General features: G+C 29.4%; 30 protein-coding genes and 1 long non-coding RNA gene across 39 annotated transcripts; 23 read left to right on the top strand and 8 right to left on the bottom strand.

The window, feature by feature from the left end:
* The first annotated feature begins 2750 nt into the window (after window positions 1-2750).
* LOC145752773 (general transcription factor 3C polypeptide 5-like) lies at window positions 2751-6379 on the top strand. 2 transcript variants are annotated; one of them, XM_082569106.1, is made up of 12 exons: window positions 2751-2969; window positions 3311-3417; window positions 3581-3676; window positions 3815-4036; window positions 4256-4445; window positions 4554-4761; window positions 5029-5162; window positions 5233-5292; window positions 5374-5516; window positions 5685-5860; window positions 5967-6071; window positions 6202-6379. In XM_082569106.1, exons 1-12 carry the CDS (start codon window positions 2838-2840, stop codon window positions 6276-6278), a joined length of 1650 nt encoding a protein of 549 aa, XP_082425232.1. In that variant the 5' UTR covers window positions 2751-2837; the 3' UTR covers window positions 6279-6379. The 2 variants fall into 2 exon arrangements, with proteins under 2 accessions (XP_082425232.1, XP_082425231.1); XM_082569105.1 differs by having other exon boundaries at window positions 5964-6071.
* A 945-nt stretch (window positions 6380-7324) lies between these two features.
* Window positions 7325-8835, top strand: LOC145753360 (very long chain fatty acid elongase 6-like). Its single transcript, XM_082569771.1, has 5 exons — window positions 7325-7503; window positions 7984-8132; window positions 8304-8425; window positions 8502-8678; window positions 8744-8835. Exons 1-5 carry the CDS (start codon window positions 7325-7327, stop codon window positions 8804-8806), a joined length of 690 nt encoding a protein of 229 aa, XP_082425897.1. The 3' UTR covers window positions 8807-8835.
* Window positions 8836-9642: 807 nt separating this feature from the next.
* Window positions 9643-11108, top strand: LOC145753359 (very long chain fatty acid elongase 6-like). Its single transcript, XM_082569770.1, has 6 exons — window positions 9643-9821; window positions 9973-10181; window positions 10316-10426; window positions 10496-10617; window positions 10744-10920; window positions 11016-11108. The coding sequence occupies exons 1-6, from the start codon at window positions 9643-9645 to the stop codon at window positions 11022-11024; spliced, it is 807 nt and encodes a 268-aa protein (XP_082425896.1). The 3' UTR covers window positions 11025-11108.
* A 1262-nt stretch (window positions 11109-12370) lies between these two features.
* LOC145753358 (very long chain fatty acid elongase 6-like) lies at window positions 12371-13388 on the top strand. Its single transcript, XM_082569769.1, has 5 exons — window positions 12371-12482; window positions 12584-12694; window positions 12770-12891; window positions 13052-13228; window positions 13290-13388. The coding sequence occupies exons 1-5, from the start codon at window positions 12371-12373 to the stop codon at window positions 13386-13388; spliced, it is 621 nt and encodes a 206-aa protein (XP_082425895.1).
* On the bottom strand, window positions 13176-14298 carry LOC145753658 (microtubule nucleation factor SSNA1-like). Its single transcript, XM_082570073.1, has 2 exons — window positions 13862-14298; window positions 13176-13794 (listed from the first exon to the last, which is right to left on the bottom strand). Exons 1-2 carry the CDS (start codon window positions 14023-14025, stop codon window positions 13554-13556), a joined length of 405 nt encoding a protein of 134 aa, XP_082426199.1. The 5' UTR covers window positions 14026-14298; the 3' UTR covers window positions 13176-13553.
* A 389-nt stretch (window positions 14299-14687) lies between these two features.
* LOC145753656 (vam6/Vps39-like protein) lies at window positions 14688-23489 on the bottom strand. The gene is made up of 22 exons (XM_082570071.1): window positions 23332-23489; window positions 23082-23209; window positions 22620-22829; window positions 22287-22397; window positions 21919-22048; window positions 21393-21536; window positions 21024-21144; window positions 20289-20406; window positions 19872-20004; window positions 19391-19533; window positions 19082-19213; window positions 18749-18890; window positions 18569-18652; window positions 18396-18478; window positions 17946-18044; window positions 17342-17459; window positions 16933-17058; window positions 16311-16459; window positions 15871-16026; window positions 15349-15483; window positions 15176-15267; window positions 14688-15090 (listed from the first exon to the last, which is right to left on the bottom strand). The coding sequence occupies exons 1-22, from the start codon at window positions 23402-23404 to the stop codon at window positions 15012-15014; spliced, it is 2706 nt and encodes a 901-aa protein (XP_082426197.1). The 5' UTR covers window positions 23405-23489; the 3' UTR covers window positions 14688-15011.
* Window positions 23448-24555, bottom strand: LOC145753657 (mediator of RNA polymerase II transcription subunit 28-like). The gene is made up of 2 exons (XM_082570072.1): window positions 24526-24555; window positions 23448-24337 (listed from the first exon to the last, which is right to left on the bottom strand). The coding sequence occupies exon 2, from the start codon at window positions 24333-24335 to the stop codon at window positions 23820-23822; it is 516 nt and encodes a 171-aa protein (XP_082426198.1). The 5' UTR covers window positions 24336-24337; window positions 24526-24555; the 3' UTR covers window positions 23448-23819.
* Window positions 24556-24926: 371 nt separating this feature from the next.
* LOC145753826 (proteasome subunit beta type-1-like) lies at window positions 24927-25940 on the top strand. The gene has a single exon (XM_082570279.1). The coding sequence runs from the start codon at window positions 25033-25035 to the stop codon at window positions 25720-25722; it is 690 nt and encodes a 229-aa protein (XP_082426405.1). The 5' UTR covers window positions 24927-25032; the 3' UTR covers window positions 25723-25940.
* Window positions 25014-68036, bottom strand: LOC145753821 (DNA repair protein Ku80-like). 3 transcript variants are annotated; one of them, XM_082570274.1, is made up of 17 exons: window positions 67945-68004; window positions 32067-32153; window positions 31378-31491; window positions 30996-31179; window positions 30747-30795; window positions 30465-30596; window positions 30018-30206; window positions 29524-29673; window positions 28914-29017; window positions 28557-28732; window positions 28216-28394; window positions 27994-28098; window positions 27632-27883; window positions 27091-27266; window positions 26748-26860; window positions 26464-26575; window positions 25014-26207 (listed from the first exon to the last, which is right to left on the bottom strand). In XM_082570274.1, exons 3-17 carry the CDS (start codon window positions 31453-31455, stop codon window positions 26083-26085), a joined length of 2124 nt encoding a protein of 707 aa, XP_082426400.1. In that variant the 5' UTR covers window positions 31456-31491; window positions 32067-32153; window positions 67945-68004; the 3' UTR covers window positions 25014-26082. The 3 variants fall into 3 exon arrangements, with proteins under 3 accessions (XP_082426400.1, XP_082426399.1, XP_082426398.1); XM_082570273.1 differs by lacking the exon at window positions 67945-68004 and adding an exon at window positions 33045-33299; XM_082570272.1 differs by lacking the exon at window positions 32067-32153 and having other exon boundaries at window positions 67945-68036.
* Window positions 32380-33413, top strand: LOC145753828 (uncharacterized). Its single transcript, XM_082570282.1, has 3 exons — window positions 32380-32399; window positions 32599-32846; window positions 33031-33413. Exons 2-3 carry the CDS (start codon window positions 32745-32747, stop codon window positions 33235-33237), a joined length of 309 nt encoding a protein of 102 aa, XP_082426408.1. The 5' UTR covers window positions 32380-32399; window positions 32599-32744; the 3' UTR covers window positions 33238-33413.
* Window positions 33930-35425, top strand: LOC145753827 (uncharacterized). 2 transcript variants are annotated; one of them, XM_082570281.1, is made up of 5 exons: window positions 33930-34136; window positions 34337-34378; window positions 34598-34633; window positions 34712-34845; window positions 35032-35425. In XM_082570281.1, the coding sequence occupies exons 1-5, from the start codon at window positions 33992-33994 to the stop codon at window positions 35236-35238; spliced, it is 564 nt and encodes a 187-aa protein (XP_082426407.1). In that variant the 5' UTR covers window positions 33930-33991; the 3' UTR covers window positions 35239-35425. The 2 variants fall into 2 exon arrangements, with proteins under 2 accessions (XP_082426407.1, XP_082426406.1); XM_082570280.1 differs by having other exon boundaries at window positions 34598-34845.
* Window positions 35843-36362, top strand: LOC145753621 (uncharacterized). Its single transcript, XR_014283851.1, has 2 exons — window positions 35843-36084; window positions 36244-36362. It is a non-coding gene; the product is annotated as an uncharacterized LOC145753621 (long non-coding RNA).
* On the top strand, window positions 40831-42259 carry LOC145753017 (uncharacterized). Its single transcript, XM_082569397.1, has 4 exons — window positions 40831-41094; window positions 41256-41297; window positions 41446-41693; window positions 41878-42259. Exons 1-4 carry the CDS (start codon window positions 40842-40844, stop codon window positions 42082-42084), a joined length of 750 nt encoding a protein of 249 aa, XP_082425523.1. The 5' UTR covers window positions 40831-40841; the 3' UTR covers window positions 42085-42259.
* LOC145753020 (uncharacterized) lies at window positions 42756-43888 on the top strand. The gene is made up of 2 exons (XM_082569401.1): window positions 42756-42994; window positions 43112-43888. Exons 1-2 carry the CDS (start codon window positions 42868-42870, stop codon window positions 43219-43221), a joined length of 237 nt encoding a protein of 78 aa, XP_082425527.1. The 5' UTR covers window positions 42756-42867; the 3' UTR covers window positions 43222-43888.
* LOC145753018 (uncharacterized) lies at window positions 45788-47216 on the top strand. Its single transcript, XM_082569399.1, has 4 exons — window positions 45788-46051; window positions 46213-46254; window positions 46403-46650; window positions 46835-47216. Exons 1-4 carry the CDS (start codon window positions 45799-45801, stop codon window positions 47039-47041), a joined length of 750 nt encoding a protein of 249 aa, XP_082425525.1. The 5' UTR covers window positions 45788-45798; the 3' UTR covers window positions 47042-47216.
* LOC145753036 (uncharacterized) lies at window positions 47685-49184 on the top strand. Its single transcript, XM_082569419.1, has 3 exons — window positions 47685-47951; window positions 48069-48110; window positions 48283-49184. Exons 1-3 carry the CDS (start codon window positions 47696-47698, stop codon window positions 48459-48461), a joined length of 477 nt encoding a protein of 158 aa, XP_082425545.1. The 5' UTR covers window positions 47685-47695; the 3' UTR covers window positions 48462-49184.
* On the top strand, window positions 50745-52173 carry LOC145752937 (uncharacterized). The gene is made up of 4 exons (XM_082569311.1): window positions 50745-51008; window positions 51170-51211; window positions 51360-51607; window positions 51792-52173. Exons 1-4 carry the CDS (start codon window positions 50756-50758, stop codon window positions 51996-51998), a joined length of 750 nt encoding a protein of 249 aa, XP_082425437.1. The 5' UTR covers window positions 50745-50755; the 3' UTR covers window positions 51999-52173.
* Window positions 52642-53726, top strand: LOC145753007 (uncharacterized). Its single transcript, XM_082569385.1, has 3 exons — window positions 52642-52908; window positions 53026-53067; window positions 53240-53726. Exons 1-3 carry the CDS (start codon window positions 52653-52655, stop codon window positions 53416-53418), a joined length of 477 nt encoding a protein of 158 aa, XP_082425511.1. The 5' UTR covers window positions 52642-52652; the 3' UTR covers window positions 53419-53726.
* Window positions 55702-57101, top strand: LOC145752930 (uncharacterized). Its single transcript, XM_082569303.1, has 4 exons — window positions 55702-55965; window positions 56127-56168; window positions 56317-56564; window positions 56749-57101. Exons 1-4 carry the CDS (start codon window positions 55713-55715, stop codon window positions 56953-56955), a joined length of 750 nt encoding a protein of 249 aa, XP_082425429.1. The 5' UTR covers window positions 55702-55712; the 3' UTR covers window positions 56956-57101.
* LOC145753824 (uncharacterized) lies at window positions 57599-59161 on the top strand. Its single transcript, XM_082570276.1, has 4 exons — window positions 57599-57865; window positions 57983-58024; window positions 58196-58443; window positions 58592-59161. The coding sequence occupies exons 1-4, from the start codon at window positions 57610-57612 to the stop codon at window positions 58796-58798; spliced, it is 753 nt and encodes a 250-aa protein (XP_082426402.1). The 5' UTR covers window positions 57599-57609; the 3' UTR covers window positions 58799-59161.
* Window positions 60776-62423, top strand: LOC145753052 (uncharacterized). 2 transcript variants are annotated; one of them, XM_082569436.1, is made up of 4 exons: window positions 60776-61037; window positions 61199-61240; window positions 61458-61687; window positions 61836-62423. In XM_082569436.1, the coding sequence occupies exons 1-4, from the start codon at window positions 60785-60787 to the stop codon at window positions 62040-62042; spliced, it is 732 nt and encodes a 243-aa protein (XP_082425562.1). In that variant the 5' UTR covers window positions 60776-60784; the 3' UTR covers window positions 62043-62423. The 2 variants fall into 2 exon arrangements, with proteins under 2 accessions (XP_082425562.1, XP_082425561.1); XM_082569435.1 differs by having other exon boundaries at window positions 61440-61687.
* Window positions 63903-65719, top strand: LOC145753823 (uncharacterized). Its single transcript, XM_082570275.1, has 4 exons — window positions 63903-64163; window positions 64325-64366; window positions 64515-64762; window positions 64947-65719. The coding sequence occupies exons 1-4, from the start codon at window positions 63911-63913 to the stop codon at window positions 65157-65159; spliced, it is 756 nt and encodes a 251-aa protein (XP_082426401.1). The 5' UTR covers window positions 63903-63910; the 3' UTR covers window positions 65160-65719.
* Window positions 65768-67607, top strand: LOC145753825 (uncharacterized). Its single transcript, XM_082570278.1, has 4 exons — window positions 65768-66029; window positions 66196-66237; window positions 66454-66701; window positions 66878-67607. Exons 1-4 carry the CDS (start codon window positions 65777-65779, stop codon window positions 67082-67084), a joined length of 750 nt encoding a protein of 249 aa, XP_082426404.1. The 5' UTR covers window positions 65768-65776; the 3' UTR covers window positions 67085-67607.
* An 800-nt stretch (window positions 68037-68836) lies between the features above and the next one.
* On the top strand, window positions 68837-70656 carry LOC145752613 (GATOR1 complex protein NPRL3-like). Its single transcript, XM_082568917.1, has one exon. It carries the CDS (start codon window positions 68881-68883, stop codon window positions 70537-70539), a length of 1659 nt encoding a protein of 552 aa, XP_082425043.1. The 5' UTR covers window positions 68837-68880; the 3' UTR covers window positions 70540-70656.
* A 984-nt stretch (window positions 70657-71640) lies between these two features.
* Window positions 71641-78124, bottom strand: LOC145751842 (kinesin-like protein KIF6). The gene is made up of 19 exons (XM_082567963.1): window positions 77987-78124; window positions 77590-77702; window positions 77156-77230; window positions 76946-76988; window positions 76574-76669; window positions 76020-76138; window positions 75765-75881; window positions 75531-75662; window positions 75286-75373; window positions 74749-74892; window positions 74535-74621; window positions 74233-74336; window positions 73836-74077; window positions 73477-73680; window positions 73078-73236; window positions 72849-72984; window positions 72546-72695; window positions 71997-72442; window positions 71641-71880 (listed from the first exon to the last, which is right to left on the bottom strand). Exons 1-19 carry the CDS (start codon window positions 78044-78046, stop codon window positions 71873-71875), a joined length of 2523 nt encoding a protein of 840 aa, XP_082424089.1. The 5' UTR covers window positions 78047-78124; the 3' UTR covers window positions 71641-71872.
* A 562-nt stretch (window positions 78125-78686) lies between these two features.
* On the top strand, window positions 78687-82870 carry LOC145751828 (legumain-like). The gene is made up of 12 exons (XM_082567944.1): window positions 78687-78920; window positions 79186-79283; window positions 79760-79841; window positions 80094-80255; window positions 80422-80484; window positions 80820-81008; window positions 81120-81209; window positions 81285-81362; window positions 81578-81694; window positions 81856-82023; window positions 82143-82210; window positions 82306-82870. The coding sequence occupies exons 1-12, from the start codon at window positions 78750-78752 to the stop codon at window positions 82337-82339; spliced, it is 1320 nt and encodes a 439-aa protein (XP_082424070.1). The 5' UTR covers window positions 78687-78749; the 3' UTR covers window positions 82340-82870.
* Window positions 82871-82940: 70 nt separating this feature from the next.
* Window positions 82941-84754, bottom strand: LOC145753180 (E3 ubiquitin-protein ligase CCNB1IP1-like). Its single transcript, XM_082569580.1, has 6 exons — window positions 84637-84754; window positions 84372-84565; window positions 84146-84301; window positions 83941-84085; window positions 83359-83502; window positions 82941-83039 (listed from the first exon to the last, which is right to left on the bottom strand). The coding sequence occupies exons 1-6, from the start codon at window positions 84752-84754 to the stop codon at window positions 82996-82998; spliced, it is 801 nt and encodes a 266-aa protein (XP_082425706.1). The 3' UTR covers window positions 82941-82995.
* A 629-nt stretch (window positions 84755-85383) lies between these two features.
* On the top strand, window positions 85384-87853 carry LOC145751808 (uncharacterized). Of its 2 annotated transcripts, none has more exons than XM_082567915.1 (6): window positions 85384-85787; window positions 85870-85966; window positions 86072-86315; window positions 86448-86560; window positions 86593-86770; window positions 86883-87853. In XM_082567915.1, exons 1-6 carry the CDS (start codon window positions 85564-85566, stop codon window positions 87611-87613), a joined length of 1587 nt encoding a protein of 528 aa, XP_082424041.1. In that variant the 5' UTR covers window positions 85384-85563; the 3' UTR covers window positions 87614-87853. The 2 variants fall into 2 exon arrangements, with proteins under 2 accessions (XP_082424041.1, XP_082424040.1); XM_082567914.1 differs by having other exon boundaries at window positions 85385-85787; window positions 86448-86559; window positions 86601-86770.
* An 82-nt stretch (window positions 87854-87935) lies between these two features.
* On the bottom strand, window positions 87936-95362 carry LOC145751807 (protein ECT2-like). 3 transcript variants are annotated; one of them, XM_082567910.1, is made up of 11 exons: window positions 95137-95362; window positions 94777-94902; window positions 94387-94618; window positions 91779-91881; window positions 91203-91409; window positions 90755-90944; window positions 90455-90600; window positions 89884-90069; window positions 89332-89452; window positions 88955-89109; window positions 87936-88727 (listed from the first exon to the last, which is right to left on the bottom strand). In XM_082567910.1, exons 1-11 carry the CDS (start codon window positions 95288-95290, stop codon window positions 88671-88673), a joined length of 1677 nt encoding a protein of 558 aa, XP_082424036.1. In that variant the 5' UTR covers window positions 95291-95362; the 3' UTR covers window positions 87936-88670. The 3 variants fall into 3 exon arrangements, with proteins under 3 accessions (XP_082424036.1, XP_082424038.1, XP_082424037.1); XM_082567912.1 differs by lacking the exons at window positions 94387-94618; window positions 94777-94902; window positions 95137-95362 and adding exons at window positions 92578-92933; window positions 93094-93709; XM_082567911.1 differs by lacking the exons at window positions 94387-94618; window positions 94777-94902; window positions 95137-95362 and adding an exon at window positions 92578-93038.
* An 847-nt stretch (window positions 95363-96209) lies between these two features.
* Window positions 96210-100286, bottom strand: LOC145752376 (uncharacterized). Its single transcript, XM_082568653.1, has 7 exons — window positions 99405-100286; window positions 98631-99297; window positions 98214-98352; window positions 97900-98016; window positions 97683-97820; window positions 97283-97517; window positions 96210-97169 (listed from the first exon to the last, which is right to left on the bottom strand). The coding sequence occupies exons 2-7, from the start codon at window positions 99258-99260 to the stop codon at window positions 96461-96463; spliced, it is 1968 nt and encodes a 655-aa protein (XP_082424779.1). The 5' UTR covers window positions 99261-99297; window positions 99405-100286; the 3' UTR covers window positions 96210-96460.
* A 7173-nt stretch (window positions 100287-107459) lies between these two features.
* Window positions 107460-108674, top strand: LOC145753357 (uncharacterized). Its single transcript, XM_082569768.1, has one exon. It carries the CDS (start codon window positions 107460-107462, stop codon window positions 108462-108464), a length of 1005 nt encoding a protein of 334 aa, XP_082425894.1. The 3' UTR covers window positions 108465-108674.
* Window positions 108675-117760: the final 9086 nt, after the last annotated feature.

The following is a 117760-nucleotide window of genomic DNA, read 5'->3' as shown; positions in this document are numbered from 1 at the left end:
CAATATGACAAGGAGCAAGCCTTTACAGCACTCATTTGTTCCATTAATGATTTTAGTCAAATAAACTATGCTGTAATCAGCGATGCTAATTTAATATCTACCGAATTTGTTATTAACTTGTGTTTGCTATATAATTCAATAGATATTGCAAAATTTATAAAAGGATTTTGTAAGGCAATAAAAATATGGGTAAAATGCAACAGGTATGAAGATGTACATTTGCTGAGCGCATCCCTTTTAAAAATAGTTGACTACAAACGATGTTTTGATATATTTGGCTGCCTATTTGAAAATCAAAGTGTAGTTGTTTTCTACACAGTTAATGTACTTTATGCAATTGTTCAATTAACACTTGAAATATGTCATCTGGTTTTGCCTTTAGGAGAACCCTTAAGAGACAACGCCAATTTTAAGCATGTTTTAAACAAAGCTGTGTCTTGCATATTTAAAGTGCCGAAACTATTTACTTCATGTACGATGGCTATTCTTATTAAACAACTACACCTAGTTCTTGCTTGTGGCCTGGGGAAAACTATAAGTTATTTGGAGAGATCTGATGTAACGGTAAAAATAATATAAGTTTCTTGTTGTTGTGTTGCATATTAAGCAATGCGATGCAACACTAAGAAAAGTTATTTTTAACAAAATAATATATTTGCTAAAAATAAATTTTAGTGTCTTGTTTTGGCCAAAACGTTTTAAAATTACTTAAATGTTAACAAATTTACAAAATATTGTTTAGAAATTTCTGGAAATCAATTTAGAAAATTGGCATGATCGTCATTTGTATATAATGTCATCAACTGATTTTGAGGTGTCTACCGTTTTCTGCCTCGTGGCAAAATTGTACGAAGAATTGGAACAATTTGACCACGCAATCGACTGTTGGGAACACATTCTGTCATTTCTGGATGAACATCAACCTGATTTTAATTCGTTTGATTGGTTGAGGTTAGTTTTTATTTTTTATATGCGTACGTGCAAAACAAAAACAATATTAACACAAGTTTTTTTACGATCTGTCTTTAGAAAAATGTTAAAAGTTATTCTAAATCTTTCAAAATGTTACTTAAAAAGTGAACAACCCCATGCAGCGTTGGAAGGAATCTTCTTATTTATTAATTTAAACAAAGGGGCCCACAAGTTAAAGGATCTGGCTAAAAAGCTATCTGTTAATGTTCTTGACAAAGCAGATATTCGTTGGAGTGAAATTTTCGGTGAAATGGATAAAATGTATGATCTTTATAATACAAATGAGAAAGAAGTTTCTGTTCAGTGGGATTTTGCTCCGCCTATTGTTAGTTCAAAGCCTCTTCTTACTGAATACGATCTACCCGTACTTATGAAGCTTTTGTACACAAACGAACTTAAAACTAACACAATACAAAAACCACAGCAACATCGATACTTGCCTAGATTCAATTCTCACAACACAACTGATCAAGATTCGTTAAATGTTTTAGAAAGTGGCTATATAAGTATCAATTATTCAGAAATTTACGAAGAATTGGAAGAAGAGCAAGAAGAAAAGGAAAAATGTAACGAAAATGTTGTAACACAGTCGCGACCTTTTTCTTTGTCGCCGCCGCCGTTGCCGCCCAAGCCAGTATCTGAACCAAATTATGTTAACTTTTGTGAAAAACCAAAATCTTCTCCAAAAATAAAAGAAGCTTATAAAAAAATCCACAGCGCTACGTTTTCCTAAAGTTTTAACTAAAAAATAAACACATTATGTACAACTTTAAATTTTCCATAAGAAGTAATATAGAAAAATGAGTTGTTTATCCTTACAAAAACGTAAAAAAATATATTTAACTTAGTTAACTTTTAAATCTTTACTGTTAATAAACATTTTAATATTTTTTTAATGTAAAAACTGTGAGAAACTAGTTTCATGTATTTGAATTTATATTTAGGTGTACTTTAAATAACCTAAAATTGTAAAGGGTGTTTTAATAGGAAAACTTTTAGCGAACTGTTATAAATAAATTTTAAAACATAATTCATTGAAAAACAATTTAACCCTATGAGTGTTTATGACTAATTAATTGTATGCTATAAACAAACTCGGCATATTTTCTATTGATAAAACATTGAAAGGAAAATAAAAAAGCCTTAATGACAATTAACAATTAACATCATATAATGCATTTTTAAAATATGCAGTTTTAATTCTTGTTTGGTTTACATTGTTGTACTTAATGTATTTTTGATTTATTTATTGCATAAAATTTTGCAACCAGCATGACTATAGTAAAGCTATGACTCTACGAAACTTGCATTAAAATCCTTTAATCACCCAGTAACATATTTTAAAATGGTGGTTATAAACAAAATTAAAAAAAATGTTTTAGTTTTAAAAGTTTTTGATATGTTACGTAGTCTATGCATAATGTTGTTCTTTGTAGTCATTTTACACGTTCAACAAAAAAAATCATCAAGGCGTTTAACCATAGATGTTACATGTAATGTAATATCTATGCTAAGTGCCGAGTAAAATTATTCGTAAAAAAAATATAATGCAATATAAAAATGTATTTTAAGAAGTATATGGGCATATCATTAATCATACAATGAATAATTGTTGTATAGTCGTTAAGTTTATAATTATTTATTTAAAAAAAAATAGGGGCAATTAATTATTTGGCAACGTCGTTTTATTTAGGTTGTTTCCCTAATTAACTTCTAGCGTGCGTATCTCTCTGTTATGCAATGTTTACTGTTTACAGAATTAATTTTATCTAGTTCATTAAAGCTTTTAACTGTAAAATTAAGTTGAAATTTTTTGTGGGTAAAAGTGTACCTGGACCTTCAGCAAAAGGTGTAATATAAGGATAATGGAGAACCCAATTAACTTAAAACTAGACCTGAATCAAGAGCAAAAATTTATGTGCATTGAATTTCCTGGGTTGATTAAAGACCAAAACAAAATGTTAAATACAATGGGTGGAAAAAAACATATACAAGAGGTACAAGAAATTGGGGCACTAAAATTATGGTAGATTTAGTTTGGTTTGTGCAATACATTTCATAGCTCTATTAACGTCATCCGCCCATTTAAAAGGGTAGTACTAAAATAAATGCGAAAAGGGCAGATTTCGCAAGGGAAATTAGGGTAAGGTATAAAAATTCTGTCCCTTTTCGCATTCATAAAGTTGGCGGCTGACACTAATGGAGCTACTATATTTTATTATAAACTAAAAAATATCCTGGTATTTAGTTTAAAATTTTTGGTATTTTTTAAAGACATTCAATATATTATAATAATTTGTAACTATGTAAATATAAAGAAACACCCATATTTTTACAGGTGTATAACAATTTAAGAAGTCGGTTGGATTTAAGGTTTCGACCAGATGATCCTAATTGTAAACCAGCATGTGGGGATCGCACAGCTACTACTTCTTTATTATTAAAGTAGGCTATTTTTTACAATTTTTTACAGTTTGGCCAAAAAAGATTTTTTTAACTTTATAAGTTTTAACTTTTCCAAATATTTATTAATTTAAAAGATAAAAAATATTTTTTTATTTTTTCAAATAATTTTTTTCTTTTTTTTACCCTAATTTTTTTTATATAGTGTCAAAAAATATCGCAAACGAAAATCCAAATCAAATGATGAAAGTAACATAAAATACAAGCAATCATTTCTTGGAGTAATTGACACAACATACAAGTAAAACAAAACATGTGTATAGCAAGTTAAACAACAATTATTTTATTTTGGCCTGGTCTTTCTATACAAATTAGTATTTCTGTGTATTTTGTATATTACAATGCTGTTATAGTTACTCTGATTGTTTGTTTATTTAAGATTTACAACATTATGTGACTTCCAATACCTCTCTGTGAAAAAAGACCAAAAAACTGGGGAATATATTAATATGGTGCCCAATATACAGCTCACAGAGTTGAATATGTCGTCCAAGGCTTTTAAAAAGGACGCCCCCTTATTTTTACCCCCTCAAACTTTTAGTAGGCTCGACACCCCTCAAGATTATGGCTACAAGAAAGAGACCAAAGTTGGAAAATATAGGTTTGGAAAAAAATTAACTGAATTATTTTTTTTACTGTTTTTGTTTCTGGAACTTGTAAATTTTTTTTTAAATATAAAAAATTCTGAGATTAAATTATTTTGTTGTCCATTTTCTTTTTGCTTTAATATTGTTCAGTTTAATTACATTTCAATAGCATTATCTATGGCTATTAACTTGTAATAACATCAAAATAATGTATACAAAATTTCTTGTTTAAGACGAAAATATAAGGAAAAACTACAAAGTGAAGTAGAGACACAATCGACAAGGAGTCGTCCAAGAAGACTTCATAACGCTATTTGTATATCTTATGAAGACCCGATACCGACCGAACCTACACCTCGAGCAGTATCTGTTTTTAAAAATATATATTTCCATTTGGAAGGCATGAAATCTAAAGTAGAAAAGGTAATATTCTGTTTTTTATGGCATCTTTTTTTTCTTTTACTAAACAATATAGTTATACTTACCCAAATTTTATTTTTATTCAAACTTAATATATATATTTCTTTATAGCTTTTTGAGGAGAGACCAATTTGGTCAAAAAATGCAATTCTTGGCAAACTCGAACTTGATTCTCAATCTTTTAAAGCAATTTTACCCCTGGTTGCTTTTTATTTTTCTTCGGGGCCATGGAGACTGTTGTGGGTTAAATATGGGTACGACCCCAGGACAGATAGAAAATCTCAGGGTTATCAGTTGATTGAATTTCGATTGAGAAAAGGTAAAAAGATTTTTTTTTATGAAAAGGCTGGACTTCTTAAACATAATATTAAATACTTCTTAATTTGCTTTTTGTTGAATCTTAATTTGCTTTTTGTTGTTTAAAATTCTTTTGATTTTAATTGTGCAATAATTAATTAACCTACTGTGGGGTGTTCCTCCATGGAAGCAGTGGGAATTAAACCCAGAGACCGTGTTGCTGATACGAACTTTTTTTGGGTTCCCCTTTATAGATCTATATTGCAAAATTTTTGTGTTTTTTGTTAAGGAATGAACCTGCAAAGTGTTCCAATCAAAGCCAAGCGAAGTACTTACAACTACAAGTTACCCAACCTCAAATACCAGGGTCCTCTTGAAAAGATAATGGATGTAGAAAACAGCGAAGCAGATAAAGTTAAAAAGGTACAAAGTTTTTTGTTTTATTTATTTTTATTTCATGCGAGTTTTGCCTTAACCAAAATATTTTTTTTAGGAGTCATCATATATTTACAAACCATGGGTATTACCACTTCACAGGCAAATATTTTACCAAGTACGTAAAAATAACTATCTACTGTCTTTAAACAAACTCTTAATAACCATATTATTACACAAATACTCTATAACGATTTAGGCATGTGACATTCTTTTGCCTGAAGCCCAGGAATTGTTGCAAAAAGAAATGCCAGTTGGTTACAAGTGCTCCAAAGAAAATGGTTGGCTTCCTTCTAACACTGCCAAAAATGTGAGAGATATTCTGTCCATGGACTTGTATAAGTAAGCCATGTTAAAGCTATTAAATATTTGTTATTTATTCCTAGACAACTTTAAACTAAATTTCAAAAATAAAAAAAATTTCCGGTAAATTTTTTTGTTGACAGTAAATACTAATAGCCGCCAAACATCTTAAATTTTACCTAAAATCAAAAAATAAAATTTATTCAGAACAATTGCTCAAATTCATGGTAAAGCTGGCACATCAACCGAAAATGTCGATATTTTTCGTGATAAAAGTAGACGAAGAACCATTTTGTTGAGTCAGGGTCGTAAAAATGTTTTTCCTGCGATGGCATCTTTGGAACAAAATAGTGGAGACGAAAGTTCAGATAATTCAGAAGGAGGTGAAATATAGCGGAATTAAATTTTTTTTAATTTTTAAAATATTTTTTAATTTAAGCAGTTGTTGATTTTTTTCAAAAATTAAAAAAAAACTTTGATATGTAGAAGACCCTGAGTCGTTCTCGGATTCCGAAGAAGAAGGAGAAGAGGTAAGTGACGAAGAAGGAGTATCAACATCAGGAGAGGAAGATGAGCCCGAAAGCATGGAGTTCGGTAAAATATCAAAACTAGATTTTTTTTGTTATTATTTACAGTAACACAGATAAAAAAATTCAAATTACTAAACTTTTTTTATCAAAAAAAAAAAAACTGTTTTCTTTTAAATTTTTGTCTTTTTGTTTAGAAAACACGAACAGTGAATCAGTAAGTACACAAGATGAATGTGGACCAACTTATTCTGATGATAAGCACACAGATTAAAACACAATATTTTGTGTCAAAGTTTTCTTTTTTGTCCTTCTCTGGTATTTCCTTCTAAAAATTTGGCCGTTCGTTGGCCCACTAAATGTTACCGTCTTGATACTTACGACTACGTTTTAATAAAGAATGTTATGACTAAATTTTGTTGTTTTTTTCCTCCGGCATACGAACCTTCCTGATTGACTAATACCCTCATTGGTCTAAATATATATTCGTAAATTTTTTTTGAATGGTGTGTAAGTAGATAGGACTTGGATATAGTTTGACACATCACATGCAAGCTTTTATCATAGCGTGGCTTGCGTCAAAATCTGTTATATAATGTTCGTTTTTGACTGTAAGGTTTATGCTTTAACATTCTCAGGACGATCATTTTTTTACTTAGTTTTAGCTACATACTTAAACAGTTTAGAAGTGTATTTAATAGCCTTGCATGTCATTTTATCTTCGATGTCATTTTTTAAAACCGGCAGTGTGGTGTATTGGTAAGAACTCTTGCTACACCACACATGAGGTCGTGGGTTCAATCACCACTGATCTCATGCTGTAGCGCCCTTGAGTAAGGCGCTATAAACGGTATGAACTCCTGCTGAGCCAGCACTTAATCAGCAGCATAATTACCGGGCAATTATAGTCTTTATAATATTTCAAACTGCCACAGGGAACTCGAGACTGGGTCGGAGTAACTTATGTTACTCTATGTTTAAGTCGCGCATTCGACTTTCCCACATCGAGGATAAAGATATACAAAAAAAAATATATATATTCGTAATTTTTTTTTGAATGGTGTGTAAGTAGATAGGACTTGGATATAGTTTGACACATCACATGCAAGCTTTTATCATAGCGTGGGTTGCGTCAAAATCTGTTATATAATGTTCGGTTTTTGACTGTAAGGTTTATGCTTTAACATTCTCAGGACGATCATTTTTTTACTTAGTTTTAGCTACATACTTAAACAGTTTAGAAGTGTATTTAATAGCCTTGCATGTCATTTTATCTTCGATGTCATTTTTAATATTCAGAAAATAACAATTTTAACAAATATGGAAATAGGATTAATTCAGAAATCATTCGATGTGGAATGGTGGTTTGAAAGTTACATTTTCCACAATGTCCCACAATTGGTTGAATTTCCAAAATCGTGGTATTTGCCAGTAATAGGAAGCACTGGATATTTATGTTTCATTTACTTTGGACAACGGTACATGAAAACAAGAAAACGGTAGGTTTTAAGGTAAAATCACATTTTTATCTAAGTCTATTTAAAATCTTTGCTTAATATAAATCGAATACAAAAGGTGTTGTAAAAAGACAACCACCATTTAAATATTATAAACTTGCTTTTGCAAGGTTCGAACTTAGAACCCCGATGTTCCTATGGTCCACGTGTTTAGCTATATTCAGTTTGGTGGGGGTTTGGCGAGGCAGTAGCAAAATTTTTGAAAACTTTTATTTTTACGGATTTCGTAGCACAGTGTGTATTCACCCCAAATATTCTGCGGTTCCGGTTATGAGATTCTGGGGACTGGTGATGACGTATAGTAAATACGCTGAATACGGTAAACACAATTTTGTTAAACCATGTCAATGTAAAAAAATCTTGTTTGTAAACTTAGCATAATTAACAAGTAGTACATACAACCATGGAATAATTTGAAATGTATTGGATATTTTTAGACAATTTTAATTTAATTTTTTTAAGATTCAAAGACAAACCACCAAATTCTTTTTATTTTGTAGTTGATACAGTTTTCATCGTGTTGCAAAGAAAAAATCTCCCGTTTTTGCATTGGTATCATCATTTAACAGTATCCTTATATGCCTGGTATGTTTACGATACCAATATTCCAGGCAAGAAAATGTTTAAAATATTTTAATTTAAAGCAAGTTATTTAAACTTTGCTGTAAAAAAATAACATATGCGTGCATTTTTGCAAATTCACAGAGTTTGGTAGCATAGGCCTAGGTTATCAAACAAATATAGTATGACGAAATTAGTATAAACTTGCGTTTCGATTACAGGTGGCTATGTATTCTGCGCAATGAATTTTGCTGTTCATGCAGTAATGTACATTTACTATGCTTTAAAAGCAGCACGGATCTACACACCAAAATATTTTGCTTTATTTATAACAATTATGCAAGTATGGTAAACTTGATTATTTACAAATACAGCGAAAAAAGAGTGCATTATACACGATATGATCTGATTTGTTACAGACAGCGCAAATGTTTGCTGGTTGTACTATTGTTGCTGGAATGATATATTGGAGGAATAATGGGAATTGCAATTCAACCTTAACCCAGCAAACAATAAGCTTAATCCTATATACCAGCTACTTGCTTTTGTTTATCAACTTTTTCTATTACGCGTACATTGGTAAAGGGAAAACAAACGTAAGTATAGTCCTTGTAAAGTCAAAGTTTGTGAAACATCTTTGGTATTTTTTTTTGATTTACAGAAACTGTTAAGTGACAAGTCCAAAATTATTGCTGAAGACAACAAAACCAAGAAAAAAATTTGAATTTTTGAACATTGAAATTTCAACTGCCAAAAAAAATTAGAAAAATCCTAAAAACATATTGATTAAAAGTTTAAAAAAAAAAAATTTTGCACAAAATTTTCTATGACTAAAATGTGCCAGTTTAATTTACTATTTTAGTCGTTAAATATTACGAAATAAGATACGTGTTGCGTAATTTCCGTTTTTTGGAATTTGTAATATAGAAAGTTACTTTGTAATTTTCCTGAATTAGTAGTTGCAATATTTCTTTTGCTTTTGAAGCGTTACAGTATATATATTCTTAAATTCATTTTTAAGCTTTATCTTTACTAATTTATATATTAAGAGGTTTAGTGTTCAATCTATAAATGAATGTGCTTTTTTTAAAGTATTGTCTTTTTTGCAAATAGTTTTTAAAAGTAGTGCATTTTTCAGAGATTCTATGCATTTTCATTTTCTAACTGTGCTTTTGTTAACAACAAAATAAATACTAATTGCACGAATTAAAACACGTGTAAGATAATTGCTTCAGTACATATACTATATTGGGGAAAATGTTGTTGTTACACTAAGGCATGGAATGGTAACACGTAATTAAATTTTACAGGAAATCAAGACAATATGTTGTTTGTAATATGTGCACAAACTTTACATAATACAACATGTAAAAGACTATACTGCTTAAGTAGGAATCAGTCTATAACAATAAGGTTATTTTTACTCTTTAAACCAAAAAACATTCAAATTGGTTTTTACTAGTGCAGTAATCTACTTCAGGAACTTGATTTTATTTTTACATGAAAGTTTAATATGGTTGTGTAGAATTTGCTAGATTTAAAATCAAAGTAATTACTAAAATGAAATTAGGTATCATCCAAAACTCGTTTGATGTGGAATGGTGGTTTGAAAGTTACATTTTCCACAGTGTTCCACAATTAGTTGAACTTCCAAAATCCTGGTATTTGCCAGTAATAGGAAGCACTGGATATTTATGTTTCATTTACTTTGGGCAGCAGTACATGAAAACTACAAATAGGTTAGGAATAAATTTTACTTTAATGATTTATATAACTTTGTGACTAAAATAACATTGGATGTAAACTTAAAAAAAAAGTAAAGATGATAAAGTTTTAGAAATGATAAAGTTTTATCTAAAAAATTTATATCTATTAAACGCTTTTGTTCAGATTCGAACTAAGGACCCCAATGTTAACGTGGTCTATAATACTAGCAATCTTCAGTTTGCTAGGACTGTGGCGAGTAAGCATTAACGTTGTAGAAAACCTTTTCATTTACGGATTTCGAAAAACTGTTTGTATTCAAAACAAATATGATTCTCTGCCTGTAATGCGTTTCTGGGGAATGGCAATGACGTATAGCAAATATGCTGAATATGGTAAGGCGAAAATACCATTTTATTATTTTTTAAACAGGTTAAATAAAAGTGGAATTGAATTAATGCATCTACGAAGAAACATCATTTACATATGTTCCTGTACTCGAGCTATAACAATTATTTGTTTTTTGCAGTTGACACAGTCTTTATTGTTCTTCGAAAACAAAATCTTCAATTCTTACACTGGTATCACCATTTTACGGTATCGATATATTGCTGGTATAATTACAATAGCAATCAGCCTGGTAAGTATGAATTAACATATGTTTTGCAATTAACTAACCATTTTACATTTGTGATCTTTTTTGCAACAGGTGGATATATATTTTGCGGAATGAATTACGCGGTTCATGCAGTTATGTATACTTACTATGCATTAAAAGCAGCAAAACTCAACCCTCCTAAATCGTTTGCTTTATTTATAACCATTATGCAGGTATCTAAATAATCTTAGGTTGTGTTAATAATGTTGCTATATGTAGCCCAAAGGTCTTGCAGAAAAAACAGTGGAATTAAATCTACTTTATTATTCCTTATCAAATTATTATCATTTTATTTTTAGACAACGCAAATGTTTGCTGGTTGTATAGTTATTGCTGGAATGATATATTGGAGCAACGATTCAGATTGTCAGTCTACTGTTATGCAGCGAGCATACGGGATATTAATGTACGCCAGTTACCTTATTTTGTTCATCAAATTTTTCTATGAGGCTTATATTAACAAGAAGAGTAAAAAGGTTAGTTTGGTTTTGGAAATAAATTCTCATGAATTAATATTTTAAGCTGAATTGTAAAATACTCCATAACAAACATCATACTTTTTAAATTACAGAATTTATAAAAATGTGGTTAATAAAAATGTGTAAAAGACTCTACATCATGCAAGGAAATATTGGGTTTCTCTTGAATAATATGATATGTCCTTTTTTACGCAAAATAACTTATAAACTTATACAAATATCTTATTGCATTTATGGCCTTTACATTATATTTTAAAGAAATATAATCTCTAAGCTAATTAATAACTTATGTAGCGTTTTTACCTTACATAACCTAGATTAATAACATTAAAAAAATTAACGACGAACATCAAAACATTTTTTAAAGGACATTGCGTTAGCTATGTTAAACTAGTTACTTTGCGGTCGGGTGTAGGCTACCAGTTAGATTTTTTTGTTTTATTTCTATTGTTTGGTCCTTTGTTAGATATAAAACACTGCATTTAACATAAAAACTTACTACGTAAAATAAGTTCAAAAAACAAAAGACCTAAAGTCTAGTTAATTTCCTACCAACAACACCAATGCAATTTATACAGGACATGTTGCCTATATACAAAATTGTTTAACATTAATTGTGTTTTTTTTATTAAAATATTGCTTTATAAATACTATTTAGAAATGTGCATCTTCTTGGAATTAAATATAATATTCTGTTTTTCCATGTTGCGGTAATTGGTTATATTATTAACTTCCGTTGTTTTAATTTTTCCGTTTTGGTGCTTGTTATTAGGAGCTGCTTATTGGGAAAGCACGATAAAACCAATAGAGTAGGACATAGGAAAACCATTTATTTTACAGTTTTAAAAGAAATTTTGGTAGAAATTTTAGAAAGGCTTATGGCTGTTTTATAACAAATGAAACTGAACTAATAAAGTATCAAACTTAAACCAAAAGAAACTGCTGATAGCAATATAAATTTAAACCATCTATCCTTCAATTTAAAAAAAATTTTCATCATAATTGTTTAGTTAAACGATAGAAACTGAACGAATAATTAAACAGCGTTAATACAAATTTTGCCAGTAAATTAAAATTGTGAAATGAAGGGTTATAACCAGACAGTTGATGATGAGTTATGGTATGAAAGCTACTTTTATCGTGGACCTTCGAGCGTTTTGCAATTTTCCAAACAAGGTTACCTGCCGGTTATAGGGTGTACAGCCTACCTCTGTTTTGTCTATTTTGGTCCCCGATACATGAAAACAAAAAATAGGTAAACAACATTAAAGTTTTTGGAATATCATTAGAGATAATTTGTAGCGAAAGATTGCTGTTGCAGTTTAACCATTTTGTTGCTGTTCATAGATTCAACCTTAGAACCGAAATGCTTGTATGGTCTACACTACTGACAATTTTTAGCGCGCTTGGATTTTGGAGAGGAACTCTTAAAACGCTTGAACACACAATGATGTTTGGATTTCGAGCAACAATATGCGTAAATGTTTTGAAAGATGAGGGCGTACCTGTTTTTCGGTTTTGGGCAATGGCAATGATGTTTAGCAAGTTTGCAGAATTTGGTAAGTTGCAAAATGGATTTTAATTATATTAACTCAAACGGTTCAAAAAATGCCTTAAATAAGGTCCTTAAATTTTGGTATAAAGTCCTTTTACTTATCAGGTGACACAGCGTTTATTATATTTCGAAAACAACGTTTACCTTTTTTACATTGGTACCACCATCTCACAGTTTCAATATTTACCTGGTACAACTACGTTTATCCTCAGCCAGGTGGGAAAAATTTGAATTAAAGTTAACCCTTTAATAATCTTTCACATTAGATATTTTTAAACCTTAATTTTACAGGATCTTGCTTTTTTTCTGCAATGAACATTGCCGTTCACGCAATAATGTATTTTTACTACGCGATGAAGGCAGCAAAATTCAGCCCGCCTAAAGGTTTTGCAATGTTAATAACTATACTACAGGTACAACATTATTTTTATCATTTATAGCCTGTAAAATACATAACTGAAAACACTAGAAAGGTGTTAGAAAGCATTAAAATAAGATGTCAAACAACAAACAAATGGCAATTTGTTTATAAATTTTTCTAGTAATTAAATGGTTATTACTGCTTGTTTTTAGACAACGCAAATGTTTGCTGGTTGTATAACTATGGCTTTAATGGTTGTTTGGCGCAATGATTCAGACTGTCATTCAACCATAACGCAGCGAGCATACGGGACAATCATGTACGGCACTTATCTTATTCTTTTTGTCAAATTTTTCTATCAAGCTTACATCAACAAGAAAAAGCTAGGGGTAAGACAATAAAAATTACAAAATAAGAATACTTTATTAAATAATAATGTTAAATTTACAGTATGCACTTGCCAACTCAAATGAATCTCACTTAAACAATGCCAAGAACAAAACAGAAAACAAATTCAAAGAAAACACAAGAAAAGAGAAATCAAGCTAAACGTTGAATATTTTTAACAAAGTACTGTTGAGTCATATATATGCCTAGATACATTACATAGGCAAACAATAATATATTTAGATTTTTTTTCTTTTGATATATGTAGTAAAATTACTTACCTTAAATAAACTATTAAATGCTACACAACAACAACATGAATTCTTTTTATTTTTTACCAACAACTTCTCTTTTACCGTCTGCTTTCGGTAATTTAAATTCATTAGATGCAGTATTTTCGCTACCTTCTCTTAATTTAAGTTTAACTGTTGCCCCGTGAACGCTTTGTAACAGAGATTGTGATGTTTCCATTACTCTAGAATACGCTGCTTGTGTTTCACAAATAGCTTTATCAAACTCATTCTGAGACGACATTTTTTGAGCAAGGCCTTGATTCACCTTGGCGAGTCTAAAAGTAGGCATCTTTATTTAGAATTCGATACTTAATAATTATAAGTGCAGATAAGAGACTATACCTATTTGTTAGAAGTCGTATGTCGTTATGAAGTTTAGCTTTTTCTTCGTTATCAACGTCAATCTGTCGCCGAAGCTCATCTCTTCTAGAGCAAAGATCTTCAATACATTTGATCATTTCATTATTGTAGGCCTGTAATACTGATGGACTCGGATTCAACACCATTTTATATGTATTATAGTGTCTAAATTAAGTTTTAGATAATTTGAAAAAAAAAGAATAACATTTTTTGCCGTTTTTGTATATTGTAAGAACATTTAATTGTCGAACTAACTGTTATAATGCAATATTTAACTGTTGAACTATGTTTAATTTAGCTCCCCATTCTAACGCTTTGCAACTCTAATTTATTTACCTTGCCACTCAATTGATACTTGATTCAACAAAGGCTATTGTCAGAAAGACGACTGTAACAATACGCCTAAACAATGTTTTTATTTTAACTGGTAACAAACGCTATCATGTATCAGAAATGTATCTATTTTAGCCTCCTTGTCGAGTAATAATAGAATAAAACAACAGTTTACGTACTGTTTTAAGTCGTCCTTATATTTATAAGGTTTTACTATAAAAAAGCTTAAGTTTATGTAAGATAACCTTCATATTATACTACAAAGTAGTTATAAATTTAAAAAATATGCTTATATATCTGAAACTAAGCCTCAACTAACTAAACTTTAAAATAAAACTGTCTACAAGTTTTTTATAAACTGGTTCTGTTGTGGTCTAACCATACTAACACTTACTGGCCAATACCCAAAAACTATCAATAACTAGTTCCCACTAAGGGATAAGGTGTATAGTATTTATTTAATATATGAATAAAACTCTACTATATTGCACATTGACAAAGTTGCGTGAAATTAGTAAATCAGTGTTGTGTGGCCGCATAATATATCGACAATTAATACCCTTTTTTACTATTAACCAATTAAATGTGGGTTAAATGATAAAATACCATATTCTAAAATCAACGAAACATAAAAAATTCCAGACCAAAGAAACTTAAACACTTATATATCAGCAAAAATTAGCTGAGAACACTTGATTTAATTTAACTCTAAAGATTAAGGTTTGGGCTGTTAAGTTCACGTGACAGCTCTCGAGACGACTGCGAGGACTCTCGAGCGACGTCATAAATTACTATTTGATCACGTGATTGGAGGCAAGGTGCGTCTGTCTTTGCAATAGTAATGGACAACGACGTCGTTCGGGTAGCGGGCAAACGCACTGAACAAAGAAGTCATAAAAATAAATTTTTGATTTTTATAAAACCTTTTTCCAACATAAAATTAAATTTGAGTTAAATTTTTACCTGACGCCGATTTTCTTTCTACAGACCTTACAGACCCGCTCGTCCGTTATAACACACTTGCTATTTTCATAAAACACCCTTTGCTCATGGACCTAAAAAATAAGTTAATAAATTAATTTATATTTACACATAGTTTTAGTGTGATCTGTAAAAAGGAAAAATTAAGGGTTAACCTGCTGGCTTTCGGAAAGCAAAAGACTTTTTAAAACTTGAAAATCGTGTTTTTGTTGGGTCTGTGTTTCTAAAATATTTTCCAAGAAATTTTTGATTTTGTCGACTCCCACAGTCTCAGGTAGTAAAGGTAGTGCCTACACATAGAATTTGTTTTATTATTATAACAATATCTTAACTTTTGTACATACATTTTTGTTACACCAAGTATTCACTTAAAAAAATAAAAATTATTCAATAATTTTTTTTTCTCGAATTGATAAAGCTAAAATATTTTTTTATTTCTTTAAAAAAAAAATTAAAAAAATTATCAGCCAAGTAAATAAATATTCACTAAACAGAATAGAACAAACAAAAAAAAATTAAGAAAAAGTATAGGCTAAGCTTAATAAAAATCCAATACAAAAAACAAGTTATTTCTATTATTGTAGTCAGACATACAGAAAATTTAATTTTTCCTATTTAATATTAAAATTCAATTAAAAAAAATATTGTTATAAAAAATTAACAATTTTAAGACTTACTTTAATAGGATCCATTTTATTTGAATGTTCGTACATTATTCTAAGTGCTGCATGTAAGTTGCTGCTTCTTGTAACTTTATTATCAAGCAATATGTTGTCCAAATCATTTTCCAGTGAGTTTGGTTGCAAATACATTTTTAACAAGCATAAGAATACCTAAAACAATAAAAATTTGTGTTAAAATAAAAACACAATAATTCTTTAACATTAAAAAATTCAATTTTTTTTGTACATTTACAATAAATTATTAATAATTAAAAGGTAAATTCTGCATTTTTCAAGATATGTTTTAACATCTGCAAAACTAGTACAACTTTTTAAAAATAGATAATCATAGCTAAACTGCACAACAATAAATCAAAAATGGAATAAAATAATTTATTTTATATTTAAAAAATTTTACCAAAAAAAATAAAAAAAGGAAATCAACATAATCTTACATCATTATTCTTAGTAGGGTCCATGTCATAAACTTTTCTCGAATATTCCTCTGCTCTAAGTGGATCTTTAAGTGCGTGAGCATATAAGGCTATTGCTTGCTGATAATTACCTTGGCGACCAAGCAAAATAGCTCGCTCTTCTATAAGCTCTGTAATTTAAGTTCGGATTTATTTTTATTTATGTGGCTAACGTATTAAATATAAAGTAATTCTTATCTATGTAAACTAAAAAATCTTAAACTATAAAATTGCAAAATCACTATCAACATATAAGAAAAGTTCTATATATATATGATACTGGCACAATGTTTTAAATCTTTTTTCTATTTTTTTTCCTCGATGTGGAAAGGTTGACTTCACTACCTAAACACAGAGTAACATCAGTTACCCTCACCCAGTCTAAAGTTGCTTTTGGCAGTACTGTAGATTATAATTGCATGATAATTAAGCTGTTGTTGGCTCAGAAGGAGTTATACTGTTTATAGCCCCTTATTTAAGGATGCTTTAGCATAAGAGCATGGGGATCAAACCCAGACCCTTGGGTAGTTAAGCCAAGTGTTCTGACAAATACATCATGCTGCTAATTAATTTATCTATACTTTTTATTAAACATACGACTTACTGTTTCTTGGAAAGTCTGGTAATATTCGATCTGGTTGGTAATCAGTAGAAATTTCCAGAAACGAAACTAATTTGTTTCTGGTTTCAACCAACTCCACTGGACCTTTGTCCATTGAACTTTTTTCATCTAAAAAGTTTAAACAAATTTGTTAAAAAAATTTTTTTTAAATCTATATATATATACATTAGTCTTTTTTATGTTACACTTCATTAATTTAAGAAAAAATAAAAAAGATGGGCAAAATCAATTTTTTAAAGCATTATAGGTAAATGAATTAAAAAAAAATACATTTTCAAAAAGGATTGATTGAATCAAATTTAAATATTTTTTTTCAATTATTTAAAAACAATTTATCAAACAGTAAAAAATTTTTAAGTATAAATTTTGTAATGAAATTTAAGTCCCTTACCTTCTGGTAATGAATCTTGGTATTCCTCCATCAGTATCAAAACCTTATCTCTATATGCTACAGCTAATTTGTTGTGAAATTCAGGAGTTTTATCATCCCAACTGTATATTACATGCTCCTATAAAAATATATTATAATAAAAAAACTTTTAAAATTGAAATAATTTTAAAAACTTTTAAAATTGAAATAATTTTAAAAGTTAAATAAAAAGTTTAAATTGTATTTTACACTTGGTAAAGCCTGTACAGTTTATATTATTTATTTTTTTTTGTATATATCTTTATCCTCGATGTGGGAAAGTCGAATGCGCAACTTAAACATAGAGTAACAACTGTTACTCCGACCCCGTCTTGAGTTGCCTTTAGCAGTTTGGGATATTATAGATTATAATTGCACGGTAAATATGCTGCTGATTAAGTGCTGGCTCAGCAGGAGTTCATACCGTTTATAGCGCCTTACTCAAGGGCGCTACAGCATGAGAGCAGTGGGGATTAAACCCACGACCTCATGGTGGTGTAGCAAGTGTTCTTACTACAACACCACGCTGCCGGTAAATTATATTAAACCTTGTATTCTTTTAAAAAAAAATCAAAATTATACTTACCAAATAAGCTACGACTAAATTTTCCGAGATTGTTTCTAAAAAATCCAAAACTTTATTTTTGGGCAAACTTTCTACTTCTGCCACATCACCAGTAAAAATCTAAAAAAGATCATATTAATTTTATCAAATTTTTCGAAATCTATTGGGTCATGTTTTCTGGCAGTGATTTTGTTTATTTTTTTGAGTGATTTAGTGGTTAGATTTCTTGGCTTCACTACATGAGATCTGGGGCTTGATCCCCACTGCTACAAGGTCATAAGCTCAGTGAGAGGCTAATGGAAAAGGGTCAAAGGGTCAAAGGGTCAAAAGGGGGTTAAAGGGCTAATAATATCAAAAAGGGACCTTGATACTTATCGAGTCAAAAAAATAAATGTTACCCCAAAATGAAACCACAAAGTCTCTAAATTTTTTTATATTTATTTACTAAAAAAAAGTGTTAAAAAAATTTACCCTCATAGCTTCCATGGGATCTCTTTTTCTTCCATTAAATAAATCTCGGGAAATATCAAATATAATATCTAGGTGTTCCTTGCCTAAAAAATTAAAAAATTTGTTGTTTAAAAACAAGAAAAAAAATTAAGACTAACTTTTACATTTTAAAGTTTCGAAAACTCCATATTTACCTAAATGTTGTAAATACTCAATTATATCCTCAAAAGCATTTGAGTTTTTCTCGGTTTTAGATTGCTTGATCAATAAGTCCAACGCTAAAAAATTGTAAGTAAAAATTATAAATTACAAAAAATATTCTAAAAACTTTTAAAATGGCTGGTTTAAAAAAAATTTTAAGAAAAAAGGTTTACCTTTTCGATGTAGTCCCCTTCTTTTATATAACACTATCAGCTCTTTTAACTTATTTGCTTCAGTTAATATTCGAACTGATTCTTCAACATGACATTGGTTATCTGGTAACCTCAACAGTGGAGCTATAAGAGCATCATTCGTCTAAATTTGTACAACTTGTTTTAAAGGTTTGAATGTAAAAGGTTTAAAATTTTAAATAAGCTGTTTTCTAGAAGGGCATTTATATGGCTATAAACTACATTTGGTGTAGTACGGGTAAAAAAATTTAAAAAATATTAAAAATAAAAAAATTTTTTTTTTAAATAAAAATGAAAAATGTAAACTATTCTAACCTTAATATAACATTTCAAAAGAGTGGTGTCTATAATTTGAAGCAATTGCTTTTGTGATGTCACAACTTTATTTCCAACTACAATGGGAAAGCTGTTTTCGATAACCAAACCTCTTATTGCTTCATTTCTTTTCTGCATAATAAAATATATATTTTTAAATAACCTATATGGTAAGTTTTAAATTAGGGTAAATATGTATATATAGAGAACATACTAAGTTAGTGTATAGGCCTATAAATATAAATATATTTCAAAAAATTGTAAACATAACAAGTTAACTTAAGAGCTGGCACTTTGACACTAACTTACCTGTATTAAAAACTCAATTAAAAACAAGAGTCCTTTCTCCAGTTCCTCTCCTTTAATAACCGGAAGTTTTGACGGATAATTTAAATTTCTTCGATATTCTTTAGGAAGTAAGTTGGGAAACAAGCCAACTACCTGGACAGGATCTAACAACAACATAATGTAGATATTTTATTAAAATTAATATTTTAAATATAAAAAAAAGTTATTAAAAAAAAAAAAAAAAATAGTGAAAATTTATATTGAAAAGCTTAAGGTATTGCTAGTTGAAATACCTTCTAAATAAAAAATTTTTATTTGTGGTGTGGAGACAAATTACTATTGCCAAATTTTGTTACAGCTATATTTCAAAGATTTCATAGAAACCAACCAAATAAAGGCCAGAGAGTGGTCAATAAACTGGTAACTATTAAAGTTTAACTACATACATTTAAAAACAACACAAAATATTTTTTCTAAAAATTAAAAAAAAATCTTTTTATACCTGTGCCTAAGTTTGCAAAATTTTTTAAGGATTCCTCAAATCGATGTTTACAAAATAACTCAAAAGCAAGTAAGGTATGAATATGACGAATTTGGTCATTTTTTTCTTCAGCATCTTCGCTTTCCGACATTTTCTTGAAAAATTAAATTAAATAATTTTACAAATATATGTTACAATTTTTGCCTAAAAAAAAGCATATTTTAAATATATATATCTAAAAAAATTATTTATCATTACAATGTTATTCTTGCATAAAGCCAAAAAAAGCATTCGATTTCTAGTTTTAACAGTTTTTAAAAATTTGTTTACATCATTTAACAATAAAAATTAAAACATTTTTAAAAAAAATTACCAAAACCATTAACCTTATTTTTCAAGTTTTAAATAATTTTTTTATATTTTTTTTAGGCCACTTACAGCTAGCTTTAAAGCAAGTTCAAATTCGCGATCTTTAATAAGTTTTTCAATTTGAGTGTTGGAAGGTTGTTGTGATATTAACCACACATGTGAAGGTGATGTAACAAAAATCCATTCTCTGTAAGTTATAGTAAAAAATTTATATTTTCTTTATTCGAAAATAGTTAAAAAATTTAATTATTTATTTATTTTTTTTGTATATCTTTATCCTGGATGTGGGAGGTTGAATGTACGACCTAAACATACAGGAACATCAATTATTTCAACCCAGTCTTGAGTTGCCTTTAGCAGTTCGAGATATTATATAGTTTATAATCGCCTAAAAGTTATGCTGCTAATTAAGTGCTGGCTCAGCAGAAGTTCATACTAATTATAGCGCCTTACTCAAGTTTGCTACAGCATGAGAGCATGGAGGATTGAACCTAAGACCTCATGTGGTGTAGCAAGTGTTCTTACCACTACACCATGCTGCCAGTATAAAGTCTCAATTTTGGTAAATTATATCAACTAGTATATTAGTCATGTTTAAAAATTTTAAAACTTATTATGTAAAAAAAAAGTGTAATATAAATTAGTAATAAACATTTTCGGTCTTACAAGAAAACGAAGATAAAAATAATATTTAATTACATAAATAACAAAGTCATTAAACTTAAATCAAACATTAAAAATATTTTAGATAATAAAAAATAAACTAAAGCAATTCTTATAATGGTATCATTTAACCTATTTTACCTCCATCTGCATAATGTTTTAGGTTTTTGTAATTCAATTGTTTGTATCAACAATTTAGGTTCAAAAGTCCGAACTTCTAAATATTTTGGTAACACTGCTAGAAGGTAAGGGTCCTGATGAGCTAAATACAAAAAAAAATGATTATTTTAAGTTGTAACATATTCAAGATTTGCCTAAGTGTTTAATTACCGAAGCTCTAATGTTAGAGCATGTGTTTTTAAAAAGTCAAAAAAAAAATTAAAAAAAAAGATTAAATATATATATTTTTTTCTTATTTTCTTAGCTTTATTTCTTATCTTCATTTCTTAACACATGAGGTTCTAGGTTCGATTCACAATGCCCTAAAGTTAAAATAAATATTTTACTTACTTAAGGCAATGGGATTGTCACTCCAAGTAAAAGATTGTTTGTAAGTTGGTTCTCCTTCCGAGTTTAAAAACACGCTCACTTCATCCTTCATTAGAATTAACTCGTCTGCATTTAACTTTCCTATCACAGGTTCCATCGATTTGCCTGAAATTAAAACTCTTTTAGAAACCATATTCTAGTTATAACAGATTGATTTTTAAATCTAAATATATAAATGTAAAATAAAAAATTAAAATCATCGCCAACACGATGTAATGGTCAGAAAACTTGGCTTTACTGCATAAGGTCCTGGGTTCCATCTAATCTGCTGTAGTGCCCTTTGCCAAGCACTATGAATGGTAAGAACTCCTGCTAATCCAATTCTTGATTTTTAGGCAAATTATTATCTATATTATCCAAAGCTGCCAAAATCCACTCGAGACTGGATCAGGGTAGGAAATGTTGCTCTATGTTTAGGTCGAGAAGTCGATCTTTTTACATCAAGAATAAATAAATAGGCTTTCTAAAAAAATTAAAAAATATTAACCTGTTGGAAAGAGATCTCTAGCTTCTGTCTCGCCCAGTTTAACCAAATTATATTCCCGTTTAAATCCAAGATATACTGAGTCTTTACACCAATGCATTACCTTTGGGGGTTCTTGAATAAGGATGTCAGCCTGTTAACGTTAAAACTTTATCACAAAACACAAAAATTCAGATTTTTGTAATAATAATAATTACAGAATAGAGCATTTTCTAAAACAAAACTATGTGAGGTCCAAAGTTAGATCCCAGGTGCATGCTAATGAAATAAATTTGTGCCAAATCTGAAACCAATTGCTAGGTATGTGCCTGACAAATTTCATACTTTTTTCTATATGTACATAATGTCATTATTACTAAAACACAACTTACAAAAAGTTCTGAAAATTCTCTGTTTTTCCAGAAGTAAAACTGCAGTTTTCTTTTTACAGCAACACACAGCTTTAATGCATACGCTATATCACCTCTTAATGAAACTTTTTCCTAAAAAAATACAAAAATTTATAACCAAGACACGAAAAATTACTTGTAATATTAGTAACAGTGATTCAAACATAGGGGTTATATGTTGACACTGTGCTGTGGCCCATTTTTTTATGTAAAAAAGCACTTAAAAAAATAACAAAAACATTAAAATTATTTTTTTTGAAAATAGTTATAACTTCAACATATAAAAATTAAAAGAAGGCTTTGTTTAAATTTCACCTCTAAATCAACAGCAAACAGGGTAGCACCCTTGGTTCTGTGTATAGATGATATTAGTTGAAAAGTCGTCAAATCGAAAACCGACACCAGACTGTCAGATAAACTAATTACAAGACTAAATATGTTTGAAACGTATAATTGTTGGATGGCTTTCCTGGAAAAAGCGCGATAGGATTGCTTTAAACTAATCTCCATTGGATCGTTACAAACCTTGAAATAATAATGAATAATTTTTTTGTTTTTAAGTATAACATATTTACAATAGAATAATATGAATCCATTTTAAAAATCGAGCCAACTTTTTAGAATAGTTATTAATTTTTGTTATTCCTGTCACTAAAAAATGTTTAAAACCTACAATAACTTTAAAAAAATCATGCAGTGCAATGAAAAAAAATACAACTACAAAAATAGCCAATCAAAACAATTGTTATAATATTATTCAAATAATATTTGACTTACTTTATAAATAAGAAGATGGCCCAGTTTGGTACCAACTAATAAGTTCACATAATTGTTCTTACTTCTAACATTACTGCTTGTTCCAAATGGATTTAGGTCATCTTTGTCTTGCTTATTACCTTTTTCACCTGCAGATTAAAGCATAACCAACGAATTATTTGGCATAGCATTACAAAATAATTAAAAATTCCTAATACACACTTGATTAGTAATTTATGAATAGTTTAAATTTGTTGGTTAGAAAACTTACCATAACAGGCAATACATTCAATGACAAGGGGTAATCTCTCTAGGACGGGAACAACTGCATATGCATCATGCATATTCTATTTTCTATTATACCAATCAATTTAAAAACTTAGCTCCCTATAAAACAAAAAACAAGTTTAATTGTGTTACACAATTTAATAACCCACATTGATAAATTATTTTTTTATGTAAAAAAGGCAAAAACATTAAACTTGAATTTATGGGCCAATGGCAAGGATCTGCGAGAAAAAAATTTGAAAAACAGCATGTTACACTTTTAAATGGATTTATTCAAACCCATTATAAACGTTAAAGAAATGTGCATTTATTGACCAATGGAAAATTGCCTTAATCTACTACCCTACTTGTCCTAACTCTTTATATATTGACCAATAGGAGCAGTACTAGTGCCACATTGATCACCATGGTTTTTAGTGTAGGGAATCCTCTTTTGTCATTGTTCAGAAAGAAGTCAAATTTATTGCTTTTTTAACCATCAATATTACTGCTACTTTGTTTCATACTCGTTAAAGTTGTTTGCCATTCTTTTACTTTAACTAAATGTTGTTTAATTGACTCATTTTTCCGATTTAAATCACTTTCCAGTTCTTCGATATCCTCTTGCAAGATCATTTCAGGATTTTTTGATGCCGTCTCTGCTCTTTGCTTCAAAAAATAAGATTCGGTCTTCCGTGCAAGATCTAAAAATTCAAGGATCGCGTTTTCGACACTCGGTCTTTGCTCTTCTTGATGTGTGATCCCTACCGAAGCATCCTCTGAAACAAAGGGAGCAATACATGCTCTAAACGCATTTTCCAACTGATCAATAACACAGTCTGAGTTAGAAGGGTCGTTTACAAGTGTCTGTTGCTGTTGCAAATGAAACTGCTGATTGGATGTTGTTAATAGTTGGGAGCCAGACTGGGATCGAACCATAGGCCTTCGCTGTTGACCCATAAGTTGAGGCATAGCAGGATTAAATTGTTTTTGCTGAGAGTGCTGCATTCCTAAATTGGGATTTTGAGACATAATAATTCGATTAATAAAACGCTATTAAAATTTTATATTGTGTTTGCCTTTCAGGAATAGTACTTGTATTGGTTTAGGTATAGCTACCAAGTAAACAAACGCATTTACAGTAATTTATAACGTTTTTAATAGTAAAAAACTATTAAAATGACGAACAACAATTTACCATAAAAAATACTTAAACGATTGTTTTTTCTTACTATTCTTGTTTAGTATACTACAAACTATAAAGCTTGACTAATTATCTAGTGTTGTCAAAAATAGTTTTGTTTATATTTGTTAAAATTATTAATTAACTTAAATAAACTTATTTTAATTACCTTTAGTTATATTAATGGGTTTATATTTTTAGTTTAGTAACTTAATAACTAAATTTGTTTATACTAAAGCTCGGGCAACTCTTGTCAATCCGATATGTGATAAACCATACGGGCAACCCTTGTTAACCCGGTATGTGATAAAGCAAAAATGAAATAATAAAATTTGAAAACGTAATTTTAAAAAGTTAGATTTAGTAGAAATAGGTAAGTAATGGCTTTTGATAGGTGTTATAAAAATGCAAAATAAAAACGAATTTATATTTCCGTTTTGCCAACGTCAAAACTTGTCACTAACAATTTTCATTTAGAACAATTTTTTTAATTTTGACACACAATTAACGTATTTTAACATCATGAGTGTGGATGTAATAAACCAAAACAGCTACAGCAGTGGTAATCAGAGAGGCTTTCAACCTTATGCATTTAATGGAGGAAATATCCTAGCTGTTGCGGGCGAAGATTTTGCAATTGTTGCTTCTGATACAAGATTAAGTCAAGGATTTTCAATTCACACTCGCGATCATCCCAAAGCGACTCAATTGACCTCAACCACTGTTCTGGCACAGGCGGGATTCGAAGGCGATATCCAGACCTTAAAAAAACATGTCAAAGTTCGAATTGAAATGTTTCAGCACAATCATGGCAAGACTGCTAGCACGCCAGCAATTGCGTCGATGATTTCGAAAATGCTTTACTACAAACGTTTTTTTCCTTATTATGTTTATAATATTGTTGCAGGACTCGACAATGATGGAAGGGGTTGTGTTTACAGTTACGATCCAGTCGGAAGTTATGAACGAGAAACATTCCGAGCCGCTGGTTCGGCCAGTGAACTTATTCAACCATTACTCGATAACCAAATTGGGCACAAAAACATGTCAGGAGAAAAGCCACCCCTTACAAAAGAACGAGCCTTCCAACTATGCGTCGATTGTTTTATTTCGGCCACAGAGCGTGACATCACAACAGGAGATTGTCTTCTTATTCATATTATCGACAAAGATGGAGTAAAGGAGCAAAAGTTCCCACTTAGAAAAGATTAAGCCGTTTAAAAACGTATTACAACAAAGTTCTGGTGAATTGATTAATACGGAAAGTTCATTTGCTGTTTAACATTACATTTTAGTTTATTAACATGAAAACTGCTGTTTGTAGTAATGTTACAAATGTCAAATTGCTAATTTTTGTTCGAAAATTGAAATAAACCATTTTGTATTCTATTGACGGAAAATTTTGTTTTAAAAAATCAAAATAAACAGTAGCGAATGATTATACTTAATTCTTAAAACATTGAATTAGAAAAAGTGTTGACAAAATTACTAAAAAATTAAAGAAATAATGTGAATAAAAAATACTTTGCTCTAAATTCCATTAGAGCATAGATAACTTTTGGGTTAAAAAATTCAGTCCATCATTTCTAACAAGTCATCAACTCCTTCATCATTATCTTCCTCCATTTTTTCGTCTTCCACTTTTTCCTTCTCTTCCTTGAGGGATTTGAAGACTCTTTTCTCTTCGTCAGTTCCACCTTAAAACAAAATTCTATTATGGGAAAGTTTCTAAGAAAGTTAAACATTTACTGGAACAAATAATTCTGGCCGTGAGGCATCTGGGTTCGTTCCCCATTGCTTGTTTACAAGAAACCCATTGAATAAGGCATACAGTACTGGGCCAAAAATCAATCTGCAAATTATTTTTTGGTCAATAAGATCAATACTATCTTAAATTGTCAAAGCCATAAATAAGTAAACAAAACAAAATTATTTTGTTATTAATAAACTTACCTATGAGATTAATGTTGTTTTTAACTAATGCATTCCACAGTTCTTTGTTACTTTCCACCAATTTTGTTTTTAATTCATTCAGGTAACTGTTGACTGTATAACTCATAGAATGCTAAAATTAAACAAATTTCTTTAAGTTAGGTTTTTATTTAATCGACCCCATTTAAAAGCAGCAAATATCATACACGACTTAAAAAAAAGATTTGAATGATATTTCTCTGTAATACTAATCATTAGGTGATTTTGCTAATGGATTAATATAATTAGTGTATATTGTTACCCACCTCTTTAGCATGATGCACAAGCGCTTTTAAACAATCAATTATTTTGTCCTGCAATGCAGAAGCAAAGGTATCAGCAGTAAAGGCAGTTATTCTTTCTTGCAACAATCTAAAAGCTTTAAAAAAAAGCAATAAGCAGCAAGTAATTTAAAAATATTTCCAATACTTGAACTAAACTATTGGTGGGGTTTGGTAAATATGTTATGATATGCTATTAAATGTGCAAGAACTTATTAAATATGACATGTATCAAACCTCAATATCAGATTTGTCCTTTTCCTAACTGTATCATTTAATAATTGCTATCATTACTGGAAACTTTATTTTTAAACCATCACATATTTACCTTCTGTGATATTGGACCCAGATCCTAAGCTTAGAAGTTGCTCAAAATCTTGAACAGGAGAAACTGTTCCAACACTGATTAAACCAGTTGATGTTATACTTGCTAAAGAAGTGTCATCATTGTCTGGTTTAGAGTGTTTAATATCACTACTATCAGTGTTAACTTCCTGGCTAGATCTAAGTATTTTGTATAAAAAATTAAATCAACATTTAAATAACAATTTTAAATAGAAATAAATAAGATATTGTAACAACTTTGTTGTTGTAATATTACACTACACACAAGGTCAGGGGTTCAATCCCCACTAACCTCATGCTGTAGCGCCCTTGAGTAAGGGGCTATAAACTGTACGAACTCCTGCTGAGCCAGCACTTAATCAGCAGCATAACTAACGGGCAATTATAATCTATAATATCCAAAACTACCACAGGCAACTCAAGACTGGGTCAGAGTAACTGATGTTACTTTACGTCACACATTCGACTTTCCCACATTAGGATAAAAATATATACAAAAAAAAATATTAAAAGATTTAAATTACTTGTGCTTCCATGCCTTTTTAATTTTTTTTTCAGAAATGATTTCCATTTTAAACAACTTTTTTATCTCCTTAACCACTGGTCCGGCATTTCGAACAAGATTTTGATTGGGGGATAAAATTTCTTGCACATTACTGCCAACCGGTGGCAATTTTGTGTCGTTGTCATGCTGAGAGCGATGATGCAAACACTGAAAGGTGCGCTGAAAGTAAGGATTCAACATGTGGCGAGGATCAAATAAATCTTCATCTTCACTAAAATGTAAATTTTTTTTTGTTATCATATAAAATTATTTTGTAAATATATCTATTTATATATTAAATTAAGTAAATTTTGATTGTGATAGTAAAAAATTTTATATTACTCTGGTTGTTCCAAGGACATTGTGTTGATGTAATTTTCAATACAATTTAGTTGATCTTGGTTTTCTTTATTGTCACCTGTTTCAAGAGAGGGAAAGGTATATGGCCTGTCAAAAGTATTTAAAATTAGAAAAATAATTTTAAGTAATTTGAAAAAATTAATCAATATTCCAATTATCAGAATAAATTAACATTTAGGCAAGACGAATATATTTGTTATTAACCTAATGTCTTCGGAAAAGGGCAAAGCTACCATGACAAAGCATTGATAGTCTGGTTTTACCCTCGGAATAAGTGCAACCATTTTAGGGCCAGAACCTTTACGATAAACATAACAGGCAATAGCACAAGATCCTTGGTTATTTAAAGCCATTACTATCGAGGAAAGAGCTGTTGATGCTGCCTGTAAATGCCCAAAATAAAACATATCGTATATGAACTAAATTCTATGATAATTTTTAAAAAAAATAAATATTATCATTTAGAACATAAATTATTTTTAACAAATAAAATTTTCTCTTTTGTATGAAACAAATTAGTTATAAGTTTTTAAGTGAAATATTACACTATCGTCCTTTTCTGGCAACAAAAAATGGGCCTGGTCATCCATAAATATTTCGACAGGAACATTTTTTTGATCAGTGAATCCTAGAATTGTCAGTTTTTTACCCTCTGTTTTGTATTTCATTGACTCGGAATCAACTTTGCTAAAAGGTATTACATCCTTGCCATATTTAAATCCTAAAATAAAATTTTGATTTTGATCATTTCCTTTTTATATTAAAGCTAAGTTAGTATAAATAATGTCTTTGAAAAAAATGAAAACTTAAATTTATTGTTTTAATAATATTTTTAATATTAAAAAATAGGTAGTCAGGTTTTTCAAAGTTCAAAATTTTTTGAATTAATATTCCTTTCTCACCTTTACCAATCTCTTCCTTTGTCACTTCTGTTTCGTCTTCATCATCAATAAAATGATAAACATCTCGATTTATGTCACTTTCTTTTAATGTTTTCGCATGGCATCTGTGATTAAGTTAATTTTATCGAAAATGGATTAAAACATATAAGGGGCCTAGAAAATTTTATAGATTTTTTTTTTTTGTATATACATTTATCCGTGGGAAAGTGGAATATGCAACTTAAACATAGAGTAACATTAGTTACTCCGACCCAGTCTTGAGTTGCCTGTGGCAGTTTGGGATATTATAGATTATAACTGCCCAGTAATTATGCTGCTGATTAAGTGCTGGTTCAGCAGGAGTTCATACTGTTTATAGCGCCTTACTCAAGGGCGCTACAGCATGAGATCAGTGGGGATTAAACCCACGACCTCATGGTGGTGTTGCGAGTGTTCTTACCACTACACCACGCCGCCGGTTAAATTTAAAACAAATACTTTTTTAACTGCAGTAATGTCTACAGATTGTTAGTGAAATTACATTTAAGCTAATTGTAAATATGTTTATTGTTAAAATTTTTAAACAACTTTTAGAAGCCTATTCTGCACATAAATATAAGTATAGACACACTTTTTCCAGTTCTTTTTAAGCTTTGCCTCCTTGCTTTTGGCATAAGCCACACAGCAAATTGAAAGTTCATTGCCAAGGGTTAGATTACATTTCCACGCTGCTGAGTTTACTGAGCTTTTTTCAAACCCAGTAACAGCTTTTATTCCTTCCCTAAAACAACAAACATTTTTTAGTTATAAAAAATAGAATTCAAACCTCTTAACCTAAACATAAAGTAAAATTGACCCAGTCTTCAGCTGCCTTTGTATGTCCCAGCCTTCAGCTGCCTTTGTATGTTTTGGGCAATACTAATATATGGATATTGTCTTTACTTTAATTTAAACTACTTATTATTTTTATGACAAAACTAAGAGGACCATTAAAGGCTCATAAAAGGGTGCATTAATATAAAAGGATTTTAAATCCAAAATGACCTTATGTAATAGAGCCAAGTATTAAAACCACTATAGATAACAAAAGTTAAAAAATATATCCTGATAGTAAAAATTGCTTACGCAAAAGAATAGCATGCTCCCTCTACTTCACTTTGAAATATTGATTTTAAAATTTCTTCAGATTTCTGTTGTTGTAAAGATTTTGGTTTTGAATTTTGGTCAAACCTATGCTGTGTTCCTCTCGAGGTACTGGGTAAGTTTTCGTCGTCTTTACTTTCATTATAGTTGTCAACAGAACAATCTGTGCCTCTAAAAGGTGCAAGAATGCATTTATAAAACTGAACACAAAAACAAAAACTTTCTCGTGGCATAAAAAAAGATCTCATAAATTTACAATGTTAATATTACTGTAATTTTAATACTATTTAAATACATAATTATTTTTAAATTTATGGATTGTTCGAGATTTAAGATTTTGCCCTTATTCAGTATGGCAACAACACAATTTTTTTTATCTTTTAGTACCCATAACAAAACAATTTGCATGTAAAAAACCTTAACTCTTACATAATATGCAGTTCAACATTCATATTTTCTGCTTTAAAACCATTTATTATTCCATTTATTTCATCATCGTTTACGTCATGGTCTAAGTTTGAAATCAAAATTATTCTTCTTGTTTGCACTTTTTTGTCGGTACTAAAAAATAATGAAATGTTAAAAATTATTTTTTTGATGGATGTCTTACAGTTTATTTTAATAAACATAATTATAAAAAGGCTACTACTTTTTTATACTCCTAGGTTAAAACATTGATATATACATTTTTATTTTAAATTACAATTCTACCTTGTTTCGCGATACATAATGTCTAAACATACTGTTAGTGCATCCAAAACTAAAATCATATTACTTATTAAGGAATAGATTACCCTTTTACTTATATGCCTAATTAATAGGCTAAGTGGTTATTTTAAAAAGTCATTTATTTGCCCAACTATTAAATTGATTAATAAATTTATTAGTCTGGTAGGTTAGTGTTTGAATAAATTAAAATTTGTGATATAATTAGCAAATTTTTTTTATGTAAAAGGATACAGTCAGTAGACACTGTCCCTCTTTCTATACTATGTGAAACATCATGTAACAGATTAAAATCAGGTGTGCTCATTTGAAAAGCTACTTTGATATTTGAATAACAACCATCCTCTGCTAGCTCATTAGCTGTGTTATCACTTCCGAACAAAACCAAGGCTAGCTTATCTTTTGATTCAGCAAAAATCTAAAATACAGGTTTAAATATAGTAATAGATATTCTAAATATGAAATGCAACAGTTATAAAAATGATAACTTTCTACAAATTTGTTTTAAAAGTTCAATAAAGTAATTTTTTAACAAAAAACAAATAAGTTACCTTTATTTTACCAACTCTTTAAATTTTAAGTAAAATATATTGAATTATAGTTTTAAGTACCGTACCTTACGCTGGATAAGCATGGACACAAAATCAATTCCATGTTGTAAAGGGGAAGTAACATTTGGTGGATGATTTTGCATTCCCAACCCAACATCCAAACATATCACTATGGCATCCTACATATAACAAAGTTGTTTTATTTTTTTTAAAATTGATTTTTTTATCTGTCCTAGTAATTTTAAGGTGTCGAAATCTGTTAAATTATTGTTTTTTGTCATGTAATATAAAAGTGTATTACATTAAAAAAAGAACTTAAATTGTTTTAAAAATCTGTTTTTAAAGTTTAAAATTTTAAACTAAAAGGTTTTAAGTAGTTCTAAAGATTTGTTTATCACTATATCTGTTCAGCTATTTTACACAAAACAATCAACCAATAATATTCATACAGCTCATATTTATTAACCTGCGGCTATTTTTCTTAAACTTAAGGCCCTCGGCGTACAACGGATTTGCAAAAACAACTTCTTTTTGCCATTTAAGTTATAACTGAAGAAATATTACTAAGTTCTAACTCAAGAAGTATTTTTATTAGATAAAATGCATATAGAATTAAAAAAAATAATTTCTAAAATAATACTAATCTTTTGCTTGTTAACTATCAAAATAGGAAATAAAATTTATTTTAACAAATTTTTTACATTTTTTTTATAAAACTAACAGAAAACAACTTATACATCAGTGGCAGCCCCACCTATAAGGGAAGTTTCCGATTATCAGGGTGTTCGACAGGGTAAACGTGGGCCTCCTGGGTTACCTGGGCCACCCGGTGTTTGTGACACTGAAAAAGTTACAGCATTGGAAACTGAGTTGCAAAAATTAAGAGGTAAATAAAAATTAATAGAAGTGAAAAATTTGATTGTAAAAAATTGTTGCCATCTTAAAGAAGGTATATTTTTATAACTACATTTTTGCAGTAAGTTTACTTTTTATTGTAATCTTTTTCAATTAATTTTAGTAAAAATTCATTATTTTTTATTTTTAGAACAGTAGAGGGAATTGGTTAACAAATTAAGCATTGTTAATGGTAAAGCAGTGGTTAAACAAATAATTTATTTAAATTTTTTTAAACATTTAAAAAACTAAAGTGTCTAATTAATATAAAAACCTAAATGTTAAGTTATTAAAAGCATATTTTTTAAAAATCAACAAAATGTTAAAACTTAACAACTTTTTAAGGGAGAGAAATTTATTTATTAAGGAAATCTTTTTTCCAAAAATTTTAGAAAAACTACAATGTTTCGGGGGAGTAATTTTTGAAGGTTTCTGTTACAAGTTACCTTATACATCTGGTTTGGCACTAACTTTTCCAAATGCATTTAACTTATGTGTTTACCAAGGTGGCAATTTAGCAACAGTTTGGAGTCTAACTATGTATAACACATTGTATGAATATGTACAAAGAGCATGGAATGTTAAAGTAGATAATCCTTCTAGGGATTACGTTCAAATTTGGTTGGATATGTTATATCAAGTTAGTCCTTTTTAACAGTTTTAGTTTTAAAAAATGTTTATTATATACTTGTTGTTTGACCAAGAAAAGTAAGGCATATAATAAATTTTTAAAATCATAAAATTAAAAAAACTTTACCTTTGATAAAGGAATATACAACATTTTAAACAAGAAATAAATGTAACATTCTATTAAATACAATTAGAATGGGGAACTGACATTTAAAGAAGATGGGAATAAGGCCAGCTTTGTTCAATGGCATCCAACCTATCCAAAAGCAACAGCAGGACATGTTAACATTGGTATGCAAGTAGCAATAAGAAGTAGTAGAGGAAAAAGTCAAACAGGAATGTTTAACATAGCTCCAACTCACTCAGCTGTTCCATTATGTCGTTATGCTTTAAATGCTTAAAACTGACAAAATAAGTATTAGGGTATTTTTTAGTTTTTCTACTGATTACTTTTAAATTTTGTTAAGTTAATTAATATTTGGCTAGTTATCGTATTTATAAGGTATACATTTTTGACCTAAAATAAAATAGGATATAACAAAAGTTTTTTATAAAAAATAACAATGTATATTCTCAAATAAAAACTTATAATGTACAATTTTAAACTACCTTTAAAAATGTTTTACATCAATAATATTAAAATGTTTAACTATCTTTAGGCTAAACAACATTTTCAACCAATAATATTAGTACAGCTCATATTTATTAACCTGCTTTCCAAAAATATTTAAGAACCTGCGGCTATTTTTCTTAAACTTAAAGCCCCCGGCGTATGACAACTTTGCACAAACAACTTATTTTTTACACAAACACAAAAAAACATACCAAATTAGGCCTGCAAGATACAGTTTGTTTACTAGGTCCTAACTAATAAAAAGTTTTATCTACGGAGAATAAAAACAATAGTAAAAAAATTTAAGTTTTATTTGTAAAAAATGTTACAGTTGTGCTTATAAATAAAAAAGATAAATAAAATTTATTATGATAAGTGTCTTTTATTTTTTTGTCTAGAAAAACAATTTATAAAATAGAAAAACAACTAATATAATGCAGCTTATTTTGAGTTTATTGATAATATGTGCTGGGTTGCACATTAGCAATGCACAGAGTTTCTTTATTTGTCAACAAACTTCTAACACAACAAATTACACATCAATGGCTGCCCCTTCTTTGAAAGAAGTACCCAATTATCAGGTTGCTCGCCAGGGCAAGCGTGGGCCCCCTGGGTTACCTGGGCCACCCGGTGTTTGGGACACTGAAAAAGTTACAGCATTGGAAACTGAGTTGCAGAAATTGAGAGGTAAATTAAAAATTTATGAAACTAAAAATTTAAATGTGAAAAAAAATTTCAAACTAAAAAAATAATGTTTTTTTATATAAAAAAAAAACTGAATGTAAAAAACTATCGCCCACATATTATTACAATTTTTATTTAATTCATTTTATATGTATTTTCAATTGTAAATTTTGGGAACAATTGATTGTTTTTTTTATTTTTAGAACATCAGGAGGAATTGGTAAACAGATTAAGCATAGTTAATGGTAATGCATTCATGTAACCAATAACATATTTAAATTTAATTTTTAATGCAGTTAAAAAAATTAAAAACTGAATAATATGACAACCTAGATCTGTGTTGTATAGTTAACTTTACCAAATTTTAATACAAAACACAATGTTAAAACTAAACAAAAATATTTTTTTTCAAATTTTATAAGATATATCAGCTATTGGATTAACCTTTTAGTAAATATTTGCAGAAAAACTACGATGTTTGGGGGGAGTAATTTTTGAAGGTTTCTGCTACAAGTTAGCTTATAGATCTGGTGTCTGGCTTACCTTTCAAAATGCATTTGACTTATGTGTATATAAAGGTGGCAATTTAGCAACAATTTGGAGTCTAACCATGTATAACACATTGTATGAATATGTACAACGAGCATGGAATGTTAGAGTAGATGCACCAACTATGGATGTAGTGAATATTTGGTTGGATATGTTATACCAAGTTAGTTTATTTACATAGTTTTGTATTTTATAAAAATTTTAGTAATAATATTTCTAAATATGGGGTCAAAGTCAAAAGAATAATTTAATTGAAAAAGCTGCAAAATTTATAACCTTGTCCTAAAATAAGACTGTATACACTATTTAAAAAAAGGCAAAATATTACACACATATTGAATACATTTAGAACGGGGAACTGACATTTAAAGAAGATGGAAATAAGGCAAGTTTTGTTCAATGGTATCCAAACCATCCTACAGCAACAGCAGGTCATGTGAACATACTTATGCAAGTGGCAATACGAAGTAGTAGAGGAAAAAGTGGAACAGGAATGGTAAATATAGTTCCCACGACACTTGCTGTTCCTTTGTGTCGTTATGCTTTAAACATCTAACACTGACAAAATATAAAAAAAATAAATAAATCTTTCAAATTTTCTGTATAATTGAACATATTTTTCAATGGGGTTTTTAATTATGTAAATAAAATGTTAAATTGCTTTGAAACTTTTATAAAGCATCACCCTATCAAAAAAAAAGTTTAACAGATAATAAAAATTATAGTATTGTTACAAAAACAAATTTTCAAGCCTAAAAATATGTGCTAAGAGAAATCTAACTTTTTTTTAGCCTAAACAACACCTTTAACCAATATTTTTAGTACAGCTCATATTTATTAACTTGCGGCTATTTCTATTTATGCTAAAGCCCTCTGTGTCTAACAGATTTGCACAAACAACTTATTTTTGCCATACTGATAAATGAAAAAAAAACAACAGCAAAGTATGTTATAAAGATAGACTTTTTTTTACAACTAATTTTAGTGTAACAGCTTAGAAGATTAAGTTTTAGAAAGAAAAACATGTTTTAAATTTTTGTGTAAAAAACTAAAATGTTGCTTATATAACTATAAAAAAAGGAAAAAGAAAATTTATTATAATAAATTTCTTATATTTTTTTCCATAAATAACAGAAAACAAATCAAAAAATGCAGCTCATTTTAAGTATATTGATATTGTGTGTTGGAATGCAAATTAGCAGTGCACAGAATTTTTTTATTTGTCAACAAACTTCAAACACAACAAATATCACCTCAGTTACTGCCCCTCCTTTAAGGGAAGTTCCCGGTTATCAGGCTGCTCGCCAGGGTAAACGTGGGCCACCTGGGTTACCTGGCCCACCCGGTGTTTGTGACACTGATAAAGTTACAGCATTGGAAACTGAGTTGCAAAAATTAAGAGGTAAATAAAAATTAATAGAAGTGAAAAATTTGATTGTAAAAAATTGTTGCCATCTTAAAGAAGGTATATTTTTATAACTACATTTTTGCAGTAAGTTTACTTTTTATTGTAATCTTTTTCAATTAATTTTAGTAAAAATTCATTATTTTTTATTTTTAGAACAGTAGAGGGAATTGGTTAACAAATTAAGCATTGTTAATGGTAAAGCAGTGGTTAAACAAATAATTTATTTAAATTTTTTTAAACATTTAAAAAACTAAAGTGTCTAATTAATATAAAAACCTAGATGTTTAGTTATCAAAGGCACATTTTTTAAAAATCAACAAAATGTTAAAACTTAACAACTTTTTAGGAAAGAGAAATTTATTTATTAAGGAAATCTTTTTTCTAAAAATTTCAGAAAAACTACAATGTTTCGAGGGAGTAATTTTTTAAGGTTTCTGTTACAAGTTACCTTATACATCTGGTTTGGCACTAACTTTTCCAAATGCATTTAACTTATGTGTTTACCAAGGTGGCAATTTAGCAACAGTTTGGAGTCTAACTATGTATAACACATTGTATGAATATGTACAAAAAAATGGAATGTTAGAGTAGATCAGCCGGCTACAGACTACGTTGAAATTTGGTTAGATATGTTATACCAAGTAAGTCGTTTTTAACAGTTTCAGTTTTAAAAAATGTTTATTGTATACTTGTTGTTTGAACAAGAAAAGTAAGGTTATAAGCGAATAATAAATTTTTAAAATCATAAAATTAAAAAAAATTTACCTTTGATAAAGGAATATACAACATTTAAAACAAGAAATAAATGTAACATTATATCAAACACAATTAGAATGGGGAACTGACATTTAAAGAAGATGGAAATAAGGCAAGCTTTGTTCAATGGTATCCAACCTATCCCAATGCAATAGCAGGATATACAAACATTGCCCTAGAAATAGCAATAAGAAATAGTAGGGAAAAAAGTCAAACTGGAATGTTTAATGCACCTCCAACTAACCTAGCCATTCCATTATGTCGTTATGCTTTAAATGCATAAAACAGATAAAATAATACTAAATGCATGTAATATTTTTTTTTGTGAATACTGCATATCTTTTTAGAAGTTTTTAAGCTAATTTAAATTTGGCTAATTGTTGTATAGAGTATATTGTATACATTCTTGCTTTAAAACTGGTAAAATGTATCAATAAAAACCATAATGAAATATATTAATGCATAAACTCCAAGAACACTTTTTTGGGAAAAGTAGTATTTTTACAGTTTAAATCATATTTTAAATTATTAAGCATTTTATGCTTCATACACATTAAATTTTTAACTTTTTGTTTAGGCTAAACAACACTTTACCCAATAGTATTAATACAGCTCATTTTTATTAACCTGCGGCTATTTTTATCAAACTTAAGGCCCTCGGCATTTAACAAATTTTGACAAACAACTTATTTTTGTCGAAGTTAATAACAAAAAAAGGAAAAAACAATAGCAGATTGTTCTTGCAAGAAACACTTTTTATAACAAGTTTCAACTAATATACAGTTTCAGCTAGAAATAATTGATATAATTTAAAAAAAAAAACATTTTTAAATTTATATGTAAAAAAGGTACTGTTTTACTCATTAACTTTAAAATAAAACTTACAATAACAACTGTTTTACATTTTATAAACTTAATAGAAAGCAACTCCTGAAATGCAGCTTATTTTAAGTATTTTATCGATATTAAGTGTAGGTCTGCACATTACCAGTGCTCAAAACTTTTTTATTTGTCAACAAACTTCTAACACAACAAATATCACATCAGTGGCAGCCCCACCTATAATGGAAGTTCCCGATTATCAGGGTGTTCGCCAGGGCAAGCGTGGGCCCCCTGGGTTACCTGGCCCACCTGGTGTTTGTGACACTGAAAGAGTAACAGCATTGGAAACTGAGTTGCAGAAATTAAGAGGTAAATAGAAATAAATGAAAATAATAATTTAAATGTGGAATTTGTTGCCAACTAAGGATCATTTTTTTATAAAATCATTAAACTTTAATAAAAATTCATTGGTATTTTATTTTTTAGAACAGCAGGAAGCATTGGAAAACAAATTCAACCATGTCAATGGTAATGCACTGGTTTATCAAAGAATTAATTTAAATTTGAAGACAAATAAAAAAAAAATGCCTAATTAATATATCACCTTAGGTATATACCGAACTGTTAACATCAACACATTTCAAAAAACTACAAAAGAGATAATATAAATAATGAGTAAACTTTTTTCAAACCTTTCCAGAAAAACTACAATGTTTAGGTGGAGTAATTTTTGAAGGTTTTTGTTACAAGTTAGCTTATGCATCTGGTGTCTGGCTTACCTTTGACAACGCATTTAACTTATGTGTTCACCAAGGTGGCAATTTGGCAACAGTTTGGAGTCTAACCATGTATAACACATTGTATGAATATGTACAATGAGCATGGAATGTTAAAGTTGATACACCAACTAATGATGTAGTGGATATTTGGTTGGATATGTTATACCAAGTTAGTTAATAATAACGGGTTAATGTCAAAAAATAAGATAAATTGTTAGAACCATAAAATTAAAAAAACTTGCCTTGAGATCAGACATAAGAATGTATACAACTACCTAAAAATAAAGTTTGTTGTGACACAAATTGAATACATTTAGAATGGGGAACTGACATTTAAAGAGGATGGACATAAGGCAAGTTTTGTTCAATGGTATCCAAACCATCCTACAGCAACAGCAGGTCATGTAAACATAGCTATGCAAGTTGCGATACGAGGTAGTAGAGAAAAAAGTCAAACTGGAATGTACAATATAGTTTCCACGTCAGTTGCTATACCTTTGTGTCGGTATGCTTTAAACATCTAACACTGACAAAATATATAAAACACAATAAATCTTTCAAATTTTCTGTATAATTGAACATATTTTTCAATGGGGTTTTTAATTATGTAAATAAAATGTTAAATTGCTTTGAAACTTTTATAAAGCATCACCCTATCAAAAAAAAGTTTAACAGATAATAAAAATTATAGTATTGTTACAAAAACAAATTTTCAAACCTAAAAATATGTGTTAAGAGTAATCTTGACAATTTAACAAATAAACATTACAATTTTTAACTTTTTTTAGCCTAAACAACACCTTTAACCAATACTATTAGTACAGCTCATATTTATTAACCTGCCGCTATTTTTTTTATGCTAAGGATTCGGTGTTTAACAGATTTGCACAAACAACTTAAATCTTCCTTATTTCTAGTATTTTAGCTAAAAAAAATAATAGTAGTACTTAAAAATAAAAACATTTTTAAATTATATTTGTAAAAAATGGTAATGTTTTGCTTATGGATCCATAAAAAATGGAAATAAAATTTATTATAACAATTAATTTAGTTTTTTATGTTAGTAACAGAAGTTATAAAATGAAGTTTATTTTAAATATATTGATATTAAGCATTGGACTGCACATTAGCACAGCTCAAAACTTTCTTATTTTTCAACAAACTTCAAACGAAAAAAAATATCACATCACTAACGGCCCATCCTTTAAAAGAAAAGAAGTACCCAAATATCAGGGTGCTCTCCCAGGCAAGCGTGGGCCCGTGGCAATAAGAAGTAGTAGAGAAAAAAGCCAAACAGAAATGTTTAACATAGGTCCCACCCATACAGGGATTTCATTATGTCGCTATGCCATAAATGCTTAAAACTAACAATATAAAAATTAGTTATTATTTTTAAATACTGCATATTTTTTAAAAGTTTTTAAGAAGCTTAAACGAGGCTAATTGAGGTATAGAATTTAATGTAAATATTTTTGCTTTAAAACTGGTACAAGATATAACAAAAACTTTAAAAAAAATATAAAAATAAAGATGGATATACTTAAACAAGAATTTTAAATTATAAAAATTTTAAACATTATTTACATTAAACAACACTTTTAACCCAATATATTTATACAACCTATTTTTTTACCTGTGACTATTGTTTTTTTACTTACTTGTGACTATTGTTTTTTTTTATATGGTTTGTAAAAATTAGTATCGCTTTGCCTATGAACAATAAAAAATTAAAATAAAATATGACAAGTACAACTAAAAAGCAATGAGTTTCATTACTTGATTTTTTTGCTATTCTGCAGAAGTTTTTAAATTTTTTTTGTAGAAGATAATGAACATATATTCCCTTTTAAAATTTTTCAAAAAGTAGTGCAAAGCCTTAGTATCAATAAATTTGATACTCTTTTTTAAATATACTTTCAATTTTATAATATAAAAATTTTTTATAATATAGAAAATTTAAAAAAATTATATGACAACACTTTATTAGGCTTTTTAAAAATTTTATGCAAGAACAATTAAGTATTAAACTATCTTTAAACAAAACAGCATTTTTAACCAATAATATTAGTACAGCTCATATTTATTCACCTGCGGCTATTGTTTTTTAATTTAAGGCCTTCGGCGTATAACAAATCTGCACAAACAACTTATTTTTGCCATACTGATAAAGGAACAAAAAAAAAACAGCAAAGTGTGTTAAAAGATAGTTTATTTTTACAACTAATTTTAGTGTAACAGCTTAGAAGATTAAGTTTTAAAAAGAAAAATATTTTTAAAATTTTTGTGTAAAAAACTAAAATGTTTCTTATATAACTATAAAAAAAGAAAAAAGAAAATTTATTATAACAAATTTCTTATACTTTTTTACATAATTAACAGAAAACAAATCAAAGAATGCAGCTCATTTTAAGTATATTGATATTGTGTGTTGGAATGCAAATTAGCAGTGCACAGAATTTTTTTATTTGTCAACAAACTTCAAACACAACAAATATCACATCAGTTACTCCCCCTTCTTTAAGGGAAGTTTCCGGTTATCAGGGTGCTCGCCAGGGTAAACGTGGGCCTCCTGGGTTACCTGGCCCACCCGGTGTTTGTGACACTGATAAAGTTACAGCATTGGAAACTGAGTTGCAAAAATTAAAAGGTAAATAAAAATTAACAGAAGTGAAAAATTTGATTGTAAAAAATTGTTGCCATCTTAAATAAGGTATATTTTTATAACTACATTTTTGCAGTAAGTTTACTTTTAATTGTTAATCTTTTTTTATGTAGCTTTAGTAAAAATTCATTACATTTTATTTTTAGAACAACAGAGGGAATTGGTTACCAAATTAAGCATTGTTAATGGTAAAGCAGTGGTTAAACAAATAATTTATTGAAATTTTTTTAAACATTTAAAAAACTAAAGTGTCTAATTAATATAAAAACCTAAATGTTAAGTTATCAAAAGCATATTTTTTATTTATTAAGTAAATCTTTTTCCTAAAAATTTTAGAAAAACTACAATGTTTCGGGGGAGTAATTTTTGAAGGTTTCTGTTACAAGTTAGCTTATAGATCTGGTTTGGCACTAACTTTTCCAAATGCATTTAACTTGTGTGTTTACCAAGGTGGCAATTTAGCAACAATTTGGAGTCTAACCATGTATAACACATTGTATGAATATGTACAAAGAGCATGGAATGTTAAAGTAGATCAGCCTTCTATTGATTATGTTCAAATTTGGTTGGATATGTTATACCAAGTTAGTCCTTTTTAACAGTTTTAGTTTTGAAAAATGTTTATTGTATACTTGTTGTTTGAACAAGAAAAGTAAGGCATATAATAAATTTTTAAAATCATAAAATTAAAAAAACTTTACCTTTGATAAAGGAATATACAACATTTAAAACAAGAAATAAATGTAACATTATATTAAACACAATTAGAACGGGGAACTGACATTTAAAGAAGATGGGAATAAGGCAAGCTTTGTTCAATGGTATCCGACCTATCCCAGAGCAATAGCAGGACATACAAACATAGCCCTAGAAATAGCAATAAGAAATAGTAGGGGAAAAAGTCAAACTGGAATGTTTAATGCACCTCCAACTGGCCTAGCCATTCCATTATGTCGTTATGCTTTAAATGCATAAAACAGATAAAATAATACTAAATGCATGTAATATTTATTTTTTTTGTGAATACTGCATATCTTTTTAGAAGTTTTTAAGCTAATTTAAATTTGGCTAATTGTTGTATAGAGTATATTGTATACATTCTTGCTTTAAAACTGGTAAAATGTATCAATAAAAACCATAATGAAATATATTAATGCATAAACTCCAAGAACACTTTTTTGGGAAAAGTAATATTTTTACAGTTTAAATCATATTTTAAATTATTAAGCATTTTATGCTTCATACACATTAAATTTTAAACTTTTTGTTTAGGCTAAACAACACGTTACCCAATAGTATTAATACAGCTCATTTTTATTAACCTGCGGCTATTTTTATTAAACTTAAGGCCCTCGGCATTTAACAAATTTTGACAAACAACTTATTTTTGTCGAAGTTAATAACAAAAAAAGGAAAAAACAATAGCAGATTGTTCTTGCAAGAAACACTTTTTATAACAAGTTTCAACTAATATACAGTTTCAGCTAGAAATAATTAATATAGTTTAAAAAAAAAACATTTTTAAATTTATATGTAAAAAAGGTACTGTTTTACTCATTAACTTTAAAATAAAACTTACAATAACAACTGTTTTACATTTTATAAACTTAATAGAAAGCAACTCCTGAAATGCAGCTTATTTTAAGTATTTTATCGATATTAAGTGTAGGTCTGCACATTACCAGTGCTCAAAACTTTTTTATTTGTCAACAAACTTCTAACACAACAAATATCACATCAGTGGCAGCCCCACCTATAATGGAAGTTCCCGATTATCAGGGTGTTCGCCAGGGCAAGCGTGGGCCCCCTGGGTTACCTGGCCCACCTGGTGTTTGTGACACTGAAAGAGTAACAGCATTGGAAACTGAGTTGCAGAAATTAAGAGGTAAATAGAAATAAATGAAAATAATAATTTAAATGTGGAATTTGTTGCCAACTAAGGATCATTTTTTTATAAAATCATTAAACTTTAATAAAAATTCATTGGTATTTTATTTTTTAGAACAGCAGGAAGCATTGGAAAACAAATTCAACCATGTCAATGGTAATGCACTGGTTTATCAAAGAATTAATTTAAATTTGAAGACAAATAAAAAAAAAATGCCTAATTAATATATCACCTTAGGTATATACCGAACTGTTAACATCAACACATTTCAAAAAACTACAAAAGAGATAATATAAATAATGAGTAAACTTTTTTCAAACCTTTCCAGAAAAACTACAATGTTTAGGTGGAGTAATTTTTGAAGGTTTTTGTTACAAGTTAGCTTATGCATCTGGTGTCTGGCTTACCTTTGACAACGCATTTAACTTATGTGTTCACCAAGGTGGCAATTTGGCAACAGTTTGGAGTCTAACCATGTATAACACATTGTATGAATATGTACAATGAGCATGGAATGTTAAAGTTGATACACCAACTAATGATGTAGTGGATATTTGGTTGGATATGTTATACCAAGTTAGTTAATAATAACGGGTTAATGTCAAAAAATAAGATAAATTGTTAGAACCATAAAATTAAAAAAACTTGCCTTGAGATCAGACATAAGAATGTATACAACTACCTAAAAATAAAGTTTGTTGTGACACAAATTGAATACATTTAGAATGGGGAACTGACATTTAAAGAGGATGGACATAAGGCAAGTTTTGTTCAATGGTATCCAAACCATCCTACAGCAACAGCAGGTCATGTAAACATAGCTATGCAAGTTGCGATACGAGGTAGTAGAGAAAAAAGTCAAACTGGAATGTACAATATAGTTTCCACGTCAGTTGCTATACCTTTGTGTCGGTATGCTTTAAACATCTAACACTGACAAAATATATAAAACACAATAAATCTTTCAAATTTTCTGTATAATTGAACATATTTTTCAATGGGGTTTTTAATTATGTAAATAAAATGTTAAATTGCTTTGAAACTTTTATAAAGCATCACCCTATCAAAAAAAAGTTTAACAGATAATAAAAATTATAGTATTGTTACAAAAACAAATTTTCAAACCTAAAAATATGTGTTAAGAGTAATCTTGACAATTTAACAAATAAACATTACAATTTTTAACTTTTTTTAGCCTAAACAACACCTTTAACCAATACTATTAGTACAGCTCATATTTATTAACCTGCCGCTATTTTTTTTATGCTAAGGATTCGGTGTTTAACAGATTTGCACAAACAACTTAAATCTTCCTTATTTCTAGTATTTTAGCTAAAAAAAATAATAGTAGTACTTAAAAATAAAAACATTTTTAAATTATATTTGTAAAAAATGGTAATGTTTTGCTTATGGATCCATAAAAAATGGAAATAAAATTTATTATAACAATTAATTTAGTTTTTTATGTTAGTAACAGAAGTTATAAAATGAAGTTTATTTTAAATATATTGATATTAAGCATTGGACTGCACATTAGCACAGCTCAAAACTTTCTTATTTTTCAACAAACTTCAAACGAAAAAAAATATCACATCACTAACGGCCCATCCTTTAAAAGAAAAGAAGTACCCAAATATCAGGGTGCTCTCCCAGGCAAGCGTGGGCCCGTGGCAATAAGAAGTAGTAGAGAAAAAAGCCAAACAGAAATGTTTAACATAGGTCCCACCCATACAGGGATTTCATTATGTCGCTATGCCATAAATGCTTAAAACTAACAATATAAAAATTAGTTATTATTTTTAAATACTGCATATTTTTTAAAAGTTTTTAAGAAGCTTAAACGAGGCTAATTGAGGTATAGAATTTAATGTAAATATTTTTGCTTTAAAACTGGTACAAGATATAACAAAAACTTTAAAAAAAATATAAAAATAAAGATGGATATACTTAAACAAGAATTTTAAATTATAAAAATTTTAAACATTATTTACATTAAACAACACTTTTAACCCAATATATTTATACAACCTATTTTTTTACCTGTGACTATTGTTTTTTTACTTACTTGTGACTATTGTTTTTTTTTATATGGTTTGTAAAAATTAGTATCGCTTTGCCTATGAACAATAAAAAATTAAAATAAAATATGACAAGTACAACTAAAAAGCAATGAGTTTCATTACTTGATTTTTTTGCTATTCTGCAGAAGTTTTTAAATTTTTTTTGTAGAAGATAATGAACATATATTCCCTTTTAAAATTTTTCAAAAAGTAGTGCAAAGCCTTAGTATCAATAAATTTGATACTCTTTTTTAAATATACTTTCAATTTTATAATATAAAAATTTTTTATAATATAGAAAATTTAAAAAAATTATATGACAACACTTTATTAGGCTTTTTAAAAATTTTATGCAAGAACAATTAAGTATTAAACTATCTTTAAACAAAACAGCATTTTTAACCAATAATATTAGTACAGCTCATATTTATTCACCTGCGGCTATTGTTTTTTAATTTAAGGCCTTCGGCGTATAACAAATCTGCACAAACAACTTAATTTTGCCATACTGATAAAGGAACAAAAAAAAAACAGCAAAGTGTGTTAAAAGATAGTTTATTTTTACAACTAATTTTAGTGTAACAGCTTAGAAGATTAAGTTTTAAAAAGAAAAATATTTTTAAAATTTTTGTGTAAAAAACTAAAATGTTTCTTATATAACTATAAAAAAAGAAAAAAGAAAATTTATTATAACAAATTTCTTATACTTTTTTACATAATTAACAGAAAACAAATCAAAGAATGCAGCTCATTTTAAGTATATTGATATTGTGTGTTGGAATGCAAATTAGCAGTGCACAGAATTTTTTTATTTGTCAACAAACTTCAAACACAACAAATATCACATCAGTTACTCCCCCTTCTTTAAGGGAAGTTTCCGGTTATCAGGGTGCTCGCCAGGGTAAACGTGGGCCTCCTGGGTTACCTGGCCCACCCGGTGTTTGTGACACTGATAAAGTTACAGCATTGGAAACTGAGTTGCAAAAATTAAAAGGTAAATAAAAATTAACAGAAGTGAAAAATTTGATTGTAAAAAATTGTTGCCATCTTAAATAAGGTATATTTTTATAACTACATTTTTGCAGTAAGTTTACTTTTAATTGTTAATCTTTTTTTATGTAGCTTTAGTAAAAATTCATTACATTTTATTTTTAGAACAACAGAGGGAATTGGTTACCAAATTAAGCATTGTTAATGGTAAAGCAGTGGTTAAACAAATAATTTATTGAAATTTTTTTAAACATTTAAAAAACTAAAGTGTCTAATTAATATAAAAACCTAAATGTTAAGTTATCAAAAGCATATTTTTTATTTATTAAGTAAATCTTTTTCCTAAAAATTTTAGAAAAACTACAATGTTTCGGGGGAGTAATTTTTGAAGGTTTCTGTTACAAGTTAGCTTATAGATCTGGTTTGGCACTAACTTTTCCAAATGCATTTAACTTGTGTGTTTACCAAGGTGGCAATTTAGCAACAATTTGGAGTCTAACCATGTATAACACATTGTATGAATATGTACAAAGAGCATGGAATGTTAAAGTAGATCAGCCTTCTATTGATTATGTTCAAATTTGGTTGGATATGTTATACCAAGTTAGTCCTTTTTAACAGTTTTAGTTTTGAAAAATGTTTATTGTATACTTGTTGTTTGAACAAGAAAAGTAAGGCATATAATAAATTTTTAAAATCATAAAATTAAAAAAACTTTACCTTTGATAAAGGAATATACAACATTTAAAACAAGAAATAAATGTAACATTATATTAAACACAATTAGAACGGGGAACTGACATTTAAAGAAGATGGGAATAAGGCAAGCTTTGTTCAATGGTATCCGACCTATCCCAGAGCAATAGCAGGACATACAAACATAGCCCTAGAAATAGCAATAAGAAATAGTAGGGGAAAAAGTCAAACTGGAATGTTTAATGCACCTCCAACTGGCCTAGCCATTCCATTATGTCGTTATGCTTTAAATGCATAAAACAGATAAAATAATACTAAATGCATGTAATATTTATTTTTTTTGTGAATACTGCATATCTTTTTAGAAGTTTTTAAGCTAATTTAAATTTGGCTAATTGTTGTATAGAGTATATTGTATACATTCTTGCTTTAAAACTGGTAAAATGTATCAATAAAAACCATAATGAAATATATTAATGCATAAACTCCAAGAACACTTTTTTGGGAAAAGTAATATTTTTACAGTTTAAATCATATTTTAAATTATTAAGCATTTTATGCTTCATACACATTAAATTTTAAACTTTTTGTTTAGGCTAAACAACACGTTACCCAATAGTATTAATACAGCTCATTTTTATTAACCTGCGGCTATTTTTATTAAACTTAAGGCCCTCGGCATTTAACAAATTTTGACAAACAACTTATTTTTGTCGAAGTTAATAACAAAAAAAGGAAAAAACAATAGCAGATTGTTCTTGCAAGAAACACTTTTTATAACAAGTTTCAACTAATATACAGTTTCAGCTAGAAATAATTAATATAGTTTAAAAAAAAAACATTTTTAAATTTATATGTAAAAAAGGTACTGTTTTACTCATTAACTTTAAAATAAAACTTACAATAACAACTGTTTTACATTTTATAAACTTAATAGAAAGCAACTCCTGAAATGCAGCTTATTTTAAGTATTTTATCGATATTAAGTGTAGGTCTGCACATTACCAGTGCTCAAAACTTTTTTATTTGTCAACAAACTTCTAACACAACAAATATCACATCAGTGGCAGCCCCACCTATAATGGAAGTTCCCGATTATCAGGGTGTTCGCCAGGGCAAGCGTGGGCCCCCTGGGTTACCTGGCCCACCTGGTGTTTGTAACACTGAAAGAGTAACAGCATTGGAAACTGAGTTGCAGAAATTAAGAGGTAAATAGAAATAAATGAAAATAATAATTTAAATGTGGAATTTGTTGCCAACTAAGGATCATTTTTTTATAAAATCATTAAACTTTAATAAAAATTCATTGGTATTTTATTTTTTAGAACAGCAGGAAGCATTGGAAAACAAATTCAACCATGTCAATGGTAATGCACTGGTTTATCAAAGAATTAATTTAAATTTGAAGACAAATAAAAAAAAAATGCCTAATTAATATATCACCTTAGGTATATACCGAACTGTTAACATCAACACATTTCAAAAAACTACAAAAGAGATAATATAAATAATGAGTAAACTTTTTTCAAACCTTTCCAGAAAAACTACAATGTTTAGGTGGAGTAATTTTTGAAGGTTTTTGTTACAAGTTAGCTTATGCATCTGGTGTCTGGCTTACCTTTGACAACGCATTTAACTTATGTGTTCACCAAGGTGGCAATTTGGCAACAGTTTGGAGTCTAACCATGTATAACACATTGTATGAATATGTACAATGAGCATGGAATGTTAAAGTTGATACACCAACTAATGATGTAGTGGATATTTGGTTGGATATGTTATACCAAGTTAGTTAATAATAACGGGTTAATGTCAAAAAATAAGATAAATTGTTAGAACCATAAAATTAAAAAAACTTGCCTTGAGATCAGACATAAGAATGTATACAACTACCTAAAAATAAAGTTTGTTGTGACACAAATTGAATACATTTAGAATGGGGAACTGACATTTAAAGAGGATGGACATAAGGCAAGTTTTGTTCAATGGTATCCAAACCATCCTACAGCAACAGCAGGTCATGTAAACATAGCTATGCAAGTTGCGATACGAGGTAGTAGAGAAAAAAGTCAAACTGGAATGTACAATATAGTTTCCACGTCAGTTGCTATACCTTTGTGTCGGTATGCTTTAAACATCTAACACTGACAAAATATATAAAACACAATAAATCTTTCAAATTTTCTGTATAATTGAACATATTTTTCAATGGGGTTTTTAATTATGTAAATAAAATGTTAAATTGCTTTGAAACTTTTATAAAGCATCACCCTATCAAAAAAAAGTTTAACAGATAATAAAAATTATAGTATTGTTACAAAAACAAATTTTCAAACCTAAAAATATGTGTTAAGAGTAATCTTGACAATTTAACAAATAAACATTACAATTTTTAACTTTTTTTAGCCTAAACAACACCTTTAACCAATACTATTAGTACAGCTCATATTTATTAACCTGCCGCTATTTTTTTTATGCTAAGGATTCGGTGTTTAACAGATTTGCACAAACAACTTAAATCTTCCTTATTTCTAGTATTTTAGCTAAAAAAAATAATAGTAGTACTTAAAAATAAAAACATTTTTAAATTATATTTGTAAAAAATGGTAATGTTTTGCTTATGGATCCATAAAAAATGGAAATAAAATTTATTATAACAATTAATTTAGTTTTTTATGTTAGTAACAGAAGTTATAAAATGAAGTTTATTTTAAATATATTGATATTAAGCATTGGACTGCACATTAGCACAGCTCAAAACTTTCTTATTTTTCAACAAACTTCAAACGAAAAAAAATATCACATCACTAACGGCCCATCCTTTAAAAGAAAAGAAGTACCCAAATATCAGGGTGCTCTCCCAGGCAAGCGTGGGCCCGTGGCAATAAGAAGTAGTAGAGAAAAAAGCCAAACAGAAATGTTTAACATAGGTCCCACCCATACAGGGATTTCATTATGTCGCTATGCCATAAATGCTTAAAACTAACAATATAAAAATTAGTTATTATTTTTAAATACTGCATATTTTTTAAAAGTTTTTAAGAAGCTTAAACGAGGCTAATTGAGGTATAGAATTTAATGTAAATATTTTTGCTTTAAAACTGGTACAAGATATAACAAAAACTTTAAAAAAAATATAAAAATAAAGATGGATATACTTAAACAAGAATTTTAAATTATAAAAATTTTAAACATTATTTACATTAAACAACACTTTTAACCCAATATATTTATACAACCTATTTTTTTACCTGTGACTATTGTTTTTTTACTTACTTGTGACTATTGTTTTTTTTTATATGGTTTGTAAAAATTAGTATCGCTTTGCCTATGAACAATAAAAAATTAAAATAAAATATGACAAGTACAACTAAAAAGCAATGAGTTTCATTACTTGATTTTTTTGCTATTCTGCAGAAGTTTTTAAATTTTTTTTGTAGAAGATAATGAACATATATTCCCTTTTAAAATTTTTCAAAAAGTAGTGCAAAGCCTTAGTATCAATAAATTTGATACTCTTTTTTAAATATACTTTCAATTTTATAATATAGAAATTTTTTATAATATAGAAAATTTAAAAAAATTATATGACAACACTTTATTAGGCTTTTTAAAAATTTTATGCAAGAACAATTAAGTATTAAACTATCTTTAAACAAAACAGCATTTTTAACCAATAATATTAGTACAGCTCATATTTATTCACCTGCGGCTATTGTTTTTTAATTTAAGGCCTTCGGCGTATAACAAATCTGCACAAACAACTTATTTTTGCCATACTGATAAAGGAACAAAAAAAAAACAGCAAAGTGTGTTAAAAGATAGTTTATTTTTACAACTAATTTTAGTGTAACAGCTTAGAAGATTAAGTTTTAAAAAGAAAAATATTTTTAAAATTTTTGTGTAAAAAACTAAAATGTTTCTTATATAACTATAAAAAAAGAAAAAAGAAAATTTATTATAACAAATTTCTTATACTTTTTTACATAATTAACAGAAAACAAATCAAAGAATGCAGCTCATTTTAAGTATATTGATATTGTGTGTTGGAATGCAAATTAGCAGTGCACAGAATTTTTTTATTTGTCAACAAACTTCAAACACAACAAATATCACATCAGTTACTCCCCCTTCTTTAAGGGAAGTTTCCGGTTATCAGGGTGCTCGCCAGGGTAAACGTGGGCCTCCTGGGTTACCTGGCCCACCCGGTGTTTGTGACACTGATAAAGTTACAGCATTGGAAACTGAGTTGCAAAAATTAAAAGGTAAATAAAAATTAACAGAAGTGAAAAATTTGATTGTAAAAAATTGTTGCCATCTTAAATAAGGTATATTTTTATAACTACATTTTTGCAGTAAGTTTACTTTTAATTGTTAATCTTTTTTTATGTAGCTTTAGTAAAAATTCATTACATTTTATTTTTAGAACAACAGAGGGAATTGGTTACCAAATTAAGCATTGTTAATGGTAAAGCAGTGGTTAAACAAATAATTTATTGAAATTTTTTTAAACATTTAAAAAACTAAAGTGTCTAATTAATATAAAAACCTAAATGTTAAGTTATCAAAAGCATATTTTTTATTTATTAAGTAAATCTTTTTCCTAAAAATTTTAGAAAAACTACAATGTTTCGGGGGAGTAATTTTTGAAGGTTTCTGTTACAAGTTAGCTTATAGATCTGGTTTGGCACTAACTTTTCCAAATGCATTTAACTTGTGTGTTTACCAAGGTGGCAATTTAGCAACAATTTGGAGTCTAACCATGTATAACACATTGTATGAATATGTACAAAGAGCATGGAATGTTAAAGTAGATCAGCCTTCTATTGATTATGTTCAAATTTGGTTGGATATGTTATACCAAGTTAGTCCTTTTTAACAGTTTTAGTTTTGAAAAATGTTTATTGTATACTTGTTGTTTGAACAAGAAAAGTAAGGCATATAATAAATTTTTAAAATCATAAAATTAAAAAAACTTTACCTTTGATAAAGGAATATACAACATTTAAAACAAGAAATAAATGTAACATTATATTAAACACAATTAGAACGGGGAACTGACATTTAAAGAAGATGGGAATAAGGCAAGCTTTGTTCAATGGTATCCGACCTATCCCAGAGCAATAGCAGGACATACAAACATAGCCCTAGAAATAGCAATAAGAAATAGTAGGGGAAAAAGTCAAACTGGAATGTTTAATGCACCTCCAACTGGCCTAGCCATTCCATTATGTCGTTATGCTTTAAATGCATAAAACAGATAAAATAATACTAAATGCATGTAATATTTATTTTTTTTGTGAATACTGCATATCTTTTTAGAAGTTTTTAAGCTAATTTAAATTTGGCTAATTGTTGTATAGAGTATATTGTATACATTCTTGCTTTAAAACTGGTAAAATGTATCAATAAAAACCATAATGAAATATATTAATGCATAAACTCCAAGAACACTTTTTTGGGAAAAGTAATATTTTTACAGTTTAAATCATATTTTAAATTATTAAGCATTTTATGCTTCATACACATTAAATTTTAAACTTTTTGTTTAGGCTAAACAACACGTTACCCAATAGTATTAATACAGCTCATTTTTATTAACCTGCGGCTATTTTTATTAAACTTAAGGCCCTCGGCATTTAACAAATTTTGACAAACAACTTATTTTTGTCGAAGTTAATAACAAAAAAAGGAAAAAACAATAGCAGATTGTTCTTGCAAGAAACACTTTTTATAACAAGTTTCAACTAATATACAGTTTCAGCTAGAAATAATTAATATAGTTTAAAAAAAAAACATTTTTAAATTTATATGTAAAAAAGGTACTGTTTTACTCATTAACTTTAAAATAAAACTTACAATAACAACTGTTTTACATTTTATAAACTTAATAGAAAGCAACTCCTGAAATGCAGCTTATTTTAAGTATTTTATCGATATTAAGTGTAGGTCTGCACATTACCAGTGCTCAAAACTTTTTTATTTGTCAACAAACTTCTAACACAACAAATATCACATCAGTGGCAGCCCCACCTATAATGGAAGTTCCCGATTATCAGGGTGTTCGCCAGGGCAAGCGTGGGCCCCCTGGGTTACCTGGCCCACCTGGTGTTTGTAACACTGAAAGAGTAACAGCATTGGAAACTGAGTTGCAGAAATTAAGAGGTAAATAGAAATAAATGAAAATAATAATTTAAATGTGGAATTTGTTGCCAACTAAGGATCATTTTTTTATAAAATCATTAAACTTTAATAAAAATTCATTGGTATTTTATTTTTTAGAACAGCAGGAAGCATTGGAAAACAAATTCAACCATGTCAATGGTAATGCACTGGTTTATCAAAGAATTAATTTAAATTTGAAGACAAATAAAAAAAAAATGCCTAATTAATATATCACCTTAGGTATATACCGAACTGTTAACATCAACACATTTCAAAAAACTACAAAAGAGATAATATAAATAATGAGTAAACTTTTTTCAAACCTTTCCAGAAAAACTACAATGTTTAGGTGGAGTAATTTTTGAAGGTTTTTGTTACAAGTTAGCTTATGCATCTGGTGTCTGGCTTACCTTTGACAACGCATTTAACTTATGTGTTCACCAAGGTGGCAATTTGGCAACAGTTTGGAGTCTAACCATGTATAACACATTGTATGAATATGTACAATGAGCATGGAATGTTAAAGTTGATACACCAACTAATGATGTAGTGGATATTTGGTTGGATATGTTATACCAAGTTAGTTAATAATAACGGGTTAATGTCAAAAAATAAGATAAATTGTTAGAACCATAAAATTAAAAAAACTTGCCTTGAGATCAGACATAAGAATGTATACAACTACCTAAAAATAAAGTTTGTTGTGACACAAATTGAATACATTTAGAATGGGGAACTGACATTTAAAGAGGATGGACATAAGGCAAGTTTTGTTCAATGGTATCCAAACCATCCTACAGCAACAGCAGGTCATGTAAACATAGCTATGCAAGTTGCGATACGAGGTAGTAGAGAAAAAAGTCAAACTGGAATGTACAATATAGTTTCCACGTCAGTTGCTATACCTTTGTGTCGGTATGCTTTAAACATCTAACACTGACAAAATATATAAAACACAATAAATCTTTCAAATTTTCTGTATAATTGAACATATTTTTCAATGGGGTTTTTAATTATGTAAATAAAATGTTAAATTGCTTTGAAACTTTTATAAAGCATCACCCTATCAAAAAAAAGTTTAACAGATAATAAAAATTATAGTATTGTTACAAAAACAAATTTTCAAACCTAAAAATATGTGTTAAGAGTAATCTTGACAATTTAACAAATAAACATTACAATTTTTAACTTTTTTTAGCCTAAACAACACCTTTAACCAATACTATTAGTACAGCTCATATTTATTAACCTGCCGCTATTTTTTTTATGCTAAGGATTCGGTGTTTAACAGATTTGCACAAACAACTTAAATCTTCCTTATTTCTAGTATTTTAGCTAAAAAAAATAATAGTAGTACTTAAAAATAAAAACATTTTTAAATTATATTTGTAAAAAATGGTAATGTTTTGCTTATGGATCCATAAAAAATGGAAATAAAATTTATTATAACAATTAATTTAGTTTTTTATGTTAGTAACAGAAGTTATAAAATGAAGTTTATTTTAAATATATTGATATTAAGCATTGGACTGCACATTAGCACAGCTCAAAACTTTCTTATTTTTCAACAAACTTCAAACGAAAAAAAATATCACATCACTAACGGCCCATCCTTTAAAAGAAAAGAAGTACCCAAATATCAGGGTGCTCTCCCAGGCAAGCGTGGGCCCGTGGCAATAAGAAGTAGTAGAGAAAAAAGCCAAACAGAAATGTTTAACATAGGTCCCACCCATACAGGGATTTCATTATGTCGCTATGCCATAAATGCTTAAAACTAACAATATAAAAATTAGTTATTATTTTTAAATACTGCATATTTTTTAAAAGTTTTTAAGAAGCTTAAACGAGGCTAATTGAGGTATAGAATTTAATGTAAATATTTTTGCTTTAAAACTGGTACAAGATATAACAAAAACTTTAAAAAAAATATAAAAATAAAGATGGATATACTTAAACAAGAATTTTAAATTATAAAAATTTTAAACATTATTTACATTAAACAACACTTTTAACCCAATATATTTATACAACCTATTTTTTTACCTGTGACTATTGTTTTTTTACTTACTTGTGACTATTGTTTTTTTTTATATGGTTTGTAAAAATTAGTATCGCTTTGCCTATGAACAATAAAAAATTAAAATAAAATATGACAAGTACAACTAAAAAGCAATGAGTTTCATTACTTGATTTTTTTGCTATTCTGCAGAAGTTTTTAAATTTTTTTTGTAGAAGATAATGAACATATATTCCCTTTTAAAATTTTTCAAAAAGTAGTGCAAAGCCTTAGTATCAATAAATTTGATACTCTTTTTTAAATATACTTTCAATTTTATAATATAGAAATTTTTTATAATATAGAAAATTTAAAAAAATTATATGACAACACTTTATTAGGCTTTTTAAAAATTTTATGCAAGAACAATTAAGTATTAAACTATCTTTAAACAAAACAGCATTTTTAACCAATAATATTAGTACAGCTCATATTTATTCACCTGCGGCTATTGTTTTTTAATTTAAGGCCTTCGGCGTATAACAAATCTGCACAAACAACTTATTTTTGCCATACTGATAAAGGAACAAAAAAAAAACAGCAAAGTGTGTTAAAAGATAGTTTATTTTTACAACTAATTTTAGTGTAACAGCTTAGAAGATTAAGTTTTAAAAAGAAAAATATTTTTAAAATTTTTGTGTAAAAAACTAAAATGTTTCTTATATAACTATAAAAAAAGAAAAAAGAAAATTTATTATAACAAATTTCTTATACTTTTTTACATAATTAACAGAAAACAAATCAAAGAATGCAGCTCATTTTAAGTATATTGATATTGTGTGTTGGAATGCAAATTAGCAGTGCACAGAATTTTTTTATTTGTCAACAAACTTCAAACACAACAAATATCACATCAGTTACTCCCCCTTCTTTAAGGGAAGTTTCCGGTTATCAGGGTGCTCGCCAGGGTAAACGTGGGCCTCCTGGGTTACCTGGCCCACCCGGTGTTTGTGACACTGATAAAGTTACAGCATTGGAAACTGAGTTGCAAAAATTAAAAGGTAAATAAAAATTAACAGAAGTGAAAAATTTGATTGTAAAAAATTGTTGCCATCTTAAATAAGGTATATTTTTATAACTACATTTTTGCAGTAAGTTTACTTTTAATTGTTAATCTTTTTTTATGTAGCTTTAGTAAAAATTCATTACATTTTATTTTTAGAACAACAGAGGGAATTGGTTACCAAATTAAGCATTGTTAATGGTAAAGCAGTGGTTAAACAAATAATTTATTGAAATTTTTTTAAACATTTAAAAAACTAAAGTGTCTAATTAATATAAAAACCTAAATGTTAAGTTATCAAAAGCATATTTTTTATTTATTAAGTAAATCTTTTTCCTAAAAATTTTAGAAAAACTACAATGTTTCGGGGGAGTAATTTTTGAAGGTTTCTGTTACAAGTTAGCTTATAGATCTGGTTTGGCACTAACTTTTCCAAATGCATTTAACTTGTGTGTTTACCAAGGTGGCAATTTAGCAACAATTTGGAGTCTAACCATGTATAACACATTGTATGAATATGTACAAAGAGCATGGAATGTTAAAGTAGATCAGCCTTCTATTGATTATGTTCAAATTTGGTTGGATATGTTATACCAAGTTAGTCCTTTTTAACAGTTTTAGTTTTGAAAAATGTTTATTGTATACTTGTTGTTTGAACAAGAAAAGTAAGGCATATAATAAATTTTTAAAATCATAAAATTAAAAAAACTTTACCTTTGATAAAGGAATATACAACATTTAAAACAAGAAATAAATGTAACATTATATTAAACACAATTAGAACGGGGAACTGACATTTAAAGAAGATGGGAATAAGGCAAGCTTTGTTCAATGGTATCCGACCTATCCCAGAGCAATAGCAGGACATACAAACATAGCCCTAGAAATAGCAATAAGAAATAGTAGGGGAAAAAGTCAAACTGGAATGTTTAATGCACCTCCAACTGGCCTAGCCATTCCATTAAGTCGTTATGCTTTAAATGCATAAAACAGATAAAATAATACTAAATGCATGTAATATTTATTTTTTTTGTGAATACTGCATATCTTTTTAGAAGTTTTTAAGCTAATTTAAATTTGGCTAATTGTTGTATAGAGTATATTGTATACATTCTTGCTTTAAAACTGGTAAAATGTATCAATAAAAACCATAATGAAATATATTAATGCATAAACTCCAAGAACACTTTTTTGGGAAAAGTAATATTTTTACAGTTTAAATCATATTTTAAATTATTAAGCATTTTATGCTTCATACACATTAAATTTTAAACTTTTTGTTTAGGCTAAACAACACGTTACCCAATAGTATTAATACAGCTCATTTTTATTAACCTGCGGCTATTTTTATTAAACTTAAGGCCCTCGGCATTTAACAAATTTTGACAAACAACTTATTTTTGTCGAAGTTAATAACAAAAAAAGGAAAAAACAATAGCAGATTGTTCTTGCAAGAAACACTTTTTATAACAAGTTTCAACTAATATACAGTTTCAGCTAGAAATAATTAATATAGTTTAAAAAAAAAACATTTTTAAATTTATATGTAAAAAAGGTACTGTTTTACTCATTAACTTTAAAATAAAACTTACAATAACAACTGTTTTACATTTTATAAACTTAATAGAAAGCAACTCCTGAAATGCAGCTTATTTTAAGTATTTTATCGATATTAAGTGTAGGTCTGCACATTACCAGTGCTCAAAACTTTTTTATTTGTCAACAAACTTCTAACACAACAAATATCACATCAGTGGCAGCCCCACCTATAATGGAAGTTCCCGATTATCAGGGTGTTCGCCAGGGCAAGCGTGGGCCCCCTGGGTTACCTGGCCCACCTGGTGTTTGTAACACTGAAAGAGTAACAGCATTGGAAACTGAGTTGCAGAAATTAAGAGGTAAATAGAAATAAATGAAAATAATAATTTAAATGTGGAATTTGTTGCCAACTAAGGATCATTTTTTTATAAAATCATTAAACTTTAATAAAAATTCATTGGTATTTTATTTTTTAGAACAGCAGGAAGCATTGGAAAACAAATTCAACCATGTCAATGGTAATGCACTGGTTTATCAAAGAATTAATTTAAATTTGAAGATAAATAAAAAAAAATCCCCAATTAATATATCGCTTTAAATATGCCAAACTGTTAACATTAACACGTTTCAAAAAACTACAAAAAAGAGATATTATAATTAATAAGCAAATTTTTTTAAAACTTTTCCAGAAAAACTACAATGTTTAGGTGGAGTAATTTTTGAAGGTTTCTGTTACAAGTTAGCTTATACATCTGGCGTCTGGCTTAACTTTGACAATGCATTTAACTTATGTGTTCACCAAGGTGGCGATTTGGCAACAGTTTGGAGTCTAACCATGTATAACACATTGTATGAATATGTACAAAGAGCATGGAATGTTAGAGTAGATGCACCAACGATTAATTATTCAGACATTTGGTTGGATATGTTATACCAAGTTAGTAAATAATAACGGGTAAATGTCAAAAATTAAGATAAATTGTTAGGACCATAAAATTAAAAAAACTTGTCTTGAGATCAGACATAAGAATGTATACAACTACCTAAAAATAAAGCCTGTTGTGACACATATTGAATACATTTAGAATGGGGAACTGACATTTAAAGAGGATGGACATAAGGCAAGTTTTGTTCAATGGTATCCAAACCATCCTACAGCAACAGCGGGTTATGTGAACATTGTAATGCGAGTTGCAACACGAAGTACTAGAGAGAAAAGTCAAACTGGAATGTTCACTGCAGGTTCCTCAAGAGTTGCTATACCTTTGTGTCATTATGCTTTAAACATCTAACACTGACAAAATATAAAAAAAAACAATAAATCTTTCAAATTTTCTGTATAATTGAACATATTTTTCAATGGGGTTTTTAATTATGTAAATAAAATGTTAAATTGCTTTGAAACTTTTATAAAGCATCAACCTATCAAAAAAAAAGTTTAACAGATAATAAAAATTATAGTATTGTTACAAAAACAAATTTTCAAACCTAAAAATATGTGTTAAGAGTAATCTTGACAATTTAACAAATAAACCTTAAAAATTTTAACTTTTTTTAGCCTAAACAACACCTTTAACCAATAGTATTAGTACAGCTCATATTTATTAACTTGCGGCTATTTCTCTTTATGCTAAAGCCCTCTGTGTCTAACAGATTTGCACAAACAACTTATTTCTGCCATAATTACGAACAAAAATACAAAAACAAAATAATAAATTGTGCTTGCAAAAAACTTTTTTTATCAAAATCTAACTAATATAGTATTTTAGCTAAAAAAATAATGGTAGTACTTAAAAATAAAAACATTTTTAAATTATATTTGTAAAAAATGGTCATGTTTTGCTTATGAATCCATAAAAAATGAAAATAAAATTTATTATACCAATTAATTTAGTTTTTTATGTTAGTAACAGAAGTTATAAAATGAAGTTTATTTTAAATATATTGATATTAAGCATTGGACTGCACATTAGCACAGCTCAAAACTTTCTTATTTTTCAACAAACTTTAAACGAAAAAAATATCACATCAGTTACTGCCCCCCCCCCCCTGAAAAGAAGTACCCAATTATTAGGGTGCTCGCCCAGGCAAGCGTGGGCCCGTGGCAATAAAAAGTAGTAGAGAAAAAAGCCAAACAGAAATGTTTAACATAGGTCCCACCCATACAGGGATTTCATTATGTCGCTATGCCATAAATGCTTAAAACTAACAATATAAAAATTAGTTATTATTTTTAAATATTGCATATTTTTTTAAGTTTTTAAGTAGCTTAAACGAGGCTAATTGAGGTATAGAATTTAATGCAAATATTTTTGCTTTAGAACTGGTACAAGATATAACAAAAACTTATAAAAAAAGTTTTTTTTTTATATAAAAACAAAAAAATTATAAAAATAAAGATGGATATACTTAAACAAGAATTTTAAATTATAAAAATTTTAAACATTATTTACATTACAATTTTTATCTTTCTTAAGGCTAAACAACACTTTTAACCCAATATATTTATACAACCTATTTTTTTTACCTGTGACTATTGTTTTTTTACTTACTTGTGACTATTGTTTTTTTTTATATGGTTTGTAAAAATTAGTATCGCTTTGCCTATGAACAATAAAAAATTAAAATAAAATATGACAAGTACAACTAAAAAGCAATGAGTTTCATTACTTGATTTTTTTGCTATTCTGCAGAAGTTTTTAAATTATTTTTTTATAAGAGATAATGAACATATATTAACGTTTTAAAATATTTAAAAAGTAGTGTAAAGCCTTAGTATCAAAAAAATTGATGCTCTTTTTTAAATATACTTTCAACTTTATAGTATAGGAATTTTAACTACAATAAAAAATTATATGACAACATTTTAAGATGCTTTTTAAAAATTTTATGCAAGAACAATTAAGTATTCAACTTTCTTTAAACAAAACAGCATTTTCAACCAATAATATTAGAACAGCTCATATTTATTCACCTGCGGCTATTTTTTTTTAATTTAGGGCCTTCGGCGTATAACAAATCTGCACAAACAACTTATTTTTGCCATACTGATAAATAAAAAAAACCAACAGCAGAGTATGTTTCAAAGATAGACTTTTTTACTACTAAGTTTAGTGTAACAGCTTAGAAAATTAAGTTTTAAATAGAAAAACATGTTTTAAATTTTTGTGTAAAAAACTAAAATGTTGCTTATATAACTATAAAAAAAGGAAAAAGAAAATTTATTATAATAAATTTCTTATATTTTTTTCCATAAATAACAGAAAACAAATCAAAAAATGCAGCTCATTTTAAGTATATTGATATTGTGTGTTGGAATGCAAATTAGCAGTGCACAGAATTTTTTTATTTGTCAACAAACTTTAAACACAACAAATATCACATCAGTTACTGCCCCTCCTTTAAGGGAAGTTCCCGGTTATCATGGTGCTCGCCAGGGTAAACGTGGGCCTCCTGGGTTACCTGGCCCACCCGGTGTTTGTGACACTGATAAAGTTACAGCATTGGAAACTGAGTTGCAAAAATTAAAAGGTAAATAAAAATTAATAGAAGTGAAAAATTTGATTGTAAAAAATTGTTGCCATCTTAAAGAAGGTATATTTTTATAACTACATTTTTGCAGTAAGTTTACTTTTTGTTGTTAATCTTTTTTTATGTAGTTTTAGTAAAAATTTATTACATTTTATTTTTAGAACAGCAGAGGGAATTGGTTAACAAATTAAGCATTGTTAATGGTAAAGCAGTGGTTAAACAAATAATTTATTTAAATTTTTTTAAACATTTAAAAAACTAAAGTGTCTAATTAATATAAAAACCTAAATGTTAAGTTATCAAAAGCATATTTTTTAAAAATCAACAAAATGTTAAAACTTAACAATTTTTTAAGAGAGAGAAATTTGTTTATTAAGTAAATCTTTTTCCTAAAAATTTTAGAAAAACTACAATGTTTAGGTGGAGTAATTTTTGAAGGTTTTTGTTACAAGTTAGCTTATGCATCTGGTGTCTGGCTTACCTTTGACAACGCATTTAACTTATGTGTTCACCAAGGTGGCAATTTGGCAACAGTTTGGAGTCTAACCATGTATAACACATTGTATGATTACATACAAAGAGCATGGAATGTTAGAGTAGATGCACCAACCATTAATCATGCGAACATTTGGTTGGATATGTTATACCAAGTTAGTTAATAATAACGGGTTAATGTCAAAAAATAAGATAAATTGTTAGAACCATAAAATTAAAAAAACTTGCCTTGAGATCAGACATAAGAATGTATACAACTACCTAAAAATAAAGCTTGTTGTGACACAAATTGAATACATTTAGAATGGGGAACTGACATTTAAAGAGGATGGACATAAGGCAAGTTTTGTTCAATGGTATCCAAACCATCCTACAGCAACAGCAGGTCATGTAAACATAGCTATGCAAGTTGCGATACGAGGTAGTAGAGAAAAAAGTCAAACTGGAATGTACAATACAGTTTCCACGTCAGTTGCTATACCTTTGTGTCGTTATGCTTTAAACATCTAATACTGACAAAATATAAAAAAAAAACAATAAATCTTTCAAATTTTCTGTATAATTGAACATATTTTTCAATGGGGTTTTTAATTATGTAAATAAAATGTTAAATTGCTTTGAAACTTTTATAAAGCATCACCCTATCAAAAAAAAAGTTTAACAGATAATAAAAATTATAGTATTGTTACAAAAACAAATTTTCAAACCTAAAAATATGTGTTAAGAGTAATCTTGACAATTTAACAAATAAACATTACAATTTTTAACTTTTTTTAGCCTAAACAACACCTTTAACCAATACTATTAGTACAGCTCATATTTATTAACCTGCCGCTATTTTTTTTATGCTAAAGCTCTCTGTGTCTAACAGATTTGCACAAACAACTTAAATCTTCCTTATTTCTAGTATTTTAGCTAAAAAAAATAATAGTAGTACTTAAAAATAAAAACATTTTTAAATTATATTTGTAAAAAATGGTAATGTTTTGCTTATGAATCCATAAAAAAGAAAAATAAAATTTATTATAACAATTAATTTAGTTTTTAATGTTAGTAACAGAAGTTATAAAATGAAGTTTATTTTAAATATATTGATATTAAGCATTGGACTGCACATTAGCACAGCTCAAAACCTTTTTATTTTTCAACAAACTTCAAACGAAAAAAAATATCACATCACTAACTGCCCATCCTTTAAAAGAAAAGAAGTACCCAATTATCAGGGTGCTCGCCCAGGCAAGCGTGGGCCCGTGGCAATAAGAAGTGGTAGAGAAAAAAGTCAAACAGAAATGTTTAACATAGGTCCCACCCATACAGGGATTTCATTGTGTCGCTATGCCATAAATGCTTAAAACTAACAATATAAAAATTAGTTACGGGTAATTTTTAAATACTGCATATTTTTTAAAAGTTTTTAAGTAGCTTAAACGAGGCTAATTGAGGTATAGAATTTAATGTAAATATTTTTGCTTTGGAACTGGTACAAGATATAACAAAAATTTTAAAAGAAATATAAAAATAAAGATGAATATACTTAAACAAGAATTTTAAATTATAAAAATTTTAAACATTATTTACATTACAATTTTTATCTTTCTTAAGGCTAAACAACACTTTTAACCCAATATATTTATACAACCTATTTTTTTTACCTGTGACTATTGTTTTTTTTTATATGGTTTGTAAAAATTAGTATCGCTTTGCCTATAAACAATAAAAAATTAAAATAAAATATGACAAGTACAACTAAAAAGTAATGAGTTTCATTACTTGATTTTTTTGCTATTCTGCAGAAGCTCTTAAATTTTTTTTTGTAGAAGATAATGAAGATATATAAACAATTTAAAATTTTTAAAAAAGTAGTGCAAAGCCTTAGTATCAAAAAAATTGATGCTCTTTTTTATATATACTTTTAACCTTATAATATAGGAATTTTAACTACATTAAAAAATTATATGACAACATTTTAAGATGCTTTATAAAAATTTTATGCAACAAAAATTAAGTATTCAACTTTCTTTAAACAAAACAGCATTTTCAACCAATAATATTAGTACAGCTCATATTTATTCACCTGCGGCTATTTTTTTTTAATTTAGGGCCTTCGGCGTATAACAAATCTGCACAAACAACTTATTTTTGCCATACTGATAAATAAAAAAAACCAACAGCAGAGTATGTTTTAAAGATAGACTTTGTTACTACTAAGTTTAGTGTAACAGCTTAGAAAATTAAGTTTTAAACAGAAAAACATGTTTTAAATTTTTGTGTAAAAAACTAAAATGTTGCTTATATAACTATAAAAAAAGGAAAAAGAAAATTTATTATAATAAATTTCTTATATTTTTTTCCATAAATAACAGAAAACAAATCAAAAAATGCAGCTCATTTTAAGTATATTGATATTGTGTGTTGGAATGCAAATTAGCAGTGCACAGAATTTTTTTATTTGTCAACAAACTTCAAACACAACAAATATCACATCAGTTACAGCCCCTCCTTTAAGGGAAGTTCCCAGTTATCATGGTGCTCGCCAGGGTAAACGTGGGCCTCCTGGGTTACCTGGCCCACCCGGTGTTTGTGACACTGAAAAAGTTACAGCATTGGAAACTGAGTTGCAGAAATTAAAAGGTAAATAAAAATTAACAGAAGTGAAAAATTTGATTGTAAAAAATTGTTGCCATCTTAATGAAGGTATATTTTTATAACTACATTTTTGCAGTAAGTTTACTTTTTATTGTTAATCTTTTTTTATGTAGTTTTAGTAAAAATTTATTACATTTTATTTTTAGAACAACAGAGGGAATTGGTTAACAAATTAAGCATTGTTAATGGTAAAGCAGTGGTTAAACAAATAATTTATTTAAATCTTTTTAAACATTTAAAAAACTAAAGTGTCTAATTAATATAAAAACCTAAATGTTAAGTTATCAAAAGCATATTTTTTATTTATTAAGTAAATCTTTTTCCTAAAAATTTTAGAAAAACTACAATGTTTCGGGGGAGTAATTTTTGAAGGTTTCTGTTACAAGTTACCTTATACATCTGGTTTGGCACTAACTTTTCCAAATGCATTTAACTTATGTGTTTACCAAGGTGGCAATTTAGCAACAATTTGGAGTCTAACCATGTATAACACATTGTATGAATATGTACAAAGAGCATGGAATGTTAAAGTAGATACTCCTTCTATTGATTATGTTCAAATTTGGTTGGATATGTTATACCAAGTTAGTCGTTTTTAACAGTTTTAGTTTTAAAAAATGTTTATTGTATACTTGTTGTTTGACCAAGAAAAGTAAGGCATATAATAAATTTTTAAAATCATAAAATTAAAAAAACTTTACCTTTGATAAAAGAATATACAACATTTTAAACAAGAAATAAATGTAACATTCTATTAAATACAATTAGAATGGGGAACTGACATTTAAAGAAGATGGGAATAAGGCCAGCTTTGTTCAATGGTTTCCAACCTATCCCAGAGCAACAGCAGGACATGTTAACATTGGTATGCAAGTAGCAATAAGAAGTAGTAGTGGAAAAAGTCAAACTGGAATGTTTAACATAGCTCCAACTCACCTAGCTGTTCCATTATGTCGTTATGCTTTAAACGCTAAAAACTGACAATATAAGATGTAATTGCGGGTGAATTTTAGTTTTTTGTATATACTGAATAATTTCTTTTTACTTATTTGAAAGTTTGCTAAGTATTATATACGAAAAGCCATAATTTTTCATTAAAATTAATATATGATATGACAAAAGATTTTTATAAAAAATACCAATGTATATACTCAAATATTAATAAAATTTCAAACATACAATAAATAATATGTGATTATCTTTAAAAATTTTATGCATCATTACCATTATAACTTGTAACTGTCTTTAGGCTAAACAAGACTAACAACCAATAGTAATAATACAGCTCATCTTTACTAACCTGCGGCTATTTTTCTTAAGTAAAGGCCTTCGGCATACAACAAATTTGCACAAACAACTTGTTTTTGCCATACATCATAGAAAAAATAGAAAACTGTGCTTGCAAGATCACTTTTTTTACTAAGTTGTAAATATTATAATGTTTTCTTAAGAAAGATTAAATATGTGTTTAAAAAAAATTTCAAATATTGATTTGTAGAAAATGATAATATTTTGCTTAAATAACTATAAAAAATAAAATTTATAAAAAAAAAATGTCTTAATTTTTTTTACATGATTAACAGAAAATAACTCATACAATGCAGTTTATTTTAAATATAATAATGTTATGTGTTGGGCTGCACATTACCAGTGCACAAAACTTTTTTATTTGTCAACAAACTACGAACACAACAAATATCACATCAGTGGCAGCCCCACCTATAAGGGAAGTTCCCGATTATCATGGTGCTCGCCAGGGTAAACGTGGGCCCCCTGGGTTACCTGGTCCACCAGGTGTTTGTGACACTGAAAAAATTACAGCATTGAAAACTGAGTTGCAGAAATTACAAGGTAAATAAAAATAAAAAAAAGTAAAAAATTGAAATGTGGAAACTCTTTCAACTTTTCTTTCCAAAAAAAATAGTTATATAAATACAGTTCAAAATTTAGTTTACCTTTCGTTTTAAAACTAAATAATAAGTTTTCATAAAAATATGGTTGTTATTTTAAATTTCAGAACAGCAGGAAGAATTGACGGTCAAATTAAATCTTGTCAATGGTATGGAAATAGTTTAACGAGTAGCTCATTTAAATTAACTTCTAAGACAAACAAAAGTCATATGTCTTCATGTTAAAGCACTTTTTATATACTATAAAGTTTTTTAAAGTTTAAACCTTAACACTTTTCAAACAACAGCAAAATGTTAAAACTTAATAACATTTTTTTATTTGAGAAATATATCAGCTATTGACTAATAATCTTAAATCTTTACAGAAAAACTAAAATGTTCAGGTGGAGTAATTTTCGAAGGTTTCTGTTACAAGTTAGCTTATACATCTGGTGACTGGCTTACCTTTCAAAATGCATTTAACTTATGTGTTTACCAAGGTGGCAATTTAGCAACAATTTGGAGTCTAACCATGTATAACACATTGTATGAATATGTACAAAAAACATGGAATGTGAAAGTAGATCAGCCGACTACAGACTACGTTGGAATTTGGTTAGATATGTTATACCAAGTATGTTGTACTGCCAATTGTTTTGTTGTATATTTTAAACAATTATTTTTTTAATTATTTTAGTATTTTAACAGAATATGATTGTTAGGGTCAGATAAATTATGGCAAATCCTAATAATGTTTTGTGCAATATTTAATAAAAAAGATTAACAATGACATATTTTAACTTTATTCAGAATGAAGAATTGACATTTAAAGAGGATGGAAATAAGGCAAGCTTTGTTCAATGGTATCCAAGCTATCCCAGAGCAACTGAAGGACATATAAACATTGCTATAACAGTAGCAATAAGGAATAGTAGGGGAAAAAGTCAAACTGGAATGTACAACATAAATCCCGCACACTTAGCTGCTCCTTTGTGTCGTTTTACTTTAAATGAGTAAAACTAATAAACAAAAAGTCCAGTCTGGAAAGTAGAGCAGTTTTCGACGAGATCTCGTGCGTGCAAGCATAAAAAATGGCGTGACCGCGCGTGCACGCGTACTACGATTTATGGGCTACGCATGCCTGGGTGATTTATTTTGGCGTGCATTGCGCATGCACAAATTTTTTTAAAAACCAGGCGTGCAAAACGTTTATTTCGGGCGTGCATTTTTTTCCCCGAAAAAAATCTCGTGCGTGCACACTGCCCTACTTTCCAGACTGGCAAAAAGTAAAACCATCTCAATTTTTCCTTTTTTAAACCAAACAATATTTTAATCTATGGAAATATTACTTCATGTACAACTTATCTAGTTTTTTGTAACCGCAACGCTTCTGTCTAAAATGTAGGGCAGCATGCCTGCACAAAATTTTTTTTGATAATAAAATGCTCGCCCTAAAATAAGCATTTTGCACTCCTGGTTCCTTAAAAAATTGTTTACTCTTGCAAGCATGAGGTCTAGTTGAAAACTGACCTATATTCCAAACTGGCTTTATAATATATATACATGTTCTATTATTTACTTTGTAAAGGCAATTTTGTGTAAATATTTGCCTACTTTTTAAAACTTTTAAATTGATTGTCAATGTAAGTACAGTCACATACTAGCATACTTATTTGCCTAATTTATGCATGAAATAAAAATTCTTGTACATACAAGTAGCTTAGCACAATTTTAAAATCAACAAAAAATCAGTTACTCCAAAAAACTGAGAGTAAATGAGTTACTCTTATTATTAGACACATTTAACCAAATTGGATGTTACTAAAATTACAATAATTTAAAGTAAACAAATTAATATTTAAATCTATTTAATTTACCTTCATCGATCTTGCCATTTTCTTAACCTCTGTTTACTTCTAAGAGAGTTATGTTTTCCGAGTTCTAGTATCCATTGTCTGATGATTACAACTTAATCCACCTGACGAAAATATATTTTCGGATCGTATGGATTGATTGACTATTACATGGATAGAAGGATCGAATGGGTCGGATGTGTTAATGGGTAATCTGAATAGGTGAGGGTTGGGGTAAGGGTTTAATTCATGAAATTTTTTTTGTTTAATTAAATATCCGTCAAATATGCATTTGAACTATGTAATATCTATTTAATATATATTCGATTCAGTTAATAAAACTCGATCCATTAATCCGTTCAATCCGTTGATCCGTCAAATAGATATTTTCGTCAAGTAGATTAAGTCCGATTCTTGTCTGATTGTTATCACGTGCAAATGAAAGGGGGATTTCCCTAACCAACCAATACCTCAGTGTTCCCCCCAAAAAATTAAGAAGTTAATAGTTTTAATGACTTCTACGTGTACAATTTAATACAGGATTGCGAAGCCAAGAATTTTGATTTAAATAAAAATTAAAGTAAATCAAAGGATTATTTCATAAAAAAACTTAAACTAAATCCATATAGATAATTATTCATTTGTTTTACTTTAAAAAGGGAAACATGTATACTTGAATAAAGTTGACCAAGCTTAACCGCTAAGTACAATGCAGCTGAAACTTTTATATTTTGTACTTGTACTAGTTAAGTAACGGTGTTGGTGGTGGTTTTGTGAATTTAAGAAAATAGCTACAAATTGTTTTATTTGCAGATCAATTTTTAAATCTAATTCATTCAGTTTATTTAACAATTTAAAATATCTGTAACTTATTTTAAACCAGCTGACCAGTACTATCAGGCTGGTACATGCAAAATGAATGTTAAGGAGACTGAAGCTCCTTGGGCTCCATTAGGTGTAATGCTATCCATGTTTGGAAGTCGAATTAATAGAAAAATCTTATTTAAATATCCTTTTGAGTTGACCAATCAATCACAAGGTTCATTGTCTCAGTACCAACAATTGAACTCATCCACATATCATCTCAGCGGCATAAATCCACACTCGAGTAGGATAAACTCCAATGAAGATGATATATCTTATGACGAAGATAGTGGTGTAACCCGTAGTGAATTGGAACAGTTTCTTCAGTTTTCTGATGACATGTTGGGTCAAATTGTAAGTCCAGGCAACTCAAAAATCTGTGGTCAAAAATTTGACGTTAAAATTAACGGCCTGCGCTTTGTTGGGTTTCCGTTGATGCTGGAAGACGAAAAATCTGAGCGCAACATGGTTCGAAAAATGATGTTTTCTCTCAAACGTAATAGCGACGTAAGAAGAGCTTCTTCTGCAGCCAAAACTGTATTGTCCTTAAATGTTGTGTTTGTTTTAAAAACTTCAGCTGATTACTCTGTTGTGGAAGCTTATCAACAGCTGGCTGCTAAGATCGGAATAGCTTTGCGGTTTGAGGAGAGAAGAGACAACTATGTAATGACCGAAACAAAAACGATGCTAAATATTCATGAAGATGATAATTACTCGGAAGGCTCCTCCGAAAAAATCTTTGAAAAAGTTTTGAAAGAAAGTCCACTCGCTCAGAACCTGAAATCTGTTTTTCAAGAATTGCATCAAACTGGAATTATCGATTTTTCCTTAAACGAAAACTCAAGGATAAGTTTTTGTCTGTATCAAAAGGTACACAACAGCACGGATATTTCTGATCATTGTGGACATGTTAATTTTGCTGCAATTGAAAAAACTCTAAAGCAAATCCAACCTTATCACGGTTTACTTGTGTACGACAGTAAATCGGTGTGGGATGCCTTACCAGAGTTTTGTTCTACTTCAATTGTAAAATTTCTTAATGTTTACAAACCAACAAAATCTTTGCAGTGCATGTCTAATGATGCAGATATCACTTTATCCCATGTGTACACAATAGCAAGACATTTAGTGCATTGGGGTAAGGCATGTATTATTTATCCACTCTGTGATACAAATGTGTATGCCGTAGCTCCGAATGCACAATTGTATAATCAGTCAAAGTGGGTACAAATATTTCGCAAATTTTTTCAAATGAATCTCATTGAGGTTCTGTCGCATTTTTCTATGCCAGTGCAACTTGCAGAAATGCAGTCAATGAACGGCCTGTTTTTTGGACAAAGCAAGAAGTTAGTTGAGGTCGTGTTTTGGATGTTGCAACATCGGTTTTTAGTTCAACATCACACATATGTTTACTTCATACCACCTGGTTCACATAAGGAAATGGGTGAAGAAAACTTGCAACAATCGTTATTGAATAATTTTAAAACTGAACAATTTCCAATTAGTGTACACGACTTACCTGAGTATTGCAAAACACCTTTACTACATAGCAACATCCAATTGAGTAATGACGACGTTACATTATTTCTAAAACTTTTAAAATATTTCGATGGTAAACATCATCTTGAAGAAATGATGTATAGAGAAAATATTAACCGAATGCAGCTTTTGAACATTTTAGATAAGTTTAAACCTGTTTTACTTACTTGTGCACGTGAAGATCTTATTGCTTCAGCATTTTGTTTGTATAATTAACAACTTTGTAATTTAAATTTCAATGCCTATTTGTTTTTATATTTTACAAATTTCGTCTTATACTTAGCTCCATTTTTTTTAAATATTTCAAACATTTTACAATTTTTTTTTCATTTAAATTCTTAATTAAATCTCTGCACTATCTTTTTGAATTTGACTAATAAAAAAACCTATTGAAAAACATTTTTAGTTGGCCTATGATTTTAAAAGTTAGCTTTTTTCAATTAAAAAATTTATTGAAGAATCGCCCGCTAGATTAGCCAGGAAATTTTTATAAATAAAGACTACAATTTACCCTTAAAATCACGACTTTTAATACCCTTTAATATGTATTCCATAAGCGCATGCGTTAAAGTAAGATTAAACTTGAAGGTAAAAAGAAAAGCGTTCTCCTGAAAATGCTGAAGTTACTTTTTATTATTATACATTTCAGCGGCTACAGCAGCTGCTGTTGTTGTACCCGTACCACTACCTCTAGCTTCATTAAACCCATGACAATCAATAGTCATAGGTGCTATGTTTCTTGTTTCAACAGCTATCTGTTGCAGTAAATCTGACGATGTACCAGTTTTTTCCGGATCCAAGATCTGATTTTTTGTATCTTTTACCGATTGATACAAAACTTGGGAGCTTTCTATTAGTTTACGGTAAGCCTCTTCGGTTTCCTTTATAGTTTTAGAAAGATCACATTTAAATTGCGTTTTTTGAGCAAGGTGGTAGTTTAACTTAGCAAGCCTGTCTGTTAAATAACGAATGTCGTTTTGAAGCTTTTTTTTCTCAACATCCAGGGTTGAGATTTCGTTGCACAGCCTATAGTTTTGTTCTCTCATTTGCCCAATGCATTTTAAAACTTCGGCCCCGTAAGCTTCGGGGTTATCGGCTCGTATTGTTTCTTTGGAACTGGACATCTTCACCCAGCTATTATTTTTAGTGAAAGATGAACATTACCGCATTTAATTTTACGTTTGTTAACAATTTTTTTTTAGCATTTAGTTTTAGTCATTTGCGTGTAATAATATTTAATTGTTACGTTACAACAACTAAAATTATAGCGTAAAACCGTATAAATCAGCATTAAAAACACATTCATATTTACTTTGGCCAATTTATTAAAAAACAAAACAGTTTATATCCTTAGTAGAATACTTTTGTACTTAAAATTTTCACAATACACAAAGTTAAAGAGTTTAACAGTGATAAAATACAAACTGCACAGCACGGTAAAGAAGTACTATTAAAGGAACATATCTATAAAAACAATAGTAAAAAACTTGTTGCATCAATCTGATTATGAGATCGATAACTTTTTGAAAGTGGAATAAAATAAAAAAATTCACCTCCCTAAAAAAATAAATTTTTATTTGGAGCATGTTTAACATGGGGCTCAAATTTAATGCAATTTTTAACATAATAATTAGCTAATATAATTCGAATAAATTATTAGAAAAATGGTTTACCTTGCTGCCTTTTCATCATGCTTTCTCTTGCCTTAACAAAAGCCATGATATCAGCATCAGTATCTTTATCGCCTGTTAGCGGTATCCCATTTCCATTTGTCTTCCGATTTCCTCTAGGAGCTGACGGTGGTCTTGCAACTGAAGTTCTGTCACTAGCTGTGTCAGAGAGGTACCTGTCTCGGGTAGTGGATAAATTATTTGATAAACCAGATGGTCTGTCAGAATTATCCATTTTATGAGTTAAGTTTCTGTTATTTCTAATTAGGGAATGATGTGACATTTCACGTGGAGAAGTGGGGCTGGTCGGGGGCAGAGTAAGTGGGGCTTCACCTGATGAACGGGGACCGATAGGAGGGACTTTAGCAGGTGAAACTGGAGGGGTTCTCCAAGCATTCCTGTTAATATGATGATGATTGGAATCGCTATGCTGGCGAGAACTAGGTCGACTACAAAATAAAAGCATTTGATTCTCTTGTGTTAAGTATATTTGTATCATGGAAAAATGATGGTATTTATATCAGTATTTAACTTCACTTGATTTTATAATACCTATTGCTTTGTTGGTGGCCGTTTCTTGACTGTGAAGACCACCAATCATCAAAATCATGTTGCATTTGGACTCTTGCTTTGTCCATTAGGTGGTGTAAGTGGTCAATTTCAGCCTTCATCGATTTCAGTTTTTGAAATGCAGATTTGTATCTTTTTAAATTTTACAACTTTAATATTTTGGAAAAAATCAATTTACTAACTTCATAAAAAAATTTAAATAGATGCAAGGTTTTAAAAAGCCATCTAGGTATTAGTTGGTACTGCCTCTCTTTTTAAAGCATAAATATAAAAAAATAATGTTACCTGGCCTTAGCCTCTTCCATTTCTTGAATAATCGATTGTTCTCTTTCATGATCCTCAAATGAGTCATCTTCTTCATTTAAACTACTTGTCACTGCCATTTGCTTCCGGACTCGATCCAGTGATGCTTTTAATTGATCTAAGTAAAAAAATTTGGTGAAGATATACTACAACAAAGAAATTCTTAAATTTCAATAAACTAGTATAAAAGTGAAGTAAAATTTCAACTAACTTATTTCATTTCGCGCATTATTCACTGATTGGCCAAGTTGTTTAGCTTCAGAATAGCGATGTTTAAGCAACTCCTTTTGATCCAACACGTTAGAATCGCTTGTGTAATCTCTCTTAAATATTTCAAAGGCTTCCTGCTTGCCCATTGACATGGGAATATCTGTATTTTACAAATAGGTTTTTATTTTAAATTTTAAAATAACTTTTAAATTATTTTTAATAAACAAGCAAGATTATATTAAAAAAAAAGTAATTATCTTAGAACTTTATAATTAACTTTAGCTGTTAAATAGTTTTATGACATCAATGTGTCAGCAATTTTTAATACATTTTACAAACTACATTTACTATAAAATTAATACAAAATCTTGAAACAAAGACAATTCAAAGTACATTTTACCTTTTACTCTACTTTTTTGTTTAATAATGTGAGCACTTTCTTGTCGGTTGACGTTATTTGATCTGCTTAAATCTTGGCGTGAGTGTTGTTCAATATTATGTTGAGATTGGGATAAGTTGTTGTAGTTTGATCCATTTAATTGGGGCCTGTTCTCAGCATCTAAGGCTCGCTTACGCTCTTTCTTTAGCATTGAAACTAGAATACCTAAAACATTTGACAGCTTATTAATTAATAGTTCAAGTCTACAACTTAAAAACAAAATTTAGGATGAAAATGTAAAAAAATGTATATCTATTTTTTAGATAAAATATATTTTTAAAAATATTTTAAAAGATTTAGATTTAAATAACATAACTAACTTATTTCGTTATCTCTTTGCTGCAGAATCTCCCGTAATCTTTGTATTTCGGCAGGAGATAAATTTGGCTGCTCATTTATTTGTTTATCCTCAATTGGGGACTTCACCTCTGGGGTGGGGTGCCTTTTTGCCTCATTTTTAAGATACTTATAGCAATATTGGATCTTCCGCATGTCTCCTCCAACATCCAGAGAAGACTCAAGATCATCATCTTTCAGGTAAATATTCAATCTCTCGTTTAATCTTTAAAAATATGATTTGGTTGAAAAAAAAAATTTTAGTTTATAAAAAGCTCTCTTGCCGGTACAATTAGTTTTTTTAGTTTTCCAAATTTGTTTTTAAATTTGCATATTTTTTAAAATTCTGTTAACCATAAAAGTGGTGGCAATTTTTATTACTTTTCAATTTCATCTTGCGTGAGTTCGTCTGTTCTTTGTTCTCCTGTCACCAACGACAAATCATCTTTTAATGATTGGACTTCTTTCTTAAGTCTTAAAATCATCTGTAAATAAAAATTAAACTTCAAAAAATCTCGTTTACAAGTCAAACTGTAGCAGTATTACTATATTTTCTTCAACAGTTATATTTGCTTTAAGCAATAGGGTAATCACACCAGTAAAAAGTTATTGATAGTGAGCAGTCAGTTTGTGAAAACTACCCAAAAAGTAAGTGACTAGGCAAAAAGTTTGCAATAAGTCACCAGTTTAGGGTCTAACTCTTCATTGAGGGTTGCTTCGTTTTTAATCATCGCAACTCTTTGTGCAAAACGGCAAGTGGAGATCGACTCCTAAAATAAAAAAAGAATAATACTTTAACCAACTAAAATCGATATAACATTAACTTTATCATAATTTTAATACCAAAAATTTAAGTACAAGTTAAGTTAAATGGACATAAAATAACTACTGTCTTACATCAACATTTTTCTTATCCACGGCAACCGTTGCTATCATTGTTGTCATGCAATTTCCACCTAAACTGTCCCTTAACACCGAGGTCATCATGGAATTACGATATGGTATATGTTGTCTTTTTTTCTCACTCAAAGCTACAATGACCTTTGAATAAATAAAAATTTATAGCAACATATTATTGTTATATATTTTTTTTTTTTTTATTTTATTTGTCTAACTGAAACACAACTTTGGTATGACTTGAACCCAAAACATTTCGGCTCAAAATCTGACCTCGTGACCTGTATAACAAACTATCAGACTTGGTTATTGCCTTGGCAAACAAAAAACATTAAACTCATTGTCAATAAAATTAAATATTTGCAAATATATTTTGCAGGGCTTAAACAATATGTTGAATTTTGTTAAAGAGCTACTTTCGATTTCGTATTGAAGAAAAGACTATGTCATTAAACAATACAACAAATGGTTTATTTCAAAACATATTTGAAACTTTATTAATTTTTTAAATAGATATATACATTTAAAAAAACATACTTGTTCAAGAAAATGTAGAGATAAGTTAATATACTTGGCTTCAGTAAGGAGCTGGCCCCCCACTCCACTTTTTGAAACTCTTTCTGATCTATGTTAACAATATAATGTTATTTTATGCTTTTGTTGTTTAAATTTAATATGTAAATAATTTTTTATCGACACAAAATTAGCGTAAAAAAATTCTATTATCAAGCTAATCAATATTTTAATAACACACCAAAAAATGATTTAAATGACAAATCTACCCAGCTAAATCAACAAGGTGAAGCTTGGATCTTTTAATAGTGGCTGAGCCAGGTTCTCTGCTTGTGATATGAATAGTAAAAATACAGTGTGATCGGGTGGACGCCTGGTTCATTGGTGTTTCAGCTATCATTCTACCATGTAAAACAACATTTTCAATTGGTAAGGCAACACATTTTTTTTAAAAAACAAAACATAAAAAAGTAAGATTTTTCTTCTATTTTATCAGGTCTAACCTGTTTGTGTCCCCAAGGAAGAGGAGGTTAAGAGCTTCCTCCTCATTTTGAGCAGGAAGAAGGGAAAGATTTTTAAGATGAATATTTTGATCAGGATCCTCCATTAACGCAACTTTACTAAAACAATTTTTTTTATTTAAGTTAAACAATTTTTTTGGCAAAGATTCTATCTAAGTAATATAACTCTTAATTTTAAACTTTATCTGTGTTAATTATATAAATACATATTTCTAAGTTATAAAATGTTCAACTTACGGCAAATCTTCAAGTTTAGTAGCTTCATGTCGTGGGTCGAGTAAATCGAATCCACTCTCATTATAAATCTCCAAATATGAAACTTCTGTGGTGTATATGTGGTCCTTGTCCTCCTCATACTTTATCACAAAAACGTACTCAGTTGAAAAAAGAACAAAACTAGTAAAGTTCCCCGTATTTTGTTTTAACCAATTTAAATGTTTACCATTGCAACATGTAGTTGCCTGTGCCCATACAATACAATCGAAAATATTATTTTGTTTAAAAGGCTTTTTTATTGAACATCGACATTGTGATATAGTAACTTGCTAGGTAAAAATTAGTAACCATAATAAAAAATTTAATAAAAAATTTAGTAATAAAATATTTAAAAAAGCAAAATGATCTTTAATTAATGTTTTTTCCAAGAGTCAAACAATTAAAACAAAATTATTAAACCAAACACAGTAAATTAAACAAAAAAAAACGCTAAGTTTGACATAAAGAAATGCCAATTAATTACTAGTCATCCAACCTGATTAACCTTAAGAGTAAAACAAAAAAGATCTAATAACCTTTTGATAGATATAGGAAAGTGCTCTTGGAATAATACCACGGTCATCATACTTTTCTGCCCCACCGGTGATGGTGAAGGTTTTACCACTTCCAGTCTGCAGGAAATCATATTTTTAATTTAATTTAACATATAAAGCTATAAATAGATTTTTTAAAAAGACAATTGGTGAGATATAAACATTTCAATTGATACGATACATAAAAAAGTGTTTTCTTTAATGAAAAAAATTTAATCCTTAAGAATAAAATTGTAAGGTTTTTAATGAGAAATACCATAAATTAGTATGTTAGTATTAATTATTTTGTTTTTACCTTAAACGTATTAAAAAATGGGTAAAGGTATATTTTTATTAATTTAATTTTTATTGTACCTGCCCATATGCAAAAATTGTTCCATTATATCCTGACAAAACACTGTTAAGTTAAACAAAAAAACATTTTTTTAGTGTACAAATATTTCATAAGCTATGTTTTAACAAAGCATTAAACAATGATTAAAACAATTTAGCTTATTTAAAAAATTTTTCAATTAAATTTTTTTTAGAATTAAACAATTAAAATACTGTCCTAATCATACATACTTATCAACAACACCTTCAGCAACATGTTCAAATATTAAATCCTGTTTTACTTGCTGGTCAAACACTTTTTGAAACCTGATCAAATAAACGAAAAGATTTACATGAGAGGAGACTAATTGAAAGATATAATAATTAAAATTAGGCTGTAGACCAATTTAAAAAAAACTGTTATACCAAATTACATTGCGTATTTAATTTAACTATGTAAGTTATTTTTGAACAAAATTACAAAAATACAAAACAATACCACGCCTCTTTTGACATAAAATGCTTTTAGTGTATGACCCAGTTAAATGTAAACAAAAGTTAGAATCAAAATTAAATTGTGTAAATCTGATACCAAGTCATAAAGTTATTACAATTTCTTGATACATTAAACCTAGCAGCTTATTTATTAGCTTTGTTATTTAGGTAAATAAAAATGTTAAACTAACGCAAATGAATATGATTCTTTTTTATTGTTGATGTATCCTTCCGAAGTGTCTTTTGGCAAAACAAATTCAACTTTTGATTTAGATAGCGTGTCGTCTTCTTCAACTGAATAAATCTAAAAAAAATTGCAATATAAACAAAGCAGCATGCTCTGATGGTGTTGCGGTTAGAACACTTTTTTTGCCACAAAGGTCTTGGGTTCGATTCCTATTGTTTTCATTCTTTACAAGTTAAATCTAGCCAAAAACCAATCCATAAATAAATAATATGAAATATATTTAATCTGTAAAGTCACCCATTTTGCATTTAGTATAAATAAACGTAAATAAAATTATAAATGCAATAAACAAATTAAAAATTTAATAATTCTTATTTTCATCTTAATAAACAACTAATTACCCCCGTTTTGTGTTTTGTCGGCTTGACACGACAAAATATTTGGATTGTTTGCTTGACCATGTTGGATTTTAGACTCAGTTACAATATATTAACATTATTACAACAACAAAAAACAAATTTTTAAATTATCGTTTACTTTTCGCGTGGTTTATTACTTAGCAGCGAATTTTTTGTAAAAAACGTAAATATTGATTTTACCGCTAGAGGGAAGGCAATAATTTAATATTTTTCGTAACCAAAAGACGTAGTTTAATTTTAGAAATAAGTAAGATAATAGGCAAACAAAACGAGTTTTTTGTTTAATTGTATATTTATGCATTGTTTTCTTCTACAAAACAAAAATTTATGTGGTTTAAAAAACGTTAAATAAAAAGAAAAAGGCAAAAATCAAAACAAAGGAATAAAAGGATTGGAAAAATTCCCTAACATGGAAATCATGAGGTCTTGTGACTTTGTTTGTATGGTGTAACGTATTTCAAAACAATTAGACATAGCGCAACTTGACAGCTTGAAAAAAGGCTTACTTTCCTATTTTTAAAGTTTGAATAAAAAAAAGCTTACTTAAACAGATTTTAGATATATTTAGTAACTAACAAACCCCAAATTTTTACGCATTTTATTATTTTGTTAATTTGCTAATGTAAGCAAGGGTTTAATAAGGACGACACCAATTAGAAAGCAGATAAAATTTTAATTTACCAGCGTCTAACAATTGTCGTGTTTTTTTTAGATTTTTTACATTTTTAGAGGTTTATTTGTAAAGATGCTGTCCGTTTTTTCACTTCTTCTTGTTTGTTTTGCTGTTGGTAATGCAAGATTTGTTGAGCAATTCGAAAAATTTTACGAAGAAAAAAATACTGATCCGACTTTCAACGGAAAGATTTGGGTTTTGCTAGTTGCAGGTTCGCAAGGATATTTCAACTACCGTCATCAGGTAATTATAAAGGGTTTAAATGTTAAATAAGCAACAAAATTGTTTTATAATTATACTTTGGCATAATTTTTACATATTGTTTATATACTGTTACATAAAAAATTGAATAATCATATAATGATGTTTTCAACACTATTTTTTCGATTTAAAAATTGTTAAAATAATTGATATTATTTTCTTTTTTATAATGTTTAAATATTAGGTGACCATATTCCTGTAGAAACACACTATCTGTTATGTTAAAATGGTTTGTTTTTTAATGTAGGCAGATGTTTGTCATGCATACCAAGTGGTCCACAATCACGGCATTCCTGATGAACAAATTGTTGTGATGATGCAAGATGACATTGCTCAAAATTCTGAGTAGGTTTTATTTTTAGTTCTGATGTTTAACCATATTTTTGTGTGTTTATATATTTTTAACCATAGCTATTTTTAGAGTCTATAGGTTACCATTATTATCAATTAAAAAAAAGCATTGGCCAAGTTTTAGGATAATAAAAATCTATTAAAGAGTACTGTTTGGGTTTTTATTAACAAAATACATTTGATTGTGTCATTAGTAATAATTATTATGTGTACCAAAAGGTCATCAAACTTTTAGAATTTTATTGTTCGTTTGCTTAATGCATCTGTATGATAGTAAACCTTAAAAGGTATTTATTTTGAGATAATAAATTTTTTTTATCGACATGTGACCCATTGAATTAAAAAAAAGATAAACAAAATTCATGCATATTTTTCCAATAAAATTCATTTTATTTTTTGGTTTTTAATTCGTGAAATGTCATCCTTTTGTTACAAGCAATCATGTGATGTTTTTTATGCTGTGTTAACAGGAATCCTAGAAAAGGTGTGATAATAAACCATCCTGATGGGCCAGATGTATACCAAGGTGTGCCAAAAGATTACACTGGAAAAGTAATTAATTTTTTTTTATGTATCATGACTGATAATATTTATTTTATTGTGATTTTTGTCCTTATTTATATTATAACTAATTACATCACTACAATGTCTGGACATTTTTTTTTAATGTGACACACTGCCAATAATTTTTGTTTAAATTTTTATATTAAAAACTGCAAGTTTTATAAACAGCACTCAATTAAATGTTCACAAAATTGTGTTTTAACAATTAAAATACAATTTGTCAATAACTTCCCTTTTCAGGATGTTACTCCGAAAAACTTTTTGAACATCATGAAAGGAAAAAAAGAAGCAATGCATGGTATTGGTAGTGGTAAAACAATAATGAGCACTTCAAACGATCATGTGTTTGTTTTTTTTGCTGATCACGGGGCTCCAGGTTTAATTGCGTTCCCCACTTCTCAGGTAAATTTAACCGAAATAACAAAGAAAAAATTTTAGGGGGGATTTTCGAACATTTTCTGTTTTAAACAGTTCCCGTTTTTTTAAAAAACTAAGAAATGTTTTCTTTGTTAGGTGGTTTAAAATTATTTTTTGTTGGCCAATATTACAATTTTTTTTTTTTTTATAGTTGTACCAAAAAGATTTAACTGCAGCAATCAAGCAAATGTCGGATGCTAATGTTTACAAACAGGTAATTACCGACATAATACAAACTATATATTCTTTGTTTTTTTCCTGTTTACATTAAAAGTTACTGTATTGTTTTAAAGGTAAACTTCTAATTCATTTATTATTATTTTTTTTTTATTAGTAACTGTTGCTGATTGTTTAAATAATTTTTAAAGTTAGATTATATATTATTGTAGGTAATATATATTTTTTAGTATCATCTTTTATTGTATTTTTGTAACTTTACTGTAATCATATCAATTTTACATTATTTGCATCCAAAAATGTTTTTTTTAAACAAAAATTTTGTTCTCTATCCAATTTAGTTCATAGTTTTTATTAGTTATTTTTTTTCAGCTCGTGTTTTATGTGGAAGCCTGTGAAAGTGGTTCAATGTTTGAAAATGTGCTCCCAGCAAATATTAATGTGTATGCAACCACTGCTGCTAACTCACATGAGTCGTCCTACGCTTGCTATTATGATAGTAAACTTGAAACTTACCTTGGAGATAGGTACTCTGTCAACTGGCTTGAAGATTCTGACAAAGTAATTTTAAACATCAATTTATGGAATTTTAAATTTTTTTAGTTATGTGTAATTTTATCTTTTAGTTTTTCAATTATTTAATTTTAAATTAAGCATGTTTAATTATACCAGGAAAACTTAGACACGGAGTCCATGCACAAACAATTTAAAATTGTAAAACAAGAAACCAACCAAAGTCATGTAATGCAGTACGGAAATATTGTGAGTAAAACTAATTAGATCTAACATTTGATTGATTGATTAATTGATGTATCACGTTCTTTCAATTTTGTTTAGAGCATGAGTTATGAGACAGTAGGGCTTTTCCAAGGACAAAAGAAGAGCATGCTATCGTATATGCCGCTGAGAAAAATTGTATGTAAATTAGGTTATTTTGTTAGTTTGTAATTTATGATCTTATTTAAATCACTTTGGCACAGGTACAAGGTGTGTTTGTAAAGCCTAAATTAAGTTTGATAAAGTTTGAATTATGCCACTATACATAGCAAGAATTCTGTTTTACGCTAGTTTGAGGCTATCTATATATTTATCTTGAATTCTATATTTTCTTACTATTATATAATTTTTAGTATGATGATGTACCTTCTCCCGATGTACCACTTTACATTCTTAAAAATCGAATTGAGGCAGCAACCGACATAAAGAAAAAACTTGCACTTGAGTTAGAACTACAAAAAGAAATTGAGGTGCTTATATTCACATTAAAAATACTTTTGTTTATATTTTCGCCAAAACTTAGTTACAGGTTTTTGGATAAATCATTATATTTTGACAATTTTAATTAAACAAATTTATTTCCATCTGGGATAAAAATTTTAGATTTAAAACAACCATCTCTATTTTTCAGATGCGCAGACGTATAACTTGGACCGCATCAACCATCGCCAAACAGGTGACAGCTGGAAATAAGGATCTGGTGACGCTGGTGACCACACAAATGCCCAGTTTAAATGAGTTCGAATGCTACCAGGAAGCCACCAACTTGTTCAACACTGCTTGTTTTGGGTTTGAGAAGGTAAGGAAGGACTACATCCTTTTAACCTACATATAGGTTTCAATTAAACTGCCTTATAATATGTTGTTTTAAATGTTATTTTTTAAGCTAAATCAAATTTAAAATGTTTTTTTATGAAGTATGAGTATGCCATCAGACAACTCTATGTGCTTGGAAATCTTTGCGATGCAGGTGTTCCAACTGATAGGTAAGAAAATTTTCATCTCTGTACTAATTATAATTTAATTTTTAATTTTATATATGTTTTTTAAGCGTTCATATTTTAATATTTTTCTATTTTAGTATTCTGGAGGCAATAAGATCAACATGTATGTAAATCGCTGCTGACCTTCTTTCCATTCTCACTTTGATTATTTTTTCATTTTTTGTTGTCTTGCTGATATTGCCTTTTATTTTTTAAATGTTTGTTTCATAATAGAAACACATTAGGGTTTTATATTATTTTTAAGTTAAATAATACACAATCAACTTATTTTAAAATCTACTAGCACTTATAGACCAATGAGGGTTTGATTTTAAATTTTTATCATTTTTTTAAACCATATTGTCCTATTCTTATGATTTTGCATCCTTTGGTTTTTAAATTTTTGTCTCACTGTTTATTACCAACTAATTGTTAGATCTTAAGGTTTTATTCTTCTTTTATTTTGCTTAACAACTGGGTGGATTTTAAAAAGCAATTGGTGATGTATTTTTTAAATTGTGTCTGTAAATTTTGATCAAATGTATATTCATATTTGCATGCCTACAAAGCATCTCGATGTAACAAATTATGTGTATTACTCTATAAATCTCCATTTGGCCATTTTGATTTTAAATCAATAATAAATACCCATGACCAAATTGATTAATATTTTATTATTAACAAGAACAAAATAGTATAGAAGTGTAGAAATCAAATCAAATATAAGGTTGGTTACACACTTTCCTTAACTAATTTTTGTCTGACCTTTAACAAAAATAGTTTTTTCTTTAAAATAACTTTCTGGGTGCTCCGTCACCAGAACCAGGATGGCCTACAATAAAAAAAAGGTTTTCAGTTTTGCTAGACTAGGTTTTTAATTCTACTGTTTTGTATGATCCAAGCATGCATCTAATCTAATATTTATAAGGCCTAACAAAAATTTATAATAAAAACAAATGCTAACTCTAGGTGCTGCACTACTAGGTCTACAAAAAACCAACAAAAATTTTTTTACCAACTATCTGCTGCTTTGCTCGGGGTTTTATCTAATAATAAGTTAAATAAATCATAAAAAAAATCATGAAAATTGGAAGAAAAAAATGTGGTAAATTTTTTAAATAAAATAATAATCTGAATCTGGTGTATAATACCTGATGTTGACACAGGTCGTTGTCCGCCATTAAAATGCTTCGAGATTGTGGGCATTGGTGAATTTCGAACAGAAGCATTCAAGCAAAAATCACGAGCATTAAAATCGTGTTGAGGGGGTGAATGTAAGGGGGGTGCAACACCTCCTTAAAATTGTTAATATATTTATATAAGATAAAAAAAGAACAGGCTCCTAAGTTTATTAAATGGTGAACTTTGTCATATGATATACAGCCAGCAGCGTGGTGTAGTAGTCAGAACACTTTCTACAACATTATGAGGTCGTGGGTGCAATCCACACTGCTCTCATGCTGTAGCTCCCTTTAGTAAGGCACTGTAAACGGTTTTTAACTCCTGCTGAGCCAGCACTTAATCAGCAGCATAATTATTGAGCAATTATAATCTATTTAATGTCCCAAACTGCTGAAGGCAACTCGAAACTGGGTCCGAGTAGCTGATGTTACCCCTTGTTTAGGTTTTCCCACATTGAGGTAAGTAATACTAAAAGTTATGTGACTTAGTTATTTACAAACAAAATTTTTAAACATTTTCAGAAACAAATTAAAATGTAGAAGTTTTAATACCAAATGGCAAGTCATAGTTAGCAAACTCTGGTCGTTTAACTGCAGGGCTTGACTGAATGGATATATTCCCATTTAATCTTTGCATTGTAGCATAACGATGTTGAATATTGTTGTGTTTCGTTTTATCGCGCAGAAGTGTGTTTAACTAAAATTAGAAACACAATATGCAATTTGGGTATATATTTGTAACGTTTATTTAGAATACCTTTTCACATTTGACTTTGTATGTTTCTAATTCAGCCTTTGCTGTATTGAGTTCTTGTGTTAAAGATTTTGTTTCAAATTTGGAGTTGGACACAGCTTTATTGCAATACTTTTCCATTTTTGCACATTTCTCAAGTAGCTGTTCAAAGCGCTGAGCCTAAATGTAATAAGTTGGTGTAGCAGATTAAAATCCTGAAAAATTGAAAATTGTTTAGCAGTGACATTACCTTAAATCCATTTTCTTGCTGGTTTTGGTATGCCCAAAAGGACATAGCTCTTGTACAAATGTCAAAAATAACATATGGTTTTTGACCACTCAAAACCATAGATTTGTAAGCTTCAGAAGGATCTAACTCAATGCGAACTATGTCAAGTTTTCCAGGCAAATCTAATCCACAAGCCAAGCACTTTTTACTTATCGCTGATAATGTAAAACAACTACATTTTAGCAAGTTGATTTTAAAATAGCCTAAGTTTAAAAAGCTAGCCTACCTAAATGTTTTTCTCCATCTTCTTTACAAAACACATGAGAACATGAAGTAGTCCATGCTTGTCCAGTAATCAACGGTTTTCTGCATTTACGGTTGTTGCAAATCAAGTCACAATCCATTTTAAATTGTTAAAATATTCTTATAAGCCAATAACACTAGCCTACAGAAAAAAATATTATGTAAAATAGTAGACATTACCTGTGATAGAATATAGAAATATAAAAATAATAAGGTAAGGCCTACTTTTTAAAACAAAACCTGCCTATTTTAGTACTAAGAAAAAATATAACTATCCCAAGGTTATTTACATTTTAAGGTACTTTTAAAGACTTAAATGGTGCATTTTGACAAACATGTATTCAATTTTTTTTAACGTTAGGAAAAACTTTGCCATTTTGGTATTTATAAAATATTAAAAATACCGGAAGATAAAAATTTAAAAACAGCCTAAAATGTTTGTATCCAGTAATAATTCAAATATTTTATAAAATTTAATTCCGTATGACGCAACAGTGACATATGTTTTGTAACCAACAGGTTTTTGATTTATGTTTGTTGTTTTCGAAATTCCACGTGATTTTTTAGTCGTTGGCTTAAAATAGATATCACAAGGTATTAAAGCGCACGAAGAATTGCATCATCTTGTTTTTTGTGACGTCACAGAAAAAAAATAATTCCCCGATCAGTTTCAACCAATAGGAGGCCTCCACGCTGGCAGCGCTCAAAGGCCACATCATCAATTTCGGGTTTTCTTTTCATACTGAAAAATATGAAGTGAAAAGAACATGTGATTAAAGTAAAGTAGAAAACAGCAGAGATTTGAGTATTTCACTCTTAATAGTTAGTTGTAGTAGTGTACTAGGCATAAGCCGAACCTTGTAAAATTGTTTATTGCATACGAACTACAACATTTTAGCTACCATCTAAAATGGCACCAACAGCCCACGCCCAAACTATTGTTATATCTCCTGGTACAAAATTTGTCACTCACGTCGGTTTTCCGGCAAGTGGGACGAAGATTTGTCCCGCTGGCAACAAACCCCCTTCGTTGCCGAAATACGCAGTTGGCTTATTTGATTCAAATATTGGAAATGGACCCAGAAAACGAAAACGACTGACGCATTTAACGCCAGAGGAAAAAATAATGCGAAGGTAAGTGTTTTATAACTCGTTTAAAACAAAATAAATAATTTTTAACATAAAATAGGATTAACTTGTACAACTTATTTCGTAGAAAATTAAAAAATCGAGTGGCAGCGCAAACTGCTCGCGATCGAAAGAAAGTAAAAATGGAAACCTTGGAAGAAACAGTTTACAAAGTTCAACAACAGGTAACTATTGTTTTTGTTTATAATAAGAACATGCATTGTCTAATTGCACTTTAGAAACTTTTCTTAAGTTAAATATATATATATATAAATAAATTTTTGTTACAGGTTAAGGAATTGCTTGAAGTTAACATAAAGTTGATGGAAAGAACAGAAGTTTTGGAACAGGAAAATAAAGATTTTCGATCAAGACTTGGCCTTAGTTCCTCCCAAAATCCTGATGCTACTGTGTCAGGAAATAGAAAAGCTGTTCAGAGAATTAAAATGGAGTTTGATGCAGTGTCCTCCACTTTGGAAGAGACTGAGAGTTCCACCTTACCAGATTCGATGTTATCTCCTGATGAATCCTCCGGTAATAACTTTGTTTTTTGTTTCTATTTTAAATGTTTTATTTTTGTATATATATATATTTAATTAATATTTTTTGTATTTTAGTTAAATTGTGTGTTCGATATATTAAATGAAACCAACTTTTTTTATTAAGATGAAAACGAGAATCACTTTGATTTGAAACGGAAGGTGCACCAATACGAAAGAGAATCGGCCTCGAAACGTCCTTGCCTAGTTACTAATAAGTGTGTATCCCCTTTGCCCGCCGTGTTAAGGGAACACGTACCGAAGAGACATAGTCCTCAGCAGCAGGAAGCTGTCAACTCACCGTTGATCCACTTAAAAGTAACAAAGGCAATGGCGTCCGAGCCATCTCTTGTAAACCGTGCCCTGAAGATGATATCCTTGGATTACTCGAACAAATCGGTTATGAATCAGAAAATACAAATGATTTCTGTCAAACAGTCGGAGATGACGGTAATTTTATTTTACATGGCATTGTTAAGCTAGTAATAATAAATTTGTAGCATTTTAAGGCATGTTTTCTTAGTCATACTTACTCATAATTACCTCTTGTTTTGTTATTTAGGCCTTAGACCTGAGCACCTGTCCAAGTCGACAGGAAATGTAGTCACTTCCGAACAACTAGAATCCATTAAAGAACTCATTAACATCGACCATTTATATTCCAAGTCCAATAAAATTGTTCAAGTTTCCGACAAAGAGCATTCCTCAGATGTGAAAATAGACAATAAGTCATTGTTTAAAGTTCAATTAAGTCGTTCCACACGTTTGACCAAGTTGATAAAACAAAATGCAACGGCACTGCAAGTCGACTTGACAAGTCTGGATCAAAACAAGAAGCCTTCTGCCCTTGTTGAAGAAGTCCAACGCTTAAAATCGAACTCTGCAGAGATATTTACGAGCGAAGAAAACACCAAGGCGAAAATCCAACCAATGCTGTGCAATATAAAGGAAGAAGTTTGCGATACAGTCCGCCCTGTTGAAGGTCTGGACTTTGATAACTTGGATGCTGAGCTGGATAATATTCTAAGCGGTAACTTAGGATGTTGGAACAATCCTCCTCTGGTATTGGACTCCAATCTAAGCGATCTTTCAGCAACGTTATCGACCAGTAGTGGCTATTCCAGTGGGTCTATCTCACCCGACAGACTTTCCGATAGTTCACTATCTACTACAACCATTGACACCCCTTCCCCAATGTCTGATATAACTGACCCATTTCATGTAGATGAGAGTCAGTACGATCTTTTTGGTGACATGATCTCTACTGATCTGTTTCCACAATTGGCTTTATAGAAAAAAGCTTATAATGTAGAGGGGTGAATATTGGTGTATGGAAAGAACGTTAAAAGTGACGACTAGCTGGGTATCATGTGCAATTCTTCTCCCGTTGTATTTATATTTGTACAGAAAGCTTTATTTGGTGCTAATAATACCAACATGTATGTATTACAATGCTGCGGTTTACTTGTATTTATCTCTGTAAAGATTGTGTCTTAAGGTTTTTCTTCTTCAATAAAGTGAAAATATATATAACACTAGGAGTATAAGTTAAAACCGTATATAGGCATAATTGACTAACTTCCTGGTATCATATTAAAGTAAAATAATAAGAGCATACAACATCAGCAGTGTATTAGATATATTGTGCTACAAAAAATGGCTAAATAAAACACTACATGTATTAGTGAAGAATTAGTATATCGAAAACCTCAAAAGAACTAAAAGCCAAACTAGTGTAAATGCTGATAATCATTTTTCATAGGCCTACCCCACATTTTCAATAAAATAGGATTTGCCTTATGAACCTAATAATATAAAACGAAAAGTAAAAACATTAACATATTGTAAAAGAAAACGATAAGTTTAAGAAATCAAATTTTTCTTCATTTTTGAACTGCAAATAGAAAATCTACAATAATCAGTAAACGAATTACATTAAAAAGTGCAATAGTCGAATAAAAATAAAAAATTTTGGTTTCTATAACACATTAAAAAGAAACTTATTAATTAGCTTAAACAAATGAATAAGAACTAGGATTTTTTAAGCTAAATAGCTGTTAAAAACATTTATTAAAAAATGCACCAAAAACCACAGAATAAATTTAAAACAAATTATACCAAAATTAACAGTGGTATTTTTATGTTAATAATGGCTTAAAATTAACCTACATTCTTCATAATCAACTCAAGGCAGTGGTTTACAGTAAAAGCCAAGCAACATGCACATTGCACAATTAAATAACAGATAAAAAATTTTAGCATTTTCAGTTGAAATCTGTTTTTAGATTTTATTCATGAACAAAAAACAGTAATTTTATCGCGTTTTTTTGATTGATTTCTATTTTTCTTGTTATTTAGTAAATGACTTAAGTTTCTTGAACAACTTTGAACCCTTCTTAACATGAGCCTAAAACATTAAAAAAAATATTTGTAATATTTGGGATACCCATGCTAAACTTGATTAACTTAAACTAGAAATCAAAACAGTTAGGTTATAAGTAATCAAAACTACTGATTAGAATATAGGTAATCGAACTACTGGCTTAATCTGAGACCAATAAATTAAATACAAATTTAAGTTTCTAAAATTGAAATTAAATATTTAAAATTCTTAGATATAACCTCAATACTTACAGATAAATTAGCTGGGTCAATTTTGTCCAAAATATCGACATTTTCTCCCTTGACTTCCTTGATTTGAGTTACAAGGGCTTTAATCCAGGCAGCCTTGAATGTTCTGTCATCAATAAGTTGTAAGATGCTTAATCTTTCTTCTGCATTACCATTGACTGTAAAAAAATAATCAGAAAATCTATTAAATATTTAACAATTTGCTTTTAAATATGTTTTAATTTAAACGATAAAAATACATTACCTAAAAACAATTTAAGAGGTAAAATAATTATCATTTTGACACAGAAAACACCAAAAAATGTACCATTTTCTTAAATACTTATTAAAGTTTATTTTTAACTTATTGACAATTCGTAACAACAATGCTGATATCTTACCATTGTCAATTAAAGAATTTTCTGGTGCAATGTACTTGATTGCAAACATATTTTTACATTCATCACTGTCATTCACATCCAGGACTTTAACTATATTGTTTAACGACAGTAACTCAATGTGCTGTAACAAAAAATAAAAATAAGTGAAAAATATATTAAAGTTTAATATTGCCCAAAACCCAAAATAAAAGGTTTAATAAACACATAAGCTAAATTTACGCACTGTTATTTAAATAACATAAATTAATATTTTATTTAATTTTCCGCTAGCATAACTAAGCTCTATTTTGGATAAGGATTTCCTTATGCAATTATGACAGATATATCCTAAAATTTTTCAGTAACAGGCATAAAAAATTTATATATAAATTTGAGATATAGCGTTAAATCTTGATACAAAATAATCATCTTGTATTATGTTAATCATTAAATAAGTAACTGATCTTATCCAAAAAATAAAATAATTTTCATTAGTGGGTTTTACTCAAAAATGGCTATATATTTAAGTATTGCAACAACTTTAAAATATTTTCTTATAGATTTTAGTCATACTTTTAACAGGGGGGCTGACTTTCCATGAGATCTATTCCTCCACTTTGCTACTTCAATAACATCAGACAAAAGGTACAAGGCCAACCTTTCCCCACTTCTGTACAAACCATCATTAAGAGTGGATGCATCAACTCTGAATATAAACAATCTGTTGGATGACACAACTTCAACAGGGCAACCGTCAACCTGAATTATAAAATACATTAAAAAATAAGAATATTGTAATTTGTTCATAGAATTTTTTCACATTGTTTATGTTAATTATGTGGGCTTGGTTAAGATTTTATAAAACTACTTCATATTTATTTTTTTTATTTGGATTTACAGCTAAAACTTTGAGTAACAGATTACCTTAACGAAATCTCAGGTTGCCTATAGCAGTTTTCAATATTTAGGTGATTAAAAAAAAAGTGTTCTAACCAAAATTGGCAAGCAACAAAACTAACAATGTCAAGTATGGTACTTTAATACAATTATTTCAGTGCCTCATGAATAAAAAAAATAATAGCTGTGTCAGGCATAGCAATGCCTGAAAACCCTATAAGGTCATACAAATACTAAAATAATTTGCCTCGTAAACAATATCAAAGATTTTCATTTTTCCTTCGGTCTTTCGTTTGTCTTCATTGATATGCGACAAGACCTTTTTTAACACAGCCTTGGCTTCTTCTAGTTTTGTGTGATCAATTAAACCTTCAGGTGTTCTTTTCAGCAAGTCTACGAAAGTAAAGAAGAACTGTTAATTTGTAGTACTAATGGTGTTTAAAAGGGGAACTTATGGTTATTAGATTCAATATAAAAACTTGTGAACTTTATTTAGGTAAAAAATTTGAAGACAACAGAACATTAACCACATGACGAAATATATTACCTCCAATTAGCAAAGAAATACTGGGAAGACGTTGGACAGGTCTGATTAAAAGTGCATCCAACGGTTGCTTTAAGCTCTGTGGTTCATGAAAACAATTAAGGAAAAACTCATGAAGTTCTGGACTGCTTTTTTCTTTTTTCAATAAAAGCTCCTTTCCCATATCGAAATAGTTAACATAGGGGGGATATACCTAAAAAAACAAGTTAGGGTAAGTTGTTAAATACAAATTAACTTTTTTGTATTTCAAGTACATTATTTATTAATTTGGAAAACTCAGTAATTAAATAAATATGCTTTAAAACAAAAATAGTAACCAAATGATAGAAGGTAACATTCTAGTAATGGTGGAATTAAAATCAGTGGCAAATTAACTTAAAATTTTATGTAGTAAAGCCAAGTCTTTTAACTACTTCACAACATTGCGATCTACATTCAATACATACTATACCTTTAGTAAGCTATCTTGGTATTTTGTAATAACATTAGCAATACAACAGTCCTCATCCCAATTGTCTATTAAGTTGGACAAATCTTGGTGAATTTGGACATGAAGTTTAGCAATGTCAGGTAAGCCACCGAACACATCATGAATATCTTTGGAATCCAGTAATGGCCGACCTTCTGACACTGCTAATTCCAAGGGCTCTTTATAAACCTATAAACATAGAATAAAATTTTAATACAATAAATTGATAAAGTAAATTTGTATTTTTCTGTTTTTAAAAGTGTGAACTTTATGGATTATAGTAACACAAAGATTTAAACTAGTAAATTCACAAGTTGTTTAAATATAAGAAGAACATTTTATAGTTACATGGATTAGCAATAATATTGATTTTAAAAAAGAAATTGTATGTCTGCAATTGAAACTGTAAATAATACATTAGTGTGCTTAAAATGTTTAATGGGCAATGTTTAATGTCTAAAAAAATAACAAATTTTAATGACAACTTTATCTAGAAAAAAATTAAAACTGTCAATTTTAGTAAAAAAACAAATTTTAAAAATCTTTAAATTTTTTTACCTTTATAAGAGTGTTGAGGTTTTTTAAATAACTTGTTTCCGTTTGAAGTAATTCCATCGCGGTTCGATGTCTTTTTGTTGGAATGTAACTCACATCTGATGAACTGTATAAAATAACACAAACTTTACATAAAACACAGTTTTACAGCTGCAACCTTGTTATGTTAAAACTTTTATGTCATATTCCATTTAGAATTTTTTGGTGGAAGTTATTTATTAAATTTGCTTATATTAATATTCCCCAAGGAAAATAAACCACAAAGTTTGATCAAATAACACAGATGGTCCATACTAACAAATGCCAAGTTTACATAACCTTATTTTGAAACAAATTTAAAATTAGCACAGTTTTAAAAAAGTAAAATTCTATAAAAAGACAACTAAACCCACATTTAAGAGCTTAAACAAAAAAACAAACATTTCTTTATCACTGGATTAAACACAAAATGTGTGTTTAATGTATGAATAATGTTTGCCTTTGATAACAATGCAACCAAAAACAATTAAACCAAAAAAATGACAACTTAAATTTTCTTGGCAACATATAACGCAACACAGTTAGATGGCATTGGTTATGTATGTCATGATTTAACAAATACAGGAAGTAATAATAAAATGTTACACCAAATTTTGTAACTTGATAAAAGGGGAAATCCATTAATAAATACACATTTTTTGATTAAAAAATTGTTGTTAAAATTAAAGTAATAATATTTTTTTTGTGTGTATTAAAAATATAAACCGTTGTTACATCTGCAGCAGATGGTAGTTTGTTTTTAATACATAATTCATAACAAAACCTGAAAAATGTTGGCGATGATGGTGACTGTTTATCAATAAGCGGTCCATTAAGAAAAATGTCTGAATACTCGCTGACAGAGCTAACAATAGTGCTTTGTGAGGTTATACTTTCTCTTCTCAAAGATGGAAAAGAAGTAACGGAAGATTTTTTTTCCGGCATGGAATCTTGGTTTTTATACTTTTTCCGGGCATACTTTCTGGCCGATGTTACTTTCCGGCCATTATAGGATTGCCAGTAAGGTAATTGCTCGCCATAGTTACTGCCGTATGATTGATGAGATGTTGAATCAAAACCATGCGCATATTCAATCTCCGGGCTTGCTGCTTTAGGCAAAAGCGGCTCCTTCGAATCATCCTTAGTATACAAATGTATAAGAATTACACTATACACTTTGTATCTAGAACTTAGCTTCTTAACCATTTTAAAAATTGATATAATGTTACATGTGATCTGCTGCTTACTATTTCTTTGTGGTTTGTTGTTTTGCTTTATTTATTTACTAAGTTTTTCTTACCTTAGATGTGCCACCGAAGCAATAAAACAGCAACTCAAAACAATTTCCCATGTGCTTAAAGTTGTTTTATTTTTAAGAAAATAACACTTTAAATTAAGCAGTCCAAACTAAGACCTTAAATGCTTTTCTTTTTACACAGTGTATAAATGCCTACTGATTTTTATGTAATAGTCTTTTTAATACTGGTGTATAAAGCTGGATGTAAAAAGCTTTATTTAAAAATCATATGTGGGCAGACCTATTACTATAATAATCTTACTTATCTCCACTTTTATATATTATGAGCTTACTTCCATCAAAGGAAAGAAAATGCTTAATAATGAAATCTCAAAGATTTAAAATTAGTTTAATAAGGTCATACTAAAATTTTAAATTGAAATGGACATAACAAAAACAATCGAGCTTAATTAAAATTTACTCATTTCCTTATAAACAATGTTGGTAGTTCATTACCGATATTTCATGACCAACAATGTCCAAAAAGATATTATCACAATCAAGTTGATAAAAAAAACAAAAATCAATCCAATACATACAGAATTTATAAACTCTTTTAAATAACTTACACTACCAATTCTTTTAATAACTTACACTACCAATACTGATCCTTTACTCAACAAAGATAAAATTACTGCTTGGTGAAGTTTTTACAACAACGTGCCTAACTTGTTATACTTATAAAAGCAGAACTGAAATCCTTTTTTAGGATATTGCAACAACTGTATTTAAGAAAAACTGCTGACTTTTTATTTAGGTTAATTTAAGTGTATAAATATCCCTTTTATAAAACTTTCCAAAATTTCTTCATTGTTCTGTTACTTTATTAAAAGCATGTCATACATAAATATGCCTATCTAAGTTTTTAATTAGTTTAAACAATATCTTCAATGTAAAAAGTTTATCTTTTTCTGAGAAATGGTAAAAACATTGATTGACTATATGGGTATATCATATTACAAAATAAAAATTTAAATTATATTATTCTGGCAGCACACACCATGAAATTGACTAGAAATGTTGATACAGGATATAGCAATAAGTTTTGTTCGTGAGAGGTCAAATAATTAGGAACAAATTCAAATTTTTTTTTTTAAATTTTAGAAATGAACAATGTAACAACTCAACATAACAATGACTAGCAAATGCTTTACAAAATACCTAAAGTTTTATTTTATAAATTTAATTCTAATAAAAATAATTTTGTATTGACAAAGTTTGACAGTTTATTTTAATTTTAGACTATTCGAACAAGGTTTAAGTTTTTAAAATACTAAAATATAATTTTCTACTTACCCTGAGCTAGAACTTGAACTTCGATTTAAAATTTTTTGTTCTTCAGTTTTTTCATTTGATTCTTTCTTTTTTCTCCAAGGAACTTTTCTGCTCAGAGTTGCTGATCCCCTTGAATTAAAATCAAGGACACTTATCACAGTACCAATAAATAACGTGAATATCGATAGTTTGTAGAACTTTGAAAAATAAGTAACTGGGCCCGGTAAGATGACACGAAAAGCAGTTGTCAACACTAAAAAAGATACAAAATAAAATTAAAATTGTCGTAAAAATATAAAAATTTGGTTGTAATGTAAATTACAGAATTTTTTTCAAATAAAAATTAAAAAGTGCATTGTCACTGATTACAATTTTAAAGCTAAAAAAACAATAAGTGAGTGTAGGGCCTACATGCTGCTATCATGAGCTTCATGGTGTAATTTATTGTTGTTCTGTAGTTAACCCGAGATTGAATAAGTTCTGGCCGATAAAATCTTGTTGCAATAAGTGCACAGACACATAACAAAGATAAACGAGCTAAAAACAAAATTAAAAATATCAAGCTGGAAAAATATTTTTTATAACTACACAAAATCAAAAAAAAGTGTTTTGTTCATGTAAAGTAATAAAATCATGAGGCTTTTTAGAAAAAATGTACATAGTACTACTCTAATCTAATGTGACTTTCTTCATGTTAACACAAAACATTTTAAAAGTGAAAGGTATTGTATAGCCTATACAAATTTAGTTAGGTTTTTTAAAAATACTTACCAATAACATTGCAAAGAGTGTGAAGGTAACCGAATATCGATCCAATAAATCCTATTTCTGAAGGTGGGATAAAATTACCAGCACAACAAAGATGTAGAAACAGACTTAATGCAGCAAACCCTCCAATTACAAGTTGCATTTGTGTAACAGCCATTTTATTTGTTTATTAGTTGATTGGTCAAAAAATACTTTTAGAAATTTAAAACTTGATTACACATTTTTTTTCTTATACTAGTAAAAAATAATAATATATTTTAGTTATTTAAATTCAACCCATAACTTTATCAAGTCTTTGTACTGTAGGGGCTCCCACTTTCTGTTTTTAATTTAAGTAAAATACATGTTTTATTTGATAATTGTAATATTATTAAACAAAAACATTTTATGTTTCTATCACTTAGCCATCAACATCAAAGAGTAGCGCACAGTCAGACTGTCAAATTATGTGTAAGTTAGCAGATAAGGACCTAAAATTTAATGATTAAAAAACGGCTAAAAAAACAAAATTAAACCAACTAACAACAAAACAAACTAATAATATACAATAAAAAACTTCCCCATGCTAACCACAAGCTAACAGTTATATTTACTTACCGGAAACCGTGACAAACTACACCACACGTGCTTTGCGTGTCCTCGGTATTAGTTAACACACAACTTCTAATTTTTAGCTCCTTCGTTTTGTTTGTACATAGAAAAAGGGGGAACCAACGGAACCACTCGGTAACAAGACAGTACCACATAAAAACAACAACTTATGTGCGGTGTAAATATTAGGCTAAGCAAAATAATTTTTGTAAAAATAACAATGTAATATGTGTTGTTATGGAGATGACCAAAATAGAAGTTCGGGTTAAACTTTTTGTTGTTTGTTTACGTTTCATCCGTGGGAGTTTCCCTAATTAATTATATTAACCTAATCAATATTTTGTTTAGGTTGCCAGGATAGTTAATTTTAAATATAAAAAATCAGTTGACTTAAAAAAAGTCCTTTGTTGTCGTTTGTGTGGGTATTTGAGGTAACTTTTAAAAACGTTGTTTTAAATTTACAATAGCTTCGTTTTTTATTTTATTTCGTTAGAACATGAATATCATTAAATACAGTGAGATTATGATTAATTTTTTGATCAGATATTCTTGTTACATAATAAAACAGAAGATAAAACTATATAAAAACAACCTTGTCCATAATAAATTAATGGCAAGTGTACATTTGAGATAAATATAATGCATAGAAAGAAAATCAACAAATACAACAAACAGCAGCATAACGAAACAACACATATGCAAAAATAATTCTTCTTTAATGGCGAAATAAAAACAGTTAACTTGATGCTGTTGAATAACATTCGTCATTCTGATCTGATGTGTTATTATCGATCTGTTGCGTTTTAGCCAACGAGGTAGAGCGAAAAAGTTCAGCAATTTTTACTTGGTTAGCTTCGTTTCTCTCGTTTGAATAACGTTTTATAACGTTATCAAGTCTGGATAGTGTGGCAGAGTAGGGAGCTTTGGGCTGTGTGTTATTTCTGTATAAATTTCTAGAATTTCCTATAGCTTGTGTTACCTCTGGAAGCTCTGATTTGTCAGAGTCCGTATCTCGTGGCAACGACTTAGTCCTACGTTTATACACTTCCCTTGCATGTTGACTTGAACTAGGGATGTCGCTTGGTCGAAAATTAGTTCTAGAAAATGAATGTGCCGCTGTAACATGGCGCAGTGGCGTCCGCTTACCTACAGACTGTTCTTTTAAAGAGTGTCGAGGTGTGCCTAGTGTTTGCGTCATTAATTGTAATATCTCGTTTCTTTCTTCCTGAAGAGCGCGGATAGCTGCGGCTGGTGTCCTTATTTTAAATTGCTGGTTACTTTCAGTTTTGTTGTCTTTTTTCACCTCCGGTTTGTCGCAATGCATTGGTGTTGTGAGCGGCTCCAAATTTTCGCCCACTAGCGGTGGTGGGTCGATGTAGTTTTTCGAAGGTACAGTGGATGCCTGTTCTGCAGCATTGTTCGCTTCATTTTCAATATACGGTTGGCTAAAAAATAATTTAACAGGTTTAAAGATTTAAAAACCACTGCTGATAACTTATTAAGGCAAACATCATATTTACTTTACCATGAAACTCTTAATATGATAAACAAAACGTACCAGATACTATCGTACGTTTGCAATTTTGAGCGTGGCTTTGGCTTACTAAAGGCAGCCTTAATGCATAAAAAACTTGATAACAAAGTAAAAACAAGGGCAATCCAGGCTATGCAGCAAGACGCGCCATAACTTTGCAGTAACAGAGGGGGGAAAGTATAAATATTCCGGGGTTGACGGTTAGTTTCTGATCGACACCACAAAATGTGAGCACACATACCAGCTAAATGAAATATTCCTGCAAAAAACATATTAATTTAGAAAAAAATATATTTAAAAAAAAAATTTAAAAAAAAATATATAACGATGTTAAGAATCCCTTTTTTTAAATCACTGCACAATTTAAAAACATTTACTTACACCCTGATAAAATTATTACCATAAAGTTGTAAGTACGACTTACCTGACATAAGTTGTACAAGTCCTCCAGCATTTTGTTCAAACCCAACATTTCTGTACCAACCGAATGATGTCACTAGCACACCAAACACACCTATTCCCAAAGCCAGAAACAAAAACGATATCATAGCTCGACGAAGGTCTAAAATAGAAAAAAAATGTCTTTAAAAATACAACATTTTTTATATTTGTCTTTTTACTAAAAAATGTTTAAAACTTACCTAGAAAATTTTTTTCATCCCCATTTATAAGCTTTGTTTCATTCGATGATAAATACACAGGAAAAGAAAGATAATCTACTCCCATATAAGATATTGGTAAACATTTTGTTAAATTTCCTAAAAATAAAATAAATAAAAAGTTAACTTAAAATTGTCATTTTTAATTCAATAACGGTTATCATGTTAAATAGACATTGTTAGACAAGCTTTAATTAATGTGTCCCTTCTTGCAGTTGAAGAGTTATCTCAGGCGCTATTAATAATAAATTAAACATTTGCAGTTCAAAACTATTTATTTTTTGAATTTAAATTACCGCAATCGATGGACTTTTGAAGAAAAGAGTTTTTTCTTGGCAAATAACAGGTGCGGAATAGGCCTGTGACAGTTGAAAATTGCCTTAACGAACAAGCTTGTTTTGTTTTGTCCTGAAATAGTGTAAAATTTCTTTGCTTCTGTAACAACAATGTAAATTTAATTATAATATTTTAGTTAACTTGTTATATTTTTCATGCAATGGAAATTAATCATTAGTCCGATGCCGGTTATAATTTTTTTTATTTTCTAAAACTAATAACACACTTGTATTGATTATTTGCTTGAATTAATAAAAGTATTATGTCACACGTTTGAAATTAGTATTGTCAATACGAAATAATTAAATTAGGTCATACATAAAAATTGATTACGGTTGTTAATATTAACAAATTTAATACATTTTAAAAGTAGTTACCCCATATCGACGTTGAGTAATATCCCTTGCTCCGAATGAACGCAAGTTTCGATTTAGATCCTTCATTAACGAAAACCAGTTTAAAATCATTTCTTTCCGAGGCTGTCTTATTGAGATTGAAATGTGTTTAGGTTGAGCTTTAACTTTACCTACTGTCCTTGTTGTTCTTGAAAATCCTAACCCATACTTTCTTTCCAGTCTATACAAGTGATCGTTTATTTTATTCTTTTTTCTGTGCCTACTTAAATGTCGGTCAGTAAACTTAGCCTGTTTGTTTTCATTAAGCAAAGGTGCTGGCAATGTAGCAGGCTGTGTAACCGGCAGTATTACAGAGGAAGACAAAAGTAAATCAAAATTGTAAGGTTTTGAGTCGTCGTTTTGTTGTTTTTCATGCTTGGGTTTTGGTTTGGTTCGCAACTTTAAATCAGCAGTTCTTTTATCAGACTTTGGACCGTAGAAGGGTATGGGCCATGGATAAAAATCCGCCAACACATTGTTTTCTGTACATACTTGATTGTATAGAGAAGCATCTATTATGTACCAGTTGTCAGTTAACAATGCGATGCTCAGCAAAAGTGTAGAACTTAATCCCAGAAACACAGAAGGTCCCAATAATTTCCATGCTGCCATTAATTAAAAAAGTATCAACAAGACACACGTGATTTTTCTATATAAACATTAAAAAAGCATAATTAATATAGTTAATCACACCATCTTAAAAAATTACTAATTTTCTGGATATTATTCTGCATATAAAACTAAACAAAGGTTTACCGTAACCCAGACGAAATTAAATGCGTAGGATAGGCATATGTAAACAAAGTTCAAAAATGAGTGATTTCATCGGTTGTTGACCGGCAAAACGACGTCACCTCGTAATGTTAATGGTATTTCGGCTCATAAAAACAAATTATGGAGAAAGTATTAAAATACAAAAGTTTCATCGAACTTTTAAACACATTGGTTAAGCACTGGTCTTATACCACACGTAATATGAAGCCACATGTATGCATAATCGCTTTCTCTGACGACACTGCCTAACGCACACCTTATAATCTGACAATAACACTTATGCCTTAAGCTGTCAGAAGAATTTAACTTTTAATACGCGTTTTTACTTAATTACCTCATTGAAATATAGTTTTATTATGTTCAGTACTGCCTCGACAATAACTTTAGGCTATATGTGCATATCGACCATGAATTTCGTTACAATGGTACATTTTCGCTGCTTCGCTAAAACGTGAAAACATGTTATGAATAATGCAAGTCTAGTAACGTAACCCTTTCCCCGCTGAGATATTCTTAAATAAATTTTGTTATTTTCTGATTGTTTATTGCTTTAGCGTCATGACTACGATTTTTGTGGTAAAAAGTAGTTACTCTAAAATCAATAAAATAGGCATTTTTTATTAGGTGACTACGTAAAAAATCTACACGATTTTACCAAATGATAAAATATCTTCATTTTCAATCACAGATAAGCTTATATAATAAGCTCTATTTTTAATCGCATTAGGTCATAAAAATTGAAATAGCCTTGCTTATTATCTAATTCTAACCTAACGTTGGCCATATACAACCTGGCTCATCTTTATTGCACGACTGTTAGATGCAGTTTTACGAGTCAAGTGCTTACCAGTCAAACAGTTTTTGTTATAGCACTAACTACCTGCCCCTGTAAAAAGTTTAATGGGCCATCAACTAATAACTAAGGGCGACGGAAATCAATTTACGGCACAACTGAATTGAATATCGATCTTTCAACTACTTTGGGGACTGCTTGTGCGTTAGCCTTATTGAGCGAAAACTATTCTAAATGCAAATGAGCACACATCAATAGGAGAGTCTATCTAACTTAATCGGATAAATTCGATTTGTCTTGGTTGAACTGCGCTGTCACCTTGTTAATCATGTTTAAATAATTAAAATCGACAAAATAATCATATATGATGTTATCATAATATATTTATATGTGCATACACGTTGTTATATTATAGCATAAAAAATAGCATAACAATTGCAGGTTGTGGTAAGCAATATTCCTGGTCTTGCGACAATATTTTGACAAGGATTTTTTTAACTGTTAACTCCGAAATGGATTGAAATTGTAGTTTCAAACTATTGTTAGGAAATAAAAGTACACTATAAATAAAACATTTAAAAAAATAAGAGAAGGCTAACATTTACGCTGTTTAATTAGATTGTAATCTACAAAATAAGTTAAAACTAGTTTTATTTGATAAATAAAATATGGTTCGAAATTATTTGATCATTTTTTAAATTATTCTCTGTTAAAAAATAAATGTATGTATAAACATTACTTAATTAAGAATATTAACTGAATTTATATATCAAATATTACGTATTTAGTTATAATAAAAATATTCACAATAACAATACGTTTTGGAATCTTAGATTTCGAACAATAATAATTATTACAACAAAAATAAACCCGACTAGTAAGGTCGTGGTAAAAAGTTTTTGAAATGTTACCGAAGAAAAGCGTAATTTGTTTCAGGCTATCAGCGCCGAATTTGAGCGAAGCGCAGAATTTAAGAGAAACGCTTTTAGGTTTTGTTTTAAAACATGTGGTATACAGTTTAGTAGTAAGTTTATAGAGCTAATATTTAATTAAATATTTAAAATTAATGAAGGTTTCTATTTTAAATTGTTTTGTAAGATAACGACGTTGTTAGTTTTTTTTTTATAAATTTGATTAGTTAAGAAACTATTTCTTTATACGCCTTTAGCATAATACGTTGCGGATGAATACAACTGACGTCACAACTGACGTCACAACTTGACTTCTTGGATCGGCTTGTCCGCCATTAAGTTTAAGTTAAACAGTGTTCAGGATATTTGTTTTATGTTTTAGCTAAAATGAGAGTTTAAGCCATGTCGAAAGCGTCCTTTGAAGATGACGAAGCCATCTTTTTCTTCAACAAATCGAGTTAAGTAGATTATTTTTATTATTATTAGTATTTAAAATGTTTATAGTTTATATGGTGTTGTTGATCTGGTTATGCAGTGCGTTAGGGGTAGGATCGTGCGCGTATCGATACATTCGTTGTTTTATTGTCTGGCGAATTGCGTTTAACAGTCTGCGTATTTAGTAAACAACACTATTTAAAAGCGGATAAATAAATAATACCTAACTGGACATATTAACTGCCCCCAGTTATTATTTGCAGTTGTAGATGACGATCTCGCAGAAAGGGAGTGCCTGATGATGATCTGACGAGGAATAGGTAAGATACTTGTTTTTTGAAAAATATATATATATTAAATAGATAATAAATTTATTTACCATTGTACAACTTTTACATGTTTCCAACTTAATAAAAGGCTTACACCCTAGCTTTTAAGGCTTGTTATGGTTCGAAATCTTAGATTTCGAAACATATTGTTATTGTCATTATTATGGTTCGAAATCTTAGATTTCGAAACATATTGTTATTGTCATTATATTTATTATTATTATTATTATTATTATTATTGTTTTTATTCTTATTTGACGAATTTTGAAAGACGATAACTTTTGTTCTTTAAAACTAAAAGTTCTGAATTTTTAGTATGTTTGTTATTATCCCAACGAATCGCAAACCTCCTATTAACGACATTTAATTATCACTAATTACTAATTAATATATTTTATTATTAAAATTTAAAGATTAAATTTGCTGAAATTTTAATATGTTGTTGGTATTATTATTTTGTATGTTGCTATTTAAAATGAAGATTTAACTCCAGCTAAATATCGTTTAATCATTATTTTTTTTTTTTTATAAAATAACGAATCAGTGTGAGTTTAACGCTTGAATAATTTAATAGCGTTCTGGTCGCCGTCAAAAATCGTCCTTTTCGCTGTCCATTAAAGTAAAAAATATTGGTTGAAAATTTAAGTAAAATGTTAAAATATAAGTAAAAAATGTGTAAAATTTTTGTTTTAATTGTTTTGTTATTATTATATTTTAATACTTGTTTGATTACTAAAAAATTAAACTCGGTATTTTGCTTTTAAATTTAGTTTACTTTTATATTACAATATCAATGAGTGCGTGTTCGCTTGTTAAAATTAGGTTTAAATATAAAAAAGTTCATATTTAAATTTATAATTTAATTAATAAACCTACTAAATAAATTATATTTATAAAAAAGAATCAAACAATTTCGAACCATATTTTATTTATCAAATAAATCTAGTTTTAAATTGAATTCGTGCGCGTGTTGCAACACATTGCTCCGTTCGTCGCTTTCGTTGTTCGCCGCTTTCGCTGTTCGTCGCATTCGTCGTTTTCGTCGATCGCTTTAATTGTTACGTCAAATTGCGTCGATTTCATTATTCTTCGTCGCTTTCGTCGGACGCTATAATTGTTACATTGTCAGTTTGCGTGCGTCAGTTTGCGTCGCTTTGATTCTAAAGTTGTCAGTTTGCGTCGGTTTAGTTGTTTTTTTTAAGGTTTTAGATGACACTGATGATGATGATAAAATGAGAAATAGAGAAAATAGGTAACAGATAGTCCTCAGACCAACCAGATAAAATGTTAACTAATTTTTTTTCTATTTATACGTAAATAACTGTTTTTCAGCTTTCTTTTTAAGGTTTCAGATAAAGATATCTTGAACCAGGAGAATCTTATGAGGAATAGGCAAACATCTGGAGGATCTGATGATGATTTAATGAACATTGGAGGAACACCTGGAGGATCTGATGAGGAATCAAGAAAGATAGTTAACATATAATCTTCTGAAGACCCAAGGTAAAAAGTTAACTAAATTTTTTTATTAATTAGACATAGATAACTGTTTTCCAGCTTTTTTTAAAGGTTTCAGATGACGATCTCGTGAACCTGGAGGATCTGATGAGGAATAAAGAAACATCTGCAGGATCTGATGATGATTTAATGAAGAATGGAAAAACACCTGGAGGATCTAATGATAAATCATGAAAGATAGGTAACATGTAGTTTTCTGAACGACAAGGTAAATGTGTTAACTAATTTTTTTTTGTAATTGGACATAGATAACTGCTTTTCAGCTTTCTGTTTAAGGTTTCAGGTGACGATCTCGTGAACCTGGAGGATCTAGTAATCAATAGAAGAACATCTGGAGGATCTGATGATGATCTGAAGAAGAATGGATGATCTGATGAGGAATCGAGAAAGATAAGTAACATATAGTCTTCTGAACGACAAGGTAAAATGTTAACTAAATTTTTTTTTTAATGAGACATAAATAACTGATTTTCAGCTTTCTTTTTAAGGTTTCAGATGATGATCTCGTGAACCTGGAGGATCTGGGGATCAATAGAAAAACGTCTAGAGGATCTGATGATGATCTGACGAAGAATGGATGATCTGATGAGGAATCGAGAAAGATAGGTAACATATAGTCTTCTGAACGACAAGGTAAAAATTAAACTATTTTTTTAAATTAGACATAGATAACTGCTTTTCAGCTTTCTTTTTAAAGTTTCAGATGATGATCTCGTGAACCTGGAGGATCTGGGGATCAATAGAAAAACGTCTAGAGGATCTGATGATGATCTGACGAAGAATGGATGATCTGATGAGGAATCGAGAAAGATAGGTAACATATAGTCTTCTGAACGACAAGGTAAAAATTAAACTATTTTTTTAAATTAGACATAGATAACTGCTTTCTAGCTTTCTATTTAAGGTTTCAGTGGACGATCTTGTAAACCTGGAGGATCTGGTGATCAATAGAAGAACATCTGGTGGATCTGATGATGATCTGATGAAGAATGGATGATCTGATGAGGAATCGAGAAAGATATATAGTCTTCTGAACGACAAGGTAAATGTGTTAACTAAATTATTTTTTTAATTAAACACAGATAACTGCTTTCCAGCTCATTTTTAAGGTTTCAGATGACGATCTCGTGAACCTGGAAGATCTGATAGGGAATAAAGGAACATCTGAAGGATCTGATGATAATTTAATGAAAAATAAAGGAACATCTGGAGAATCTAATGATGATCTAAATGGAAATATAGGAAGAAAGGTAACATATAGTCTTCCAAAAGACAAAGAAAAATATTTTTTTTGTGATTTTTTTTTATTTTTTTATATTTTTTATAATTTTAATTATATTGTAATTTTTCTTTTTTTTATAATGTTAACAATTGATTTTAATGACTGCTTTTTCCTTAATGTTTTTGTGGTAGAACATCTATTAACTAAATTTACATACTTCCCCCTAATAAAAGGCCTACACTCTAACCATAAGGCAATGGCCCAAACTTGTCAGGTTTAAGATATTGTTTATTACAGATATTATACTCAATTGACCTAATACTAGGATCAGCCTAGTTGAATAAGGAGAGTCGTCAGTCTTCGGTTGCCTTTAGCTCGTGCGCGTGTTGCAACACATCGCTCCGTTCGTCGCTTTGGTTTGCGTGGCTTTCGTCGCTTTCGTCGCTCGTCGCTTTGGTCGCTCGTCGTTCGTCGCTTTCGTCGGTTCGCTTCAGCTGTAACGTCAGTTTGCGTCACTTCAGTTTTCACGCGTCAGTTTGCGTCGCTTTACTCGTCAGTTTGCGTCAGTTCAGTTTTTACACGTCAGTTTGCGTTGCTTTCGTTGTTACGTCAGTTGTGTCGCTTTAGTTGCCGTAGCTACATTACCATCTGCTAGATGGGGCTCTGTAGACGTCAAAGTCGACCGCTAATTGGCGCACTAAAGATCAGCTGGAATCTACACACCTGCTATTTGATTTGTAAGCTATTTGTTAAGTTGGCTAATAATTATTAAACCACTAATTATCAGTTACCTACTATTAATAAGTAGGCTACTATTTTGTGTTTTGTATTTGTTAAATAACTTGTTGGTTAGTGTTTTAATTTAGTTTAATTACTTTACAATTTGTTTATTTGATTTAATATTTAAATAATATTAATTTAGTTTGTTTATTATAATAATTTTTCTTAATTATTTTCTAATATTATCTATTTTTTTAATGAAAGTTTGATATTCATGCAATAAATAGGTATATCAAAATAATTAATTTTATATATTTCTAATTAAATTAAACAATTGTACCAAATAACATATCAAATTCTTTTCAATTTTTACGAGGTCATTTTGTCTACATTGTGCTTAATGCAATCCAGTGTTGTGGATTAGGTTACACTTTGATAATGTCACTCTCCGAATATGTCACTCTTTGATGATGTCACCTTCTGTTGATGTCACCCTTTGAATCGAGAAAGATAGGTAATTTGTTACCTAAATTTTTTTGTAATTAGAATTGATAACTGCTTTCCAGGTTTCTGTTTAGGGTTCAGATTACGATCTCGTGAACCTGGAGGATCTGGTGAACAAAAGAAGAACATCTGGAGGATATGATGATGATCTGATAAAGAATGGATGATCTGATGAGGAATCGAGAAAGATAGGTAACATATAATCTTCTGAACGACCAAGGTAAAAAGTTAGCTAAATTTTTTTTTAATTAGACATATTTAACTGCTTTCCAGCTTTTTTTTAAGGTTTTAGATGACGATCTTGTGAACCTGGAGGATCTAGTGATCAATAGAAGAACATCTGGAGGATCTGATGATGATCTGACAAAGAATGGATGATCTGATGATGAATCGAGAAAGATAAGTAACATATAGTCTTCTGAACGACAAGGTAAAAAGTTAACTAATATTTTTTTGTAATTGGACATAGATAACTGCTTTTCAGCTTTCTGTTTAAGGTTTCAGATGACGATCTCGTAAACCTGGAGGATCTGGTGAACAAAAGAAAAACATCTGGAGGATCTAATGATGATCTGATGAAGAATGGATGATCTGATGAGGAATCGAGAAAGATAGGTAACATATCGTCTTCTGAACGACAAGGTAAATGTGTTAACTAAATTATTTTTTTAATTAAACACAGATAACTGCTTTCCAGCTTTTTTTAAGGTTTCAGATGACGACCTCGTGAACCTGGAGAATCTGATGGGGAATAAAGGAACATCTAAAGAATCTGATGATAATTTAATAAAAAATAAAGGAACATCTGGAGAATCTAATGATGATCTAAATGGAAATGTAGGAAGAAAGGTAACATATAGTCTTCTAAAAGACAAGGTAAAATATTTTTATTGTGATTTTTTTTATATTTTTTAAAATTTTAATTTTATTGTAATTTTTCTTTTTTTTTAAATGTTAACAATTGATTTTAATGACTGCTTTTTCCTTAATGTTTGTGTGGTAGAACATCTATTAACTAAATTTACATACTTCCCCCTAATAAAAGGCCTACACTCTAACCATAAGGCAATGGCCCAAACTTGTCAGGTTTATGATATTGTTTATTACAGATATTAAACTCAATTGACCTAATACTAGGATCAGCCTAGTTGAATAAGGAGAGTCGTCAGTCTTCGGCTGCCTTTAGCTCGTGTGCGTGTTGCAACACATCGCTTCGTTCGTCGCTTTGGTTTGCGTCGCTTTCGTCGCTTTGGTTTGCGTCGCTTTCGTCGCTTTTGTCGCTTTCGTCGGTTCCCCGCTTTCGTCGGTTCGCTTCAGCTGTAACGTCAGTTTGCGTCACTTCAGTTTTCACACGTCAGTTTGCGTCGCTTTACTCGTCAGTTCAGTTTTTACACGTCAGTTTGCGTCGCTTTCGTTGTTACGTCAGTTGTGTCGCTTTAGTTGCCGTAGCTACATTACCATCTGCTAGATGGTGCTCTGTAGACGTCAAAGTCGACCGCTAGTTGGCGCACTAGAGATCAGCTGGAATCTACACACCTGCTATTTGATTTGTCAATACCACGATTGGACGCGTCGCGTGCGGTCGTGTTTTGGTTTACAGTAAAAATGGTTATGAGCTACGCTAAAGCCTTAGCAAAAGAGAAAAGCAATGGGCTAGAAAGGCCCAACTGTCTAAGCTTTAGAACAGTCAAAAGAACCACAAGGGAAGACCTTCTAAACTATTTGATAGAAAGTAGCATCTCGCTAGAAAACTTTGTTGGAATTTCGATAAGAAAAGGGAATTTGATAGATGTAACTTGCAAAACAAGAAAACTAGTGGTGGATTTAGCGGAAGATTTGAACGAAAAATGCAACGCCAGCATATACAGAATAAAACTTTACAATACAGACAAAATAAAAGTTACATTAGGATGGGTGCCAATCCCGCTAAGTAACGAAAAAATCCAAGAAGTATTCTCGGAAAGATTCGGGGAAGTCCACAAAGTTTATTTTCGTAAAGACAGCAAAAACCTTATAACTGGAGTTCGTACAATTCTGATGAACAAAGAAGATTTAAAACCAGATACAATTCCGAGCTATATCAAAATAGAGGGGTACGAGATGTTTGTGGCATATGAAAATCAAATTTTTACTTGTAAAAATTGCAACGAAAAAGGACACAAATTCGCTAATTGCCCTAAAAAGTTAGGAGAGTTCCCTAAATTAAGCGCAAGCCAGTCCGTATCAGTTTTATCTCGAGACTCTACAGACGGCAATAATAAAGATAAAATAGAAGCCGATAAGGAATCACAACCGAACGAGTGCGAGACTGACATAAACATCACTGATAACGAAGCAGACGACACTTTTACACAGGTAACCTACAAACGTAGGCGTGATACCATCTCCCCTCAAACAGGAAAAAAGCCTAAGGCTTCGAGCCTAAGCGAAAACAAAATAAATGTGGATTGCCCTGGTTGCAAAAGAGAGACGTGGATACTGGAGTCCAACGATAAGTTCCATTGCTGGAATTGCAACTTGAATTATGATGTAGTGACTGCGTGTTGCGCGGACGACGAAAGGTTTTTGGTCCCAATTAAAAAAACTATCATAGGATGTGTAAGATCATAGGATGTGTAAGCAATCGTACAATGAGAAAACTCCCTTGCTGCAGGCAGTACTCAAGAGAAGCTGTGAACGATGAGCAGGTTTACGATTGTGTAACCTGTGACAAGCGATCATTTAGATGTGCATCTGATACATGCAACAACATGAACATTGTGCCCCCGAAGTCAAGAAGTCGCGCCTGCACTAATAACATCTGTGCAGGAAAAACCATACATTGTGAATGCGGCAAGATTTACTCCGTAACCGTCACTTCGGAGAAGCCGTACACATGTCCCTGTGGAATGACATTTGAAAGGGATACGGATGCCGGGAAAATAGAAGGTAGTAAAACATGATTGTATTATAGGTTTATTTATTGATTTTTTATTTTATAAGTATGGTGTTAACAATTGTATCGTATAATGTGGCCGGTCTCCAAGATAAACTTAAAAGAAAAACGGTATTTAATTTTCTGAAACATAAAAAAATCCATATCGCTTGTTTGCAAGAAACTCACTGTACTATGCAAGATCAAAAACTATGGCAAATGGAATTTGGGGGCGAAATAGAATGGTCGCACGGCACAAGTAGGAGCAAGGGCGTTGCGATCTGTTTGTCTAGGACTATAAATTACAAAATATATGACGTTATCAAGGATACGGACGGTAGATTTATTATTCTAAACATTAAAATTAATGACGAACGATTGACCTTGGCTAGCATATATGCTCCAAACAGTGACGAGCCAAATTTTTTTGCAAATTTATTTTCGAATATTGATAAACTAACATGTTATGATATGATAATTGCGGGAGATTTCAACCTAACACTAAATAACGACCTGGATAAACGTGGTGGCGCTTTAGCCCACTCAAACAAACAAGCGCGTGCTAAACTTATTTCGCTGATGCAAATATATAATCTTAATGACATATTTAGAGTAAAACATCCCAATTTATTAAATTTTTCTCGTATTCAAAATAACCCAAAAGTCGCAAGTCGAATAGATTTCTTTCTAACCTCTTCAAATTTAATAAACAAAACGCTTAAAGCTAATATCATACCTAGTGTCAGATCAGATCATAAAATAGTAAAATTAACGCTGTTGCTTGACCCAACACCACGGGGTAAAGGGTATTGGAAACTTAATATATCCTTGTTGGAAGACGAAAATTACATAAACCTAATTAAAAATGAAATTCAAAACTATCTTAAACAAAATCAGGAACTCGATACAACGCCACATATTAGATGGGATGCCCTGAAATGCGTACTGCAAGGTGTGTCTATCGCATATTCCTCATATAAAAGTAAACAATTTATTAAACAGGAAATTCGCCTTGAAGCGGAATTAATTAAACTGGAAAATTCCTTTCTTAACGATGGAACCTTAAAAAACGAAAATCAATGGCGCCTAATTAACAATTGTAAACAAAAAATTAACAATCTAGCAATGAATCGTACAAAGCCCGCGATTGTTCGGTCTAGAGCAAAGTGGGCGGAAGAAGGTGAAAAGAACACGAAATATTTTTTAAATTTAGAAAAGCGCCACGGAGATAAAAAAATTATTAACCGATTAAAAGTTCAAAATTCCATTTTGACGGACCAACATTCTATTTTAAAAGAGCTCTCGATATTTTCTAAAAACTTGTTTGCTCGGAAAAAAGATATATATCCGTTGGATAAAATCCGACACTTTCTAACAAACCTTAACCTGCCGAAGCTATCAGAGCCCCAAAGAACTGCAACCGAGTCTCTTATAAGTAAAAATGAGTGCCATAAAAGCATGAAAAGTATGAAAACAAACAAATCTCCTGGCCCTGATGGGTTTCCTATTGAATTTTATTCAAAATTTTGGTCAGAGTTGCAGGACCCATTACTTAAATGTTATAAATATTCGCAGGCCACCGGCACTTTAAGTGAATCTCAATGCCAAGGTGTGGTTACCTTAATAGCTAAACCGAACAAAGATACTCTTTTTGCCATAAACTATAGACCTATAACCCTACTAAATGCAGACTATAAAATACTAGCTAAATTAATTAACTCTAGAATTAAACAGCACATTGATGATCTAGTCTCTCGAGACCAGACTGGGTTTATACCGGGCAGATATATAGGGGAAAATCTAAGACTTATATTCAATGTTATTGATTATGTGGATAATTTAAATCTTCCTGGGGCGATTATTGCCCTAGATATATATAAAGCTTTTGATACCTTAGACTGGGTCTTCATGAAAGAGGTTCTAATACAATTTGGATTTGGCCCATATGTACTATCATGGTTAAATACATTTTATAGATGGCCTAAATGTCACCCTTTGAATCAAGAAAGATAGGTAATATGTTAACTAAATTTTTTTTTGTAATTAGAATTGATAACTGCTTTCCAGCTTTCTTTTCAAGGTTTCAGATAACGATCTCGTGAACCTGGAGGATCTGATGAGAAACAAAGGAACATCTGAAGGATCTAATGATAATTTTATGAAGAATTAAGAAACATCTGGAGGATCTGATGAGAAATCGAGAAAGATAGGTAACATATAGTCTTCTGAACAACAAGGTAATATGTTAACTAAATTTATTTTTTAATTAGACAAAGATAACTGTTTTTCAGCTTTCCTTTTAAGGTTTTAGATTTCAGATGTCGATCTCGTGAACCTGGAGGATCTGGTGAGGAAAAGAGGATCATATGAAGGATCTGATGAAGATTTTATGAAGAATAAAGGAACATCTGGAGGATCTAATGAGGAATCAAGAAGAATAGGTAACATATAGTCTTCTGAACAACAAGGTAATATGTTAACTAATTTTAATTTTTAATTAGACATAGATAACTGCTTTTCAACTTTCTTTTTAAAGGTCCAGATGACGATCTCGTGAACCTGGAGGATCTAATGAGAAATAGAGGAACATCTGGAGAATCTGATGATAATTTCATGAAAAAGACAGAAACATCTGGAGAATATGATGATGATCTTATAAAAAGGTAGTGGTTAATTGAAGTTTTAATCAGTTGTGAGAACGAGACCAAAAAAGTAATTCTTTTTGGGTACTATTTTTGTTTTGTATTTGTTTAATAACTTGTTGGTTAGTGTTTAAATTTATTTTTATTACCTTACAATTTATTTCTTTGATTAAATATTTAATTAATATTAATTTAATTGGTTTGTTTTAATAATTTTTTTTTAATTATTTACCAATATTATCCCTTTTTTTAATGAAAGTTTGGTATTTATGCAATAAATACGTATAACTAAATAATTAATTTAAAATTCTTTTAATTAAATTAAACAATTGTACCAAATAACATATTAAATTCTTTTCAATTTTTTAGGTTATTTTGTCTACAAAGTGTGCTACAACTTTCTGATGATGTTGCTACCCCCGATAATTTTTCTTCCCCTTTCCTATGATGTTGTTGCTCCCTTATGATGTCGCTACCCCCTCATGATGTCGTTACCCCCCGAAAATGTTGTTACCACCTTATGGTTATGTTGCTACCACACGATATTGTTGCTACCTCTAATGATGATACTACTACCTTCTGATGATGTTGCTACCCCCTTCCCCCTATTATGTTGTTGCCCCTTTTAATTATGTTGTAAACTCCTGATGAGGAGGTTGTAACTTCCCCCACTGATGATGTTGTTACCCTCCCGATAATTTTTCTTCCACTTTCCAATGATGTGGCTCCCCCCCTGCATCCCGATAATGTTGCTACCTCTAATGATGTTGCTACTACCTTTGATGATGTTGCTATTCCCAATAATGTTGCTACCCCTAAATACTGTTGCCACAACTTTCCGATGATGTTGCTACCACCGATAATTTTTCTTCCACTTCCCTATGATGTTGTTGCCCCCTCATGATGTCGCTACCCCTTCATGATGTTGCTACCCCCTCATGATGTCGCTACCCCTTAAAAATATTGTTACTACCTTATGGTTATGTTGCTACCACCCGATATTGTTGCTACCTCTAATGATGTTGATACCCCAGATGATGTTGCTACCACTTACTTTCCAATAATGTTGCTACCCCAGATGATGTTGTTGCCTTCCGATGATGTTGTTGCCTTCCGATGATGTTGTTGCTCCCGATGATGTTGCTTTTACTTTCCAATGATGTTGCTACCCCCCTTCTTCCCCCCCCCAATTATGTTGTTGCCCCTTTCAATTATGTGGTTAACTTCTGATGAAGTTATAACCTCCCCCACTAATGATGTTGTTACCACCCTGATACTTTTTCTTCCACTTTCCAATGATGTGGCTCCCCCCCTGCTGCCCGATAATGTTGCTACCTCTAATGATGTTGCTACCACCTTCCAATAATGTTTCTATCCCCTTGCGTTCCAATGATGTTGCTACCACTTTCTAATGATGTTGCTACCCCTCCATGATGATGTTGTTACCCCCAATGATGTCGCTTCCCCCCAATACTGTTGCTAACATTTTCCGGTGATGTTGCTACCCCCGATAATTTTTCTTCCACTTTTCAATGATGTTGTTGCCCTCACATAATGTCGCTACCCCCTTAAAAAATGTTGTTACCACCTTATGGTTATGTTGCTACCCCACGATATTGTTGCTACCTCTAATAATGTTGCTACTACCTTCCGATGATGTTGCTACCCCAGATGATGTTGTTACCCAAGATGATGTTGTTGCCTCCCGATGATGTTGCTACCACTTTTCAATAATGTTGCTACCCTCGATGATGTTGTTGCCCTCCCGATGATGTTGCTACCACTTTCCAATAATGTTGCTACCCTCGATGATGTTGTTGCCTCCCGATGATGTTGTTATCCTCCCGATAATTTTTCTTCCATATTCCAATGATGTCGCTACCCCCTGTAAATGTTGTAACAACCTTCTGGTGATGTTGTTACCCAACGATATTGTTGCTACCTCTAATGATGTTGCTACTACCTTCTGATGATGTTGCTACTCACTCCCCCCTGATGATGTTGTTACCCCAAATGTTGTCGCTACTTCCCCATAATTTTTCTTTCACTTTCTACCCCCTCCCCCATAATTTTTCTTCCACTTTCTACCCCCCCCCTGATGTTGTTGCCCCCTCATGATGTCGCTACCCCCCTGAAAATCTTGATACCACTTTATGGTGATGTTGCTACCCCACGATATTGTTGCTACCACCTTTCAATAATGCCACTACCACTTCTGATAATGTCACTACCATCACTATCCAATGATGCCGCTACAACTATCCGATGTCGCCATCACTATCCGATGATGCCGCTACCACTATCCGATGATGTTACTACCACCTTCTAATGATTCCATTTTCCAATATTGCCGCTTTTACTCTCTAATGATGCCCTATTACATTTCAATGATTCCACTTTCTGATAATGTTGCTGCCACTTTCCGACGATGTGCTATCACTTTCTGATTATTGCTATCACTTTTTGATGATGTTGCTACCACTATCGAATGTACTGTTGCTACCACTATTTAATGATGTTGCTACCACTATTCAATGATGTTGCTACCACCAGTCAATGATGTTGCTACCACTTTTTGATAATGTTGCTAACACTTTCCAATGATAATGCTACCACCTTTTGATAATGTTGCTACCATTTTCTGATAATGTTGCTACCCATGATGATGTTGTCACAACTTTCTGATGATGATGCTACCACTTCCCAATGATGTTTGCCAAGCCCTATTTTTTTCATATTTTTTTCTGTTGTCAATATTATTTTTGTTTTTAGCCTTAATTTTACGTACTCTTTTCTGTTATCAATATTATTTGTGTTTTCAGCCTTATTTTTTTCGTATTCTGTTCTGTTGTCAATATTGTTTATGTTTTCAGCCTTATTTTTTTCATATTTTTTTTTGTTGTCGATATTATTTATGTTTTTAGCCTTAATTTTATGTACTCTTTTCTGATATCGATATTAGTTGTGTTCTCAGCCTTATTTTTTTGTATTTCTTTCTGTTGTCGATATTATTTATGTTTTTAGCCTTATTTTCACGTATTCTTTTCTGTTATCGATATTATTTGTGTTCTCAGCCTTATTTTTTTCTGTTGTCGACATTATTTATGTTGTTAGCCTTATTTTCACGTATTCTTGTCTGTTCTCGATATTATTTATGTTTTTACTAATATTTTTTCTTATTCTGTTCTGTTGTTAATATTATTTATGTTTTAGCCTTATTTTTTATATTTTTTTTTGTTGTCGATATTATTTATGTTTTTAGCCTTAATTTTACGTACCCTTTTCTGTTATCAATATTATTTGTGTTCTCAGCCCTATTTTTTTTCGTTTTTTTTTCTGTTGTCGATATTATTTACGTTTTTAGCCTTAATTTCACATATTCTTTTCTGTTATCGATATTATTTGTGTTCTTAGTCTTATTTTTTTCGTATTTCTTTCTGTTGTCGATATTATTTATGTTTTTAGCCTTAATTTTACGTACTCTTTTCTGTTATCGATATTATTTGTGTTCTCAGCCTTATTTTTTCGTATTTCTTTCTGTTGTCCATATTATTTACGTTTTTAGCCTTAATTTCACATACTCTTTTCTGTTATCGATATTATTTGTGTTCTTAGCCTTATTTTTTTCGTATTTCTTTCTGTTGTCGATATTATTAATGTTTTTAGCCTTAATTTTACATACTCTTTTCTGTTATTAATATTATTTGTGTTCTCAGCCTTAGTTTTTCGTATTCTGTTCTGTTGTCAATATTGTTTATGTTTTCAGCCTTATTTTTTTCATATTTTTTTTTCTTGTCGATATTATTTTTTTCGTATTTCTTTTTGTTGTCGATATTATTTGTGTTTTTAGCCTTAATTCCACATACTCTGTTCTGTTATCGACATTATTTGTGTTCCGAGTTTTATTTTTTTCGTATTTCTTTCTGTTGTCGATATTATTTATGTTTTTAGCCTTAATTTTACATACTCTTTTCTGTTATCGATATTATTTTTGTTCTTAGCCTTATTTTTTTCGTATTTCTTTCTGTTGTCGATATTATTTATGTTTTTAGCCTCAATTTTCATGTATTCTTTTCTGTTATCGATATTATTTGTGTTTTTAGCCTTATTTTTTTCGTATTTCTTTCTGTTGTCGACATTATTTATGTTGTTAGCCCTATTTTCATGTATTCTTGTCTGTTGTTAATATTATTTATGTTTTTAACCTTATTTTCACGTATTCTTTTCTGTTGTCGATATTATTTATGTTTTTAGACTTATTTTTTTTCCTTATTTTGATATTATTAATCATTTTTAATAAATTTTGATTAACAAAATTTCATATGCTGTTTTTTAATGACATAAATCTATTTTGTGACGTAATCGAGTTGTAACGTTACTGCTTTTAAAGTATTAGTACAGTAGGGTGGTGGGGATAAATCTATTATTCCTCTTTTATTTACACCACTGGTTGTTTAAGCTCAAAGAATTGTTGTGTGTGAACTTTTTTTATTTTTAACAACAGCTTTGTGTAATTTATTATTAGCTGAATTCCCTCTTTTAAACCTTTTATATTTCAGTTGGGTTTTGCCTTGGTGCTTTAGTTTATCTTGGAATACATGAATACACTTTAGCATTAAGGAAATTATTTAGATATAACGTTTCAATAGTGTAACTTGCTCATAATTTTAGTCCTTGTTTTATGCATTACTTCCTTTACCCAAAAATGAGCTCTTGCAGTTTGTTAGTTTTAAATTAAAGATTATCTACATGAGTAAGATTTTATTTTTACAAGATTTTTTATTTGTCCAATATAAGGATTTGTAGATAAATAAAATTCATTCACTAGTCCAATGTTACTAGTGGCTAAAACCGGCTTTACTACATACGGTTTTAGGTTCGATTTTTAATGCTGTAACGCTCTTGAGTAGGGCACCATAAACGGTAACTTCTGCTAAGCCAACACATAACCACCAGTTTAATTATTGGCAATTAGAATCAATATTATTTTAAACTGTGAAATTCAACTTTAGACTCGGTTAGGGTAACATATGTTACTTTATGTTTAGGCCGTAAAGTTGTCCATTGAGAATGACTAAATACGAAAAAGTGATTTATTAAATTTGTATTGTTTACAGTTCTATTTGTTTTAATCGCATAGTTGAAAAATTAGTTTAAAATTAAAATATTTAAAATTAAAATAGTTTTCAGGTTATGTAGATTTAAAAAACTAACAACAACCTTTAAATTTTAATAAACAAACACCTATTAATTAGTAATTAGTGATATTTAAATATCGTTAATAGGAGGTTTGCGATTCGTTGGGATAATAAAAAAACGTACTAAAAATTTAGGACTTTTAGTTTTAAAAAACAAAATTTATCATCTTTTAAAATTCGGTCATATAAGAATAAAAACAATAATAATAATAAATACTAGATTTATTTGATAAATAAAATATGGTTCGAAATCATTAGATCATTTTTAAAATTAATCTCTATTAATAAATGAAGTTATGCATAAACATTACTTAATTATAAAATTCAACTGAATTAATAAATTAAATATTACGTATTCAAATTTTAGACTAAACATGTATTAAATTATTGGACTAAGGAAATTTTAGAACAAAATTATTTGACATGTTTTAAAATATTAATCTTTAGTTTTTTAATTAATTAACAAGTAATTAAATATACTTAACAAACAAAAATTAATTCTTTAACCCAGTTTTAATGTGTTGATATCACAATATACATTAGACAAAGTTTTAAATGCCTAAAATTGATTTTTGGTTTTTAATAAATAAACAAGCATTTAGATATAATAAACAAACAAAATTTATTTTTTAAATATTTTTTTAATTACTAATATTATGAAATACATTATACTAAAATTTAAATGCCTAATATCAAATTTTAATTTTTGATAAACAAACAAAAATTTAAATATAATAAATAAACAAATATTAAATTTTTAATCCATTTTCGAGTTATTAATATTATGATATATAACTGACCAAAATTAGAAAACCTAATAACGATCTCTAAATTCTAATAAACAAACACCTATTAATTACTAATTAATAATATTTAAATTATCAAAATAGGAGGATTAAAACACAATATGATAATAAACAACATACTAAAATTTTAAAAATTTATATACACAAAATCAAAAGTTATTCGATTTCAAAATTCGGATTAGTAAGAATAAAAATAAAAATGATAAATAAAATATGGTTCAAAATTATTTGATTATGTTTAGCATGAATTTTTATAAATAAAAAAAAATATGCATACACCTTAACTAAGAATATTACATATCTTTGATTTTTAATAAACAAACAAGCATTTAAATATATTATACAA

The sequence above is a fragment of the Corella eumyota genome, chromosome 5 (genome assembly GCF_963082875.1).
Source record: "Corella eumyota chromosome 5, kaCorEumy4.1, whole genome shotgun sequence".
Lineage (NCBI taxonomy): Eukaryota > Metazoa > Chordata > Ascidiacea > Phlebobranchia > Corellidae > Corella > Corella eumyota.
The sequence above is the reverse complement of the archived record's forward strand: the minus strand, read 5'-3'. Positions and strand labels throughout refer to the sequence as shown.

What these genes read in the sequence shown, in the direction of transcription:
- LOC145753827 (XM_082570280.1), top strand. Translation starts at nt 33,992, where the DNA reads ATGGCTGCCCCTTCTTTGAAAGAAGTACCCAATTATCAGGTTGCTCGC. An exon ending in CAGATTAAGCATAGTTAATG is followed by an intron (nt 34,379 to 34,597) that starts GTAATGCATTCA and finishes AAATATTTGCAG; the next exon opens with AAAAACTACGATGTTTGGGG. An exon ending in GGTTGGATATGTTATACCAA is followed by an intron (nt 34,846 to 35,031) that starts GTTAGTTTATTT and finishes GAATACATTTAG; the next exon opens with AACGGGGAACTGACATTTAA.
- LOC145753020 (XM_082569401.1), top strand. Translation starts at nt 42,868, where the DNA reads ATGGAAGTTCCCGATTATCAGGGTGTTCGCCAGGGCAAGCGTGGGCCC. An exon ending in TGAGTTGCAGAAATTAAGAG is followed by an intron (nt 42,995 to 43,111) that starts GTAAATAGAAAT and finishes TTTATTTTTTAG; the next exon opens with AACAGCAGGAAGCATTGGAA.
- LOC145752930 (XM_082569303.1), top strand. Translation starts at nt 55,713, where the DNA reads ATGCAGCTCATTTTAAGTATATTGATATTGTGTGTTGGAATGCAAATT. An exon ending in TGAGTTGCAAAAATTAAAAG is followed by an intron (nt 55,966 to 56,126) that starts GTAAATAAAAAT and finishes TTTTATTTTTAG; the next exon opens with AACAACAGAGGGAATTGGTT. An exon ending in CAAATTAAGCATTGTTAATG is followed by an intron (nt 56,169 to 56,316) that starts GTAAAGCAGTGG and finishes TAAAAATTTTAG; the next exon opens with AAAAACTACAATGTTTCGGG.
- LOC145751828 (XM_082567944.1), top strand. Translation starts at nt 78,750, where the DNA reads ATGCTGTCCGTTTTTTCACTTCTTCTTGTTTGTTTTGCTGTTGGTAAT. An exon ending in GGCTTGAAGATTCTGACAAA is followed by an intron (nt 81,009 to 81,119) that starts GTAATTTTAAAC and finishes TAATTATACCAG; the next exon opens with GAAAACTTAGACACGGAGTC. An exon ending in GCAGGTGTTCCAACTGATAG is followed by an intron (nt 82,211 to 82,305) that starts GTAAGAAAATTT and finishes TTTCTATTTTAG; the next exon opens with TATTCTGGAGGCAATAAGAT.
- LOC145753657 (XM_082570072.1), bottom strand. Translation starts at nt 24,335, where the DNA reads ATGCAGCACTCTCAGCAAAAACAATTTAATCCTGCTATGCCTCAACTT.
- LOC145751808 (XM_082567915.1), top strand. Translation starts at nt 85,564, where the DNA reads ATGGCACCAACAGCCCACGCCCAAACTATTGTTATATCTCCTGGTACA. An exon ending in ATCTCCTGATGAATCCTCCG is followed by an intron (nt 86,316 to 86,447) that starts GTAATAACTTTG and finishes TTTTTTATTAAG; the next exon opens with ATGAAAACGAGAATCACTTT. An exon ending in TCAAACAGTCGGAGATGACG is followed by an intron (nt 86,771 to 86,882) that starts GTAATTTTATTT and finishes TTTGTTATTTAG; the next exon opens with GCCTTAGACCTGAGCACCTG.
- LOC145753018 (XM_082569399.1), top strand. Translation starts at nt 45,799, where the DNA reads ATGCAGCTCATTTTAAGTATATTGATATTGTGTGTTGGAATGCAAATT. An exon ending in TGAGTTGCAAAAATTAAAAG is followed by an intron (nt 46,052 to 46,212) that starts GTAAATAAAAAT and finishes TTTTATTTTTAG; the next exon opens with AACAACAGAGGGAATTGGTT. An exon ending in CAAATTAAGCATTGTTAATG is followed by an intron (nt 46,255 to 46,402) that starts GTAAAGCAGTGG and finishes TAAAAATTTTAG; the next exon opens with AAAAACTACAATGTTTCGGG.
- LOC145753821 (XM_082570272.1), bottom strand. An exon ending in TGGGTCCAATATCACAGAAG is followed by an intron (nt 26,861 to 27,090) that starts GTAAATATGTGA and finishes TTTTTTTTAAAG; the next exon opens with CTTTTAGATTGTTGCAAGAA. An exon ending in AAACAACATTAATCTCATAG is followed by an intron (nt 26,208 to 26,463) that starts GTAAGTTTATTA and finishes TTTTGTTTTAAG; the next exon opens with GTGGAACTGACGAAGAGAAA.
- LOC145751842 (XM_082567963.1), bottom strand. Translation starts at nt 78,046, where the DNA reads ATGGTCAAGCAAACAATCCAAATATTTTGTCGTGTCAAGCCGACAAAA. An exon ending in GCTGAAGGTGTTGTTGATAA is followed by an intron (nt 76,989 to 77,155) that starts GTATGTATGATT and finishes TTAACTTAACAG; the next exon opens with TGTTTTGTCAGGATATAATG. An exon ending in TTCCTTGGGGACACAAACAG is followed by an intron (nt 75,663 to 75,764) that starts GTTAGACCTGAT and finishes TTTACATGGTAG; the next exon opens with AATGATAGCTGAAACACCAA.
- LOC145753826 (XM_082570279.1), top strand. Translation starts at nt 25,033, where the DNA reads ATGAGTGTGGATGTAATAAACCAAAACAGCTACAGCAGTGGTAATCAG.
- LOC145752613 (XM_082568917.1), top strand. Translation starts at nt 68,881, where the DNA reads ATGCTATCCATGTTTGGAAGTCGAATTAATAGAAAAATCTTATTTAAA.
- LOC145753359 (XM_082569770.1), top strand. Translation starts at nt 9,643, where the DNA reads ATGAAATTAGGTATCATCCAAAACTCGTTTGATGTGGAATGGTGGTTT. An exon ending in TACATGAAAACTACAAATAG is followed by an intron (nt 9,822 to 9,972) that starts GTTAGGAATAAA and finishes GCTTTTGTTCAG; the next exon opens with ATTCGAACTAAGGACCCCAA. An exon ending in TAGCAAATATGCTGAATATG is followed by an intron (nt 10,182 to 10,315) that starts GTAAGGCGAAAA and finishes TGTTTTTTGCAG; the next exon opens with TTGACACAGTCTTTATTGTT.
- LOC145751807 (XM_082567910.1), bottom strand. Translation starts at nt 95,290, where the DNA reads ATGGCTGTTACACAAATGCAACTTGTAATTGGAGGGTTTGCTGCATTA. An exon ending in ACCTCAACACTCTTATAAAG is followed by an intron (nt 91,410 to 91,778) that starts GTAAAAAAATTT and finishes CTATGTTTATAG; the next exon opens with GTTTATAAAGAGCCCTTGGA. An exon ending in TCTTTGATATTGTTTACGAG is followed by an intron (nt 90,070 to 90,454) that starts GCAAATTATTTT and finishes TTTATAATTCAG; the next exon opens with GTTGACGGTTGCCCTGTTGA.
- LOC145753656 (XM_082570071.1), bottom strand. Translation starts at nt 23,404, where the DNA reads ATGCATGATGCATATGCAGTTGTTCCCGTCCTAGAGAGATTACCCCTT. An exon ending in TAATTGAGTTTTTAATACAG is followed by an intron (nt 19,214 to 19,390) that starts GTAAGTTAGTGT and finishes TTTATTATGCAG; the next exon opens with AAAAGAAATGAAGCAATAAG. An exon ending in ATCCCATGGAAGCTATGAGG is followed by an intron (nt 18,045 to 18,395) that starts GTAAATTTTTTT and finishes GATCTTTTTTAG; the next exon opens with ATTTTTACTGGTGATGTGGC.
- LOC145753357 (XM_082569768.1), top strand. Translation starts at nt 107,460, where the DNA reads ATGGTTATGAGCTACGCTAAAGCCTTAGCAAAAGAGAAAAGCAATGGG.
- LOC145752773 (XM_082569105.1), top strand. Translation starts at nt 2,838, where the DNA reads ATGGAGAACCCAATTAACTTAAAACTAGACCTGAATCAAGAGCAAAAA. An exon ending in CTGTCCATGGACTTGTATAA is followed by an intron (nt 5,517 to 5,684) that starts GTAAGCCATGTT and finishes AAATTTATTCAG; the next exon opens with AACAATTGCTCAAATTCATG. An exon ending in TTCAGATAATTCAGAAGGAG is followed by an intron (nt 5,861 to 5,963) that starts GTGAAATATAGC and finishes TTTGATATGTAG; the next exon opens with AAGACCCTGAGTCGTTCTCG.
- LOC145753007 (XM_082569385.1), top strand. Translation starts at nt 52,653, where the DNA reads ATGCAGCTTATTTTAAGTATTTTATCGATATTAAGTGTAGGTCTGCAC. An exon ending in TGAGTTGCAGAAATTAAGAG is followed by an intron (nt 52,909 to 53,025) that starts GTAAATAGAAAT and finishes TTTATTTTTTAG; the next exon opens with AACAGCAGGAAGCATTGGAA. An exon ending in CAAATTCAACCATGTCAATG is followed by an intron (nt 53,068 to 53,239) that starts GTAATGCACTGG and finishes AAACCTTTCCAG; the next exon opens with AAAAACTACAATGTTTAGGT.
- LOC145753828 (XM_082570282.1), top strand. Translation starts at nt 32,745, where the DNA reads ATGTATAACACATTGTATGAATATGTACAAAGAGCATGGAATGTTAAA. An exon ending in GGTTGGATATGTTATATCAA is followed by an intron (nt 32,847 to 33,030) that starts GTTAGTCCTTTT and finishes AAATACAATTAG; the next exon opens with AATGGGGAACTGACATTTAA.
- LOC145752376 (XM_082568653.1), bottom strand. Translation starts at nt 99,260, where the DNA reads ATGGCAGCATGGAAATTATTGGGACCTTCTGTGTTTCTGGGATTAAGT. An exon ending in ACTTGTACAACTTATGTCAG is followed by an intron (nt 97,518 to 97,682) that starts GTAAGTCGTACT and finishes TGTTTTTTGCAG; the next exon opens with GAATATTTCATTTAGCTGGT. An exon ending in CAAACGTACGATAGTATCTG is followed by an intron (nt 97,170 to 97,282) that starts GTACGTTTTGTT and finishes ATTATTTTTTAG; the next exon opens with CCAACCGTATATTGAAAATG.
- LOC145753658 (XM_082570073.1), bottom strand. Translation starts at nt 14,025, where the DNA reads ATGGTGTTGAATCCGAGTCCATCAGTATTACAGGCCTACAATAATGAA. An exon ending in ATACGACTTCTAACAAATAG is followed by an intron (nt 13,795 to 13,861) that starts GTATAGTCTCTT and finishes GCCTACTTTTAG; the next exon opens with ACTCGCCAAGGTGAATCAAG.
- LOC145753358 (XM_082569769.1), top strand. Translation starts at nt 12,371, where the DNA reads ATGATGTTTGGATTTCGAGCAACAATATGCGTAAATGTTTTGAAAGAT. An exon ending in TAGCAAGTTTGCAGAATTTG is followed by an intron (nt 12,483 to 12,583) that starts GTAAGTTGCAAA and finishes TTTACTTATCAG; the next exon opens with GTGACACAGCGTTTATTATA. An exon ending in CTACGTTTATCCTCAGCCAG is followed by an intron (nt 12,695 to 12,769) that starts GTGGGAAAAATT and finishes TTAATTTTACAG; the next exon opens with GATCTTGCTTTTTTTCTGCA.
- LOC145752937 (XM_082569311.1), top strand. Translation starts at nt 50,756, where the DNA reads ATGCAGCTCATTTTAAGTATATTGATATTGTGTGTTGGAATGCAAATT. An exon ending in TGAGTTGCAAAAATTAAAAG is followed by an intron (nt 51,009 to 51,169) that starts GTAAATAAAAAT and finishes TTTTATTTTTAG; the next exon opens with AACAACAGAGGGAATTGGTT. An exon ending in GGTTGGATATGTTATACCAA is followed by an intron (nt 51,608 to 51,791) that starts GTTAGTCCTTTT and finishes AAACACAATTAG; the next exon opens with AACGGGGAACTGACATTTAA.
- LOC145753036 (XM_082569419.1), top strand. Translation starts at nt 47,696, where the DNA reads ATGCAGCTTATTTTAAGTATTTTATCGATATTAAGTGTAGGTCTGCAC. An exon ending in TGAGTTGCAGAAATTAAGAG is followed by an intron (nt 47,952 to 48,068) that starts GTAAATAGAAAT and finishes TTTATTTTTTAG; the next exon opens with AACAGCAGGAAGCATTGGAA. An exon ending in CAAATTCAACCATGTCAATG is followed by an intron (nt 48,111 to 48,282) that starts GTAATGCACTGG and finishes AAACCTTTCCAG; the next exon opens with AAAAACTACAATGTTTAGGT.
- LOC145753180 (XM_082569580.1), bottom strand. Translation starts at nt 84,754, where the DNA reads ATGGATTGTGACTTGATTTGCAACAACCGTAAATGCAGAAAACCGTTG. An exon ending in ACAAAGTCAAATGTGAAAAG is followed by an intron (nt 84,086 to 84,145) that starts GTATTCTAAATA and finishes TTCTAATTTTAG; the next exon opens with TTAAACACACTTCTGCGCGA. An exon ending in TAACTATGACTTGCCATTTG is followed by an intron (nt 83,503 to 83,940) that starts GTATTAAAACTT and finishes AACAATTTTAAG; the next exon opens with GAGGTGTTGCACCCCCCTTA.
- LOC145753824 (XM_082570276.1), top strand. Translation starts at nt 57,610, where the DNA reads ATGCAGCTTATTTTAAGTATTTTATCGATATTAAGTGTAGGTCTGCAC. An exon ending in TGAGTTGCAGAAATTAAGAG is followed by an intron (nt 57,866 to 57,982) that starts GTAAATAGAAAT and finishes TTTATTTTTTAG; the next exon opens with AACAGCAGGAAGCATTGGAA. An exon ending in GGTTGGATATGTTATACCAA is followed by an intron (nt 58,444 to 58,591) that starts GTTAGTAAATAA and finishes GAATACATTTAG; the next exon opens with AATGGGGAACTGACATTTAA.
- LOC145753823 (XM_082570275.1), top strand. Translation starts at nt 63,911, where the DNA reads ATGCAGCTCATTTTAAGTATATTGATATTGTGTGTTGGAATGCAAATT. An exon ending in TGAGTTGCAGAAATTAAAAG is followed by an intron (nt 64,164 to 64,324) that starts GTAAATAAAAAT and finishes TTTTATTTTTAG; the next exon opens with AACAACAGAGGGAATTGGTT. An exon ending in GGTTGGATATGTTATACCAA is followed by an intron (nt 64,763 to 64,946) that starts GTTAGTCGTTTT and finishes AAATACAATTAG; the next exon opens with AATGGGGAACTGACATTTAA.
- LOC145753017 (XM_082569397.1), top strand. Translation starts at nt 40,842, where the DNA reads ATGCAGCTCATTTTAAGTATATTGATATTGTGTGTTGGAATGCAAATT. An exon ending in TGAGTTGCAAAAATTAAAAG is followed by an intron (nt 41,095 to 41,255) that starts GTAAATAAAAAT and finishes TTTTATTTTTAG; the next exon opens with AACAACAGAGGGAATTGGTT. An exon ending in CAAATTAAGCATTGTTAATG is followed by an intron (nt 41,298 to 41,445) that starts GTAAAGCAGTGG and finishes TAAAAATTTTAG; the next exon opens with AAAAACTACAATGTTTCGGG.
- LOC145753825 (XM_082570278.1), top strand. Translation starts at nt 65,777, where the DNA reads ATGCAGTTTATTTTAAATATAATAATGTTATGTGTTGGGCTGCACATT. An exon ending in CAAATTAAATCTTGTCAATG is followed by an intron (nt 66,238 to 66,453) that starts GTATGGAAATAG and finishes AAATCTTTACAG; the next exon opens with AAAAACTAAAATGTTCAGGT. An exon ending in GGTTAGATATGTTATACCAA is followed by an intron (nt 66,702 to 66,877) that starts GTATGTTGTACT and finishes AACTTTATTCAG; the next exon opens with AATGAAGAATTGACATTTAA.
- LOC145753052 (XM_082569435.1), top strand. Translation starts at nt 60,785, where the DNA reads ATGCAGCTCATTTTAAGTATATTGATATTGTGTGTTGGAATGCAAATT. An exon ending in TGAGTTGCAAAAATTAAAAG is followed by an intron (nt 61,038 to 61,198) that starts GTAAATAAAAAT and finishes TTTTATTTTTAG; the next exon opens with AACAGCAGAGGGAATTGGTT. An exon ending in GGTTGGATATGTTATACCAA is followed by an intron (nt 61,688 to 61,835) that starts GTTAGTTAATAA and finishes GAATACATTTAG; the next exon opens with AATGGGGAACTGACATTTAA.
- LOC145753360 (XM_082569771.1), top strand. Translation starts at nt 7,325, where the DNA reads ATGGAAATAGGATTAATTCAGAAATCATTCGATGTGGAATGGTGGTTT. An exon ending in TACATGAAAACAAGAAAACG is followed by an intron (nt 7,504 to 7,983) that starts GTAGGTTTTAAG and finishes AATTTTTTTAAG; the next exon opens with ATTCAAAGACAAACCACCAA. An exon ending in TTACGATACCAATATTCCAG is followed by an intron (nt 8,133 to 8,303) that starts GCAAGAAAATGT and finishes TTTCGATTACAG; the next exon opens with GTGGCTATGTATTCTGCGCA.